Source organism: Mercenaria mercenaria, chromosome 3 (genome assembly GCF_021730395.1).
Source record: "Mercenaria mercenaria strain notata chromosome 3, MADL_Memer_1, whole genome shotgun sequence".
In the NCBI taxonomy this organism is placed as follows: Eukaryota; Metazoa; Mollusca; class Bivalvia; order Venerida; family Veneridae; genus Mercenaria; species Mercenaria mercenaria.
In genome coordinates this window covers 89,399,541-89,543,719 of record NC_069363.1, presented here as the reverse complement: position 1 = coordinate 89,543,719, position 144,179 = coordinate 89,399,541, and the positions used below count along the sequence as shown (strand labels likewise).

The window sequence follows — 144,179 nt, the reverse complement described above, 5'->3', positions numbered from 1 at the left end:
TAGTAACAAAACCACATGTTCCTTTATTACCAAACCAATTGATCCTATATTAATTTACCAAAACCACTTGATCCTATATGAACAAAACCATTTGATCCTATATTTAAAACCATTTGATCATTTGTTATAAAAACCACCTGATGCAATTTTATTGAAACAACTTGGTCCTATATAAACAAAATTACTTGATCCTAACTCACTAAAATTATTGTATCATATCATTATTAGAATTTGCCTTTGAAAAGAACAGGATATTCGGACGAACATATACGGAACAATTTATACATACCCATATTAGTTAAATAAAAAAGAATTCGAACTGGAAGAAATAAACAGTTATTCTTATACATGTATGTTATTAATTATAATTAGTCAGTAATAATTATTAATTATAGCTGATATTAAATCCGCCGTTGAATTCTTTTTCTGATGCGTAGGAAAATTGTATTTGACACTAGGGTTATGTCCTTAAGATAAAGCGTGCAAGATCTTAAAACTCAAACAGTGTCAAGTTTATAATTAATAAGATGTCATTCCGAAGTAGAAAATACGACAGCCTGAAAATATAGGTATTTGACAATTTGGTTCTGTATAATGTCGGATTAGGATGTCAAAGCATTAACTTTCACTCGGTAAAATTTGAATTTTAATTTGCAATTTACTTCCAGATTAGATTGTCAGACGTGCATTAACGATATCCTGTTTTCTGATAGATTGAAATTTCCGGGTTCTTTACAAGCACTTTTAAAATGAGCTAGGTGATACTAGTAGATTACCTGTGTTTTTGTACAATACGATAATTTTTTATTACTTGGAAGTTGTAAATACAGATGTATGATCACTGCGTGCTCTTACATAATTTATGTTGCTTTAAACCATATATCAAACTCTATATTTTGGGCACCTGTTGCTGTCACCTGCCCTTGAAACATGGAACTTGAACTTAAAAATATCTATTGGCCGCAAGAAATTATCCTATTAAGCTTTTATTGCTTAAATGTGATGTCTTTTTTATCCAGTTCACAATCAAAGGGGTCTGACACGTGTGGGTCACCTTGATATGGCATAATAAATACTGAGTCCCAAGCCACTGGGGACAAAAACATGGGTCACTGCATATACACAGTTATATATGCAGTGACCCATGTTTTGGCCCCCAGTGGCTCGGGACTATTTATATGCCATATTAAGGTGACCCACACGTGTCAGTTCAGACCCCTCTGTTCAAATAATATCAATCTGTGACCTTTCGACTGCTGACAATAGTGTTTTAGTATGATGGCAGTAGGCACAATATTTGTTCAACCAGTGACTGAAAAACCTTATATAGGCTAAAGATCATCATGACCTGGACCGTACACATATAACCTAAATAAAGTAGCTATGTTCTGATCACAGGCAGTCGTTGTATAACGGGAACTGTTTCCAGTCTCAAGGTCAACATGACAATTACCTTTAACATAAAGCGTAAAAAAATGTTTGTTACAGGTAACATGCTAAAAAACTAGGGTAGGTAGGTCGGTATTCTTTTTCTATTAAGTGGGACTTTTCGGAATTTGTGTCAAAAATGAATACAAATAAGGGATTATGCCTTTAGAGCATAAGTAAGTTGATTTCTAACATCACTGACCACGTTTAAAGCATAAAAAGTGCAATTGCAAACATTTATTTTACGCCTTATGATCTCATGAACAATAGGTATCATCAACAAACCACAGACAAACACTTAATTATTGACAGACAATCTTAGACCCAATACTTCCTATTACTTGACCAGAATCCATTTTAGTCGCAAGTTCATTGTAAATAATAGCACATTTTTTTTTACTGACTATAGACGTTTCGAATGACGTTTGATAACCCTATGCCAAATATGTACTCTTAATTCACTGTTTCAGTGGATGCTGTAATTGGATTATTTTGAAATAAAATCAACACCATTTATGGACACCGTTGTAACTGGGGGTTGGTGGGGCGGGGGGGGGGGGGGTCCTGTGAGTAACCTTGACTTACAGGTAGAAACAAGCGTGCCGCATTCTAGGCTTGTAAAAACAAGTAACCTTGTACTAGTTCCGAAACTGTATCGACTGTATACAAAAGAAATATATCCTGTTATATCAAAGTGTGTCGTGATATGGTCCTGTGAGTAACCTTGACTTACAGGCAGAAACAGGCGTGCCGCATTCTAGGCTTGTAAAAAACAAGTAACCTTGTACATGTAGTAGCTAGTTCAGAAACTGTATCTACTGTATACAAAAAAAAATATATCCTGTTATATCAAAGTGTGTGGTGATATGGTCTAGGTTTTTATCTTTATAGTTGTTTAAATTGCAGCAATATAAACAAAACACTTCAGTACAACATCAAATATAGACAGGTTGAACGCCTGTGTGCAGGGTTTATGTAAGCATCGGTAATGTCGAAATTCAGAACCTCCTTAGCAAGTCAAATCTTGGTTAAAGAAATGTACTGTTTTAGTTTGTTACTTAATACTAATAAATGTCTTTTTTGTTTTTGTTCAGTTTGAAGTTGGTAGCAATATGAGATATAATATGATATGATATGATATGATATGAAAATATTATGTAATAATATGATGTAATATGATAATATGATATAATATGATGTGATATGAACCGATTAAAATAGGGAATTTATTGTGTGTTAATGCATTTTAGTAAGTTCGACTTCGTTGCATCAGTTCAACAATCCAAATAAATTTTGAAATTGGTAAGTAATGTCATAAACCATTAATCAAAGATCTTAAAGTCTGCCGTAAGAATAATTGTGATGTATTTAGGAATTTTACATTTTACTTAAGCATATCAAAACATTTCCCGTTGTACACTAAATTATAACACTTGGAAACTGTTATTTTTATTTTCAAATTTGACAGGATACGAGTTATATGACCCAGGGACGTGCCTACGCCTTTAGTACCTTGAACAATGAAGTGGGTCCAATCGCTAAAGTGGCTATGTCTTAGCTGACAAACGACGTCAAATGTCCTTTGATAATATGTAGAGCTGGCGAGACCTATATATCTCTTTTTTTCTCTGGCTACCTTGCCTAAATGATTCGTGTACCAAAGATTCGTAAATGATTTCAATTACGAGCTGGATAATTTCAGGGATTGGGCAAATCACTCAATGTTTCAAGTTAATAATCTTCAGCTTATGATAATCAGTTCAAACTCCTATAGGCTGGAGACACTATACTTGACTGGTCCTTTTGTTGAAGTTTCCATCAGACAATGTCTTTTAATCAACAACATTTGAGTCCTATCGCATAAATGCTCAGCCTATGTCCTCTTAATTGAAGCTGCAACTCAATATGATTGCCCTGACTCCTGGATGCTCAGCACCTGTATGTTATCACAAATAGGATTCAACTACCATATAGGTATAATCACGATGCCTTGGTTGCACTTCGCCAATAACGCTGAACCTCGTCTATAGGCTGGGACTCTCCTGTTGTCTCACTAGATTACTAAACACTGGGTCTCTGCCTCAGCCTTCCGATTTGCTATCAGCTATAGCGTTCCATTACTGTTAAGGTAAAACTTCTATGCGCTGACCCTGCAACTCTTCTTTAGTCTATAAACTTCAAAGGTAATAATTGTAATTAAGAAATAATAATAAGTTCCCGAGTGTGGTTTATCGTAGAATAACCCGTGTTTCGAGCTCTTATGCGTAAGAATATATCACAAAGGCCGTAGGCCTGAGTGATATATTGTTTCGCATAAGAACGAAAAACTAGGGTTATTCTACGATAAATCACACTTGGGAACTTGTTATTTTGATTCTAACACCACATACTAGTATCAACAGTGTTAGAAAAAAATGGTAACTACTTTTTACGACCGTGCTACGCACCTGGATCGGATGACGTCATTGCACGCGAGTGGTTTATTGCAGAATAACCCGAGATAGAGTTTGCTCTACATGTATGTAGGTTATTCGTTGGTCGTGTTAGAATAATTAATAATTTATCCGCCCTGACAGCAACATTCTCATCAAGGTACAGGGATAAATTATTAGTTGAATCCTCGATGTGTCTACATCAATTTCTGGATACAGAATGATCTCTCTGTCACCCATCTACATATTTATAGTTTAGCAGACGTGAGCTTTAATTAGTGCTATTTATAGAACTTGTTTCTGCTTGGTCCTAATTCGCACATAGTATTTTACAACGAGTACCTGCTCTAACAAATAGTTGGTTCTCTTTAACTGTTGTATATAACATAATATGCGATGCTGGGATCCAGCTGTCACCATAATTAAACCAAGCAATTAGAAATGACCCAAATTCTATTATTTACAACAAATCAATTATAGTTATAGCAATGATAGAATGAAAAGGGAGTCAAGCACTATCTGTGCTTATTTGTAACGTTGGTAATATATCCAATATACAAATTATTCTGACAGTACTTTTTTAATATTATTGCTCTGTATCCGGCAAACATTACATCAGTTTCAATAGCCATGAGAATATATAATATTAAGAAACTGCAGAAAATTGTATGCACAGCCATTTGTAAAATACCTAGATGAGTACATGCTGGTCATTTTTTTATAATATGAAGAAGTAGATGTATGTCCGTAGGTCACTATTGTCCGTAAATCATGTCACTTTATGGTTATATGCTGCTTTTGACAATGCAAAGGTTTCATTGTTCCGTTTCAAGAGAAGAAACACTTAGAACTGGTAAGTCACGTTTGACTGAGCAACTGATCGCGAAAACTGTTGTCATTATAAGCTGGCCAATCAAACTCCGTGACCTTAGAAATAACCTCTGACGTTAAAATTATTCTTTCCAAATTAAGGCGAGTCTATAAGTGAACGCGCTCCGCGGTTTGCATATTACTTAACCCGAGGATGGAAAAGTGGCGTTGTTGAAACATGCCAAACACATTATTTCTCACAAAGGTTAATATATACTTCGTAACCTTCGACTGCATGATTAATATGTGAAAACAAACCCCATTGCGACCCTCTCAATGTGCGAAACTCACGCATCGAAAGCCCGGATATCACACTCGCGAGATTAAGGACAGATACTACTAAATTATAGCCATGAATTACTCGATCAATGACCATTAAATTTGTTGTGTGCAAGGACGTAGGGTGTTAGAGCATCAAATTACTTCTTGCAGGATGTCAAAGAAAAAATAAACTAAAGCGAATATATGTCAATAAGGTGGCAAAGGTTCCGGTAACTGGATATCTAGACAACCATCTCAATAACTGAGTGGTAAAGTACCCGTTTGAGTGCGAAGTTTTAACTTTTCAAACAGATAGTAAAGTGCCGGTCCATTCCACAACTAGGTCACAGGAGCGAAAAATAGAATTTTAAATGAAAACTTCATAAATCCTCTTTTCTGAAACCACAAGGCCTAGGCCTTTGATATTTGGTATGTAGCATTGCCTAGATGTCCTCTACCAAGTTTATCAAATTATGCACATTGGGTGAAAGAGGCCCTGCCCGGGAGTCCCAAGTTTTACATAGACTTAAATAGGAAAATAGAATTTTAAATGAAAACTTCATAAATTCTCTTTTCTGAAACCACAAGGCCTAGGCCTTTGATATTTGGTATGTAACATTGCCTAGATGTCCTCTACCAAGTTTATCAAATTATGCCAATTGGGTGAAAGAGGCCCTGCCCGGGAGTCCCAAGTTTTACATAGACTTAAATAGGAACAAAACTGTTAAAATCTTCAAGTCTGAAAGTACAACCTAGGCATTTGGTATTTGGTATGTAACATTGCATAGTGATCCTCTAACAAGATTGTTCAAATTATGCCCCTAGGGTGAAATGAAGCCCCGCCAGGGGTCACTTGATTTAATTAGAGCAAAAAGCCCTTATAACTCGGCAATGTTTGGGCCTTTGACTCTTTAACTAATAGTGAGGTTGGAACTGAAGAGTGGACGACCTTGAAGTCAAAGGTCAAATTCACTGTAACATTTAGAAAACCAAAATGCTTCTAACTCTGCAATGCTTACTACTAGGAACCTCCAACTTAGTAGGGATGTTGGTCCTGAACTTTAGATGACTCGGCAAGGACTCTCTAACTTATAGGGAGGTTGGACTTGATGAGTAGATGACTTTGAAGTCAAAGGTCAAAGTCACTGTAACCTTTAGTACCAAAAGCTTATAATTTTGCAATGCTTATGACTAGGACTCTCGAACTGAGTAAGGATGTCCTGACCAGTAGATGACCCTGAGAGCAAATGTCACGTTCATGGTCCCCCATGACCTTTAGTACAAAAAATTCTTGATAACTCGGCAATGCTTTGGGCTAGGGCCTACAAACGGTCCTGACCTGTAAATGACCCTGCGGGCAAAAAGGTCAATGTTACCGTGACTTTTAGTACAAAATACCTTGTAACTCTGTATAGATTGGTTCCAGGACGCTCAAACTAAGTAGGAAGGTTGTTCAAGTCAGTCTGGCGTTCACTGACTTTTATCATGTCCTACTGATCTACCCTCTGTACTTGAAGCTACAGCAATGGAATTTTGGACCATTTGTACTCTTTTTGCATAAGAAACAAATTCCAAAAATCTTCTTGGCTTGACTTTGATTTGAATCTGGGACCTTGCGTTAGTTCTCTCAGCGGACACTCTTTCACGTCGGCATTAAAGCTAGCAGATAGGCAAGGGAGTAGAAGTGACGTTAATACCACTACTTCACATGACCCTCGTTATCTACAGTACTTTGAAATCAGAGCAAAACTTATTTTGCCTTACCAACATATCTATTGCAGTCATCAAAATGTCTCCATACTTTGTGCCCTGCATATCCTGGACTTTATTTTTTGTGCTCCAACCACTCGGTATTAATTTTGGTCTTGCCTGGGGTCCCATTTATTACCAATATTTAAAACAGACATTGCAACCGAAATTTTACAAGATGATCATAATATATTTATATAAATGTGTCCTAGAAAGAACATTTGCTATGCTTTAACTTGTGTTACATTGGGTTGAGATGTGAGTTATGAGGTAGCGGTGTGAGTCATGAGCTAAGGGTTGGCGTGAGTCATGAGGGTGGGATGTGAGTCATGAGGTAGGGGTATGAGTCATGAGGGTGGGGCGTGAGTTATGAGGTAGGTGTGTGAGTCATGAGGGTGGGGTGTGAGTCATGAGGTAAGGGTGTGAGTCATGAGGGTGGGGTGTGAGTCATAAGGTAGAGGTGTGAGTCATGAGGGTGGGATGTGAGTCATGAGGTAGGGGTGTGAGTCATGAGGTAGGGTGTGAGACATGAGGTAGGGGTGTGAGTCATTAGGGTGGGGTGTAAGTCATAAGGTAAGGTTGTGAGTCATGAGGGTGGGGTGTGAGTCATGAGGTAGGGGTGTGAGTCATGAGGGTGGGGTGCGAGTCATGAGGTAGGGTGTGAGTCATTAGGTAGGGGTGTGAGTCATGAGGGTTAGGTGTGAGTCATGAGGTAAAGGTGTGAGTCATGAGAGTGGGGTGTGAGTCATGAGATAGGGATGTGAGTCATGAGGGTTAGGTGTGAGTCATGAGGTAAAGGTGTGAGTCATGAGAGTAGGGTGTGAGTCATGAGGTAAAGGTGTGAGTCATGAGAGATCGCTCTGTGTCTGTACTAGCAGAGGATGAATTATGCGCCCTGAGAGGCTGCATTTGAACTATGTAAAGCGCCTTTGAACGTGAAATTGATCATGAAAAGGGCGCTATATAAATGTGGTATAATAATAATAATAATATGTTATTTCATCGTTTAATGGATTCCTACCATTATTAAAAAACACATAAAACTCTTGTTGTACATATCTACACGCTGAATAAGTAATTATTACTACTGACTTGTATAATCAAAAGCAATGTTTTATTTTTTAAACTGTGAGATCAATTTTGTATTTCATATTAAATAATCCAAAATATAAAAATACAAAAACAGCGTTTTTACTGTCTGTTATGATAACATAATATCTAGGAAACTTCTTTGAGTATTTCATTTTGATACTTTTTTCTTCACGAATATAATTAAGATCTCATAATTCGACAGATATTGAGTATGGCGAGACTTTACACGGCTGTTACATTGAAAATATCTCATTGTATTAATAACATGGTTTATTGGTAATCGGATGTTCGAGCATGTGTATCTCTTGCAAACAATGTTACTTCATTTTGTAATGACCCTACTCAGTCCGGCTTCTTACATCTTCTTACTTGTGTGAGGTTGCTTTTTATGGAACCAGCTATACCATAGTCAAAGTAATGTATTTATGTATCATACCCTATTGATAAAATTGTAATCAATTTGAACTAAAATAGTTGATTGTATTGTCATGTTGCATATGTTATTTTTTCTTGTACTGATAGCTCTTGTTGAAGATTTGTCTATGCCCCCGTGTTGTTGAGAAGTGGGGACGCGGTGGTGTCCGGTTGGTGGGTACATTGTGGTTGGATCTTGCATCCGTGTGTTGGCTGCGGTCATGGTTGCGTGTCTCTGAGGGAATGTGTCCGTCCGGCGCCGATGTGAAGTTCTGTTGCTCTGTGCATGCCAGTCTGTGACTGTGGCATATCGGGGGCTGTAGCTCCGGTACTGCGTGTGATTGTGTGGGTGCCTTTGGTGGTTTGTTAAAGTATCTAATTTGTTGCTAAATATGTAAGGTTTTAAGTACCGATAGAGTATTTCAATCACTTGTGATAATTAATCTCATGGAACTCATTTTAAGAGTGGCTATGCGCAGCATTATAATGTTATGTAAATTTTATATTATAAATGGTTGTAATATGGATGAGAATAAAGGTAGCCATTTCTTTAAAACAAAAATCCAAATCGGACATGTTCAAACCCGGTATTCACTATACAATATGTAAATGATCAAAAGGTGGCGTCTCTTGACCAAAAAAAATTCGGAAATTAAAGATATCCACTTTGTAATGTTCCTCGATGGTGAAAAGAAACAATGGTGAGGTATAGGATAATGTCAAATGGCTTGAGAGTGAAAGCACATTTCGTATGCACTATAATGAGCAATTAGAGTTTCGTATTACACTTTTAGAAGTAAAATATTAATAACATTTTCAATACAGCAACATACACACTGCTAACATAAATGAACAAATATTATATAATTCATCAACGATTGAAAACAGTAAGGATGCGATCAATAAATATCGTGGACATAGAGAAATATGAATTAGGCTATCAGAGATACAAAACTAACCTGATTTTAAACAGAACGAAACAAACTGTTTGTTGTTGTTGTTGTTGTTGTTTAGTGAAGTATTTTGAAATGAAGAAAATATTTGCAGTTTTATTCGTTTTTCTGTATAGAACAAAACCTTAAGAAACCATAAACACAAGTAGGTATCTATTTAGAGTCAGATGCAAAAAAAAAATATTTAAAAAATAAAAAGAAGTATCCGGGGGGTCTCTCTCATTTCAATATAAGTATTATTTTCTCTTTTGAAAATTGCAGATTTTATAGTTAAAATCACCTTTGCAGTTTATAAAAAGTAAATCTCTACTGATAAAATATTTAAACAGGAAATTTCGTTTTGTATCTTAAGTGGAATATTCATGCATATTCATTATGACAGTCAATGACGCTTTTTGGTCAAGTGATCTTTGCATAAAAATGTTGGTTTACATCATACATAACAAAATTATAACAGATATTGAATAATGATTAAATTTTTATCATTACTCTCTATGAAAAGTCATAGAAAGAGTTAATGTATACTAAACATTGAATAAAGATCAATTTAGCTTTGTTAGTTAGGTTCACTCAGTAACCAAATTGAAAAAATTTAACTCTTCCTACCAATAGTTTATATTATTGGTATTTTCAAAGTACACTCAGTTCCAAAAGAACGTGTGCACTTAGTTTACTGTTATTTTTTCTCGGTCATTTTCATGAAAACTTATAATGTTTGGTACCACAATTTAAATCAGTTCGTAAACAAATTGGTGTGCATTTTAGATTTTGAGTTATACGTGAGAGTAAGTGTATGAAAAAATGAAACAAAAACGTCGGGGAATTTTTTGAAATGTTTAAACTTAAAAAGTGCACACTTTCTTTTGGAACTGAGTATATCTTTAAAAAAGTCCGAATACACTCTTTGTTTTGTTGTATCAACTGAAGAACTCTTTGTTTCGTTGATTCAAATGAAGAACTCTTTGTTTCGTTGTACCAACTGAACAAATAATATTCATCATCAGGCAGTTAGGGATGTTTAGACAAAAAATTTTCAAAATATGTAGGATTTGATTACACTAAGATCTTTTAAAACATGAAGATATACAAAGAAAATTCGGCCAATAAAAGTGGTATGGTCATATGCTTGAAGTCATGGACTTCTGTCAAGTTTTCACAATGACAGTCTCAATTTTGACGGCATTCTGCGTAAAGGAAAAAAACTCTGAAATGTATATTTTAATAATCCGTGTGTCCGAACCAAGCATTATTCTATTTTTTACGGATAAATGACGTTACATCTTCACTTCCGGTTTTTCAAACGTTCAAAATTGGCTTAACATTCTTCTTGTTATGCATGGAAAATATGGAAAACAGAAATCAACCGGAATTATTCTTGTAGAAAATATAATTCATACTCTTATATATAAAAATTGTCAAGAATATGATTTATCCCGAAAAACTTATAATATACATTCTAACATACCAGAGATTTACTATAGTTACCTAGTTGAGTTCGTCTCGAGATTTTGTCGAACCTTTCATGGAAGAGAATGGAATATATTGCACTAAATGTACGATATAAATGTACTCCAATGTAAATCACAATTATTTTGTACTACATTTTATATTTCAAACTTAGCCCATGTATCAGCATTGAGTATCAATGTAGCAATTTACACTTACAAACAATAGAACACGAAGAACAAACTGATTCCAATTAACAAACATATTATAGATAATTACTTCAACTTCAACTTTAAACTGCCGTAAACTCGATACTGATTTGGCAGGCGCTTTTTAGGAGCTGTTATAAGTTTAAAAGATATGTCATGTGCATTGGGATTAAAAGTATATATAGTATATACATATATTGAGAAGATAAAAGATCTACATATCTAATGTTAAAAGCAGTATGCACCGGTCTACAGAGAGCATGAGTCAAGTCTACCGACAAAAACTGGTAGACTTGGACTTGACTGGACATATATTGGAAGACTGTTCCATAGCCTGGTGGTCCTTGGGAAGGAGGATGTTGTTCGAGTGTTTTCCAGTTGAGAGTGTTGATCATGTCTGTGACACTACTGGTGTAACTGTAGTCATTTATTACATAACGGGCAGCTGACCATTTCTTCTTTATTTATTAAGTATATCTGCCAAGGACACCAGACTGTAGAACAGTACTCTACCTGGGGACGGACGTAAGTTTTATATGCAGTTTATTTGACCTGTGCATTATTGGTTTTAAACATTCCTTTTAAAGAAGCGGAGGGTATTATTGGCCTTGGAGGTGATATTGATAATGTGTGTGTGTGTGGGTGGGGGAGGAGGGGGGGGGGGGGGGGGCAGTTGAGATCATTACTTATATTTGGACTGATCTGCTGATTTAAGTAGGATACTTTGTAACCTGTAGAGGTAAAGGACAGGTTTTCTCTTCCTATGTATCCTTAGGATCTCACACTTATCAGGACTGAACTCTATGGCCCAATCCTGTTCCTGTAACTCTAATAAATGCAAGTCATGCTGTAATCTTTCTGCTGAAGACTGAGCTGAGTTGGTAGGATAAACAATAGTGTCATCAGCGAATAGGCGGACCCTACTTCTATTATCACTAGTATGACTAGAGATAGTTACTTAGTATCATTCTGGGTAAGGCAAATAGATTAACATTTTTTTTACAATTAAAGACTATGTTAAAAAAAATTAATGACTGATAGGAATCAGAAAGTGCACTGATTTTGTCCAGTTAAATCCGCGTAATGCGAGATATATAACACAGAATTATATCGCAGTTTGTCCGTCTAACATATAATACATGTACTAGTCCTTTGAATCCGAGCACACTGGGCAATGTAATAAATCTGGCATATTAAACACTTGAGCCCTGTAGCATAGCCACACGCAGCACGGATACAATTAATCGTCAGAATGTGCGAAAACTATCATTCACAAGCAATAAAGTAAGTAATAACTTAATAAACAAGAAGGAAACAATATAACTTCAATTAAATTCAATTAAAACGTCCATTGAAGGAAATAAATCTGGCAAACCATAGGGCGGTTGTAGGGAGGCGGAAGTCATTTAAACAACAGCGGCGGCTGATCCTATTACGCTATAGGATGTAATCACATACTGGTCATATGGCGACTTTCCAGCTTTAATGGTGGAGGAAGATCCCAGGTGCCCCTCCGTGCATTATTTCATCACAAGCGTGCACCTGGGTAGAACCACCGACCTTCCGTAATCCAGCTGGATGGTTTCCTCACATGAAGAATTCAACGCCCCGAGTGAGGCTTGAACCCACATCGATGAGGGGCAAACATACTGATCTACTCTAGAGTATTGTTCATAAAACATCAAACCAAGGGTCGTCTACAAACTTTTATACAACGGCTCATACCTTCGTGGCGATGGATTCCATCAGGAATGAGGTGTCAAGAGTGATTAATATAGGTTGTAGAACTTCCTTCACAATCGACCTAAAATAAATTATATATAAACTAACGGCTCAACTTTAACTGCGATGGGAGTATCATCTAAATTGAACACATTTTCTCGGATGCCGTCAGGATTTCCAGTGTTTTAGCTGGTGCTGGAAAACACTCGTCTTACGGTCCGGGTTGTAAGATGACTCACGTGCTGTAATTTATGAATGAATGAATGAATCTATACGCTACTATAATAAAATAGAGCTTAAAAGAAACGCATCTGTTTTACTTTATTTCTTTTATTCATGAAAGAATATGGCTTGCAATAAAAATAACATATCACTATATGAAGGTGTGGATGAAATTATCTCACTCGGAAAACTGTTTGTGGTAACTCGGTAGAGTCGTTTCACCGCCTAAACAGTTATCCTATTGAGATATTTCCATCCACATCTTCAACTAAAGTGACATTCTTAAAGTACGAGGGTCCTGCAAAAAGTTCTGTCATTGAGTTCGGATTTCTTAGGTGCTACGTTTTATCAAAATTATTCCTTCAAAGTATTCCCCCTTTACCAAAACACATATTTGTAACCTTTTTACCCAATCGCGAAAAGCAGATAAATAGTCTTCTTTGGGTATCTGTTTGAAACACTGATAAATGGCGCTGCCACAGAGAACTTCTGGACTTATATTTCGGGCGGGAATGGTACGGGAAGAGGGTTATGGGGGAATAGCATTACTGAAAAGGGGGCAAAAATGGGGAAGCATAAAAGCGGGGAGTGAAGGAAAAAATACCACGAACATACAAGACGATATACATGACATATAAAATAAAACAAAACGGATAAAAAGAAAGCTGAAAATAGGGACACCGCATTGGAACAGTCTGTGAATCACCTTGTTAACGCACGATTTTTCTCCAGTACATGTATGCCAGGATCCAGTGAAAAAAGTAGTTTTATGCAAGAATACAGCATTTAACTATATCGTATTTTAGAAAGAATTTTATAAAGTAATGTTCTTTTTTAACACTGTCTGCATTCATGAAATGATTTCACAAAAGAAGCAAATGTTTGCAATATGAATATAATAAGAAACATTATGCGAAAACAGACATTAAACAAAACTGATCATAAAGATTCAATTAATCAGAATGTGATCCAATTAATTATGCATGAAACACCAACTTGAAGGCAAAATCAAACAGAAATTTAATTAAAAATTCTATTATTTTCTGTGTAGTTAACTGTTTTGGCTGATATCACTTTCCCTTGGAGAATATAACTAGGACGAGTTATGAGAATACGGAATAAGTATTTAATATGTGAATTAAACCTTATAAAAAAGATGCATTTCAAAATCAGTTTATATTTTAAACCTTCAAAAAAGAAGTTGTATATCAAATTCAGCTCATAAACCACATAACTTATTTTAGTACGTTTTTCGTTTTTCGACGATAGTTTGAACTACACAAATGCGTTACCTTTATCATTAAGAATACTGATGAGATTCGTTTTATTAATATACCATATCGCACCAATAAACATATGAGCCGTGCCATGAGAAAACCAACATAGTGGGTATGCGACCAGCAAGGATCCAGACCAGCCTGCGCATCCGCGCAGTCTGGTCAGGATCCATGCTGTTCGCTAACGGTTTCTCTAATTGTAATAGGCTTTGAAAGCGAACAGCATGGATCCTGACCAGACTGCGCGGATGCGCAGGCTGGTCTGGATTCTTGCTGGTCGCATACCCACTATGTTGGTTTTCTCATGACACGGCTCATATCATTTTAACACTTACTACTAATTGATCACTTAATCAATAGGACAATACTTGGAATAAATTATGTAAATATCAGACGCGAGCATCATGTTACCAATATCAACATAATGCTGCCAGAAAAGAACATACTACTGTGACGGAGCTACACGGAAACTTTATACATAGAAGAACAGTACCGGAAGAAATTAAAGTTTGATTTAATAACCTCATTTTAGATAAGATTGTAGGGATTTGAATATGAATATATCAAATTTGGCCGATGTAGCAATAACTGAAAAAAAAAAGATTTCCTCGACACCTTCGTTGCGGACAAGTTTCACTTTCTGTACTGTTCTGCGTTTCAAATAGTTTAAATCATAATTCAAAAATGAATACAAATAAATATATACAAAAAGTATTACAGATGCTTGAACAAACACACAAGGACAAAACGAACCAATAAAGGAACACAGTGGCACCGCCTTGGAATAGTCAGTGACTAAAACACCACAGACGAAGCTCAAACCGGTCTATGGTGCGGACACACTAACCATGTACTTTTGTCAATGAACTTTTTAAAAGTATTGTCTAGATTTTTACTCTTCTGGTCAATCCACAGAACTTGTTTCAATTATGTGTTAACACGTAGCGACCATCCAAATATAAATATCAAATAGTTAGTTTAAGGATACTCTAAAGAGTGAATTGGCATTTTCGGGACATTTTTTGTTTTTATTTTATATACATTTATCATACTTTCTTCTATCAGATGCCAAAAACGGATTAGAAAATTCAAATACAAAACCTTTATTTGATGAATTTGCTGGACAAGCAACAAACATTTGACATTATTTACAATAACAACTTTTACGATAAGTACAGACAGGCTATACATTTAATTACGGTATTTCTAAACTATCAGCGTAGTATGGTGGCTGATTTCTGCCATCTCGTTCTGGCGTGTTGGCGCGTTTGCAGAGCGCCAAGACGCCAACACGCCAGGACGACAATTATACGCGCCAAGACGACAAAATCCATATTTGTCGTTTTGGCGCGTTCATTTGTCGTCTTGGCGTGTTGGCGCGTTGGCGTTTGCAGGGCGCCAAGACGCCACCACGCCAGGACGACAATTATACGCGCCAAGACGACAAAATCCATATTTGTCGTTTTGGCGCGTTCATTTGTCGTCTTGGCGTGTTGGCGTCTTGGCGCCCCCGCCCCCGCCAACGCGCCAACACGCCAAGACGACAAATGAACGCGCCAAAACGACAAATATGGATTTTGTCGTCTTGGCGCGTTCATACGTCGTCTTGGCGTGTTGGCGTCTTGGCGCCCCCGCCAACGCGCCAACACGCCAAGACGACAAATGAACGCGCCAAAACGACAAATATGGATTTTGTCGTCTTGGCGCATATTATTGTCGTCCTGGCGTATTGGCGTCTTGGCGCCCTGCAAACGCCAATGCGCCAACACGCCAAGACGACAAATGAACGCGCCAAAACGACAAATATGGATTTTGTCGTCTTGGCGCGTATAATTGTCGTCCTGGCGTGTTGGCGTCTTGGCGCCCTGCAAACGCGCTAAGACGCCAGAACGCCAGGACGACAACTTCCCAATTTAGCGTGTTGGCGCCCCCGCCAGAACGACAAATGCCTTGTTTGTCGTCTTGGCGCGTATAATTGTCGTCCTGGCGTCCTGGCGTTCTGGCGCCCTGCAAACGCGCCAACACGCCAGAACGAGATGGCAGAAATCAGCCACCATAGCGTAGCATTTGATTTCTTGAATCTGATTATTTGTAATGTGGTATAGGGAGCGTTAATGAGAGTTATATTGCTTTGGTTTAACTGGCATTATTTTGGTGATTTTTTACAAGGTAAATATAATGGGTTTTGACTGACTTTCTTGGTGAAAATGCCTAATTATTTGTAAATATGTGTTAATAAGGAAATAAGGATATTGTTCATATAATACATTACGTCTTTTTCTCTAAAGACATAAAAGTGATTGAAATCCTTTTTTTTATAAAGGAAATTGCATAAAAATTGACAGTAAAGAGTGATCTAAAAAGTGTGTCACAGTCTTGGTATAAATTAACCCATTCTTGAATTATATTACTTTTAATTCAGTGAGGTAGGAATCGGAAACCCAAGAATGATTGATTTCTATGTAACTCTTCTTTAAAATAAAGAAAATTTGTGATACACTTTGGTAGTAAAGGGACCCCACAAGCACACAAAATTTGGCTCATTTGAAATACTTTACATTCAAAGAGACTGGTTGTATATAGGAAATAATTATGTTAGGCGTTTAAGGGGATATATCGTTCCCAAAAGGTTTTCATGACATATCTGGGAATGGAGGTCCCGGGGCTGACTAGTGCAACTAAAGAAATTGCAACAATGTCAGTTTCTTACTTCCCTCTTTGATTATGGAAATAGATATTATAATACTTAGAATTTCTTCGCTCTCACCCCACATTTGACACAATGCTGTCATTAAATATCATTTAAACTGATTAAAATAGTCTAAAACGTACTTTATATTGGCACTGTGATAAAGTGTCAAAATATAGCTATCTTTTGTTGGTGATAAAAAGATTATAAATTTACAACCTATTAAGAAACAGGCGCTTTTAAAATTCCTGGTACGCTATCAGACAAAAAATATCTGAAATGTTACTTAAATAGCTTGTTTAAATATCTGTGGTATGACCTGCCTATATTTTATCTTTTTGTTTAAATGCTCAACTTTTATCAAGAGTTTATTTGTAAACCGTATTCGCTGAAAGTATATATGTCATTATTACCTCCTTCAATAAATGAAAAAAAAATCACCTTTAAATATTCATTATAAATACAGATTTTTATCATTTACAGTATGACTTTATCACCATTATATATTTATGTACCATTCAAATACATATTTTTACTCTCTTTATATATATATATATATATATATTTTTTTTGATATTGTTGGGTTCAAAGCTACACTGACATGGTTTAGTTCATTTTGCGACAGCTTTAAAGCTTTTGATAGTTGTAAAAGTCGAAATGCGTCCCGGGGGCTTTATTTAAAATACGAGCGGGGTCTTGGATAGAATCATCGGCATTCTGACGCGAGTCATCTTAATCGCTACCTGACCCATAAAACTGAGGTGCCAGATGTTCCAAGTCATCGACCGCGTGCACCGATATAACAGTTATAAAGAAAAACGTGAACGGGCTGGTTTTATTAATTTCCCTTTTTGACAATTTCTTCCTTTAAGGTAATTTATTCTTTTAGGTTATTGTCGACAGACCTTCAATGTCACACACGACCCTGAACTTAGAGTTGTTGATATTTTTGATACCTACTGGAGACCCGGATCTGACACGCCTGTTATTTGATTTGATAACAAAACGCCTACTTAAAATCGTATTTCAAAATTTGCACTATTAGATAACAATTTTTGTAGGGCTTTTAAGTACACTAACACCCTTCTTGTCCTATCCAGCATTATATCGCACTGGGTGCCAGTGGTCGAATTCTTTCGCGAGGTCACACATTATGTTCATTTACTTTTTGTTTTGACATTATTTTGTCATTGTTTTACTATGTCTCTGCATTTCTGTGTAAGTTTTAATCATTTTCTCGTCTATACATACAGTGCAGTGGGGTTTCGTTTGGTGACGCTGCGTTTTTGAACGTTGATATTCCTATTGAATCTATGTTTGTTTTTGTTTGTTTGTTTGTTTGTTTGTTTGGGGTTTAACTACGTTTTTTTCTAGCAGTATTTAAGTTATATAACGGCGGGCAGTTAACCTAACCAGTGTTCCTAGATTCTGTACCAGTACAAACCTGTTCTCTGGAAGTAACTGCCAACTTCCCCACATGAATCAGAGGTGGAGTACTAATGATTTCAGAGACACTGTATTTTATCAAATCGTCACGGAGTCCTCCCACCCCGCGGAACTCACAGCTCGCGAACCGTAGATATGCTCTCTCCTTTCTGAGCTAAGAGGGCGGGCTTTTGGCCTTGCTAGTCACAGGTATCATTTCACCAGCTGGCACATTGATAGAGATGCAACAGTAAAGTGCAAGTTAAACTGATGATGTTTTTCCACTGCCCTGCAAAGATGAATATATAATCAGGTAGTTGATTGGTTCTGTGCGCTCTGGGAGTATTCTCGGTTGCTGCTGTTGATGTGCATGCTGCCTTCGTCTTTCGGGACCTCGCGTTTCTTTCAGTCTCCATCGAGTGTGTGTCTTCAGCTTGTCTGAAGCCTTTGTAGTTTGTAGCTGTATGCCAGGAAGAAAGGCCTCTGTCGCGAGTCATTACGTATTTTTGACATCTTTCTGTTGTCGTTTACCTCCAGTGGAGTTTTTTCCAGACGACAGTTTACAAAATTCAAGTTGTTTTTAAAGTCGTACATGTAGCATTTGAACGAGATTGCCTCCTCTATGAACTTGTGGTGGCTTCAGCAAGGTGTAGACGGATGGAGCGTTTGCCGAGGACAGCAATTTGGTATCTGGTATCGTGTCTTGCCACTTAGTGTTCAACAGTATACGGAAGCATGTCATAATTATGGAACTGTTGTGTTGTTCTTGATATAATGGTTACGAACTGACCGAGAAATCAAATTCGGCTATGATTTTTTTCACAGACCTCCGTAGCTAACGTATTGAACGTTTCGTTTTATCGACAAATGCAGTGAGCAAGTCCTGGCCCGCATTTCACGAAAAAACTTAAGTAAATACTTAGTTAAGTCAGTTACTTTGAAATCGTGCTATTTCTTAAGATATTGTTATTTAACGTTAATTTTTCTATAACAATGTATTTATAGCTAAATTATACTATGATTAATAGTATTTGTCTGTAGTATTTATTTAAGTCACACAAATATGATATTTCTATTTAAGCGCGATACAACGAACTTCAGTATTTGCTCAAGTATACTTCTTATTTCTATACTTCGTTTTCTGTAAAATTCAGAATTGGTTTGTTTTGATCTATGAAATAGTCCTTTAACGGTTCTGATATAGATGAAGGAGTAAACCATTAAAGATGCTAAAGGGAAAAACAATTATTTGAAATAACAGACTTATTTAAGCATATATTTAAGTATTTCCGTGAAATTGCGGCCTGGTACTTTTCTTAAAATTTCTCTTGGAGTTGACAGGTTATAAACTCCATGTCAGATGTATCTCTGTCGGCACGGTTTCTGGTAGGAGGTCATTTTCAAGGGCGATATCACTCGACATTGGAACTTTTTAGAGGGATCTTTCTGATGACTTGTTTGAATACATCTGCGGATGTCTCTAAATTGCTTTTTGTACTTTTTAGCATGTGTAAATGTTGAGTTCTGCTCAACCCGGGGCTAGAGGGCGTGGACGGTAGTATGCATTTCCACTACCGTCCATGAACCGAGCCTGCAACATTTTCGTTTTTGTCGTGTTGAGCGACCTGTGAAGTTTCTACTTTTCTCTATTTTGTTACACTTATGGACGATGGGCATGTTGTTAAAAGTTGCATTTGTCCTTGCTTGAGGCAAGCGATCTATGACTGCACCATTGATAGATGAAGGGCGGTTGGGAACTAAGCTGAAATATTCGAACCGCCTGTCCAGAATGCTCAGTGATCAACGTGGATCTATCATCACTCCTGAGCTGGGATGTTTCCGATTACGGAGATATGTAATCGCTAGGAATCAGCATGTTAACGAATTTATGAATATTCTAAAAAGTTGCTGTATGCTAGACATCGTGTATGTTGCGAAATTTATCCGGAACAGTAGTACTATGCTTACTGTTTGTGAACGTTTTTAACTTTCTTTTTGGCCGGATTTTCGAAGAAAAATCCGGCTTGTAGATTAGGTCTGTCCGGACAGATGGGCGGATTGGCGGGCGGATGAATAGAAATAATGAGTCTCATGTTAACCTTTTTGTTCACTCAATATCTTGACAATTATTTCACCTAGAACCTTGGAACTTCATAGGTATGTTGGTCTTGATGTGTACATGATCCGTATTGATTTCGGGGTCACTGGATCAAAGGTCAAGCAAGGTCACAGGGACCTGAACATTGAAATTTGTTTCTGCTCAATATCTGGAAAAGTATTTCACTTAGGACCTGGAAACTTCATAGGTAGGTTGGTCTTGATGTGTACATGACCCTACTGATTTCAGGGTCACTGGGTCAAAGGTCAATGTCACAGGGACCTGAACATTGAAGATTTTTTCCACTCAATATCTGGACAAGTATTTCAACTAGGACCTTGAAACCCCACGTATGTTGATCTTGATAGTTACATGACCCCTATTGATTTCGGGGTCAAAAGTCAAGGTCACAGGGATATAAACATTGAAAATGGTGTTTTTTTACACCAATTTATTTCTTTAATTTCATTTTCTACCTGTCCATTTCTTTTTTCCCTTTTTCCTTCAATAGTGCTTATTAATTTGGGGGTTATTGTATGCCTTTGTTAGAACTTTAACTCATTATCACCTAATTCAAAAAACCCGGCCTAGCTGCTTGTCTGAGAAATAGTTTGGGATCTGTTGATGAACGAGGGAAAGTGAAGCATTTGTTTTGTCTATATCGTCCTTTTTCTCATTTGTGTGTCGGAAATGCATAACAGCGTTATTGTTTAGGTTATTTGTAAGGAGGGTCCTGTTCTCGTCTTCCTTCAGTTTGGAGACGTAAAAATGTTTCAACTTGTTTGTTTATCCTCGTGCCAACAATTAGCTTGGTTCAGTTGAAAGATAACATTATATACCTAAATAAGCATATGATTCTTGGGATTAAATTCAAACAAAACCTTTCCTTTATGAGATATGTTATTCTTGTGTTTACAGGATCTTTGTGTACAACTTGGCTATGTTTCTTAATAGCTTTAGCTGGCGACGTTCAACCGAATCCTGGCCCACTGTCAGTGAGTTCCAATAGTTCTTCCTCATCCGCCTTTTCTTCAATGTCAAACACCTTATCAGAAATAATAACTAGTACTAGATGCCTTTCAGTCTTACAATATAATGTACAAAGCCTTTTAAATAAGATTGACATTCTAGGCGCAGAGTTTGGTATCTTTGATGTCCTTGCATTTACAGAAACATGGTTAAATCCAAACATATCTTCTAACGGTATTAAACTTCCTTGCTTTCACACTCCAGAAAGAAAAGACAGAACTGAGAATGGCTACGGCGGAGTAATAGTTTACTTAAAGGAGACCCTACACTACAAAAGAAGGTTAGATCTCGAACCCAGAGGTCTGAAGTGTATCTGGATTGAACTGATCCCTTCTCATTCCAAGCATATCCTGTTTGCTGTTTTTTATCGTCCCCCCAATGCCGACGCCTACCATACAAATCTGATTGAAGATTCTCTCGGTTTAGCACTAGATACAGGTATATCAGACATAATTGTCACTGGCGACTTTAACTTTAATCAGTCGAACCCATACATGACTCGCAAACTTAATTCTATTTGCCAGCAGTTTAATCTAGAGCAACTTATTAATGAACCGACCCACTTCACAGAGTCTTCTTCTGCTCTTCTAGACCTCTTTCTTGTATCTTGTAGTCATAAAGTTATAACCTCTGGCGTTGGGGATCCAATTCTAGACCAGAATCAACGGTTCCTTTGTCCTGTTTATGCTCTATTTACATTTTCTACGCCCCGTGTCAAGCCCTTTAAACGTTTGATATGGCAATACGACCGCGGCGACTATACATCACTAAGACGTAAAATCAAGGATACCAACTGGGATCTTTTCAAAACTGAAGACATTAATAACTATACTACATCTGTTACTAATAAACTCCTCGAACTGTCTAAGGAATGTATTCCTTCAAGAAATATCACTGTGAAACCTAATGATAAACCTTGGATCACAGCACAAATTAAGAAAAAAATTCAGAAACGTAAAAAATATTATCACAGAGCCAAACTTTCTCAGAACCCAGGGCACTGGAATAAATTCAGAAAGGTTCGTAATGAAATTGTATCATTAATTCGCACAGCTAATCAAAATCACTTCTCAAAACTTGCTGACACACTTAAATCTGACTCTACTACGGCTAAAGATTGGTGGAAAGTTATAAAAGGCTTCATCTCTACAACTGATAAACAAACTATACCACCACTCACAAACCCTGCCACTCGGGAACTTGTCTTTGATTCTAAATCAAAATCTGATCTATTGAATGAATTCTTTTGCAGCCAGGCTTCGCTAATCGACTCTAATAAGGACCTTCCTGACAATGATTATCAAGCGACTAAAAACAAACTTGACTTTATTTCCATTACCCCACAAGACGTCGAAGACGCCCTGAGGTCTTTAAATATCAACAAAGCATCAGGACCAGATGGAATTAGTAATCGGATACTGCGTGAAACTGCACCTGTGATTAAATTTCCTCTTTGTTCTCTTTTTAACTACTCACTTCAATGCAGTAAGGTACCTCAAATTTGGAAAGATGCTAATGTCTGTGCTGTCTTCAAAAAAGGTGACCCGTCTTTACCTAACAACTACCGACCGATTTCGCTGCTATGCTGGACTGAAAACGTATTCGAGCGCATTTTATTTAAGCATCTTTTTAACTTTCTTCGTGATAATAACTTCCTATCTTCTCTACAATCTGGATTTACTCCAGGGGACTCGACCGTGAATCAGCTCACTTATTTGTACAATACCTTCTGTAAAGCTCTTGATGATAAACTTGAAGTAAGAACTGTCTTCTTTGATATTAGCAAGGCCTTTGATAAAGTTTGGCATAAAGGTCTTCTCTTCAAGTTGAAAAATGCCGGACTGGACGGACGGTTGTTGAATTGGTTTTCTGACTATCTCTCTAACAGACGTCAATGCGTTGTCTTACCTGGCACCCAATCCAACTGGTCATCAGTTGATGCAGGAGTCCCTCGGGGTTCTATTCTAGGCCCTCTTTTATTCTTAGTGTTTATTAATGATATTGTTGATGACTTAGGCTCTCATGTACATCTCTTTGCTGATGACACTAGTTTGCATATTATTGTTGACCATCCTTTTTCTACTGCGGTAACTCTTCAATCTGACATCGACAAGATATGCATTTGGGCTGATAAATGGTTAGTTACATTTAATCCTTCCAAGACAGAAACGATGACCATCTCACGTAAATCATCTAAACCTTTTCACCCGCATCTTCTAATGCATGACCAACTCATTTCCTCGGTATCCTCTCACAAACATCTTGGTGTCTACTTTTCTGACGATGGTTCTTGGCATTCTTACATTAACTCTATCAAAGAACGGGCATGGAAAAGAATAAATATCATGAGAAAACTCAAGTTTCAACTTGACAGAAGATCGTTAGAAGTAATATACGTATCTTTCATCAGACCTCTTATTGAATATGCTGATGTAGTTTATATCAACTGCACGCAATACGAGACACTCGAACTCAACAAAATTCAGGATGAAGCTTCCCGCATTGTTTCTGGGGCTACCAAACTTGTATCTCTTCATGAACTTCATAGAGAAGTTCCATGGGAATCTCTTGAAAGTCGACGACTTCACCATAAGCTTATTCTACTCTACAAAATGAAAAACGGCCTTACTCCTGACTATCTTTCTTCTCTTGTCCCACCATCTGTAGGGGAAACGTCTAGGTATAATTTACGTAACGCCACTTACATTCCGCCTATACGTACCAGAACTTCTCTTAACTACAATGCCTTTCTTCCATCGGCACTTAGAGATTGGAACACACTTTCAAGAGAATTGCAAAATTCAACTTCATTAGCTTCCTTCAAATCGCAGTTAAAAACTAGCGTCCCGAAATGCCCTGATTATTTTTACGTAGGCGACAGAAAATGGCAAGTATACCATGCTCGGCTCCGTACTGAATGCAGCTCCCTAAATCAGCATTTGTTCAGAAAAAAACATTTCTCCAACACCTCTTTGTCAATGTGGTCTTCCAGAGAGTAACCATCATTTCTTCTTTGAGTGTCACCACTATGATAATATCAGAGTTCGTCTTCTTGAAACTACTTCCGACTATTGCACTATAACACTTCACACACTACTGAATGGAAACCGAAATCTCAGCGATGAAATAAATGTTAAAATATTCCAAGCAGTCCAAAACTACATCCGGGAAAGCAGACGATTTTCATGAGCATCTGTTCGCTGAATGCTATATGCTATACTGCTCCATTGGCGATCCGAATGAATATATTTTTCTATTCACTTTTTTTCGTTCATTTCCTCTTCTATGTTAACCTCATTTAATTTATCTATTAATTTAATATATATATATATGTGTGTGTGTGTGTGTGTGTGTGTATATATATATATATGATCATCACTCTTAAGTACTTTAAAAACTTATGTTCGAATATTTCGTTCATAAGTTAATGCTCTACTACTCCTGTGTTTTTTGTTTTCCATATTAAAATGTGTTATTTCAGACAAGATAATAAGCACTGCCATAGCGTATTTATTATAGTACTTAGTTATAGGAGAAGACCTCTATAAGCTTTAGCTTTCGGATCTAATCCTTTTTCATACATTTATCTTTTGTACTGCGTAATGTAAATTTGTATATGTTGTACCATTGTTTGAAATAAAATTATGTTTAAACTTAAACTAATTAGCTTGGTTGTGAAGGTCCAGCTTAGAGATAACAAGCACGGTGTTGGAAATTTGATATTCTTGTTGTCCGCTTTTCTGGTGTCGTAATTATCAACGAGATGTCAGTGCTTAAAAATCAGGGTGCATCAAAGTTGTTTTTGTTGCAGTACCGTGTTGGTGATCAGCAGTTCGTGTATTTGCGGTTATGAAAAGTGTTATTAATTGATAATCACTTGCCAGTAACGTTTTTACAAAACGCCCCTTCCTCTATTTAGTGGTCTGTTCCAACTCTGACACTGGAATTGAAAAAGAAAATGAATTTGTCACCGTTTGTAACGCCTCATAGATCCTACCCTTTGCATCCCCTGGGGCATAAGTCTTTATCAGAGTAGCTATTTGGTTCTTCTCTTAATTCAGTTTGCATTCTGAAGCGATCATTGACTCTAATTGAGTGCGATTACATTCAGTATCGTCTTAGTGGCAAATCCGTCTCTTTATCCTTAGCGCTAATAGAAACTACATCAGCTCTAGAAAAAAGTGTAGCCGCTTTGGTCCTCTGTAAATTGTCCTGTCCTACGCTAGTTTCTGATATGGCTGCATTTTCAACATTTAACATTGTAGCGACTTTACCTTTCTTGCCACTATTGTCGGCCGCTTTTTGGGTGTGCTTACATTGAAACTGTGAAGGAGCGCCCGGATGTTCCATATTAAAAAGACGAGCATTTTTCTTATTTTATTCGAAAAGAAGTCCCATAGTATTCCTACAAGTGACGGTAAAGTAAACTAGCCGAAGCAAGTATTGTTTATATATCTCTCCTCCGACTATGGAGGCGAGGCTTGCATTCATAAATCGAACTGCTCTTAGACTCTTACCCAAGGTGCTGCCGGGTTTTCTTTTACCTCTTCTGTCAGTTGATGATTCAAAGCCTGAGCCGCCTAAGCGCAAGGATATTCACACTTTCGTCACTTCTTATCGCCACTGCAGTTTCAACAACTGCTTTTAGAAAGACCAAGGACGAATCCCCAACAAGAAAAAAACACATTCAAAGAACGCAGCCTCCCATACATGTATGACATGAGCGTGAAGTAGTTTAAAATGGAAGACAAACGTTGTTCTAGTGTTCAGCTAGGTTTTTAACCATTTGGGTAGTGACTTTAAAATCGGCTCGGAAGTCAGTTTTTTATTAAGTATGCAGCCTTTTGATTCACGGCAACTGAAAACAATATCTTAGACATAATTTGTCTTTAGAAACATTTGCATAGTCATGCTTGCTCAAGATACCAACTCTATTTAGGGACCACATAAGACCACATTTCTGGTTCCTTCTATTGCTTTTAAAAGAACAAATTATGCTGCATTAAGACCGTTTTACGGGAAGTAATAACAACAGTAAACGAGGTGGGATTACAAAACGAACTACATCTACTTACACAAACGGTATGAACAAGTCTGAATGGACTTGAAGTGTTTCGTCTATAGATTTTTATTTCTAAGGATAATAATAGAAAGAGCGCGGGTTGAAAGATTAGATGTACGTAAAATGGTGAGGTCTGGGAGCGAAAAAGACGTACATCAGCGCTCTCATTTCGTTGGATTTTCGCAGCGCTAGCGCGGGGTGAACATCGATAACGGTCGAGTCGAGTCGAGTCGCGGGACAAAAACGAAACGATGAGATAAAATAATAGCCCTAATCAGCATACCCCGTTGCTAAGCGAGTTTTCACCACGCAAACCATTTCCCCCACCACCAACAACCATATAAACTTCGTGTTTTCGCTTGGTAGGATCGCGGGCTGATACAAATCAACCACCATACTACAAAGTATTTGTCTGCCAAGAAGATATCGCACTCGGCTTCCTTTTTATATTGGTCAGCCAGTGGTGGAAGCGAGTGTACGCTACGAGAAATACGCAAATGTGCACATAGGCACATATCCCTAAAAGCCTTAAGCGGTCTGGAAACTTAAGGTTTATATCGCGTTCAATGATGCTATACTTGCAGATAAAAGATTTTAGCACGTGATTCCTGTGCATCAATGGAGCAAATGGAGCTTAATAGTCAGTTTGATTATGTCACTGTTATTTGTTCATCAAATCTGCAAGTCATCTTTTCATGTCAGATGTATAATAGTATGACCTCAGTCATGCGTTGTCACTGCGGTTATCTTTAAGCATCATGTCATCGTAGATATATAATTGAAGTTCAAGTGTCTGTCAGGTAACTTCATATTATCTATTTGTCTGTTTTGGGTTTAACGCCGTTTTTTAACAGTATTTCAGTCATGAAACGGCGGGCAGTTAACCTAACCAGTGTTCCTGTATTCTGTACCAGTACAAACCTGTTCTCCGCAAGTAACTGCCAACTTCCCCACATGAATTATCAGAGGTGGAAGACGAATGATTTCAGACACAATGTCTTTTATCAAATCGTCACGGAGAACATTCGCCCTGCCCCGCCCGAGGATCGAACTCGCGACCCCGCGATCTGTAGACCAACGCTCTCCCTACTGAGCTAAGCGGGCGGGCTAACTTCGTATTAGGCTAAAGATAGTTAACAATTGTGTTATGTAGATATACACAAAACGCTTATCAAATTTTTGATAGAATAATATTAATTTACTATTTTAAAAATCAGCGAGGGAGTGGAAGGTATTTCACATTTCATTACCTCTCATGATTTATGTTGCTTGGTTGCTTTCTGTGCTGCAATGTTCTTTCATAGATTTTATCATTAATTCATGCATTCATGAAATGAGTGAAAAAAAGAAAAAGATTTTTGACTTGACTTTGCTCGACTTTGTCGAAACAATTGCCACTTTACTAATACAGATATCTAAACTGTAAATAACACAATTTTGCAATTTTTAGCACAAGTTAAAATAACAATACGCTGTTGGGGAAGATGAAACTTTCCATAAAATCAAGCTATGCCTTCATATACGTTTATTTTTTCTAAACATAAACTCCATTACATATCTATAAGCGACACAGGTAGATCGAAACGCTTGTTTTCTCCTTCAAACGCTCTAAATGAATTCCAAAATCTAGACTCAAATTGAAAGGAAAAGACAATGGTTGTTTATTATATCTTATTTATTTGGTTTCTTTTATTTCTACAAATTTCAAATTTGAATAGCACAATTCCACAAGATACAATAAAATTATTTTTATTTACAATACATGTAAAATAAATTATATATCTACATAAATGTACTGTCTAAAATAAATATCACAGATATTGATAATGGACGGATGTGGAATGTCTATGTCAAAACACAAGTCCTTCACACATTCTTCTGTAAATTAAAGTTTGTTACTGTACCAGTTTCATGACAACATTACAAGCTCTCAAACAATAAATTTGAATCTTAAGAGTATATACTGTATAATTTATCCTTAAAAGGCCTTCCGCAGTCATTAATATGTTAACTTGACCCGAGTCAACTGATTAAATTAAAGATACAATTCTTTAATCTATTTTAAATTTTATTTTAGATAAATGTTACTATATTTCCGTTTCTTTCAAATCAAAATTTTCAGTATCGTGCTTTTAAAAAAATGTCTTGAAATTCCTTTGACTGCTACATAAATATGGTAAGTTTAGAAACAATTTCTAGCAAACTGGCACATAGTGACACCATTGGTGATCGGACAAATGTTTTGACGGTTTGTTAATTTCAGACAACCTAGTATTTCTACACTGAACTATATCCAGTCACTATCTCAACCTCATTAGCGAAGCTACATACACCCACACTGAGAGGACAGAGTTTGGATAGGGATGGACGTACACTGCCAGTGCAAACTCAACATCACTTGACTCCTGGGCATGAACCCCAGTTGCGTAGACCGTCTCAACAATTGGATCTATCTCTGTGAATGGCATGTTTATTGGGAACCCAGAAACCTGAAATGAAAAACAAAACAACTATTTACTATGAACTTTAATTAACGGCTTTCAGCTAAATGGAACAATATCATAATTTACAAAACAAATCTGATTTAAACATGTAACAATATGAGTAATGTGAAACATGCAAATGACTCTTGTTCTTTTTATGAAGTCCTTGACTTTAAAAAAAAATCAGCTATAACTTTTTTATGAAATAAAGTAGTATTACTTTTGGCATCAAATACTTAAAAGCTGGGTACATGTTAAAATCATTCTTCCTCCAAATAAAGGATAGGAAGTGTCCACTGCCACTTAAAGCTTAAAAGCTGTCTGCGTAGGGGGTTGCAGTGAAGTTCTTCAACATGTCCATTTCAAACAAGTTTGGCATAGAATGTATATATGACTATGAAAAATGATAAAGATATCGGTAAAAAAAAATAGAATAACTCCAGAGCCTCTCATACAATCTTGCTATAATTATCAAACTTGGCCTGAGATATTATTTATAACACTGTCTACTTTTGACATTACAGTCACATACCTTGTAAGAACTAAAGGACTGTTCAAGCTCATGAATGTGTTGTTCTCCCACTGCTTTACCACAGTTCTCTTCCAACCTGCACAAAATAATACAACAAAAGATGATTTATTTTTCTGAAGTACACATATATTAAACTTAGTTACTTCCTTTCAACGTTATTTTTCCTATTTAGTAGTACCAGAACAGATCTAACAGATATAATCTCTTAATAAGACCATCAACCAAAATCCTATTACATCTCATGACACAAAGCAAAATCTAGTTCAACAGTGAAGAAGCTATCACCACTGTCCAGATCACCATAATTCACCACAAGAAAGAGAAAATTGCCAACACTTTGCATGATCATACAAGACAAGAAAACTGCCATATGCAATTCAAGAACAACTAAACTTAAATGTTGCTAGAACAACATAAATCTGATATAGCTGAACATGTCTTAGTGGACACTGGTATTCAGCATCCACTTGCCTTAAGCAGCTAGACCGTTAACTTCCTAAATGGACTTCTTGTTCTACAAGTAATTTCAACTTGTCTTAAGCAGTCACCTGTCTTAAGTAGCCAGAATGTATCACTCCCTTGGCTATCTACTTAATGCAGACTTGACTGTGCTATTTAGTCATGATATGCAAAAATATATCCAAACAAACAACCAACAGTTTTAGATTAAGTTTCTTACTCACAGAAGAAAAAATCTATCATATTTTTTTATATCTATTATAGGTATATTTACACTGGCAGCATTTTCCTCATGATCTGTGTACAATGCCTGTTCCATCGTGTGATGTAACGACTCCTCCAGTCCATTATCTTGTTCTTCAGTGTAGACTGTATCTTCTCCTGTAGCTCCACTACATAATCCTTGTCTGTAGGGAAATAATACAAGGAATCCGGCTGAAAAAAAAAACGACACAAGTCAAATCCCTGAACAAAATTGAAAAGAAAGACTGCAGATATACTGTAAGCAATCTTTTGCTGTGGCAACAATATACCCGTGCAACCTAGACAGCTGGTATGCATGTTTATGTTTAGGGTCTTTTTTCAATAATTTTTCAGTCAAATAAACAAATGCGCCTAATGTAGGCGTGAGCAAAATGCCAAACTTTATAGTGCTGCCTCACTGGAATATCATACTGTAGACACCTGACATGATACCCATCCAGTCACATTATACTGGCGCCTAGGTGACTGTCCAAGAACTATTCTAGTTAATACTGAACCAAAAGTCTAGGGCTCCTAGTACCATTTTTCACATCTTTTGTATGACACAGTCAGTGAGTGAACCCACGACCTCCAGCAACTGAAGAAGGCACTCTGCCACTTGACCACCTAGGTGGCATAGACAATAGGCAAGACATGTAATAACCACATACCTGTATGCTACCGAGACCTGGGGATGGGTATCTCTTGGTGAACAGTGGTTCCCACATTGCAGCATTGGCAAGATTATACATGATCTGCGATGGTTTATCATACTGCTGAATGTTTGCCCAGATCTACAATGCAATAATAGTATCAATAACACATTGGTCAGAAAAGTGTTTGATATCAATCCTACAGTTTTGTATTACCCTCACAGAGTGAATAATACCTGTTTGTTTTAAGTGAATTTATCTCAGCCAAGAAGTGAGATTTTTATGGTATTTTCACAAGTGTGCAGCGGCAAGTGAATATGTCTCACAGTTTTACATGAAAAACTAGAAATTAACCCTTACCATGCTGGACACGACTGATTCTGCTTTTGCGAGCAATGTAGATATTGATCAGCCTGCACATCTGTGCGACCTCAACCTGCACATCCATGCAGTCTGATCAAGAACTGCACTGTTCGCCATTCAGTCAGTATCTTTTTGGTAATCACCCATTTTTACAGTTAATGGTACTGTCCAAATGGAAAGATTGACAAGTTCATTATAGAAATTGAGCAGGGTAAGGGTTTATAAACTCTGTACAAGTAGATCAGCCAAGCTATATCACTCACAGCGGGACTGTTACAGATAATATCTCACCCTACAGTATAAAATAATAATTTCAATTTTGTAAATTTGCTTCTGAGAATGAGTAAAAGGTATATGGAGCTATGTATGTTTAAAGAAATGTGTAAAAATATTAAAAACTAAGAATGTTACTGCTATTGTCCCGAAACTTTCCGAACACCCTTCGTAAAAGTGAGTATTACAATTAACCCTTACCCTGCTAAATTACTATAATGAAATTGTCCATCTTTCAATTTGGATAGTACCACTAACTGTTAAAAAGGATGCATATCAAAAAGATACTGACTGAAAGGCAAACAGTGCAGACTGATCCTGATCTGCACTGGTAGCAATGGCAGAATCAATCGTGTCCAGCATGGTCAGGGTTAAATGTCACATCCTGACAAGTTAATTTTTGTTTTGAAAATAGTAAGAAGATGCAAATTTAGTTACATTTTCATGGTTGACCAGGCATCCTATAGTTTGAAGCGGGCTGTTAGTATCTTGCGTTCGGAAGTGTTCCCCGCTGCTTGGATTCCAAACCCAAAACCCATTGGCTTCCTCCGTCAGCACATATGCTGTGGGACCCTCAGGGATGGCTGACCCACAGATAAGCCACGCCTTCTTTCCTAGGGACAGGAAATAATTGACCAACAAGATGGCATGCTCCTCTTCATCTCCAGACAACATCTGAAGAAATTGCTGCAACAAAAATCAACCAGAAATGAGATTAAAAAGCTTGCATGTACTTAAGCAGATTTAAGCCATGCTTACAACATTTAAGTACTATGGCAGGTATCTAGTTTAAATGGTGTAGGAAAATCCTAGTAACCTCCTTTTCAACAGACAGCTGGTTACTTTCCTAGAATGAAACAATTCAAAATTCAAATTTCAAACAACACACGAGGTAGTCAATTGCTTTGAAGTCAGTGCCAGGCTCCTTTTTTCCTTTGATTCACAAATTTATCCCTCCATTACTTAATCAATCATTATATACCATAGACAAACTGAACCCATCAGTCAGTACCCATCATCTTAAATGAAATGCCATCTCTACCACTCAAAATCTACCATAAGTCAACTTTCTATTGGATCAGATGGTAGACCTCCATTTAAACAATGTTGTCCTTATAAAGGTTAGAGCTCTGATACAGAACAGACCCAATAATGTGCCTTAAAAGGTAAAACTTGGAAAGTGCCATAGGCAGTGACCTTGACCACTTAAAAAGACCCTGGTCACTCGACCACTAAGTGGCCTTGACCAATGGAACTTTGGACTTCACCACTCCATGACCTTAACTATCTGACAATAATCTTGACCACTTAGTGACATGACCTCCCACACCATAGCCTTGGCTACTCAGACAGAGGCCTTGACCACTCAACCATAAACATGGCCTCCTCTGCCATTTGCCAATGTAACCAAATGCTACAAATTCAAAGAAGTGGCTATAGATTTTTGAAAGTGGCTACAAGAATTTTATTAAAATGTTGCCAAATTTCAGCAATGCAGCTTCAATTTGGCAGTTTCTCTCAAAAAGTGGCTACAACTTTCTGAGGCACAGTGGAGGCCCTGCATAAAAACTGAACAATTAGAGAAAAAGACATATACTTACATCACAAGTGTTCCAGATATCACAGAGTCCTGGAAATATCATAGAATCTGATACAAATGGAATCAAAGACACATATCTTGCAACAAGCTCTGATGTGGCTTCAGCAGATAATCCTTTACTCGTTAACTCTTCCGGAGGTTTGATACCTTTAAAGTATCTTGTAATAAACACTGATTTAAAGTTAGTGTCTGTTACAAATGTTTTCACTTCACGTTTAGGTGTGAATAACGAGGACACGCGTTCCTGCCATTCATCAGCAAATACCATTAGCTTCTCATCCTCATTGGTGCTAAACTGAAAATACATGTACAAATATCTTAAAATAATGCTTAAATGTCATTTTCGAAACAACTTTAGGTTATTACCAGTTAATATTGTCTATGTTCCTAGATTTCAAAATAACACTCAACCTCTTCACACCAACAAAAGATCCAGATATACTGCCTTCGGTAAAATACAGACATTATGTCATCTGCCAAAAAGTTTATCTGGTGATCAAACTCAATACCTTTTTTATGGTAACCTTGTTTTCTATTTACCATACTATCTGGGCAGACTCTTGGGAAAAACAACAATTTCCCTTTCTTCAATATATAATAAAACAGATTACTACATTTTGGAGTAAAGTTTAATTTATTAATGTACATCTACACTTAACAATGTCATCATTATGGAAACAGCTGATAAACAGCTGATAGCAGCGGAGACTAAGGGCCGTAAAAGTTGCAATATCTGACTATAGGAGGACAAGGTTATACACATTACACAGGCTTCAATATGCATTTTTTCCTTTTTCATTTACTATTCTTCTTTTTTATATTGCGACAAAGTTTTTCAAATTAAGCAGGTGAGACCCAAAAATAATAGGCATGTAAATATTTTGTTAATTATATAACTTACTCAATACATATTGTTTTTCATCAAATATATTTTACAAGCAAGAACTTACTCTTTCTTTCGTTGGTTCAGGTTGCGTGAGTGGAGGTTCTATTGTTATAAACATGCTCAGTAACGTTTTAATATCTTTATCTAAACCAACATCCATCTCTCCTGCTTGTAGCGTCTCATGTACATAACCTAGCAACACCGGTGGAGCATTTACTCGGAATGAACCATCAATCTGAAAGGAGAAAATAGTTACTGTGAAAGTTAACAAATTATCAGTAAGTTTAATTTATATGCAACAGTTGATATACACAACTGTCAATAAAAAGTTCTTGGACAATTCTATTTACTTATGTATTTTTGATCACCTCAGAAAACGAAGGCATATCTGAACCACTCCAGAGTCTGCTTCCTTCAAAAACCAGTCATATAACTTAAGACTGGAGACCAGTCTCAAAGTCTCGCATCTGATTGGTTGAATATGAGCTCAGTTTTCAAACTGACCAATGGCACAGTTGCATTGTGAGACTGGTCTCCAAACTTAGTTTTAAAACCTTGAGGCAAGTACTCCTACCATATGCAGAGGTACAGGTGTGACACCAGTCTGGCACAAACCAGCAACCTTTGGGATGAGCAGTCTGTAAGTCATCAACAAGACCCCTGTTAGAGGTGTACACAGTATTTATATTTTACTTTGATGCAACAAAAAATCACAACAAACCTTTCCATTAAAATAGACGGTAGTAAAAGGAATTTTTAGACTTCCCAGCCATTTCTTTTCTATTCTCTGATGTACTGAGCTACCCCTTTCTCTGTCATCCTGTAATGTTAAATACACTTCATTCTTTATACAGAAGAATATCTATTCAACATTCTAAAACAAAAAGTTAAGTTGGTTATAAAATCACACCAAAACCATCTGGGTGATACAGAAAATATTTCCAGCTTTTGCAAGTGGAAGAAGACCCCAGGTGCCCATTAAGCTATTGTCTTAGGCATGAGCGGGCACATGAGTAGAACCACCAAACTTCCATAAGCTAACTGGATGGCTTCCTCTTAAGAAGAATTCTACAATTCTATTGACAACAAATAAAGCAAGACAATATATCAAATGTAAACTTGTGAAATTTAATTCTTGAACATGCCTTTTCTTTCAAAACATTGAAAAAATGTGAAAAAAGTAACTCTTTCTTAAAAGTAACTTGGCATTACATATATTTCAGAGTGCAATATTATACACTTATTGAATGCCTTACTGTTCAATAGTTAAAAATTTGCCAATGACTGAATAGCCATTCAATAAGTTTGTTACTAAAATAGATCAAAATGAATTTTCAGATTTTTTTTCACAAAGTTTAAAACATTTGTCCAGCAAATATGTGTTGACCATTGGCCAGTCATATAGCAAAAATAACAGGCCTGAGATTTAAACACGGACTCATACATGTGTTCCATGAAGGACTATTCTACACTATTTTATGAGGGGTGGCAGCATTCATAAATACAGATACCATACCTGCTGTATATCAACAACAACTTCATCAAAGAGATTCAAAAATATGCTATCACCCAATGTCTGTAGGTTACTGGGACTAAAGTCATCATTTGGAGCTCTGCAATACACAACACAATGCCTATTTACATGTATACTAAGTAGAAATGGAATGTGAGAAACAAATAGTGTCAATACATAGAATCCATAAAAACTTTATACACTCACACGTTTTAACCCTTACCCTGCTAAATTTCTATAATGAACTTGTCCATCTTTCAATTTGGACAGTACCATTATCTGTTAAAAGGGGTGCCTACCAAAAAGATACTGAATGGCAAACAGTGCAGATCATGATCAGACTGCATGAATGTGCAGGCTGATCATGATCTTCACTGGTTGCAAAGGCAGAATCAATCGTGTCCAGCATGGTAATGGTTAAATCTGGGATATTTCTTTTTCTTTGAAAACAAGTCATATCAGTAAATACTAATTTTTACATGGGCACTGAATAAACTCATCCCTTTTACAACATGAAGCATTCCTGGGGGCATTTAATAGGGGGCATACAGTAATTTCTAAGTAAAACAATTACATGACACTTGTGACAGTTACTGAAAAAGCACATATTTTCGCTGGGTCAATATTCGCAAATTAAAAATTTTGAGTATGTTCGCGAGGTTAAATATTCACGAACTTGTTAAAATGGTATCCTAGTTTACTTTGAATTATACACATTGTAAATAACTATGCGAGGATTAATTTTCGCGAGATGAAGGGCCTCGTGATTATAGCGAAAATTAAACCCTCGCAAATATTTCTGCTTTTACAGTATACACCTAAAATGATAGCCCTCATAGCTTTTCAAAGTACTGCATATACTAGACTGGAATGTCTAAAATTTGTTGCCCAAAGCTAGAGTTTTTCTACAGCAACAGAACTGCGGAGTACTTACTTAAATGGAATCTCTAGTTCTTCATTAAAGCTAGGATTTGACCCATCCCCCACTGAGGTCCTGATAGAGTTGTGCTGGAACATCACTTCAACAAACGGCCGCACCGTTGTCTACAAAAACAAACAGATCTAACTCAAAACCTGCATCTTCATTCATAACAAAAGCTACTATTACAGTATACAAGAGGGCGGAGTTGGTCTTAAGTCGCCCACCTCAGCAAGTGATACAATGTGATACAATCATAAAACTGAAATTTATAGAACAGGTGAACTGAAAACGGGAACGTCAAAAAGAGTGATAAAAGAGATAATTGCAAGTAGTTTTTATATGTATATGAAATGACTCAAATGGTATATCAATACTATTAATTCAATAAATGGTTCAACATTTTATTAGCATAACTTTTTCTTTGGCATAAGGGATTCCACTGCCGTTTAATGAACATTAGGTTGTAAAAATTTTAAAACTGAATAAAGAGGTCTCTAATATTATACATGTACATAATGACATTAGACTTTTTATGTATATACATTCTAAAACAAAGAAATAAAAAATTAGGTCAGTAAGACAGCCAATGCTTAACTATTCGAATGTCCCAGAAGCAGAAATATTATCCTAAATGTTAAAATATCTAAAGAGTTTCAATCCAGTATCTGCAATAGTTTTGAAGAGGACTTTCTAAGTCCAAAAGGGGGCATAATCTTGCCAAAATACATGTCAGAGTTATGAGACTTGATGCCATCACCTAGTTTTATAACCCCGAAGACACAACCAGTATCTGCATTAGTTTTAGAGATAGTAACTTGCATGCAAAACTTTAACCAGGATTTTCTTAGTCCAAAAGGGGGCATAATTTGCCCAAAATACAAATCAGAGTTATGGAACTTGAACCTGTGAGGTTGGTTATTGACCTAGAAAGAGAAAAAATAAGTTTCAAAGCTATATGCCTTCAAATGATAGCTATGATATATGTACTTGCATGCAAAACTTGAACCAAGGTGTGACGCTGACACTGACCCTAGGGTGAGTACAATAGCTCGGACTATTCTTTGAATAGTTGAGCTAACAAAATGTTAGGTCCTGTATATGGCTTTCAAAATTAGGAATAAAAACAGGTTTTGCATTTATAAAGTGTAAGTTCCTGTAGGTATAAAAGTTTTTAATTTGAGTAAAAACAGGAGCAAACAGAATGTAATAAGGGATGTAAACAGTACATGGTATATTAATTAGATAGAACTGGTATGATGTAAATGGTTTATGTATTCAATGATTTACATTCTGTCAAAGAATTTATTTTTCAAAATAATGATAACAGTGCTGTGTTAATTGCAGTGAAACACTGATGGCTCCAGCACCTGGGCACACCTGAGTAACTTGTCTGGTCTCTGGCCATTTTTTTCTCTTTTTTTATATTCTAGTATGTTTGAAAAGCTTAAAATCTTGGATAGCTCAAGCTATCTGCCCATCCCCCTGTGACCTTGACCAATCAGTGTTTTACTATATAACTTGAGTATCTAGTGCAACTGATTTCAGCAACCAATCAACCAATCGAAAAACATTCTATTTACCATGCTTCATAATGTATAGGTAAAACACATTCAGTTGCTATGACAAATCTTTAATGTGCTATCCATGTATGGCTATAATGAAGTATTGTACTGTTAGTATTGACCTAAATAGGTGCATTTTGACTTATCCATTATGCTACTTACTGTAGAACTGAACAATGGCATGTAAGTTTCAAATTCCAATGTGATTTCCAGTTTCAAAATAAAGTCAAATTTCAGGACAATGATTTGAATTGATTATTCTTATAAAATTCAATGCAAAGCCTTTCAACTGTGACAGACTGTTTTGATGATACGACATCAGTTTACAATCTATTAACTACGGTAAAAGAAATTCATACAATATATTGCAGAAGTCTTGTTTTGCCAACTCTGATCTCAGATAAAAGAAAAGAAATATTGAACTATAAACTGGTATTAAACTTATAGACTGTTAGGTGATTTTGTGGAAACAACACTTTGACACAAGACATGTTTTGACTGACAAATTTCAGATGTATATAAAGATACTAATATATTTCTTTGATGTTTTGCCTTCTAATTCAGAAAAAAAAAACATAACTGAGACAGTACAGCCAAAATTTTTGAAATTTTCCAACAGTATAATGAAAAAAAAAATGCAACATTTTACTTTGCTAAAAAAAAATAACTGTTTATCCTAGACTGTTTATGGTATGATTCAAAATAATTTTCAGAGCAATTCTGTATTAAAGTTACAACAGTCTTGTTTTTTACCTAGACTGTTTATAGTATGATTCAAAATATTTTTCAGAGCAATTCTGTATTAAAGCTACACCAGTCTTGTATCAAAGGTGAAATCAGACATGCTAAGGACCCGAAACAGTTGAATTTTAAAATCACTGTGTACAACTTAACATAAAAACCTGTCTTCCAAAATACTTACTCCCTCAATAATGTCCTGAAATTGGGTAAATATTTATGGCTATGAAATATGGGGTCTTAGCATATTGTATCATTTTACAGATATATGCAAGCTACTTCTGGTATATTTTTGAAACAAATTATAAAATATGAAATGTATACTTTGGCCAATACATTTGAAATTGACTATACATAATGAAATGGTAACAGATTCTTTAAATTATCTTGAAAAAAACAAACTGATGTCCTTTAACAAAAGATATTTTGAAATTTACCAAAATCAATAATTAATACATTTGCTTATGTTAGACATGCTGCTGTATCTACAATCAAGTAGGAATCAAATGGGTTAATAACATTTTTTATAACTCAGAAACTTCAATTCTACAATTAAGACAAAACCACTTGTAAAATGTTAAACAAATAGTCACTACATAATTCTGAAAGGTAAATAAATGAAAATATTGATAAGCCCTTTTCATGATTTTTTCTACATATGAAAGACCATGTACACAAAATCAGTAAATAAAATATCTCCTTTTTCCTTAAGATCAATTTCCTGAAAATGGACTCAAAAGTACATTTACCAAGCATCTAATACTTCACAATAGATTGGTTAAGTTACAAGCAACAATATCAGGTATAAAAGTTAAAAATAATTTTTAAATCTTTTACAAATAAGATTTGGACTACCTCTTGTTTCCTCCCAGTTGGTTCACGTGTTGTCATGGTTCCCGACCTGAAATAAGATAATAACAAGTTCATTACAAATTAATTTGACAAACAAATGCTCACTTAATCTAAGTTTGCGGGGTTATATTGGTTCTTAGATTGGAGGCAAGTTGGAAAAGTCAAACAACTGCAGCATTTGATTGGTTTTTCTCAGAAAAATTTGGAACTGACCAATGGCAAGATTGCATTTTCAGACTGGTCACCAAACTCAATTTTACAACTTTAAATCCTTGTATGTCTGAGCATACACAACAGTGTTTCACTATACTTATCAATAAAACTGGTAATCAGATACTGCAAAAGAATAATGTTGTTTTATGAAGTTTGTTAATGCTTAAAAATAAATCCAAATGATGTTAAAAGTAGGAAAGTGTTTTTAAAGGGACCCACTATTTGCTAAGGTAAACAATAATTAGATTTTTATTTCTTAGAAGCATGTAAAACGAACTTTCGAAACCCAAACATAAAAACCCAAAGAGCTGAAACCTGCTGTACTTTTGTTTTTGTGAAGTGTTGTGTTGCTTTAATAATTTTTTCTTTTTTTTTTTATGATTTTTTGGGCACTTTGAAATTCGAGGAGAAGGGGTTTTTCTTTTTATCAAGCCATATAAAAATTTAATGGCCCTAAGAGTGTATTCACAAATACAAATTGTTCCAGGAATCTTTGGTAATTTCATTCCCCATCCCCTTTCCCCATCCCCACATGCCCCGTTTTATATTTGAAAAAGATTCATTTGACAAATTCTGACCATTTTTATGTAAATAAAGTGAAAATGAATCCCCTGAGTGTTAAACCAATTTTTTTCTATGATTTGACCAAGGCCTATTTTTGCTTATTTTTTAAGTTTCTAAGAAAACTTTGCCCGGTTTCATGAAAATAAACAAAAAACCGGCCTTTGGTTTTTTTAAAACGGTTTTTTTTAAGATTTAACCTTGTGACCAAGTTTTACACAAAGTGTCCTTTTTCAAATCTATCTTTTAAATGATTGATTAGTGCCCAAATTTCTGACCACAATGCCCTTTTCTTTGCTGCCTTGATTTATTAAGTCAAAATTTTGACCAGGGTTCTAAAGATCTAAGCAGAAAATGTAGCTTTTAAGGTTTTCTTAAAATGCTTTTTTAATAATAAAAAATAAAATTTTAATTTTTAATAACGTTTGAATCGGGAAGAAGATATCGCGATCATCGATATATCGATTATTAAGTTAGTGAAAAAACCTATTTGTTCTGTACATGCTATATCCCTTCTTTTTAAATGTTATTTTTAGTTTAATTGCTGTTTTATGTGTCAATTTGAATTTTATTTCCCCATACGGTAGTGCCGACTATTTGGAAAAAAGACTGTTTGGGACAAGTTTGACATGCCCTTTATGCAATTCCGTTACTTAGGGTGCATTTTGGCGGGAAAAAAGTTGTTTTAGAGGGCTGAGTGTTTTTGGATAGTTTTTTTTCCTGTGTTAAATATGTTTTTTAAAAATGGGAATCGATAATCGATCGCCAAAACTACCGTTGGTACATCGTTCGTTTTTCGATGACCCCCTATTATGGCATCTAGTGTTTTAAAACCCTTTGTGTGACGTTTTTAAACACAGAAAACCCTAGTTTTTTCTAATCAAAGGTTTTTTGTTGCTACATAAAAAGCATTATGTGACAGCGTTTTCCCCCGATACATTTTTTTCCCCCCTTTTTTCTTAAAAACATAAAGCTTCCAATGAGGCTTTGTCACTAGTTAACTTCTGTAACCTTTTCATTTAAAAAAGCATTTAAACAATTTTTATTGTTAAAAGCACTTTTTTTTTTGTTGTAAAAAGTGCGCATTGGTAGACAATTAATTAACGTCAGCAAAACATGTTAAAATTTTTCCCAAGAGACAAAGGAAAAATACAGACAAAAATATTATTTTGGTATGTAAAAGTAAACTACCCCAAACAAACTAATTCTGTGATAAAGGGTTTGCTATAACGGAACAGTAATCCGATATGAATTATGTAATCTAAGGGGAAAAGGAGGAAAGTTTTCTATGTGGCAAAATCTTCTGGTATTTTGTTAATGAATGAACAATAAACAAGACATGTAGAAAAAAAATGAAATAGTTGTGACCCTGTTGCTGTTATACAATACAATATCAAATAGCAAACCTTTGGGGAAATTTAAACTTTGCTTGTTTGGTTTTACTAATTTTTTTTTAACCCTTTAAAGTGCTAGATAAATTGTCGTTGGGAAATGTGTTGCTAAAATTTAAAGTTCATAAAATTTGTAAAATTTGGAAAAAATTTTGTAGAGTAGAAAACAGTTTGGAACTGTCAGACCCCGATTTAATGGGGTCGATTGGCCCAAAGCTGTTTGCAATGGCTGTTAAATTCGCTTGAGCAGGCTAAAAGGTTAAGTCTTTTTTGAGGGTTTAGCTTATTTAAACCCTTCTCAGCCCTTCCTAAAAAACCCGCTGGGTCATTTGGGGAATGTGTTTTTTCCCCCTTTGGGGTTTGCCCCATGACTCCGGTTGAGCGGCCAACTTTAAACAACTAGCCTTGCTCCCCTTGAACTTTGCTTAAAAAATGAGGAAAATTTTTAAAAATAAATGAACTCAGAATTAAAATCTTCCTTTTTGAGGGGTTTTACTCGAAGAGGTGTGTAAAAACAGGTATTCGCCTTGAACTGTTTTAAACCTAAGTTTACTGTATTTATTTTTTAAAATGCGAAAATTCTACGTAGTGCCTAACGCTTTGTTATTAATTTGATGTTTTCAAATTTTTGAAAAGTTTAATATACAAATTGCGAAAGTATGCACTAAAGGGAAAAAACTTTTTAAAAATTCAAAAATAAAGAAAAAAAATGTAAAAAGACAAAAAACAAATAGTTCTAGTTATCTTTGAACTTAAATTTAAATTCGCATGCTGTTTTTTATCGCTAAATTCTTTATCCCTAAAAAGCTTGATGAAAAATTTGGGATTTTTTTTTTTTGCTGCTTAATTTTGTTTTGTTTGTTACATTTCTTTTTTTATGAAAAGGGAAACAGGGGTTTTTTAAAAATTAAAAGTGTGAGTTCACAGATGACAAATAAAAATGTTTTTTTACTTTTAAGATGCTGGTAATAAAAAATTTAAAAAAATTTTGATTTGTTTAAAAACATATATGTTATACAAATTTTTTAAATCAAAAAATTATTATAAGAAGAAGAAAAAAACAAAACCTTTTGTGCTATGTGCCCGTGCAAAAAAAAATGATTTTTTTTTTAAAAATTCAACATTATATTTATTATGTGCCGATTACAAAAAATACTTTAAAAGAAATCCTGTTGCCCAAGGTTAAATATTTGCCCTGCCCTGGGCAAAAACCTTTAATTTTGAATCTTTGCTTGTTTTCCAATTTGAAACAATTAAATCCGGGCGAAATTTTTCCAACAGCTTTAAAAGCTTATTATGGTGCAATTTAACACCTTATGTGAGGCCCCAAAAGCTTATTAAAAAGAACAAAAAAAATTTTTCTTAGTTTTGGTAGATCTAAATTTTCAGAATTATGTTCCTTTTTGTCAATGACGTAAGAAAACCTAAACCCCTAAGCGACGTCACAATTGGGGTCAAATTTTTATGATCTTGTGTAAGGGCCCTGTTTGTCTTTTAAAAACACAAAAAAATATAATGTGTGCACAAATTAAAATACCCCACATTTTTGAGTTGATTCTTCCAAGCTGCCCAAAAAAAAAAACTTTTAAAAAGGACAGTGTAGTTATTTTAAATTTGCTGTATTTTTTATCCTCGATTGAAAAAAAGGTAAGAAGAATCAAAACAAAAAGAAAAATTGTAAAATAAATAGTAATTTAAAAACCAAAAAGCAAAGAACAAAAACTTTAAGGTAGTGGGTAGGTAGGATCATTGGTATTTTAATGGGATCACCAAAAACCCCAGTATTTTAATTTGCCATAAAAAAAAACACCGGTATTTTAATGAATCATCAAAAAAAAACATCTGGTTTTTAAGGGATCACTAATTTTAAATCTTTCTGTTTTTTTTTTTTTTTTTTTGTTCACATTTCCCAAATTTTTTTGTCTTTTAATAAAATTGCTTCAAAATTTTTTTAAAACTTTCAAAAACCCGTTTGGAAAAAATGGAATCAAAATTATTCTACTTATTCTTTTTCCTTTCCCCTTTAAAACCCAACATTTGTAAAAAACTTCTTAACTCTGTGTTTACCAAAGTCTAAGGTGGGTCATGTTTTTTAAAATTTCTTTTTGCTGGTGGTGGGGGGCCCTGTCCCAATTGGGTTCGATTCTTGGGGTGACATCTTTTCAGCAGGATAGGTTTTGACCGCTCTAACAGCAAATTTGACCAGAATGAGGGATTGGGTTTGGGCCTTGGTTGCCGTTTAAAAATGGTTACTTAGCCCTTGTTGTCGCAGGTATTTAGAACACAAGTTTTACATATAGTTTTTTTTTTACTATCCTACTTTTCACATATATTCTCAAAACAAAGAGGCTTTTATTATACAATAAAGCAAACAAGTAAAAATAGGTAGCTCTTACAACAAAGACTTTTTAGATCCAAAAAAATTTAAAAGTTAACTTTTTGGAAATTTTGTAAGAAAAAAGAGTATGATATTTTGTTGTACTAAAAAAATTGAACAAGTGTAAAATAAGTCTATTTTTGGTTAGTAATTTGAAAAAAACACCCCAAAAAAAACCTGTTGTGTAAAGCAAAATAACAGCATTCATTTTTAAAGTTTTTAAAGGTTTTTGTTTTGTTTTTATCATTGAAATGTGGTTCTATACACGGGACACAATTTTTAAATTTTATGGATTAATTAGTATTGTTTGCTTTGTTCAGTTGAACACATTATCAAAAATTAATATAAAAAAACCTTTCCCATTATTGTGTCTTGCCGTTTTCTGGATTCCATACCAGTACTGGTGTATTTCTGCCTAAAAATTTTCTCTAAAGTTTCGAAGGGGAAAGACAAAATTCTCGCCCCGAAATTAAATGTCGAAAGTAAAAAAAACGTTTTTTTGAGAAATGTAAAAAAAACTATATTTTTTTTTTACAGTTTTTCCACAGAATTTTTTAGACCAAATTTTACCTCATGTGAAAAGCTTTTAAAATGCTGAAAGTACCATTTGACATTTGTTATGAGCTGATGATTTAAGAATTTTTTTACCCTTTTTACAGTGTCAATAAAAAAAGGTCGTTTGTTACTTAGAAATATTTACTATATAAGTTTTTTTCCAGAGTTACAGGGACATGTAATTTAAAAAGTTGCAAGGGCAATATCCTTTTATTTCGTACATACTCTTAAACCTCCCAAAAATGGGTGTAAGAAATATATATACGACCTTTTATTTTTAAAAAAAAGTTTTTTGGGTCAATAAAAAGCTAAACCTTTTGGGTTTTATTTTAAGTTAGGGCCCCTTTAAGCAGTTTCTGAAAGTAGGGTCTAAAAGGTTGAAAGAAAAGTTCGCCCTTTATTTCTGAGGTCAAAATGATATTAAGGTACACCTTTTGACATCAGTCTTCGTCACACTGATTTTAAGAGATATTTCCCAAGAAAGAGGTTAAAATGTTGGGTCTTGGGTCTTTTTTTGGTAGTCTTTTTCTCTATTGGACACAGTGCCATTATATTGCAATATGTAGTAATGTTGACCTCCCTGCAGCGAGCAGCCTTTGATGGGTACTTTCGTGCAGTGATGTTGCAGTATTTTTACCTCTCTCCTTGTATTCTGAGCTGTTACCTTCTTGCGTTTTTAGTTGGGGTTTCATGGAGCTTTACGCTCAAAAATTTCGTGTTTGGGGTACCCAAATTTTCTGAAAACAGACTTAAAATAAACAAAAAAATTTGTAAATGGATAAAGAAATCAAGTAATTTGAAAATATCTTTAGTTGGGGCCCCCTGCTTTGGATGTTGGTACAAAAGTGTGCACCCGTAATGGATTTTTCTGAAAAAGAAACCCATTTGCATACTGAAAAATATTTACAGAGAGACAAGAAAAATAAAAATTTTTTTTGTGCCCTTTGGCCTGAAACAACCAATCTTGTTATGGTGGTTTTTGGTGTCAGTATGCACAACAAAGAAATGGGCCCCAAAACTATTTTTGCAGGATAGGAGACATTCACTAGGCAGGGGTAACATATATGCCCCCCCCATACATTTCAAATTGGGGGCTTAAATTAATATTTTTCAAAATAAAAAATCCTTTTTACTTTTAATGTGACATCTTAAAATTTTTTTTTCCTTTGTTTTGCAGCCAAAACGGTTAGCAAAAACTTCAGATGTTACCCAAAAAAATTTGCTTTTTTTGGGTTTTCTGTCCTCACACATTTGATAAGCATATTATTTGTGCGTTACAGCAAAAGTCACCTCGCAAGGTTTACCAGTTTTGCACAATTGTCCGAAAAAGATAAAAAAAAGAAAAGTTTTGAAACAAAAAACCATCTAATTTAGCCCCCATTTAAAACTGTGAGTAGATTTGCATTATGCTCTGAACTATGCAAGCGCAAAGGGTGCAAAAAATTTATGCTTTTTTCTTTTTCAAAAAATGCTTTTACAACATGTGCATATTTTTAAGATTGCAAAGTTTCCAATTTAACCCAAAACCCTCTTTTGCTAAAAAAATTTTTATCTGCATTTAATTGTGATAAAAAAGAAAATCGAAAAAATGTTTTATTTTTGTTGGAAATTTAAAAATTGGCAATCTGTTTTGGAATGGTTGTCGTGTAAACAAAAAGAACTTCTTATATAAGTAAATTCTAGTTTTTTTTTTTAGTACAAAAAAAAATTCGACCCGATTTAAATTTTTGGGTGGATTACATGCAAAAAATAAAAGTTTCATCTGCTGCTTACGAAATATTTGGCATGCTTCTTCTTTTCCATATTTTCCCATCTTTTATGGGACGAAACGAAATTTCCCTCTCACCTGTCTGAATCAAAAATTATAAAAAAAAGCTTGTTTTAAGTTTCATAAAGTCTTTTAAAAAATTTTTACTAAAAATAAAACGGGCTTTTTTTTAAATCAATTGTCCCCTAACACCCAATATGACCTGTCCATGTCAACCCCGAAATTTCTAAAACTCTGACCTACTGACCCCAAATTATAGGGCATCTACTGAAAAATGCAATCGTCTATAAACGTGGACTATAGATAAGGTTTTTTATTTTTTATTGAGCTGAAATTGTTTTCGCTAAACTCACGTATTTGACTTTGACCTACGACCCCGAAACAAATAGGGGTCATTTTCTGACCAAAGGTTCATCCTTGGAAGTTTGAAAATGTAGGCCAAAGCGGTCTTTATTTTTGAAAAAAACCTTTTTAAAGTCTCAATCCTGTTACCTTGCCCTTTGACCTATGCCCCTGAAACGGGCTTGTAATGCCCAAGGGAAATACCCTTTTGAAGTCTGACTATTTTGGCCCCCAAGCTCTAGTGTTTATTTATTTTTTTTTTTTCCATTGCTTTTTGATCCCAAGTCAGAACGCGGTCTTCCCTATAGACCTAAGTATTAAAATTAAGTAATGGAAACCCATCAGAAAATTAAATATTTTGGTATTTTATGGTAATTTGTCAAAATTTAAGTGGGGGGTAAACTGATTGTTTTCTACGAATTGCTTTTTGCCCAAGTATCTAGAAAGATTTAATGTTGTTAATGCACCCTTCAAATTGTAGATATCATTTAAGCTCAAAAAGCTATATAAAAAACCAAATTATTTAAAACAGAACATTATTTAAAAAGGTATACAGTCGAACTTTGTTTGCTAAAACTTAGATGAATCAAACACCCCCTTTTGTATCCTAAATGTCAGGCCCTAAAAATTCCCATATAATATATATTATACTGTTAGATGGTAAAACTCCCAAAACTCTTGAAAATTTTGCTGGTCCTGTAAGTTCAAGCAAAAAAAATTTTGCTGTAGGTATATCTCATTTAAATAAAGTAAAAATTTTTTTTCCCTGAAAAAAACCCCCTCTGTCTGAACCTTTTTATGCAGCTCTGTGAGATTTTCAAGTCGCCCATCTGTGTAATTCTGCTTTTCCCCTTTCTTTTTTTATAATCCTGATTAAAGTTAAAAACTTATCAGTCAGTTTTTTTTTTATTCCTTTTATTTCAATAAAAATAAACCACAAAAATTTTTTGCAAATGTTTAAACAGCCGTGATTTTGTGCAAAGTTGGGAATTATTGTGCTTTTTACAGTATGCCAGTGTCAATAATAAAAACTTTTTTTGGCAAAAAAATTCTTGTTTAAATGTACCCAATTAAATGTAGGTCAAAAAGGGGAAGCATTCAAATATTTAAATTTAAAAATTCTCCTTTTTAAAGGGGAAAAACAATTAAAGAAAGGAATAATTATTTTTTGTTTTTAGGTTTTTGGGTGTGTTCATACATTTTGGTGTTTTTATCTTTATTCAATGAAAATTTTAAAAATATGAATGTCGCCCAGTGTGCATTAAAACATGAACAGAAAACTCTAATTTTAAAAAATTAAAAAATGAAAAGCATAACAGAAGTGAACATCTATTACATTAAAGGGGATTCTTGGTTTTTCCGTCATATGCTGGCCCCATTTTGTGTTTTGAATTTTTACTTCTTTCCCTTAGTTGAAGAAATGAAATCTACGATTAGCTGATTTTCGTCCTAAACAAAATCAAATCCTGTCAGTTGTTAGAGGAAAAATATTCTTTTGGGAAAGTAAAGTAAAATCGCTGATTCCCTGTATATGTATAAAATTAGATCATGTTTTGTGTGGTTTTTGATTTTTAAGTGGGTGTAAATATTTGGTATTTGTAATATTAAATCTTTAAAACGGTTTTTGTTTAATCAAATAATGTGCTGATGTTTTTTTTCTCTAATTTTTAATGGTTGTAAAAGGGCCCCTTGTGCCCTTGCACAAGGGGAAAAGGGGGTTAGAAACTGATTTTCCCAAAAAACCAGGGAGGGCTTCTCCCTTATGTTGAGATGAACAAACCCAAAAAAAGTGAGGGCCCAAGTGATTCAAAGACGTCCCTTTAACTATCTGGCCGAAAGGGTTCAAAATTTGGTTTTTTGATTGTGCTTCAGTTTTTTTGATTGGTATGGGCATAAACCCCCTTTATAAATTTTTCAGTTACCCCAACAACTTTTGGATTTATAGCGGGACTGACCTTTTTCTACAAGGGTTACCTCTTTAAAACGTTTCAAGGATTTTTTAAATACTCCTTGCGAATTCATTAAATATTTTTCGTGTTCAATTGGTTTCTTTTCCGGCGCCCCTTTTCCGTTTGTGTATGAGTAATAATTGTGAATCAGACATGGTTTTTTTGTATAATAATCACTGTTTTCAGCCTTTTTTGTTTAAATTAGGAAAATGAAACGGATGTGTTAGAAAATTAAAATTTCTTCTGTCATGTAGAATTTTCCCCGCCCTGGCTACTTGTTTTTTTATACTGGCAAAAAGGGTAGGCTGTATTTGATTTTGTTAAGAACTCTTGACTTAATTTCTAAAATTTAAGGCGAAAATCATTAGAAAAAAGAAATATTTATAAAAAAATGATTAAACCCTAATATGATACTATTTCGCTGTGGGATCATTTGGTCCAGTTTGGGCTGAACCATCGCAAGTTTCTTTATCCTACCCCGTGGCCCCTTAGCTGCTAGAGGTCATTTCTTCTGTTCTGAAAATTAAAAAAACCCCCATGTATTTATTTGTGTTTTTTGGTGCTAAATTTTTTCTTGTTTTTTCCCCAATTTAAAAAAAAATTGCACTTAGTCTGTAATTACCAAAGGGTTTTTTTAATTTCAAAAGTCAACTCTTGAACAATGCTTTTTATGTTTGCTTTTTGCGAGCGAATTTAAAAAGTACTATCTCCCCCCCAAAAAGGACACGGAATTTGGGGAGGGTATCCAGCCGGGGCCCAAGTTTGAAATGCTGGGTTTTGCAGTAATATTATTTTTTAAAAAAAATTAAAATTTAAAACTTTTTAAAAAGGTTTTTTTCAAAGGGAATTTGGATTTTTAAATATTTCATTTTTAAATTTTTAAAACGAAATTTTTAACTTACTTAAAAATGCTGGTAATGTTTGGGCGGGGACGGGGGACTAAGCCTGGCCTTGTTCATTTACTGCCCCTGCTCACTGAATGTTGTATCCCCTGGTTTCAAGTCATCAATTTTTTGACCACCCTTTTTCCCAAAAGTGAAAGGTAAACGAAAAAGTAATTAAAAACTTTTTATATGAATCGTCTGTAAAATACTTGTTTGTACTTTTTGCAAAAACTTTAACATGTGTGACACTGCGCATCCCGTGTGAGTATAAACTCAGAATTCTTCGAATGTCGAGATTAAAAAAGGGTACAAGAGAAAAAATTTTAGGAAAAACCGGTTTTTTATTGGTGGGTAAATGATGGGGGACTAAGGATGAGAAGCTGGTGTATCTAAAAATACCACTGCCCCTCCCTCTGCTATGGTTTATCGTGTCAGCTGAACTTAGATTTTAGCGTCAGCAACACGTCCACTGGTGTCAGGTAAGGGGGGCCCTAACTCTGCCATCATGTACTACTTAAAACCCCTTTGACATAGAAAAGGAAAAAGGTTTAAGTCGTGGTTTTTTATATACTAAAATACAAAAAGCAAAAAGATCTTTTATATTAGAACGGTAAGGGTGAACTTAAAAAATTCAATGTATTTTATGATTTTTCAGAAAAATTTATAACAGGAAAAATTAAAAGGGGAAAAATGACTTAAAAAAAGAAGTCATGCTTTAATTTCTGAAAAAATCGGGGAAAGGCAAGAAAGCATTGTAAAATTTTGTAAATTTTTAGGTGGTTTTAAAGTTTTGCAAAAAAGTTTTGCAATTTTTAGGTGGTCTTAAAATTTCGCAAACATTGTATTTGAATTTGTAGATGGTTTTAAGTTTCACAATACAAGCTATTTGCAATTTGTAGTGGTTTAAAGTTTTGGGGAATACATAGCTATTTGCCCTTTTTTAGGTGGTTTTAAAATTTTACAATACATGATTTGCAATTTGTAGATGGTTTTAAAAATTTCACAATAATAGCTATCTGCATTTTTTGGTGGTTTTAAGTTTACAAACATAGCTATTGAATTTGTAGGGGTTTTTAAAATTTTGCAATACATACTATTGAATTTGTAGGGGTTTTAAAGTTGTGCAATACTTGCTATTTGCAATTTTTGGTGGTTTTAATTTTTGGGAACATTTGTTTTGCAATTTGTTTTGGTTTTAAAGTTTTTGCATACATGCTATTTCATTTGTAGATGGTTTTAAGTTTTCAAAACATAGTATTGCAAATTTTTAGTGGTTTTTAAGTTTTGAATACTAGCTATTTGAAATTTTTAGGTGGGTTTTTAAAAGTTGGCAAAACTAGCTTTTTGAATTAGTAGGGGTTTCATGTTTGCAATCATAGCTATTTGAATTGTAGTGGTTTTAATTTTGCAATAATGTTTTTTCAATTTGAGGTGGTTTTTTAAAATTTTTCAATACATATGGAGCTATTTTCAATTTTAGGTGGGTTTTTAAAATTGGCAATAATAGCTTTTCAATTTTTCATGGTTTTAAAATTTTTAAAACTAGCTATTTTCAATTTGTAGATGGTTTTAAAATTTTGCAATTTCAAGCTATTTTCAAATTTTTGGTGGTTTAAAAGTTTCGCATACATAGCTTTTGCCATTTGTAGGTGGTTTTTTGTTTTACAAAACATGTATTTGCAATTTTTTAGGTGGTTTTAAGTTTGCAATACATAGCTTTTGCAATTTGTAGGTGGTTTTAAAGTTTTACAATACATAGCTATTTGCAATTTGTAGGTGGTTTTAAAGTTTTGCAATAATAGCTATTTGCAATTTGTAGTGGTTTTGAAGTTTTACATAATGCTTTTGAAAATTTTTAGGTGGTTTCAAAGTTTTTCATAATAGCTATTTTCAAATTTTTTTGAGGTTTTAAAGTTTTCAATCATAGCTTTTGCCAATTGTGGTGGTTTCAATGTTTTGCAAACTTTGTTTTGCCCAAATTTTTAAGGGGGTTTTTAATTTTATCATAGTATTTGCAATTTGTGGGGGTTTTTAAAATTTTCAAAAATTTTGGTGCTATTTGCAATTTGTAAGATGGGTTTTTAAAGTTGTGCAATCATGCTATTTGCAATTTGTGTGGTTTTAAAGTTTTAAAAATAGTATTTGCAATTTTTTGGGGTTTCAATGTTTTGCAAACTTGTTTTTGCAATTTGGGGATGGTTTTTTTTGTTTTGAAAACTAGCTATTTGCAATTTGTAGGTGGTTTTAAAGTTTTACAATACATACTGGTAGCTATTTGCAATTTGTAGATGGTTTTAATGTTGTGCAATACATAGCTATTTGCAATTTGTAGATGGTTTTAAAGTTTTACAATACATAGCTATTTGCAATTTGTAGGTGGTTTCAATGTTTTTAATACAAGCTATTTCAAATTGTAGATGGTTTCAAAGTTTTACAAACATATTATTTTCAATTTTTAGATGGTTTTTTAAAATTTCGCAATTTCCCCCTGCCCCCATTGCCCCAAATTTGTAGATGGTTTTTAAAGTTTTCAATACTGTTTTGAATTTGTAGAGGTTTTAAAGTTTTGCAATACATAGTGTTGCCTTTTGTTTGTTTTAAAATTTTGCAATCTGCTTTTGCAAAATTTTTAGTGGTTTACAAGTTTGCAAGCCAGGGGGGTTTTTAAAAAATTTGGAAAACATAGTATTTTTTTTAAAATTTGTTTCCATAGCCATTATGTTGCTTGCATAAGCGGTTAATTTTTTGACTTAGCAAACCCCATGTCACCAGTATAGCTAAATCTAAATTTTGCTATAATTGGAGCAAATTCCCGATAGTTTCAGTTTTTTTTGGAATTTTACCCGAAAGGGGATGCTTTTTGGCCATGCGAATCTTCAGTTGTAATTGGCCATAATACCCTTTAAGTCTTGAGACAGGGGTCTGAATGTAAAAAATTATATAAGTTACAGTAAATTTCAACAGTAATTTCTTGTAGTGCTTAAATATTTTTAAAAAACACCCTTTTTTTATGCAGGCCCTAGACCACGTTAAGACGTTGGAAGGACTTATGCCATCTATAAGATATCATGAAATTCCCCGAATTTTATAAAAATTTTTTGATGTTGGTCAAAAAATTTTCCCTTTTTAGCTTTTAAAGTTTTTGTTGAAAAGGGGTTAACTTTTTAACACGAAAAAAATTTTGTTTTTTTGCCCCTTTGGGAAAAAAGCCCAAAATTGTTTCAAACACTTTTGTCCATTCCTGCAAAAATAGCTGTGTTTTATTAGGGGGTGAGATCATGCTTGACCCCTTAAACCCCCCTGGGTCTAAACTTATAAAACCCCCCCCTAGAGTTGTTTCACTTATCCCAAAAATGGTTGTTAAAATTTTTTGTTTTAATATTTAAGAAAAACTTAAAATGGAAAAAAAAGAATTTTTTTTGTACATTACAAAAATAGTTAAAAAATGTGGTTCCAGGACACTGGTGCCACCCCCACCTCCCCCCCCCCCCTTACTGTCCCTCTTATGTTTTCTCACTGAAAAAGCAAGGTAAGTAAACTTTTTTATTACCTGTACAAAAAAAATCAGTTACCCCACAGTGGTCGAGACTTTAAATGAAAAAATGAATTTGTTTAACTTTGCCTGCTGGCGCATGTATTTTGCCTTTTTGGGCCTGTGTAGACCAAATCAACTGCAAATCAGGCTTTATGGTTACCTGTTCGCTATTCAGTCAGTAAATTTTTTAGGGGGAAAACCTTTTTATTTTAAATGGTACTGTCCAAATGAATGATGGAAGGTTATTTTAGAAAATTTAAAAGGTTTTAAAAGGGAAGTTGTAAACAAACTATTTAACAACAGTGGCATGCTTTAAGTGGTAACTGGCACTCCCAAAACGTGTATTGGAAAATAGGTGAATACAGCTTTAGTTACACCAGAACCAACCTAGAGCAAAACTAAAAAAGTGTTAATTTCAATGTTTTCTTGTTTTTTGTTTTATTTTAAATTTTAATAAAATGGAAAATTTATTTGGATTTGTTTTTTTGGCATTCTTTGTTTTTAACAAAATTTTGACAAACCCTTTAATTTTGAAAAAAAATTTTCCTCCCTTTTTTCCCCCTGAGCAAAAATAAGCATTTCTGTAAAATTAGATAAAAGAAATAAAAAATTTTGTGGTATGTACATCTGGAATTTTGCAATTCTAAATTTTCAAAAAATTTTGATCAAATACAAACATGTATAAAAGATCACACCTGAATTATTTCAGCCCCCCGCAGGTACCTTGGTAGAACCACCAATTCAGCAAGCCGATGGATATCTCTCCAACTTTAAAAATTCTATTCCCAAAATGGGTTTTAAACCGCATCCAAGGGGGGAAGTGTTTTTTTTGTAGCCAACCCCCTTTTCCAAAAAAGAAACTGGTTCAAAAAGTTGATGCCCCAGTGGCCCCCGTCGATAGATTTTGCACTAAGTCCAAAACGAGGTCCGGTCAAACTGAGGGCGGTGTGTTTTAAGTGAGGAAAGGTCAAGTTTACTTTTTTTAGATCAAATTATTTTTTTAAGGGGTATTTATGCTAGACGAAACGGGCCCATTTGGTTTAACCCAAAAGTGGCCATTAAAAGGCAACGAAGTCCAAAAGAGGTTAAAATTAAGGGCAAAAATGAGGTCGGTGTGTCTGAAGATGAGGAAGGTCAAGGTTACATCTGCTTTAGTATCAATCATTTAGTAAAAGGGTTTTTGATGCTAGAGAAACAGTCCTATTTGGTTTTAAACCCAAAAGATGGCCCTTAAAACAACTAAATCCAAAAAGAGGTCAAAGGGCAAGGCAAACTGAGGTCGGTGATGTTGAAGTAAGGAATGGTCACAGGTTTCATTTTTGCATTGATAAGTCATTCTGTAAGGGGTATTGATGCTAGACGAAAACGGTCCCCCTTTTGGGTTAACTCTCCCGGGCAGGACAAAAAGAACGGAGGCAGAAGGACAATCTTTTGCCCCCGATCAGTAGATGCGGGGGCATAAAAACATTCGTTTAAAAATTTTTTTTAAATGGCATTAGCTGTTGGTTTTAGGATTTTCGGATTGGCACTCCAGATTTGTTTGGGCTTCCTGGTCTCGTCGCTTCCATTGTTTGGCCTTGCCTGTTCCCTGACGGTGTTTTTATCAAATTTTTTTTGGGGGTTCAGGGTGGGGGGGGATCGCTTCATCCCAAAACTCTTTGGGCCTTTTTTTTGGGTTCCCGAAATCCCCAAAAAATTAAATATATAAAATAGTATTAAGTAAATTTTCTTCCACACCTTTTAATAAAAAAATTTTTTTTTTTTTTTTTTTTTTGTTTGTTTTAATGTCCCTTAAAAAAACTATAGGTCATTTTAGCAAACTTTCAACTTTGATGATGGGGGGGGGGGAAAAAACCCCAGGTGCCCCTGTATGCATTGTTTTTTCATAGCTTTTAAAAAAAAAGTCTTTGGTATAAAACTTTGGTGATAACTTTGGTTTCTCAAAAATCTATTCAAATTTAAATTTCTCCAACAACCCTTAAAAAAGGGATAGAAAAATTCCACAGAAAACAAAATGTCTTGGGAAAAGGTGGTTTCTCCCTTCATTATAAAACCCCAGCCTGACCCCCAGAAGAGCACTGGCTCGATTGCTTCGATCCTTTCCTTCCTTTCTTTTTTCCCTTAAACCCCTTTTTCTTCTTTCTGTTTTAAAACAGAATTAAGATTAATTTTAAAACTTAAAAATTTCCTGTTGAAAGAACCTATTTTTTAGATAAATTTTGCAATGTGTGTGTATATATAAAAAATGCAAACTTTGTGATTAATTAAACAATGTGGTTAACATTTCAAAGGAAAAAATTTTAAAATTTCAACTTTTATTTCTTGTCAAGCTTCAAGGAGAAACTGATTACGCTTCAATGTGGCCCCCTTTTCCCCTGAGAGATAGAAAAAAATATGAAATTTAAAATGATTCTTTTAAATTGTGAAGTATTACCATTCTAATTTCATGTAAATTATTTTTAAAAACTGCAAATATGATTATTGATATCTTGCATCTTTAATTCCAGTCAAACCCAAACCCATTCAAGTGGGTGGACCTTTTACCTTGGTTGCAGGTTTCTTTTGATTTTTTCCATTCTTCCCGTTTTTTAAACATTTTATGTTTATTCTCGTCATTTTGTCTTCAGTTCTTAATTTTTTTCTTTGATTTCAAATTTTTGTAGGTCCTGAGCTTTTTCAACTTCCTCCAAATTTTATAAAATTCAATAAAAAGCCTGTCTAAATTTTTACAAAAATTATAATTTTAAATACGGTGTAGCTGTGAAAAACCTTAAAAATGACCCCCCCCCGGGGGTCACGGAAAAAAATTTAGTTTTTGGGGAAAAAGCCTTAGGGCCAAAAAAAAAAATTCAAAAAGGAAAAACATTCCCCTTTTACAGAAATAACACCCGGAAGAAGTAAAAAAACAGTTTTTGGGAAATTTTGACTTGGTTTTTTTCCAGTAGGGGAACTTTTAGATTAAAGAGTCTTGGGCGGGGTTTGGTTTTTAAAGGGGTTTTCCTGTATTAAAAAATGTAAATGAGCATGTGAATTTTTTTTTTTGGCGTATATCAACTGATACCACCCAGTTTTCAAAAGAATATTTAACCTTTTGTCTGTAAATTTCGGGGGGTTTTTGAACTTGTAGATTCTTTTTGCTTGATCTCTTTCACGGATGTATAAGTTCTTTAAACAAAGTTTATCGTTTTCCCCTCTATCCCGCTGTAAATTTTCTTGTCTAATGTAAGAAAAACAACACTTTTTCAAGTACAATGAGATCGAAAAAGTTTTATTGAAAAAAATTCGGTATTTAAACTAACTTTTAATTAAGTACTAAAATGTCATACTTGTGTTGAAATGTGTTTATTTTGGGGGGACCCCTTACTGGTTTCCCAATTAAAGTCTTAAATTCAAAATTTTTTGTCCCGTTCCAATGGAAAGAGCTGAAAATGTTTGAATATTTTTATAGGGGCTAAATTTTTTTCACCCTACTGCTAGTATTTATTTTCTTCATCAATTTCGATTCTTTTTTTTATCTCGCAAATCAAGGGGGATAAAGCAAAATTTTTTTACCCGTTTATATTGATTTTTAAAAGAAATGCCATTTAGGACAAAGGATTGGGAGCTTTTTTAAAAATCAGGTCTACGGGTTTTTGAAAAAAATGCTTTTATCCCATCTTGGGAAAAATTTTTATTTTAGAATACCCGTTTCAGTTTGTCTCCTTTTAGTTCCCTTTGTAATTAGACCCGTTGTAGGTTGTTCACTCTGAAATTTTCAAATAAATTGGATCAAGATTTCATACTTTTACATGTAAGGGTACTTGCGTGCACGTGTGTACACCCCTTTTTGGTTAGTATGTTTTACGTAATTCTTTAAGGGTGACTCCTCAGAGATTTAGTAATTTTTTAAGGGATTGGGGTATAGAGTAAAAAACGAAGACGATTTCCCAAATTCCCGAAACGTCATTGTTTTTTTTGCTGCAGGTGTAATACAGCTGAATGATTTTTTTTTTTGTTAAGAAATAAGGGTCAAAAATCATGACCCTTGTTTTTTGCAGTTTTAATAGTTGTTTTATTGCTAAGGGGCAATGTAAGACACATTAATTTTTTTTTAATTACCTCAACACGCAAATGAGTCCATATTTGAAAATCAGGGTTAAGCTATTAAAATGAACACAGTTAATATTTCTTGTTCTGAAACATGCTTGTATATAAAATAAAGCATTTTAGAGATTTCAACAAACAAACCACAAGGTATGGTACAGTGTATGTACATGTATACAAATATTGTACATCAAAACCATTTGCTCAAAAGAAACATATGACATTAATTTTCATTTTTTAAGCATAAGATAAACTTACAGACAAGTTGCAAACAATCTGCTTGATACAAATATAATGAAAAAACATGAGTGACATTATTCAAATTTCTGTAATGAAGCAGCATACATGTATTTAGGCTTTTGCTGCCTACTGGAGAAAGAGGTGAAATATTTACCCTGTGAGCTGCTATATGATCCTGGAGATGTAGCGCTGATCCTTTCAATGCTTTCAGCTGTAATACATGAAAAATACTTCTTAAGCCTAAAATATACCCCCTTACAATTATCTTCTATTTCTTTAACAAATAAATTCTAAGCTGTTTGACTGTTTAAGCTATATAAACTCATTTCTGACATGAAAACTGATCAGTTTTGCATGTTCTTTTCATATGCTATATTTTGTTCTTGTGGACTTCTTCCTGAGATTTTATTAAACTATACAACCATTCTATAAGCCTTCTCTACGGCTAAATGAAGACAATAAACTATGAAATATGATTTTAACAAAAAATGTTTATTATACTATACAATAGGAACAACTCGTCTAACACTCAGGTCAAATCAATGATACAATATAATGGTTAAAAAGTACTAAACTATTTTTACCTACACAACATTACTTAAACAATTTTTTTTGCATTTTAACAGTCTTTTTCCCAATGTACTGGTATATGGATCATTAACAGTGGCTTGTAAAGAGAGTTTTAACAGCAGTACTGACTTACTGTCCACAATTTCTTGATAACGTTTCCCATGTGAATCTAAGTGGAAGATAAATGACTAAAGACGTGTTTTTCATAAAATCTTCTCTGAGAATACTCCAACTTTTGGATTAATTATCAAAAGTTTCTCTACTGATAAAGCTAACACAACTGCCAAATTACACCAGGAAAAACGATGTAAATATAGTAAATATAACCCACCTTCTGCCCCAAGTATTCCGTCATATTTTTCTTTTGGCGTAAAACATACTGATAATACATCTGTGTAAGCTTGTCAGCAAGGACGTGTTCCCGACTGAACAAGTGATGATGGGAGAAACAGATCTGGTTAATATCAACATCCAGCTGATATTGTCCACCGCCCTCGGTGGTGCCATCTATGTACCGGTTATCAAATTCACGCATTATTGCCTGTAAATAATAAAACAGATGATAGGAAAATATTGACTGCTACAAGTTTAAGAAAAATAAAAATAAACACATTAATATTGGAAGCAAACATTTCTACTGTGCCATTAACACATCAACATTGTGCTGTAGGAGGTGGGGGGCAACTATGTAAACAAAGGATAACACCAATGAGAACTAGTTTTGCACTGACCTTGGGTATAATGGACCCAGCCCCTGCACATACTTTGTTTGCTGGACAATGTTTATGTGAAATTACAGTAAGATATAAGCAATAGTAACAAAGATATGACAGAAAAACAAAGGTTGCCGAAAAACTTTAACTAAGAAAGCTCACGCCGACGCTGGGGTGAGTAGAATAGTGGAGCTAAAAATATGCAATCACAAATCGATAGCTATTCTACCTTTTTAATTTTGTTTACCTTTTTATAGACTGTCTGCAAGTAGGGCTCCACTTCTTCAGTAATTGGCGGCCTTGAGGGCATCACTTTGAGGGGGTCAGGTAAAGCCAACAATTTGCCATCTTCTCCAAACCATTTTTTGCTACTTGTTTTCCCCTGAAAAATTTATTTGACATTATTATTAGCAGACTACAAATTTACAGAGATGTCACTTAACACTACTTTTCAAACTAAATATGAACCGCACCATGAGAAAACCAACATACTGCATTTGCGACCAGCATGGATAAAGACCAGCCTGCACATCCGCGCAGTCTGGTCAGGATCCATGCTGTTCGCTAATGGTTTCTCTAATTGCAATAGACTTTGAAAGTGAACAGCATGGATCCTGACCAGACTGCGTGGATGCGCAGGGTAGTCTGGATCCATGCTGGTCGCAAATGCACCATGTTGGTTTTCCCATGGTGCAGCTCATATAACATTACCTATAGATTTAACTATAGCTGACTCTGCCTTAGCAACCACCTGCCATAGCAACCACCTGCCTTAGCAACCACCTGCCTTAATGCCTTAAGCAGCAAGATTCATGGGCCCTTAGCTGGCTGCTTAATACAGGTTAGACTGTTTTTCAGCATGCGCTGGTCCAACAATAGTGAAGTAAAACTTCAAACAATACAGACGAACCTGCCTTAGCATACAATGAACAGGACAGGCAAAACATTCAATTCAATTAAAAAATATCATATGGTATAATCTTTGAATGTGATCTTTTATGTTTCTACTTACAACTTCACTTTCTTTGAGCAATCTGTGTTCCATTCGATTCTGGTTCCAGCCCGAGGTTGAAGGCTTGGTACCCACATAGAAACCCTCCTCTTCAAGACGCCTCACTTCCATCTCCTCAGCAACTTTGTCAGTGGCTGGAACTAGTGACAGAAAAACATTTCCAAATCAAATTCAGCAAGAATTACACTGACAACTGTTACTGCCATTTTTAAAGTGAAAATAACAACTTATTATATGTCATTGAGCAACTATTTATCTCCACTTGTGCAGAATATCCAACCATCTTTTCAAAACATTACATTTAGGTTCAGAAAGGCACTTCTAAATTATCATTTCCACTACAACCATGACTGCCCCACATAAAAGAATAAGACTCAGTGATTCAACATCAGTGACCTAAATTAATGCTTACTTTCTGAATTAGATGGGTAGAAGTACAATTTTTCTTCATTCCGTATAGCCTCATCTGGATCAGGAAAGTCTGCTTTTGACATAACTATAAGTGCATAGCCCATTTCTTCCTCATCTTGGGGTAGCAAAGGTTGCTCATCTTCTGCTTTGCCAGGTTTCGGTTCACCTTCACCCTGAAAATATAGAGGTTGAAATCTAGAGTTTGAGTTCTTCAAAAGGTAAGTTGCAGCCAGCTGTGTGTTATAATTTCTTGCTTCTCTTGATACAGAGATATAAATAAAGACAAGTTGTTATTAATTTGGTTTTCAACCTGAAGCCCTATTTCACATTTGATTTTTGACTTGCTATTTAAGTCAACTGCATTTTTTACAAGAGCTGTCACAGGAGACAGCGCGCTCGACTATTTCAATGCTGGATAGTGAAACTGGGCACATCTGAGGAAACTAGAGCTGTCACTGGAGTGTTTAATGACTCCAATTGAGGATGAAGATACTGCACAATAGCCTGAGTCTATGTCAAAAATATCAACTTAAAGTAATAAGAGAGGTAAAGATAAAATGTATCAAAACACTATATAAGTATATCCTAAGCAAAAAGGGGCATAATTCATTAAATATTAGTGCCAGAGTAATGCAGCTTGTGTCATACAGTGTGGGTGATGATGCTGAGGTGATGATGCTGAACAACTATTTTAAGTTTGAATCAAATCCATTCAGTAATAACAGAGACAGAGTGAAAGTGCATCAAAACTTTAACCTAAAATTCTAAGTAAAAAGGGGGAATAATTAATGAAAAATTGGTGCCAGAGTTATGCACCTTGCGTCATATGGTGTGGGTGACGATGTTGAACAACTATTTTAAGTTTCAATCAAATCCATTCAGTAATAACAGAGACAGAGTGAAAGTGCATCAAAACTTTAACCTAAAATTCTAAGTAAAAAGGGGAAATAATTCATGAAAAATTGGTCCCAGAGTTATGCACCTTGTGTCATATGATAAGGGTAATGATGTTGAACAATTGTTTAAGTTTGAATCAGATCCATTCAGTAATAACAGAGATAGAGTGAAAGTGCATAAAACTTTAACCTGAAATTCTAAGTAAAAAGGGGAATAATTCATGAAAAATTGTGCCAGAGTTATGCATCTTGTGTCATATGATGTGGGTGATGATGCTGAACAACTATTTTAAGTTTGAATCATATCCATTCAGTAATAACAGAGGTAGAGTGAAAGTGCAACAAAACTTTAACCTGAAATTCTAAGTAAAAAGGGGAAATAATTCATGAAAAAAATGGTACCAGAGTTATGCAGCTTGTGTCATATAATGTGGGTGATGATGTTGAACAACTATTTTAAGTTTGAATCAAATCCATTCAGTAATAACAGAGATAGAGTGAAAGTGCATCAAAACTTTAACCTGAAAATCTAAGTGAAAAGGGGGGATAATTCATGAAATATTGGGGCCAGAGTTATGGCCCTTATGTCAGATGATGTGGATGATGATGAGGAATAAGTATTTCAAGTTTGAATCAAATCCATCAAGTAATTACAGAGATAAGTTGAAAAAAGAGAAAGTGCACCAAAACTTTAACCAAGGTGGGGACGCGGAAAGACGCCGACGCCGACGCCGGGGCGAGTAGGATAGCTCTCCTTATACTTCGTATAGTCGAGCTAAAAATTAATTTCCATCATATTTTTCTTTGCTTCTATTAATGTGACCATAGCATTACACTGCAGATACTACAAAATAAAGGGCTTAATCTCAGCCTTATCTCACTAATCCTTCCTTTTTCATCTGCCATGAGTATCTTTTTTCCAGTACAAAAATATATGAGTGCCGCCGTGTGAAAACCACCGTTATATTAGGGTTTTGTGACCAGTATGGACCCAGATCAGCATGCACATCTGTGCAGTCTGATCTTGATCCATATTGATTGTTATCAGATGCATGCAAGTTCTGAAATTGCAAAAAAAAATGAACAATATGGAAGTGGGGATAAATGAACAGTATAGGTGTACACTGATCTTGATCCTTGCTGATCATAGATTTTCATATACAACTCATCATATAAACTATAACTTTCCCTATTGTTACATTACAGTCTATTCTCTATCTTTTTCTTCTCTCTCAGTTTTCTATCTCTGCTCTCTGGACTAGTATACCAGAAAAATCTGCACTCCTCCCATACTCTATTCTGTTTTCACTCTTCCCAAACCATTTTCCTCATTCCCTCTCTTTCTATTCATTCTTTCCCTCCTCTAATACTGGAGTTAAAACTTCTTTTCTCCCTAATTCTTCATGCCCTTTAATGTGTCAATCTCTATCACTGCTCTTTTCACTTCCCAACTCTTGTATCTATTCTGTCCATGCCTTTTTTACTATTGTAATAAAACTCTTACCTTCCCTTCCTCTTTTGGTTCTTCTCCCTCTTTTGGTTCTTCCCCTTCTTTTGGCTCTTCCTCTCCCTCTTTTTTCTCTTTCTTCTCCGTCTCTGCTTTCTCCACAGCTTCCTCTTCCTCCTCAGGTTCTGGTTCCCAAACTCGTGTAAAGAAATCAAATGCCTCCTCTGCAGATGGCATATATACACCCTTAAAGAGAAAAGTAGAAAATTGGTTCCCAAACAAATTCAATTTTATTCAGTCTTAATTTTGCTCTGATTGTTCCTAAAATTTACAAATTTTTAAGTTCTCCCATTTCTTACTCAGACTAGTACAGTCCAAATAATGGAAGGTAAAGATTCAACCTCTCTCAGAATAATAAAATATAGCGTAAAAATCAGGATTCAGATGCAGCAAAGCTTTATTATTTGCTTTGGGTTACCTTTATTCATTATAACCAAGGCAACTTTTTTCAAATAAATTCTTAAACAAAATCATAAAGGTAAATAACAAAATTACGTGACAATGGCTTTTTAAAGTCTGAATTTAGTTCTCTTATAGCAATAAAACTGAAATTAAAACAAGCAAAACCTCTTTTCTTGTAGCTGCAAGTTTCTTCTTTCTTTCTTCTCTCTGTTTTCTTTTTTCTTCAGTCATTCTTTCCAATTCCTCAGCTTCCATCTGAACAAAATTTTAAATGTTACATCATTTGATACTTTCACTTCTTGCCACAATTAATAATACATGTAATTATAACATTATGTGTTTAAGACCTCTTTAATATATCCTTTTACTTCTTTAAAATTAAAATATGAAATGCAGACAAAACAATGTTCCAACTGGCAAAATGAAAAAAAAAAGATAAACATACTTTTGATTTTGAAGTTTAAAGCTTAACTTTAAAAATGTGTGCAAAAACAAAGGATAAATTCTGAAAGTAGAAAATGAGGCAAAATAAACGGTAAAGTAAAATTCCACATTACACTGCAAAATGATAAAGAAATAGCATGGTAATCCATCTTGACTTTAGGAGATCTATCCGAGAACATTTCTATGTGAAACTAAAAATTTTTGTTCAGATCAAGTCTTTGTTAGTCATTCTTTCAGGCAAGATTAAAATTTAAAGACTTCTTATAAAATTCTATACCGTCACACACAATACTGTTGATTTGTGAACCACATCACTTATATCAAAGACACCTCAAAAGAAATAGATATGAGGTGTCATTTAGTAAATGAGTTACTTCATCAAATTTTAAACATCTAATATGAAGGAACAGTCCTAAGTAAGCTGTAATGTATTACAAGTCTATTCTATCAAGTTTTATTGATTATTATCTTAACTGAATCAGCTGATGATATACAAATCTGACTGTGAAATTTTGCCTGATGATACCAGTATTAAGAAAAGAATATATTGTACAGGAGGGGCATTCAAAAAGTTTTTTTACAAATCAGAGGTACATGCAAAATGGAATCATCTTTAGATTTTCATCAGATTTAAGTTAAAGTTATTTTTAGTGCCTAGGTATCACAGATCCAACTGCATATGCAGTGAAACCCATGCTAAATATCACAAGTGAACATGGATCACTTGGCTCCTGAAAGACAGTAGATTTCATTTCGAAGTTTAACACTTTCAATTTGTCTTAACTTGTAAACAAAAAGTACATGTACATTAAAACAACTTTATAAAAAAGTTTCCAATTAGCTATACTAATAACAGCTAAGCCCTGCTATACCTATGTGCACTGACAGAATCCAAGGTTAAATCTAAGAAAGTGATTCTAAAGAAATGATTAATTTTCATTTTAAATTATGGTAGCAGTGGACTTTCTGCAAAGAGCAGACAAATGTTTGATAATGGGGTTGATGACATTTTCAAATTATTCTTATGTAACAGTGCATTTAGGGAAGTTGAAAACTAATATCTCTTAAAACCTTTTAGTCGCAACAGTTAACATGCTATAATTCAGTTTAATGTGCTTAACTAAAGAAGAAATCAAATCAAATAAAAATGTAACAGGCATAATAATCAACAATACTTGATCCAAAAAAAAGTGTCGAATAAAACGGGGAAATGCATCATCATACATCCTATGAAGTCAGGACATGTTCAATATGAGATTTACTGCAGACAAGTAGCTTTAGATTAATTAATTCAGTTATAGCTGTTGCCATTAGAAAACCAACATAGTGGTGCGACCACAATGATCCAGACAGCCTGCGCATCCGCAGTCGGTCAGGATCATCATGTTCTAACAGTTCTCTAATTGCAATAGACTTGAAAGCGAACAGCATGGGTCTGACCAGACTCCGAAAGCGCAGGCTCGTCGGATCCTATGGTCGCAAGCATATGTTGTTTCCATGGCAAGGCTTATATGTAATTGAAATTCAGTATATGTCAATTGAAACAAATTATAATTTTTTATTGAAAGAAAAGAAAATCCCCCTTCTAATATAATCTAATGTTAGTGTAAAATCTGCTATACATTCTGTATCAATAATCAGTAACATTTTTACTTTAAATAAAAATTATCAATGATTTAGCTTTTTGAGAACTCCTTCCTAAAACTAGCCATTAAAGGCCCACCGCTGAAACGGAAAACTATCTTATCCTACAAACAATTTACTAAATACAGACCTGCATAATGGCCTAATAGATATACGTTAATGTGGATATGTGGAGACACTACAAAAATATGTGAGATTATTTTGCTAACAAATGTGATTTAACTGTAATAGATGGGGGTAACTGTGTGTTTACAAACCTCGTCATACTTGGATCTTGGTTGCTATAGAAACAAGTCAAAAAGAGAAAAGAAATTACAAATAGAATGCTGGTTATTAAAGGCCATTCAAGATAGTTTTAGACCTAGAGTTTCTCTATATAATAAGTATATATATTTTTTGCTAGACAAGGTAAATTAATACCAACCACCAATACAACTGCTTTCCCAACAAAGTGGCAGAACTGCAAGTTTATTATGTCTAATTTTCTCTATATAACGGAGGTTGCGATTTCATACTTGGGTATTTGTAAATGTAAGATTTCATTCACGCTTTTAATAAACATCTGATATGTCTGAATTCAAACAAGCAAATCTTTACAAGATTTAGTCATAGCTTATGGAATTGTAAACTCCATTAATTTGACTGGACAACTTTTAGCAGATGCTTGTTATTAAATATAGTTATTTATCAAAGTATCTAAGCGCAACCTCTTATATTATCGTAGAGATTAAAATCTCAAAAATTGTTACACTTCCAATGGCCTTATATACATGAAATAATAAAGAATAAAGCAGTTAAAATGGTTAATCATAGTGTTTATGCTTAAAATATACAAACGTTTCCATCATCAACGCATTAGTACAAAGAAGTAAGAGTAAAGTTAGATCTTTCTTTGCTATGGTTGCTCTAAACATTTTCACTGCCTTATCTTAAACAATATGGAAAATGAGCAATTCTCCCTACTGATGACACAGAAAAACAACTGAATTTTGAAAACATGAAGTGGAAATTCATTCCACATAGTCAGCCATTTCAATTTCATAAAAATTCACAATGATCTGTAGGCATGACTCTTTAATACTGATTTTCACTTTTTTTTGGTTATTTCTTTGTCATTTTATATCTGTCTTAACAAACTTTGTGTAAGTTAAGATATTGTAAAATTCTATGCAGTTTCTGAATAAATAGCTTCATAGCTTTTAAAGATTCTACTTTCCTCCAAGACATGAAAATTTCACTCTTAAAGGATAACTTGAAAGATACATTTAAAGCAAAGAAAGATTGCACAACATTTCAGTATTTAGGAAACATGTAGGTATTATGCAATTTCAAACCTAAATATAAACAAATCAAGATTACAAGACACAAATCTGTTTAAAAGAATTTACAACCCTGGTAGACGGAACCTGTATCAAACTTTTCAGGAAAGAATGATTCTTTTTGGTCATAAAATGTTGACAAAGATTTTACTTTCCAGGTGCCATTAAACCATGAATTAAATCAATTTATCTGAATATTTATTTTTCTGACTGTCTGGTATGGTAGAAATAAATCTAGAACATCAACCATAAAATACTTGCCCCTTAAAATCAGTCAGTATATGAACATAGTGATATTAAGTTTGTTGCAGTTTCAAGACTATTCTTTCTGTTTATATAACTGAGTGACTTGATTAGAATACTTTGTACTGCATTCTGGGTATCATATGAGCTAGCAGTCTTCTTGCAAAATATATTTTTCTATATCACAACGCACTGTCATCATTTTGGTAACAGCCAAGTAGGCAGGTGCCTAAAGTATCTATTAAAATCTACACTAACATATCAAATGCTAGATGATTTTTTTTCCTAACTGGAGACCCATAGTTTCGAATAAGCAAACAGACATTTCCAGATTTTGAAGTGTTTTATATTTCTGCTCAAAACTCTGATACAAAATTTTTAGTCCATATGATGGAAAATAATTGTTGGCAAAATCTAAAATTTCAATCTTGACATTATTCACACTATGAAAAATAGATGCAAGTGTGTGTGGAACCAGTTTACCAGGGTTGTATTATATCTACAGTTACTAAAAAAGAATGTATATCATAAGATACTTACATCTGTATCGAAGCGAGTTTTCTGTGTTTTATCTCTCTGTAACCTCCGCTCTCTTCTGCTCTCCTTAGCTTCTTCTTTAACTTCAGTCATTGCCTCTTCCTACATAATGTCAATTCCAAAAACATTTCAACTTCCATCTTCTAAGATTTCAAAAACTTAGAATATATTTCAATTTCATATGTTACACAGTCAAACAACATGTGCTCCATTACAAAAACAAGGATATCAAGTATATATAGCAGACTACTGTAAAACTGTTTAATTTTGTTGAGGTAAAATTTTGTGGTTTAGCCTAAAAAGGCTATTTCATAAGAATTTCAATTCATGGACTTCCACCTATGAAGATGAAAATAGGAAACTTTACTTGTCCACTAGGATTTTATTTTGTGGATTTAAGCAACCACAAAGTCCACGAAAAGCAATCACTTATAAATATTAATGATTTCACAGTATTTCCGAGGTGGTCTTGTTTTGTTTCTGAGCTATATCATAAACAGCCCTGGCTGCTTTTTTACCCTGTTGCATTTTCAGGGCAAACACATTGGGCAAAAAGCAATTTCTACAGTTAGTTTCAAGGTAGATATGATATGATCTTTTTATCATTTGAAATGGTTTCAAAATAAAACTTTCTACATTGCGGCAAAACAGTGCCGACCTTTACAGAGCATTATAGTTACTCAAACCTAATGTCTGATTTATAAAATTTAATTAATGCTATAACTAACCTTAGCTTTCGCCAATCTTTCTTTCATTTTTGCCCTCATTGAGGCCATTCTGGGGGTTTTCCTTTCTGTCTCTGGTTCAGCTTCCACTGGAGATGGAGGCCTTGGAGGAGGTTCTTCCTTCTTCTCCTCTTCCTTCACCTCTTCAGCAGGAGGGGCCTCTTCCCCCTCCGGTGGGGGCTCAATGGGTGCTGATAGAAATAGATTTTAAACCATATTTAAAACATGAACAATAATAAAACAATAATTAGATTTTAGATAATAGGAAGCCTTTAAATAATCAATTTATTCAATATAAACATTTCACATCTTAAAGTTTACAAAATATTCGTAAGTTATAGTATATGTGGTAAAACAGCAAATAAAGCTATGTAATATCAGTATTAAAGGCTGTACGATATGTTTGCTTCAAGTGCAAAACATGAGACTATAAACTCTATCTCTAGATACCTTCTCTCATGTCATATCCCTGATAATGTTATACCTGAAGTTTGCTTAAAATTTCTATACTCATTATTACAATCTGTTCAACAGATAATTCAGTTTTACTAATTCTTTTATTTCTGATTGCCCAATTTAAGTGCTCTAGCAGTGTAAAGTAACTCCAAATATTGACAAGAGCTGTCCTTAAGACAGCGTGCTCGACTCTTCCCAGTGCTTGACTCTGAATTAGAGCTTTGCCAGTAAAAACTTTATAAAAAGTTTAACCAAAAAATTCTAAGTTAAAAAGGGGCACAACTCTGTAAAAATTCAAATCAGAGTTATGGAGATTGTTTCTCCTGGTGTATACTTTGATAGTAAATAACTATTTTAAGTTTCAAGTCAATAGCTTTGATAGTAACAGAGATATTTGACTTAATCAAAAACTTTAACCAAAAATTCTAAGTTAAAAAGGGGCATAACTCTGTCAAAATTCAAACAGAGTTATGTGATTGTTTCTCCTGGTGTAGACTTTGATAGTAAATAACTATTTTAAGTTTCAAATCAAAAGCTTTGATAGTAACAGAGATATTTGACTTCATCAAAAACTTTAGCCAAGGGGCATAACTCTGTCAAAATTAAAATCAGAGTTATAGGGATTGTTTCTCCTGGTGTAGACTTTGATAGTAAATACCTATTTGAAGTTTCAAGTCAATAGCTTTGATAATGACCAAGACATTTGATTTTATCAAAAACTTTAACCAGTGGTGATGCCGACGGCGTCACCAACGCTTGGGTGAGTGCAATAGCTCTACTTTTTCTTCGAAAAGTCGGGCTAATAAAAGGTTTCCTCCCAACCAAATTTTTATAATCAACACCAACGTTCCTAAAAAGATGAAAAACACACTACATAATTATGGGCCTTAACATACTTTCTTCGACTGGTTCCTTTTTCCTCCTCAATTTTTTAATTCTGCTCTCTTCTTCCCCCTCTTCTTTTGGTGATACTGGTTCCCCTGGTGCTCCTTCTCCCTCCTCTTCCCCCTCAGGCATGGGCAGGGTACCATCATCAGCCACTTCAGACACCGTTGTTTCTTCAAGTTCTTGACGTACAGACTCATCAACTTTAGCTTTACTTTTCTTCTTAGCTTCTTTCAATTCACGAGCAAGATCATCTTTAGGGGAGATAACTTCTTGTGCCAACTAAAATATAAATTTTAACAGTATTAATTCCCTTTAAACTTGTAGGCATTAAATCTGGGCACTAAGGGGAATGTCTTTCTGTTAATCTATATTCACAAGAAATCAACTTCGCAAGTTTGTGAACCAATAAAATGAAATTGAATTTTAAATGAATGAGGCATTTGACAGAACTCCCTGCAAGAATTACATCCTCTGAGTGGTACATTAATCACTCCTCTTACAAACAGGTCACAATAATAACCACATGGTCATTTAAATAGAAAGTACGAAAATCAAAGGGTTTCTTTTTCAAATTTCAAATTTACAGTAAAACACTGATCACTCCAGGTCACAAGGGGATGAACATTGCTGTCAAGTCATCTAGGGCTTTGTGAGATCCAAACATAGAAAATACAAGAAAACAGCCAAGAGGACCATAAGAAATGATCGAATCAGCCCAAGGTCAAGTGCACTGCACATAGTCTCATTGCCATCTACCTATATACCAAGTTTAATGTCAATACCTTTAATGGTTATAAAGTTATGCTCCGGACAAGAATTATGACTGACAGACAGACGGACGCACCATCACATAATAATCCGTTTCCTTCATAACGGGCGTGTAAAAAGGTAGGTATGAAAGTATCATAGAAGCATATGATACCAAAATAAGCGAAAAACAAAGTTCTAACCTTGAATAATACCAAGAAGTCTATCTTAACTTAAACCTTTAAAAGAGCATGTTGAAGGGGCAAAATCTGTATCATTTTGCATGTTTTAAAATGGCCAAAAATACAAAAATTCAATTTCAATTTATCATAACAACGAAGTGTTAATGGTCCTTAAATTACAAATAATACTTAGAATAAACAGATTTAGTACACAGAATATATTTAGTAAAATGGGGGAGGTAAGATTAAGATGTTTACATGAGATTCTGATTCTATTTATATTGTTTTGTTTTTGTTTTTGGAAGTTAATAATTTTACTTATAAGTTTAATTATTTTCAGATATTCATCATAGAGGGAGCATATCATTTTTACCTCTCTTTTCTTTTTTGTTCTTTTTGTCTTCAGGGTTTTCACCAGAGCATCTGCCTCTGCTGCTTCCATCTGTTCAAAATATAAAACACAGGTCAAATGTTCATAATTTAAACATTTAAGACAGACAAGTAAACAATTTAAGAGATAAAGTTAGAGAAAATAATTTCAAAGGTCTTATATGCTGAACATTAAAAAATGTAAAATGAACAACCCTAAAATAAGTAAAAGAAACAGATTATTTCATACCAAATTATTCATTTTTGTCTATATATTCTCTTAATTAAATTTGCAACAAACAAACTGACATTCTCTGAAAAATCTATAAAAATGGGTATAAAATCTTAAATATACTCCACTGTGGGATCAAGATCTTTACAATGCAAATAAAGCAGTAACATATAGAAACTGCCAAAGTGTTGTATTTAACAGTCTCAACAAATGTCAGTGTGTCCATTTTGATATGACCAAAAAAAGAGTCATGATTCTTGAAGATTTTAATATGTAAAATACAATAAATTACCTCTGGTGAGGAGTCTGTCCCACTTGGCTGTGTATACTCTGTAATCTCTTCATCCTGTAATAGTCAAGTATTTTTTAAAAAAAAACTCAGTAGACATCAACAAAGCAAAGAAAGAAAATAATTTAAACAAGAGATGTCCGTAAGACAGCGTGCTCGACTTTTCTCAGTGCTTGACTCTGAATTAGAGCTTTGCCATTAAAAAAAATTCCAAGTTAAAAAGGGACCTAACTCTGTCAAAATTCAAATCAGAGTTATGGGAATTGTGTCTGCTGGTGTAGACTTTTATAGTAAATAACTATTTTGAGTTTTAAGTCAAAAGCTTTAACAGTAACAGAGATATTTGACTTTATCAAAATTTTTAACAAAAAATTCTAAGTTAAAAAGGGGCATAATTCTGTCAAAAATCAAACCAGAGTTATGGGGATTATTTCACTTGGTGTAGACTTTGATGGTAAATAACTATTTAAGTTTCAAGTCTATAGCTTTGATAGTAACACAGATATTTGACTTTATCAAAAATTTTAACCAAAAATTCTAAGTTAAAAAGGGGCATAATTCTGTCAAAATTCAAATCAGAGTTATGGGGATTGTTTCTCCTGATGTAGACATTGATAGTAAATAACTATTTTAAGTTTCAAGTCAACAGCTTTGACAGTAACAGAGATATTTAACTTTATCAAAAACTTTAACCAATGGCGATGCCAACACCAGGTTGAGTGCAGTAGCTCTACTTTTTCTTCAAAAAGTCGAGCTAAAAATAAATGAATTATTGTACATTTGTTTGTTTTCAGTTTAGGGCCATTTTCCAATAGTTTTCCATTTATGTAACAGTTAGCAGTCAATCTTACCAGTGTTCCTGGATTCTGTACCAGTACTAGTTTACCTGTTCTCTGCAAGTAAACGCCAACTTGTCCACATGAATCAGAGGTGGAGGACGACTGATTTCAGACACTGTGTGTTATAAAGAATTGACAATGACAATAAACACCTGACACCAGGATCAGACTCACAATCCCGCAATCAGCTGAGCCGTGCTCTCCCTACTGAACTAAGCTGATAGGCTCTAGAACATTAATTTTGTAGCTTCTAATAAAACTGCTTATTCATTTTGCTTGGTTACAAGCACATATTAAATAAAATAATATGGCAACTTTCTTTTTCTTTGATGGCAGAGGAAGGTGTACCTCTTGATATTATTTCAAGCATAAACTTGATATGAGCCGTGCCATGGGAAAACCAACATAGTGGGTGTGCGACCAGCATGGATCCAGACCAGCCTGCGCATCCGCGCAGTCTGGTCAGGCTCCATGCTGTTCGCTTTTAAAGCCTATTAGAATTGGAGAAACTGTTAGCGAACAGCATGGATCCTGACCAGACTGCGCGGATGCGCAGGCTGGTCTGGATCCATGCTGGTTGCACACCCACTATGTTGGTTTTCCCATGACACGGCTCATATTACCTTTAGCAAATCATCTGTATAACATCCTAACATCAAAGTGATAAGACAACACCTACGTTAATTACTAAGTTGAAGTGACAACTTTGAACTTATACAATGTAAGTGAAACTTTACCATGGAAGGATTAGATATTCCCTCTTCTTCATCTCCCTCTGCCAGTAATTTATCCTTCTTTTTCTTTCGAATTCTGTCCCGAATTCCACTGAAATAAAAACAAAGATGACATTAGCAGCATAACTATATCCAGCTGATAATTTTCTTTATCTGTATGACAGTTGGGTCAATTATTTTTGTCACTGGCATGATGGTCGTTCCTGGGAAGTCGTGTCGATTATACTTGCCATCCTTGTTACTAAACATTCTGTATACATATGCAGTTAAATCTTTCTTAAGCTTTTCCTGCCAATCAGATCTTCATAGCACCAATTATCTTACAATTCATATGATGCCACATTTTGTTAAGTTAAGAACTAGTGACAGTGTTCGATTACAATGCCTATAATTATCATGTTGAATGATATGTGTGCACTTTATTGAATTAACCCAAGTAAAAAGGTTACCATGCTAAATTTCTATAATGGACTTGTCCATCTTCCAATTTGGGCAGTACCATTAATCATTTGAAGGGGTGTTTACTAAAAATTTACTGACTGAATAGCGAACAGTGCAGACCATGATCAGACTGCACGGATGTGCAGGCTGATCTTGGTCTGCACTGGTCGCAAAGGCAGAATCACTTGCCGCCAGCAAGCTAAGGGTTAAAGACATAGTATGGAAAGGTAGAACACAGAATTAAGGTATAATAATCAAGTGATGAAAATATGCAGGTGTAAATTTTATGTGCATTTTTCATTTTATTTGTTTGGATACTATTTGATGGATTATATTCTTAATTATATATTAGTTTGACTGAAAAAAGAACCAAAATTCTGTACAGTATTACATTTTTAACTTGTTTTTTAATATCTATCAAGTGTCTATCATTTTAATATCTTAAGGCATTCATATGATGCAAATATAACAGTCTCATAACTGTGATATGCCTTATGATATTGACACCCCTGTTGTGCAGATAAAGATCCTTATCAGCAAGACCATCGTGTGAAAAAGAAAAATAACAGCCACAACTGTTGTGCCAACTTTAAACTGTAAACAAGAGCTGTCAGAGGAGACAGCACACTTGACTATTTTGATGCTGGATCTATAGTGAGACTGGACAAATCTGAGGAAGCTAGAGCTGTCTCTAGAGTGTTTTATGACTCCAATGTGGCTGAAGATATTGGACATAGTATAAGTCTGTGTCAAAAGTATTAAATAACAAGAGCTGCTTTTGAGAAAGGCGCATGTCTCCCACAACTGCCTAACCATCTAAATAGCAAGTCTATATATACTGTTTACTCACTACAAATATACCTTTGACGAGTAAAAAGGCTGATTTTGGGTAATTCAAGGGCCATGATTCTAAAGTGCCTCGGGCGATTTGGCTAGTTAATAAACTTGGTCAAAAACATTTCTCATGTCAAACACTCGAGAGATCGAAATAGTGGAGGAAATTTCCAATTATATAGTATAGATTTAAATGCTGATTATGTCATGAATTGGTCATAAATTCAAATAAAACTTACATGTATCAAAAGGGGATTCAATTCCTCATTGATTTATGTAAAAATTTTCAAATAATTTCCAAAACTATGAATTTTCTGTGATTTAAACCGATGTATGTACTGTACATGATTAACGTTTACCGCATCTACACATCCTATTCATAACTTTATCATGACATCACCATACATTAGGGGTTCTAACTGACCAATCAGACAGCTTCATTTCCAAGTACCTGCTAGTTTCCATTTGGGTATAACGAAGTATATTTACAATGAACATAAAGTGACTTTAGAAATAAATATCATACTATTTAAGAAATCAAATTAAGATTGTTCACTGCACATGCCCCAGATGAATCTGATGATGCTACAAACAACAAAACTTTGAAGTTTCATTGAAATGTTATATGGATGTAATACCTTTATTTTAGTTTAAAGTTTGAGATTTTACAAAGGGAGTCTATGTTAAAGTCTGAGTAAAATGTAATCATTACCGAAGTGAAATTAGTATCATTCCGCAATGTTCTGGACATGTTAAAATTATGAATGCGCAAGCGATAAAACCAATAACTTAACATGACTGTGTACGTGATTTATCCTCCATTATTAAATTTGGTCCTTTGGAGTTTTGACGTTAGATTGCCACTTCACAAATATAAAACGTCGAATTATTTTGACAACTTATGTGCCGTATGATGCGAGTGATGATGAGGAAAGAATATTCTCAGTTTGAAATAGATCCATTAATTACAGAGATAAAGACAAAATGCATCAAAACTTTAACCATGGTGTGGACGCGGAACGACGCCTGGTAGAGTTGCATATATGGCACAAAATGTGCACCTCTGCACAAGTGTGTCCATTTGTAACCTACTATATACATTTGGTTACTGGGGTTACTTACTACATTGCTTTGGTTACTGTACTCTTTTAGTGTCAGTGCACAGTGTCCATTTACAGACCATTATATTCCTTTGGTTACCAAGGTTACTTACTCTATGACTTTGGTTACTGCAGTATTTGGTTACTGCAGTATTGAAGAATGATTTTGTCCTTTTTTCATTTAGGAGGAATGAGTTTATACAACTATTTTATGCTTGATCACATGGCATTCTTATTTTATGCTTTACTCGCGCGGCATTCTTATTCAAGATGTTGTTGCATAAACATGCGGATGAAGTTTTCGAGGAAGTTGAGGTGTTGTCACTGAAAATTTAATTTAGTTGTTAAAGGTATTAATTAATTAATAATTATTATTGCAAAAGACTCCACTGAATGTTTTGACTTTTACCCCCCCCCCCCCCCCACACACACCGTCGTTGTATTTTTGCCGCATTTACACTGCTTGGACGTTTTCTTTGGTGCATATTTCACTAGTTTAAAAGAGTCTTAGTAAGGTGAGTGGCTTTCTGTTATTTCTGTTATACTTTTCTTGCTTCCCTAATATCATGACTGAAAATTAAGAATCAATTGAAATCGCCTGAGTGAATTTATATATAGGAATTCTTCAAAGACTTGTAATTTTCTCCAAATAGAAATTTCTTTTGAACCTGTGCTTTTATATACTAACTAATTAGTAGATCCTAATTAATTACATAAGTAATTACATAATCTTATGTCATATTGCCCTTATCAGTCAGAACATTGTGATTTATGGATCTTTGATCTGCAGCTGCACTGCCTAAGGGCGGACTTTGGTGCTTTATGACTGATTGGTCCTAGCTAACAGCCAATCAAAATAGACTACAGCATCAAAATTTATGTGAGATAATTGCATCTTATCATTAAATGATAATTTACTGTTTCAGTCAGAACTGTTTTTCTTTCGCTTGTTTTAAACTTATATTTTAAGAACTGGGTAACAAGTGTGAGTTTTACTGGCATGAGTTAGAAATATACAGTCAACATCTTTCAAGGTATGTACATGTTACCATTAATTAATTTGTGATAACCATTCGGTCATCATCTGATTATTCAAATAGGAATATTAAAAGTATAACAGGATTGGGTAGATAATGATGAATTTGTATTAATTAAAGTAGAGTATATAGTAGGTTACAAATGGACACACTTGTGCAGAGGTGCACATTTTGTGACATATCTATAGAGTTGGACAGCTCTCCATACTTTGTACAGATGAGCTAAAAATAAGTTACAGAAGAGCAAGGATACACTACTATATTGTATTTATGTTTTAAAGTGGGTACATTGTGAAATATTGGATAAATTTCAAGTTCACCATGTGGGAAATTTTTTTTGCCTACGTTTTGTCCTGCACCTTAGCGTTGGACGTGTAGACTCTTTCCGAGGAGAATTCTCTAATCTCTTGAGCAGTTAGCATAATTCATGGTAGAAGCTGCTGTAGAAATTAGCATATCTTATCTGATGCACTGTCATCAAGTAATTAAAAAATATGAGAAACTTACGACATATTTTAGCAATCTTCAAATTATCTGTTAAAAATCGAGATGGCGTTCTTGGCAACTGCTGGACAGAGACACACAGACTTATTTTCTGTTTTTTTTATTTCGCTAATTGTCCATCACTATGACAACAGCTGAAATGCATTCAAATATAGCAAATGTTTACAACAAATAATCAGAACATTTGAGGATTTCACCAATGTTTACAAAAAAAGTCATGAAGAAACTTGACAATTTGATGGCGCTGATCAATATAACATAAACGCTTTATATCCAATGGAAATTCATGTGTATTAAAAATGTGTCGTCTGAGCGATTCAGATTATTTTCATACGGAATTTGTTTCCCGCAATGGAGAGCTTATAAGAGGAGTAGCTTCCCTTGGAATTTGTTGCCTCAGAAAAATCACAATGTCAACATTAATAAAACTGTTTTCTCCTGTTAGAATAAGGCATCTGCCTTCTGCGTTTGCATGTGTGACCAGACATACAGTAAGTTCTTTTCCAAATAGCTTTTTAGGAAAGACAATTCGGGATAGTTGTAGAACTCATAGATGTTTTGGAAGTCGGTTACCTATCACTGGCTTTTAGCCAATGAAATGGCTGGAAAATGTTGCACCTCCAAATGTTTTTTAGCTACATAATGATACTCTTTTATCTGGGTCAAGTGATCATTGGTTGTCAAATTGGCATATATGTGAAAACAAACTGTCCAGAACTATCATTCGCTAACCAAAAGGAATCTGGAATGATGACCGCAAATATTTGATAGTCCAACTGCCATTGTAATTTACTAAAATTTTATAACTTTCATTTCATTGCAGTCTGATATTATGTCCAACTCAGTCATATCCAAAAAAATGGCGTATTTATTAGTGATTCCCGAACGAACATAAATCATTGTAAGCTGAAACAATCCCAAACTACAGACATCGATCATTATAGGCAATCATGATAGTGATTTTTCTTTCATAATTTGTGCATATGGCCAGTTTTTGGTTGCTGTTGGTCTTGCATAATATTACATTAGATTTAGATTCAGCTTGCCAGCAGTGCTATGAAACCACTCGTAGTCTGAATATATATATAGTGATGCGGTCTTGGAGCTGATCCACAGGAAAGAATAAGCACTAGTGATATATTTGTCACAATCACATCTGCAGAATGGAACCTTCTTGAGAGGAGATTGCAGTCAGATGCAGATAATCAATTTGCAGCTGATATATCCAAAAAAACAACAAGGTTAGGACAAGGTGATAACTGCTTTATGTTTATGTTGGTGTGGTTTTCATGTTGCTTTTGAGTCTCATGATAAGCTTTTATCCAGCCTGTGAGGTCTTCCTGTAAGATGTTTATATCTACAACATTCCAGCTGTCATTGATGAACAGACCTGTGGTTGAAAAGCTTTTTTCTTAGGGATTTGGTTCATGTAGAAATTAGAATAACAGTGGACTGAATACTGAATGACCATGTCCTTCTGGAGACCCAGTGTCAACAGGAATGGTTGGAAAGAATTATTTAGTCAAACGTAAGGGCAGCCACCAATACATTAGTGGCTGAGGTTCATAGAGAGTCTTAAATAGCATGAAATATTTTACTTAAATCCAGGAGAATGAGGTTAGTCTGTTCTTTTTCCAGTTGAGAGATTTTATAGCGGAGTAACAGGCTGTGTGTTGCACTAGCCCTTCTTGCCAAACCTTAGTCTATAATGTTGCTTGTCGTGAGGAAACCAAAGGTCTCAAGGTGCCAGTTATCTGGTTCAAATATCTTCAATCAAACATTTGGAAGAAATGTTGCCAGTAGTTGTCAGGAGCATTTTAGATGTCTTTCGTGAACAGAGTGACAGTACCCATTTCCGATTTATCTGCCATTCTTTGATAGCTGTCTCCTACTGAAGAGAAGCTTAGAAAGTTTAAATGTAGGAGCATTCTCCCACAAATACCTACAAGAAGGGGGAATGTAAATTATCTGATTCTTTGGCCTTAACAAATTTTCGTCTTTCTTTGTCTTACAAACTACATCAGTAAATCAAAATGTGCATTTTGTGAAATGGAGACCTGATCATAGGTACAAAATGTAGCATGACAGTGAGATCTTCAGTGATGAACTTGCTGTTGAGATGGCAGCATTTATCTATATATCTCAGTGTGATGGGCTGTCCTTTTTCAGACTAGGAGATTCAGGCGAAGAAGTCACTTAAACCCTATTGATTTTGCCATAAATGTTTCAAAGCTGTTGTAGCCACCCTAGATTTCAGCTGTGTCACTTGTAATAAACTGTCTTTAATTACACAACACATCCAGTAACATAACAATATTTGTATCAGATGGAACATTTCTTTTGCTCTTGATGAATGTAGTCAACTTTTTTTGGTTTCTGTGAGTGAATACCATGTCACTCAAGTAGCTGTTGTATTGTGGCCTTTCCTGACTACAAGTGCTCAAACTGACTAGCACTTAAAAGCCAATGTTTTCTCACTCGCTATAAAAAAAAACTGACATAGTCACTTGTTTCTGTGCACACTTGTTTCTCTTTTTGGACCCATAACAAAGGGTTTGAAGTATACACTTTTAGAGCTAATTCTTCAGGTTGCAATTCTCTGCCGCCCTAGAATTAGATGTAAGAGTCTTGAGAAAATTGAAAGAAGGTTGCAAGTACATCAATTGATTGTGAAATCTTGCATGTGGTTCTTTAGAATATTGTGAGAAATAACTGAAAAAATCTGAACAGCATACAAAATTTGCAGGGACATTATGGGAAAGTGCAAGTTCTTTTTAATTTATCAGAAACTGCCTAAGTTATGGCTTCTTTCTCATCTGTAAACAACATTTACAACATGTGATTGTATTTTTATTTATATATATTTATTTCACATGGTCATACGATAGTGTTAGCCTAACCATGTTGATAAAGCAGTCTTTGGATATTTTGTGTTTATATTTCAGCCATGCTGTTACTTCAGTACAACAAATAGAAAGGACTCAGCAAAATTCTATAAGAACGCCCAGGAAGCTGTAGCTGACATTCCCAGTGACAGTAAACTACTGGTCGGAGGTATGTATCTTTGTTCTATGCCTTGTATGATTCCCAGTGACAGTAAACTACTGGTCAGATGTATGTATCTTTATTCTATGCCTTGTATGATTCCCAGTGACAGTAAACTACTGGTCGGAGGTATCTTATTTTATTCTATGCCATGTATGATCCCAGTGATCGTAATGTTTTTGTCAGAGCTCTGCTGCTTTATATATGCATTGTTTTCACACATGATATCTTAGTTCTGAAAAATGATATTACAGTCAGACCTGTACCAATGATCACCTCTTGACAGAGACCACCTGGCTCTACAGACCATTTGGTTCATTTCAAATTTAAATATTTGCAATTTGTATTTTAACCTGTGAATACAGACCAACTGCAAGTGAAGGCATTTTGCTCTCTCTTGCTAAGTATTTCTGTACAGGTTCTACTGTTCTTTTGTTCCTTTGCTTAAGAACAGATAATTTTGTGTTAAGTAGGTATTTTCAGCTGTGTTTACAAGTACCTATTAGATGTGAAATGCCCTGCCCTGCTTGGGTTACTACGTAATATTTTAATGAGTTAGTAACTCAGATGTACATCAGAATGATTCAGGCGCTGTTCCACAACACAATTTTTTCAAGGGACTATTCCTCTGCATCTCTTGTACTTCCATAAGGGACTGGTTACACCCTTATAGATAGAATATTTTATTGAAATTGAACAAAATATTTGGCAAACAGTATATTAATATTAGGCCCATGACTTTGTGGTAACAAAAGTAATATGATCACATGGTCAAAAGTTTTTAGGTCAAATGTGAGACCTAGGGAAAGTGACTTTTTTGCCACAATGATACTGAAAATTCCTTAAAAAACCAGTTGTTCTTCATGGATCCACCTCTCAGGTATGTGGGGAAGTTGTTTTAAAGGTGCTGGGAATAAGTTTACCTACTGGATAACTGTCAACCATACAAAAATAAAAGACTGTAGAAATAAGACCTTAAATCCATAAAAATACAAATCAAACATACTAGTAATAAAGGCCAGATTTATAAAGCAACCTTTTCACGGGAAACATACATACAAAGCCAGCCATTCAGGGTGCCAAATTCGTCCTCTACCTGTACAGACACAGAGTGACAAGTTTGAGTTGTGAAGCTCAGGTGAGCTATCTAGGGCAATCATGACTTTTCTGTTATTATGTAACCATCAAATTACAATAAGATGTCATAGTGAAACTGGTAGGCCTCCATGGCCGAGTGGTTAAGGTCGCTGACTTCAAATCACTCGCCCCTCACCGATGTGGGTTTGAGCCTCACTCAGGGTGCTGAAATCTTCTTGTGAATTACGGAAGGTCGGTGGTTCTACCCAGGAGCCCTCCCATGATGAAATAAGGCACCTGGGGTCTTTCTCCACCATCAAAGCTGGAAAGTCACCGTATGACCTGAATTGTGTCGGTGCGACGTTAAACCCAACAAAAAAACAAACAAAAAACATAAAGATACTGAATACTTTAACAGGCCTTTTACTGGACATGCTTCAAGTATTTAAGTATATTTAAAGCAAGTAAAAATTTTATATATGATTTTTCAGGTTTTGGACTGTGTGGTATTCCAGAAAATCTTATTGGTGCATTGCTTGAGTCAAACCAGACTGGTTTAACAGTGGTCAGTAATAATGCAGGAGTGGACAACTTTGGACTGGGACTCCTTCTGAAACAGAGACAGGTGTGCTGTGACTGGTTTCATTTATATATTAGATATTTGTTTCTTTCCTGTAAAATCAAGGTATCTTTCACAAAGTGAACATCATATGCAGTATTTTCACTCATGAAAATGTCAGATTTTGTGTTCACAGGTGAAAGATATTTTGATGTTACATGAAAACAAGTCGGTTTTCCTGATATTTCATGTTTTTCCCATTGGTTTTAATACCAGCTAGGCAAATTTGTACCATTATTTTGACTAGAATGTATTTTGACATGAATTTGTTATTGACAAGACATAGAAAAGGGCCTCCATGGCCATGTGGTTTAGGCTGTTGGCATTGAATCACGTACCTCTGACCTCTGTGAGTTTGAAACCTTGCTTTGATGTAGAATTCTTTTCTGTGAGGAAGCCGTCTAGCTTACTTGCCTTTGAAGTAATGCTGTGAGGGACTTCTTCATCCATTTAACCTTCAACCAGAGAATATATAGCTTCCATAGCCCAAATGACTAAATGTCACTGCTGATTTGCAATACACAATAACAGATTTGAGCTTATATGCAAATGTTAAACCAGTACCAGTGTTTAGTACAATGCGGCAGTGTGTATGTAGCAGCATTGAAACTAACATTACAGGGTTAGTGGATTGGTTGTGGAAAATGCACTCTCAGTTGTGCTGCTAGGGGCATTATCCTAATATGTCTGATGTATTGTTGTGGTGATTGGTTTGTAACCAGAGAAGAACTTTGTATTGCCTGGCAGACATTTATTTGTTAATCTACAATGGCTTACCTAGGTGTAAGTACTGGTCAGAAATCTAGTAGGTGGTCATCAAGTGGTTAACATAACATTTTTTGTTGCGATAACCTTCTCCACAATTAGTATGAAAGAAATGTATTCTAGTAACTAAAAACTGATATGAAGGCAGTTAATCCTTCCCATGTAGTATTGGTCAGAATTCATTGAATGTTACCTAAATTTGGAAAATCTAAAAAAAAAAGCACTTCTTCAAATTTTGATACAGCTTTATATGTGAAGGTCTATTAAAGTAACTGAATTGATCTGTCAAGGAAAAAGATCGGATCTCATTGGCTAGTTTTCCCTAAATGACTGTATAATGTGTAGACAACTAGTTTCTCTTCCCAACAATACCATATTGCAACAACAAAAAACTTGGATGAGCAATAGAGGGCCATTATGGTCATCATCATGTCCTGCTAATTTGTTCCTTACACACACTTGCAAATTTCATTACTAAGGAACGAGAAATTCATTTAAGCTTAAGCCTGCTGGCAGCAAGTGATTCTGCCTTTGCAACCAGTGCAGACCAAGATCAGCCTGCCCATCTGTGCAGGCTGATCATGGTCATCACTGTTCGCTTTTCAGTCAGTAAATTTTCAGTAAATACCCCTTGGAATAATAAATGGTATTGCCCAAATTGAGTGATGGACAAGTCAGTTTTAGAAATTTAGCAGGGTAAAAGTTAAAAAGAAATGTAAGTTCTTCATGTCAGATTAACAAAGATTTTTGCGGGACTTAAGCAGAATGGATGTAGTTCACAGAGTATAATAAGCAAGGGTGATTTTGTTCTGTATGTTAAAGAAACAGGATGTGGAGTTAAACCTCAAGCATAAAGAAACCAAACTGGAGTATCTTGGCAAAGAAAACTACTGTAGTTTCTTAATTTAATAGGCCCTGCCTGACTAACTGGCTTTCTTTCTTTTTCTCTGCAGCTCTTAAGTAGGTAGATAAACCTCTTCAATAATACTCTTCAATAGTGGAGCTCATAATATACATGTTGTACTCTAGAGGAATAAATATTTGAAAATGTCTGGCCAATGATTAATGTAAGATGTAGGATAAACTATTGTCTCTTGACAGTTTTCAGTCACCTTCCTCTTATGTAAACATTGTCATAATCTTTCTTATAACAAACTTTTATTGCCATTTGTAGATCAAACGTATGATTTCATCCTATGTCGGAGAGAATGCTGAGTTTGAACGACAGTATCTCAGCGGGGAACTGGAAGTTGAACTTACACCACAGGTAAAAAGAAATATTACAACATCATAATGATATTAAAATAACTGAAACAAAAGAATAACTGTCAGTCTGTTACTGTTATGTTAGTTTGCATGCAGAGAAGGAACTTGGCATTTCCTGATGTAGGTAAGTAAATGATTAAGTTACTGTGTGCTATATGGCAAATGTTTCACCTTGTATCATAATGTTTTAACAAATTCCCCCATCCCATTGATTAGAATTAGTAACTTTTGTTTGTAAGAAATCATTTGCTTAAATGTTCCTACTGAAGGATTTGCAAGAAACTTAAGGGCATAATTTATTTCAGGGCACCTTGGCAGAGAGGATCAGGGCAGGTGGGGCTGGTATCCCAGCTTTCTTCACACCAACAGGATATGGAACCTTAATTCATGAGGGAGGGGCTCCAATCAAATACAACCCTGAAGGTGGCATTGACATTGTCAGTGAACCAAGAGAGGTTTGTTCTTAATTGTTTGCTACCATATATAGGCGTACATATTGATGTACTGTTTATTAGCTCCCTGGATCATCTTACAAATTGAGAGTGAAGTTAGAAAAACAGTGTTATTCATCAGCCCACATGTGCTTTCTAATAAGTAAAATTTGTCGATGAAAGTTTTTGCTCCTTGAGCTCTACACTTTCAATCATTGCATCTGTCATTATGTCAAGTTTCGTTAAATTCCCAACAGCTTTTCCACAGTTGTGTTCAGACAAAATGTGAAAAACGTAAACTTGTATAGAGGAGTGATAAATCAACAACAGTTTCAAATATGATTATTTTTCTGCACTGCTTTTTCTCCCATTGCCATCTGTAGAAAGTTTAACTTAACATTGAATTTACTTAATGTTTGCAAGTTATTGTCTTGACAAAAATGTGAAAAACTAGAAGGCTGTTTAAAAATAAAACATGTTTTTCTCAAAGTGTAACAATGCTTTATAATCAAAGAGAGCTAACTCTGTGAAAGTAACCTGATGAAAATAGACTAGTTGGACAAGATATGCAGCTACCTTTCTTAGCGATCACTGCTTTGAAGTTTAATCAAAATTGAGCAGAACAAGCAATAATGACAACTTGATTCACAAGGTTTCTATATATAACAAGAGCTCCACAAAGCAGGGCAATATATGCCAGATGAGTTCTAGGTCACATGAGGAAGTAAAATTAAAAAAATGTTGAAAATGTTATTTTTTTGTTTGGGTTGGGTTTTTTTTGCGTGGCATTGTGATGGAATACTAAGGCATAAGAACCCACCTATATTTCAAATTTAAAGAATACACGGTGAATTATAGTTTGAAGTTCTGCTCCAGACACAAAATATAAAGGACAGCTTTGACTTTTGAACTCTATTTGGGACTGTGACCTTTGACCTACCAACCAAGTTCATGCGCTCAAGCTCAAATTCTAGTGCACAGGAATTTAAAAATGATTTTCTTTTTGAGGGGTGGGAAGGGATTAGTATTGTGGATTATTGCAGTCCTCATATCATCTCATCACCACCCACATATATTCCAAGTTTCAAGTCAAGACCTTGAACAGTTTTAAACTTGTACTCCAGATACAAAATACAAAGTGCAGATTTGAACTCATTTTGTGACTTTTGACCTTTTACCTACCAACCAAGTTCATGCGCTCTGCACATTATCTCATCGCCACCCACCAATTTGCCAAGACCTTGAATGGTTATTTAGTTATGCTTTGGACACAAAATATGACAGATATTTGACCTTGACCTTTGATCTACAGACCTAGCCATGCACTCTGCACATTGCCTCATTGTCACCTACCTATATGCCAGGTTTAAAGTCAATACCTTAAATAGTTATTTAGTGCTCCGGACACAAAATATGCGGGATAAATTTGAGCTCCACTTTTGAATTAGACCTTTGACCTACCTACCTGATTCATGTGCTCTGCACATTGTCTCATTGCCATCTACCTTTATGCAAAGTTTATTAAAGTCAGTACCTAGAATGGTTATTGAGTTATGTTCTGGCAACGAAATATGATAGATAAATGCACACACCATGACAATATATGTCAGTTTTTCCAAAACGTTCATATAAGAATATTAAAGGGTTCTAACTGAAAATCATTGGACCAGATAATTACTTTGGTAAGCAGACCTTTAAATTTACCATTTCTTTGGAGTTTTATTATAAGAAAAAAAACAAGAGCTGTCTGTAAGAAGGCCAATGCTCAACTATTCGAAATATTGTCCCAGAAGCAGGAAAATATTACCCAAAATTTTAAAATATCAAAAAAGTTTTAAGTTCAAAAGTGGACATAATTTGGCCAAGATGCAGATCAGAGTTATGGGACTTGATGCTATCAACTAGTTTTATAACCCCAGGGATCATCCTAGGTCAAAATTTTAGGGAGAAGTGACTTCTCCTTCCACAGAATTTGGGGAGAAGTTGAGGAATTTAAGGAGAAGAATCGGCATAGCATTCAGTTTCCTGCCTATATATATCCACTTTCTATGGATCTAGCTGTAACTTATAAACAGTAATTATTTAAGGAAATTGATTCTTGTATTATCATTTTCATGAATTTCTAAATAAAGTATACACTTAGCTATGAAAAAGTCGCCTTTAAATTTTTATCCGAAATTTACATGTCCGAAACTCATAAATTTAACAGGTGCACGATCAAAACACCGTGAAAATTTTCATTCATGTTTCGATTCTCGTGCTTTTATAATGCCTGATTTTTGCATCAACTTGTTCAGATTTATACATTTAATTAATTTATTTATTGATATTTTCGAAAATAATACCAAACTCGTAGATAATGGCGATCTTTTCACAATATTTTGTAAGGTAGTTCTGACGTCTGTGAAATCATATTTTTATCCACAGTACCCGAGCAATTCATTTACAGAAATTGACCGTAATCATGGTAATTGAAATAACTTTTGAAGTAATCTTTAATAAAATGAAAGAATAATAAACAATTGTTGCATAAGATCATGCTCTCGTTAAGTTTATCGGCTTTTTACAAGCCGGTTGAAAATTTTCAAAATGGCGGCGGCTTACAATATTATTGATTGACACTGTGGGATATTAACACTACGATTGGCTGAAGTTTGACAGGCGAGTAGGCAGGGCTGACTGGATTTATTGATAATTTAATCTACAATATGCATCAAGTTTTACAACTTTAAGTAAACAAATAATAACTCGCTGAAAAACTCAGCGATTCGGCTTTCGCGAGTCAGTAATGCCAAAAGTGTAAACGAACACGTGCATGTTGGTGCACATGCCCTGCATGTGCAAAATATTTAATGTTAGTCAAAACGCCTAATGCGGTTACTTTGGCTGTGAGTCGCCAAAAATAAATTAATAATTAGCTGTAGTAACTATTCAAATGTTGGTATGTGAAATTTTGTGTGAATACATGCATTATTAACAAAATAGTAATATAATATAAACTGACCAGTTGGGAATTTTGTTGAGTGTATAGTTGCTGTGTGGTAATGTAAAAACTGGACTGACTTTTCATAAAAAGTGATGACAGTGTTTTGTGATTAAAGGGTAAACATGAAAACTCTTTAACTATGACATGCGGAATACTGTGGCAGCTACACTTCATATCTACCATTGCTGTGAAGTTTCATCAAAATTTGACCAGAATTTGAGATGGGAAATTAAATCTTGAATGGACAGGAACTCTGGGAGCAGACAGGAACTCTGGGAACAGACAGGAACTCTGGGAACAGACAGGAACTCTGGGAACAGACAGGAACTCTGGGAGCAGACAGGAACTCTGGGAACAGACAGGAACTCTGGGAACAGACAGAAACGTTGGGAACAGATAGGAACTGTTGGGAAAATACGAGAAAATATATCATATCACACTGGAACAGGTTGATGATATGCGCAACTACTTTTCTTAGCTTGGTATGATTGCTATGAACTTTAATCAAAATCTGACTGAGGATGACAAGATTTCATTCTCATAATTATCCACTAATATGAAATTAGGCGCTGCCTATCTGACGGGAAAACCTAGTGATAGTGATACGGATTCTTTCTTTTTTTCTGCATTAAATTGTTTTTTCTGATATTTTTTGTTTGGCTTTCAGTTTTGACAGTAAGCCTGATGGTTTTGCTATTGTTATAAAAATAAGAAGGGGAAATGTTTTAAAAAGTTTTGTTTAAATGAACATGGATCTAATCATTTCTTCAAATGTATCAAGACTAGACAGACGATGGAAAATAGTGTTCATGAGTTAAAGATAATAGTGATATTTGGGTGCACAGAATCTACTCCCAAAAACGCACCATTAGTTGTACTGATGATAAAATAGAGAAAAGTGGAAACTTCACATGTCGCTCAACACGACAAAAACGAAACTGTTGCATAAACCCGGACAGATAACGGGGGGTTTTTGACCTGTCACTTTTTTATTTCTGCAATTTGTTATCATTTATTGGTATCAAAATAATGCTTTTGCTGAAAACTTTACATAATTCAAATTTATATCTAGTAAGCAAATTTTAACTCACACGAAGTGAGTGCCGGAAAGGGGTATGTAAAATGGGGGCTGTACGAACATTGATAAATTTGAACACTTTGTCATTTACAAAATTTTTCTCATAGTATTATATATGGTGCAACAGTCATTCAAAAGTGACCCAATATCAGGCCTTTATGTGTTGTCAGTGAGCATGCATAAAACACACTCTTCCTCAGTAGTTTTGGATAAATATTTTATTATATACAGATAAATGCAAGTCATTTATTTATACATAATATTACCAATTTTGTTTCTGTTTACAACGAACATGCCTTTGCTATCAATTTGTTTCTCTAATACAAATTTCTGAATCCGGAAATGCACATATTCTTTTCAGTTCATTTGTTACAAACATATAGTTTCTAAAAACGACAAAACAATCCAAAAAATAAAACACAACAATTTACACATGCCTGCGTAACATCACATTCAATATCATCTTGTTCTGATATTCTTTTGTAGTATAGATACCGGAACTTACATAATCCTGCTATCCTAAACACGCACTATTTTAATTCTTTTAAATGCCATTATTGTCAAATGACACTCTTTTAGGACAAATTGTGTTCCACTAATACAGCTATGGTAAAACTCGTGTATGTGAGAATGACAAACAACCATTTACTTGTGAAATTCTTATTTCAAATTCATTGTAAAAAGTTCTTGACCAGAATTTTATATATAACACAAACACTCTTGGTCTAAATTCAATTTAATTTACCTAACTGCTAACAGTCTGGGACCTTTTTTTGAATATGATTAAGGTTAATTTCTTAGCTTGATAGTGATCGTAATGAGCCTCTCAAGTTTATAGCCAACATTTTTTTCCAAGTGTAATTTTACTAAAACTCTAGTCAATGAATTGACTTTTAGAAAGTAGTTGCAATGTATGTGAAAGATTGTGGAAGGGAGGTGAGATAAGCAATATCGATATATGCTTTTCCATGCCTTCGAATATTTTGTTCAAAATTTACAGACAGAACATTGGTTAACTATACTTATTATTGATTTGTGTTCCAGTAATTGAAAAAAGTGTGATAAATATAAAAAAAAAAAAATTGAATTGGGCCTAAGCTAAAAAAAAAAAAAAAAAAAAAAAAAAAAATCAAGCACCTTACAAGATTCGAACTCGGACCTCGCGCATGGAAAATATGAGCACTAACCACTGGACCACAGTGACTTCTTACATATATGTGTGATAAAATTATGTATATAAATAAATTTTGTTAGGACAGCGTGTCTATATTCATTTTACATTGATATTTTTGAAATTATTGGCTTTTCTACATTCATAGAAATAAATAAACAATGGTTTTGTTATTCAAACAGTGCAGTAATGTAGCTTACATCATAATTCATTATTGGAAACAAAAAGTGGGCCGCTTGAATCATCCATAAACTCGTTTCATGAAGAAACCCGAATAACACCGATTTCTATTGATACTGCGAATTTTCGACTGGATAGAATAATTTGTTTCAATAATGCGGCGCCCGATCGTTCATAAGAAATTTTATCTTATCAAATGTCGTCCTGAAAATTATTTATTGCGCAAGCACGGCAGCAGGTCCGGTAGAATTATGGGAGAACAACAACAACAAAACCGGTGAAGGTATAGAACATATTCCCAAGTTGAACGGTATATAGGTTTACTTTGACATATATACACGTACACATTATCTATAGACGGAAAAACCTTCGGTTTTCCCGTATTAATATCAGCTCATTTATACTATTCATCTAGGATAATTATGTCTCCCCCAGGAGACATATTGTTTTTGCCCTGTCCGTCCGTCCGTCCTTCCGTCCGTCCGTCCGTACGTCACACTTCATTTCCGAGCAATAACTGGAGAACCATTTGACCTAGAACCTTCAAACTTCATAGGGTTGTAGGGCTGCTGGAGTAGACGACCCCTATTGTTTTTGGGGTCACTCCGTCAAAGGTCAAGGTCGCAGGGGCCTGAACATTGAAAACCATTTCCGATCAATAACTAGAGAACCACTTGACCCAGAATGTTGAAACTTCATAGGATGATTGGTCATGAAGAGTAGATGACCCCTATTGATTTTGGGGTCACTCCGTCAAAGGTCAAGGTCACAGGGGCCTGAATATTGAAAACCATTTCCGATCAATAACTAGAGAACCACTTGACCCAGAATGTTGAAACTTCATAGGATGATTGGTCATAAAGAGTAATTGACCCCTATTGATTTTGGGGTCACTCCATCAAAGGTCAAGGTCACAGGGGCCTGAACATGGAAAACCATTTCCGATCAATAACTAGAGAACCACTTGACCCAGAATGTTGAAACTTCATAGGATGATTGTACATGCAAAGTAGATGACCCCTATCGATTTTGAGATCACTCCATTAAAGGTCAAGGTCACAGCGGCCTGAACATGGAAAACCATTTCCGATCAATAACTAGAGAACCACTTGACCCAGAATGTTGAAACTTCATAGGATGATTGTACATGCAAAGTAGATGACCCCTATTGATTTTGGGGTCACTCCATTAAAGGTCAAGGTCACAGGGGCCTGAACATTGAAAACCATTTCCGGTCAATAACTTCAGAACCACTTGACCCAGAATGTTGAAACGTAATAGGATGATTGGTCATGCAGAGTAGATGACCCCTAACGATTTTGGGGTCACTCTGTGAAAGGTCAAGGTCACAGGAGCCCGAACATTGAAAACCATTTCCGGTCAGTAACTTCAGAACCACTTGACCCAGAATGATGAAACTTCATAGGATGATTGGTCATGCAGAGTAGATGACCCCTAACGATTTTAGGGTCACTCTGTTAAAGGTCAAGGTCACAGGGGCCTGAACATGGAAAACCATTTCCGATCAATAACTAGAGAACCACTTGACCCAGAATGTTGAAACTTCATAGGATGATTGTACATGCAAAGTAGATGACCCCTATCGATTTTGAGATCACTCCATTAAAGGTCAAGGTCACAGCGGCCTGAACATGGAAAACCATTTCCGATCAATAACTAGAGAACCACTTGACCCAGAATGTTGAAACTTCATAGGATGATTGTACATGCAAAGTAGATGACCCCTATTGATTTTGGGGTCACTCCATTAAAGGTCAAGGTCACAGGGGCCTGAACATTGAAAACCATTTCCGGTCAATAACTTCAGAACCACTTGACCCAGAATGTTGAAACGTAATAGGATGATTGGTCATGCAGAGTAGATGACCCCTAACGATTTTGGGGTCACTCTGTGAAAGGTCAAGGTCACAGGAGCCCGAACATTGAAAACCATTTCCGGTCAGTAACTTCAGAACCACTTGACCCAGAATGATGAAACTTCATAGGATGATTTGTCATGCAGAGTAGATGACCCCTAACGATTTTAGGGTCACTCTGTTAAAGGTCAAGGCCACAGGGGCCTGAACATGGAAAACCATTTCCAATCAATAACTTGAGAACCTCTCGACCCAGAATGTTGAAACTTCATAGGATGATTCTTCATGCAGAGTAAATGACCCCTATTGTTTTTGGGGCCACTCCATTAAAGGTCAAGGTCACAGGGCCCTGAACATTGATAACCAGTTCTGATCAATAACTTGAGAACCACTTGACCCAGAATGTTGAAACATAATAGGATGATTGGTCATGCAGAGTAGATGACCCCTAACGATTTTGGGGTCACTCTGTGAAAGGTCAAGGTCACAGGGGCCCGAACATTGAAAACCATTTCCGGTCAGTAACTTCAGAACCACTTGACCCAGAATGATGAAACTTCATAGGATGATTCTTCATGCAGAGTAAATGACCCCTATTGTTTTTGGGGCCACTCCATTAAAGGTCAAGGTCACAGGACCCTGAACATTGATAACCAGTTCTGATCAATAACTTGAGAACCACTTGACCCAGAATGTTGAAACTTCATAGGATGATTGAACATGCAGAGTAGATGACCCCTATTGATTTTGGGGTCAGTCTGTTAAAGGTCAAGGTCACAGTGGCCTGTTCATGTAAAATCATTTTTTGGAAATAACTTGAGAACCACTTCACCTACAATGTTGAAACTTAATAGGATGATTGGACATGCAGAGTAGATGACCCCTATTTATTTTGAGGTCACTTGATCAAAGGTCAAGGTCACAGGAGCCTGAACAGTGACTTGAGAACCACTAGGCCAAGAGTGTTGAAATTAAGCGGGATGACTGGACATGCCAAGTAGATGATCCCTATTGCAGCCAACCATCAGTGTCTCTTTGATTTTTGCTCCTGACCCCTATTGACTTCTTGCTTATAGGACTTTGCATTGGGGGAGACATGCGCTTTTTTACAAAAGCATTTTCTAGTTTGTTTGTTTGTTTGGGTCATATGGCAGCTTTCCAGCTTTTGATGGAGAAATCCAGCTTTTGATGGTGAAGGAAAACCCCAGGTGTCCTTCCCTCCCTGCAATATTTCATCTAGGGCACCAGGGCAGAACTGTAAGCCAGCTGGGTGGCTTCCTCACATGAAGAATTCAACTCCACTAGCAAGGATCAAACTGCATTGTTGAGGGACAAGTGATTTGAAGCCAGCTTGTATTATAATATCTACATTTGATTTAAAACTTGTAAATAATATTTAGATTATAAGATTATTAATTTATTTATTTGGGTTTTATGGCGCACCAACACAGTATAGGTTATATGGCGCCAAACAGGACTACAAATTTTGGTTTCACATCTCATTTACATCGAAATAAAAACATGAGATATGGAATCAAAATTTGCATACCTGCTGGAATCACAGAGTTACAGCAAAACCAAGTGTTAAGACCCTATTAGTTGCCTCTTACAATCATGCAAGGGTAAGGCAGTGGTTCCAATTCTTTTCATACACAGATCGTCCCAGAACCACATGGGGCAGGTTATAAGATAGTATCGTGATAGCTTATTGGGTCACTTCTAACAGAAAGATGGGTTTATACTGATCTGCTCAACTGACAGGTTATCCTAAATGGACAGTACACCTAAATCTTATGAAATCTATTATTAACTGTAAGGTAAAATACCTTTCCCCTTAATTTTGTATCAGTGAAAACAGAAAAATATGTTGGTAAATAATACGAAATTTATTACAAAATTCAATATACATGTAACTGTGAAGAAAGTATGAACAAATTAACAACAATTGTATGCAGATTTCTTGCCTGATTTTCATGGAATGTTTAAAGTGATATATACCGGTAAGTGCACTTAAGCTAAGCAAGCAAGAAATAATAAAATAAAAGAATAATATTTAGACATAATTATCTTTTTTTTCATAATACCATTAATTTTACTTAATATGCTGGAATGTAATAGAATTACTGAGTACATTCAATAAAAAGTTTATAATATTATATTGCATAAGATTAGCACTGCCACAGCATTTTAAATTCAGAAGTTATCAATGATGAAATGTGGTCTAAGGGAGGTAATCATACCTTTTAACATCCTCGCCTATTTTATTTAATTTTCAAACAGTTTGACATATTACAAAGAATTTTTGTTTGATTCAGTTAAGATTGAAATATCTTACACTTAGTGAACATCTGATGCAATATTTTGACACGTGCAGCAGCAAGTGAAACTATAAATCTACCAGTAAATGTTCATAGGTGAGAGACATTCTGATCTGACATTTAAAATAAAACTTTTATTATCAAACTTTTTTTTATTTCACGTCTTTTCAATCATTTTAACCAACCTCTGCAACAAAACATCGATTACTCTGACATCACACCAAATGTCATGACGTCCCAGTCATTATGTTGGGAAGAAAACGGCTTTATGAAATTCAGAGATAAATTTCTGTTACATTTTAATACACCAATGCACATGTCTTAAATGTTTTTTAAAGTAGATTAGGTATAAATATAGTGTCAAGTCAATAAACAGGTTTTTCTAGCTGGAGTTAAAATCTGAGTCTTTATCTAAGCCACTTGGCCAGATTAAAGAAAAACAATGTTTTTTCTATGGCAGCCACCTGATCAGTATGAAGACTGGTCAGATAGTTTGACTTGATGAGATGTAAGTAAAGTTTGAAATTCTGTTTGGTCAAAAATCAGACCAAAAGGTCCATCACAGAAAATTTTGTTCATGATTTACAGACAAACATTTTGACCTGGTTTGATATAGATTGCTTAGAAAATATTTCTTCCAGGATTAAACAGGATTGACCTAGAAACCTAATTTTTAACAACAGACACCACAGTACAGTACATGTGCAAGGTTTTATAGAAGCGAACATTCTGACCAAGTTTTAGCCTCTACAGTTGTAACAGTTACTGCAGATGAAGGACCTATAAATTACTAAAGCTCACCAGAATATTTGGTTCAGATGACGAAAGACAGCTCTTGCACATTCCACAATAGCTGTACTGTAAGCCTTCAGATCAGCTTAAAAATAAAAACAACACAGACTCAAATAATATAAAGATTCAATAGTTACGTGTACTTAATAGTTCCAAGAATTAAATAAAAGTTACATGCAAAAATTTATGTAATGTTTGAATTTTTCGTGAAATATCTGAATAATATTAATGATGAAAAAAATTTCTTTCTCTTTTTCATTTCAAAAGGAAACTGGTAAATTTTCTATAAATGACAAATGTTGTTCAGCTTTTGATATATTCTATGGCAGTTTATTATAAGAGACAGTATTTGATTATTTTATGGGAATTTTGTGACAAAATTGAAATTAATACACAACTCTTACTATTAACTGGCGGTCCATAGTTTGTGTTATGTGACTGGTATGATATTCAACGCCATTTATTTTTTGCTAGAGCCGAGACTTGAAAAACTAAGTAACTGAAATTTATTTGTGACATCATGTAATGTAGTAAAACACTTATTGAATGACTCACTGATCAGTAGTCAAAACTATTAACCCTCGGTCATTTGGACCATGGGCAATAGATTTTGCTATCAATCAGCAAGCCATTATATATGTGTTTACTATTACGGTTACCCTTATGCAATGTTGTTCTTAAAAACCCAAGAAAGAGCTCTGTTGTTACTCAGTTATTTCTGAAAATGCCTATTAAGTTCTGAAAGAAATTAACATGTGTAACAACAGTTGAACAATCTGAAAAATAACCAAAGAAAATCAGATCTGTGTTGCACAACAATTCATTATCAAGGGCAACAGTTAAAATTGTTTTCACCCGATGTGCAGGCCTGACAAAGTTTGGAAAAAAAAAATGATGACTTATCATTCATATAAACCATGAGGTAATAACAGTGAAAGCTGTTATGTATACTTTTTACACCATAATCGTCCTTTTTGAGTGATACATCTTCTCTACAACAATTTTACAGTACAAGTATATTGAAGAGTGAGTCCTATTAGGACTGTTGAGCTCGGGTTTGTTGCACAACAGTCTAAATAACCAGTGATGTATACTGGTATATATTTAAACCTCAGTCTGTGAAAATGCTCCTACAAAATGGAAACAAGTTAGTTTTCTCACCAGATATATAAATATCTGAGTATTAAATAACAAACTTTTTCCAAAAATTCAAAAGGAAAAAAAACTGAAGGAATTAAAACTTGTGCCATCCTTTGGTTATTTGGTGATTTTTAGGCATCAATTTATAATACAGTTTAAATACTTCTATTATATAATGAAATTAATTATAAAACGCCTTTTAAGAAAAATAAAATTTCATTGCTATCCAATAGTTTAAAGTGCATAAAAAATTAAGTATGACACTCAGATTGCAAATAGCACTTTTCTTTAAAAAATAACACTTTACTTCGAATAGTCGAACTTGTTCCTAAAAAATCACAATTTTCACTTAAAAATCACTTTCTCTGCAAAATCTTATGCTTTTACTTGCTATCACTCTGTGATACAGTCACGATAGTTATAATAACTCCTGCAATGAGAAGAATCGCTACCAGAACTCCAATACAACAGATCTTCTTCCTTCTTGCCTTTGACTGACTTTGTCTAGCTTGTGTCAATTGAACATTTCCTGATTCTACATAATTTACAGCTTCTTCAACATGTTTCTCAATGTTATCTATCTTTTCACCCTGCTCCATTACAAGAGCATTTATCTCTTTAAACAACAGATTGACTTGTATAACACTGTTTTCAATTTTCTTAATTTCCATATCTCTGGATTCAATCTCACGCAGCTCCATCTTCGCTTTTTGAGCTTCTGCAAAGTAATCACCAGCAAATACAGCTTGTATATTACTAGGATCGACAGTAGCACTTCCTCCGGCTTCATTTCCTGTGACAATTTCATACTTCCTGTGATGTAATTTCTGCGTCTTCTCAATATATTCCAACTGTGCTGCCCTAAAATCATTCATGGCCTTTGTGACATCACTCCCTAACCTGTCTAAATGAGTCCTTATCATTCTCTCATGGGTGTTGTCCATATGCATTCCCGCAAACTCAGCTCTGTACTCTGTAATCTCTTTCTGGAGTTTTGACGAGGTGTTAAACACTTTATCTGAAGTCTGTTCCAGCTTTTTCACTTCTTTTTTATCAATTAATGGATTGGAAATGATATTTTTCTGTAGCTTTTTCATTTGTTCAATTTCATCTTTCATAGTTTTTATCTTGTTATCAATCTCTGTGACCCTTTTGAGGCATTCTTCAAGTTGTTCCTCCGAATTTAACAGTGGTGTTCCATTGCTTTCTTTCTTCTTTTGCTTGCTTTCCCCCACCTCGGCGCTCTTGGCCTGCATCTCGGCAAGTCTGTCCCGAACCATGCCTTCTCTGAAAAACAGATTGTGAAAGGCACAATGTATATTATGTGAATAAACAAATATTGACAGATTGATTAGTTTTAAATAAAAACTAAAATTGCCTGTTCACTGTTATAATCTACTTTATTCAGTACTTTTGAATTTATTGCATTACACAATAAGCTTTGCATCACAATTAACACGGTTAAAAAAGGAACAGAATGTTCTGTTTTAATCTATTAATAAGGTATTTAAAAGGTTGAATAAAAACATCTTCCTACTTGAAAAATATTAAAAAGAGTTAGAAGAATTGTGACCTATCACCTTTCTGTAAGAATCTAATAACAGTATGGAACTGCTTCATGCATCCATGATTGTGTGCATTATACAAGGTTGTGCTTGTTTAGAATAACGTATACATGAATAATAGAGCTAGCACAATTTTGTTATGCTGAACAGTATAACAACATAATAACAGTAGTGTTAATTGTATTATAATCACACATTCTATAATATAGTTAACATGACTACATCTTTGATATTCAAATCTCGAGCTCTGTATAAATGTAGAAAATATTTTAGTCCTTTAATAAATGATCTAATTAAGCAAGAACAGAAACAGGACACCAATGGCAAACTATGTTTTTAGAGTAAATCAGAATTGGTTTAAATTATGCTTGGGAGTGAGAGAAGATAACATGTTCTAACATTTATTTGCCCGAGAATTGAGACCAGAATGTAGCCTTGCCATTGGACAGTTTCAGACATCCAATGAGATGCTGGTATCCAGACACAGTTTAATCCAGACTCAGTTTTAAATGTTAGAATAGTTTAACACCTGCAATTTTTAGTTTAGCTTAATATATCCATAGTTTGTTAGATTTTAAGTTACACAGGCATAACTCAGGTTGTATGGAGACTTTCCAGCTTGAAAAGTAGAGGAAGATCTCAAGTGTTCCTCCAAGATCTCCTTACATAATTGCAGGCACAAATGGGCAATAGAACCACTGACCTTCCATAAGCCAGCTGGATGGCTTCGGGCCAAGGCAGGGTTTGAACCCACAAAGATGAAGGCATAATTCGAAGTCAACATAACGCAGTAAGAAATCAAACAGTTAATTAACACAGTAATACATGCTTAACTAGGCATACCAGTGATTATTCCTATGAAGTTTCAATCAAATCACACCAATATAATAAAAGTTGTTCAGAAAAATTTATTCAAAATGGCCTTTATTTATTCATTTGGGTTTTACGGCACACCAACACAGTATAGGTTATATGGCGCCAAACAGGACAACAAATTTTGGTTTCACATCTCATTTACATCGAAATAAAAACATGAGGTATGGAATCAAAATTTGTATACCTGCTGGAATCACAGAGTTACAGCAAAACCAAGTGTTAAGACCCTATAAGTCGCCTCTTATGATCATGCAAGGGTAAGGCATTGGCTCCAATTCTTTTCATACACAGATGGACCCAGAACCACATTGGGACAAAATGGCCTTTAACTTTGCAAAGAAATAATCATTATGTTAATGATGTTCACATCTAACCTAAGTGTAGAAGTTCCACTGAAAAGTGACAGACAGTTTTGGAGAAGAAATGCTGACAAGAACCTCTACACAGGCTTTATTAATTTGAAGGGTCATATTCCAATAGATACAGTATATTATAATCTGGATGAAAATCATTTAACCAGAAAACCTCAAAATATGCTTAACTAGGTTTGGCACTGGTTTTCAGCAAATCCCACTAATAAGATAAAACCAATAACTTTACATGACGGTGTACTGTGATTTATCCTCCATTATTTTGGTCCTTCGAAGTTTTGACAGTTAGATTGTATGTCACAAATATAAAACAATTTGACCATCGAATTATTTTGACTTGCCCAGGGGATACATGTATTTGACTGGAACAAAGAACTGTACTGGTACTGATGATAAACTCGGACAGAAAATGAGTTTTTCACCTGTAACTTTTTTATTTCTGCAAATTGTTATCAATGGTTGGTATCAAAATAAAGCTTAACATTTGATGAAAAACTGACATAATTTAATTTTATATTTAAAAAGCAAACTCACACTAAGTAAGGCCCTGAAAGGGGTCTGTAAAATGGGGAATGTACGAACGATGGCTGATGATAAATTCGACCACTTTGTCATTTACAAAATTTTCTCCATAATATTATATTGAAACTTTCCCAAAAATGCTGCAACAATCATTCCAGATCAAGTAATGAAAGTGACCCAATGTCAGGCCTTCATGTACTGACAGTGATCATGTACAGAAAAACATCCTCTTCCCCAGTAATTTTGGATAAGTATTTTTTAAACAGATAAAATGTCATTTATTTGTACAGAATATTTACCAATTTTGTTTTCGTTTACACCAGAGAAGAGTTAAGTATCCGTGAAGCCGGAAAATTGCTTGCAAAAAATAGAGACCATCTTACAGCCAACAAACTAAAGGAAATCAAGGACAACTTCACCCATGAAAAGTATACATCCCCTCTTGGTAGAATGGTAGTCCAGATAGATGACATGGGGTCTCTTACAGAAATAAACCTCAAATCAATTGAACCAGAATTCTCATACTTGGAGTACCTTCAACCAACAAGATCTAGACCAGAGTACTGGAACAACATGGGCTCCTCCAAGTCAAGAAGCAAACAACAGGAAGACGAGGCAAAGGCACTGATAACCGCCGTGATAGAAGATACTGACGACAAGTCAATGGTAGCATTTACAGATGGCTCATGTAGAGGCAACCCTGGACCCTGTGGCTCTGGAGCCCTTGTTTTCCTGCCATATGGGGATACCACAGAGCTGAAACAGCCAGTTTCCAAACACTCTTCAATTCTGGTTGGTGAACTGGTTGCAATTAAGATTACGCTGGTCCTTGTCACAGAGGAAATAAAAAAACGGCAGATCAAAAAAGTAAAGATCCTGAGTGATAGTCAGTCGGCAGTGGGAATCCTATCACTAGGCTGGGAGAACAATGCATATCCCCACCTTTGCTCCGAAATACGTCAACTATGGAGACAAGTGGAAGAAACTGGCTGCAAAATAGACCTCCAGTGGACACCAGGGCATGCTAACATACATGGAAATGACAAAGCTGACACCCTTGCTAAAGAAGTGGCCAAGGAGGCTGAAGACATGGAGGCAGATGAGTTTGATCAGCCAACCAGTCAGACAGAAATACGTGCTGCAGCATCGCTGGCTACCTGTGACAAGTGGCAACTCAGATGGGAAATTTCAGAAAGTGGGCGAACTTTTCCAGTATCAACAGAAAGTCAAACGTAACAATGTAAACTTTGATGGCCTACAGCATCAAAGAAGCATATTGGCACTACAGAGTGGTTACTGCTTGAAAGACTACAATTACAAAGTTGGTTTGACTGACTGTCCATACTGCGAATGTGGAAGTCGTGAGACAGTAGAGCACTTTTTATGTGAATGTCCAATATACAAATAATACAAAAGTGCAAGAGAAAAGGCAAAGAAAGAGATGTTTCTCTTGACAGGTATATCAGTCTTCAGTGAGAAGCCTTTCCTAACCATTGATGAAAATGACCCCAACAAAGAATGGCGACGGGCACTCAACAACGAACTGAATGATTTCATTGAAGCCACCAAGCGTTTTGGTTCACGTGGTCCCAGAAATTTTCTTGCATAACCACTTTAAAACATAGACATTATCACATATACATAATTCATAAACATACCCGAGTGTTTTTACCTGAGAGCTCCTACCGGAAGTAGACGATACCGACGAAGCGATCAAACGGCCAAGTTTCTGGCTGTGACTCAGCTCAACTGTTGTAAGTGATTGCTATTAGACGGGATATTCAGTTACGGTATATAAATAACAGATTGCAATTGAATAATTTGAAGGTGGTCAACTTTTATCATCAGTACCAGTAGCATAGTTCTAACATGTTTACCATTCCTGGACTACCCAACCCTATTTCCTGCCCAGTATTTGCCATAAAAATTATTTGGACTATTTGGACATTAGTTTTTGTCTAAAGTTTTATCTTTACCTGTGTATTACCATAAAATTAATACTCCTGAAAATTATTTTTTAGAAGACATAATTCACCAGATAATCATTGTAGTTATGTCATCCACAATATATAACCTCACCTTGAAACTCCGGTCTCATTCATGCTAATTTGATATGTCTGTGAAGAAAAGCGAGGATTTTCACCTGGAATTTTATTGATTTTAACCAAAGAACAGATAATTTAGTTACCTCTGTCGTTTGCTTCCCTTGTATATAAACAATTTTACAGAAGTGTCATCTCTATTTTAATGAATTTTCTGGTCTAAAAAATCTAAAAATATGTATGCACACTTGTTTTGCTTTGCAGTATGTAAGGTGTAGTAGTAAAATATCAGTACCGTGTGAATTACATTTGTGACTCATCCATGTGTGTCCGCACTGAATCATGAATCGTAAATTCTATTTTTAGTATGGGCTATTTTTATCACGGGTGATTTCCTCAATCCTGTAAACAAGAAGAGTATCTTTAAATTATCTTTACAATGAGTTTTTCTGTGTGTCATTTAAATTGTATTACTGATAAAGTTATGAAGATATTTCATCTGTACCATGAATCACATCCTAAATTAACCCGGCTGTAATTTCTTAAATACAGATAACTCGCCAATAGCGGGTCACTACCAACACTTTTAGCATGTGGTGAAGAATGTTTAGACTTTCGTGATATCTAAACTTACTAACACTTAAAACTATTGCTCACATTCATTTAAATGTTTGATTTATTTGAATCTATCTTTTATGTCTGAAGTTATGATGAAATATTTAAACCTGTCCGATTCACCAATAGGGGGTCACTTTTGCCAATAGGGGGTCACCTAGTTTACCATATTTTCTATCCATTTAAAATGGTCTTTTTTCTGACAAAACATGGCTGTGGTATTGGAAATATACATTTCAAGGCAGAATATAATGAGAATCAGTATGTTTACATTTCAAACGGGAGATACTAGGTAAAAGGAATATAGCACTAGTTTTCACAGTTGTATTTCTAAGCATAATAAGCACCAACTATATCTAAAACTAAAATCAAAATATTGATGCACAGAACCTTATTCATTTATCTAAATTTGCCAGTTCAAACCATTATTACATCAAATCAGCCATTGATTTGTATTTTTAAGCAGAATAAACAATCTTTTGATTATCCCTGATATAGGTGATTCTTTATTGGCTAAATGGCCGCCTCTGGTTGATGGCACTTTTTTTCGTCAAAGTCAATCTAAAATTCATAATCATATTATTCCAATGAAAGTGTGTGTTTCACTCTTCAAAATGGTACCAAATTTGTATGGTTTTGTCTAAGAAACTGTGAGGTATGCACAAAAATATTCTACTTCGAAGAATTCAAGAGTGTTATAATCCAAGTCAGGAAACATGGTTGCAAGAGTTATCTACTAATGGAACTCAAACTCATTAGATTAGATCCATCTTCTTTTGTGTAATAATTGCTAAGTGATAAGTTTACATTACTGGATACTTAAACATTGTATACTCTAATATGTATAAGAGAGATTCACATTTTATTTTCAATTGACCCGCTATTGGCAGTGATTCTCTGTTGGCGAGTTGACTGTACTGCAAAAAAAAAAAAAAAATTTTAAACCATCTGTGTTCCAGTCTGGGACAATAAAAGTGCCAAACTGCTGGAGTTACTTACAAAACTTATTATAAATATGGGAAATATGATAGAACAAACATATAGGGACAGGAGTCAGTCTGCCTTGATATAAAAGATGCTGTCATGATTTTAAAAAATTAACAAAGTATGTTGTGACCTCATAATTTGATAATTTGGCTAAATTATTTTGTTGTATTTAAAGTTTTACATCTAACAATATTTAAGGAATGATTAAAAGTTAGTTTTGATACAAATTGTGTATCATATCTTGAAAATCTGAATATATTGTAAATCTGTTTATTGGACATACATAATATATCGGCATGACAAAATGATTACAACCTATATCAATTTCAAGAGGAAACCAGTTTCAAGTACTCTGAAACAAGAAAATCTATAAGAATATCCTTTTAAGGCATATAACACAAGCAGTATCATCTGTTACAAAGAATTCATTGATTAATTTGGTTACAGATAATAATTTTTCTTTTAAAAGTCCACAAAGCATCAGATTATGGCCAAATTTAACTTTCTGGTCTTTTGCAAACACCATGTTGATCATGGGCATGACAAAATGATTACAACCTATATCAATTTCAAGAGGAAACCAGTTTCAAGTACTCTGAAACAAGAAAATCTATAAGAATATCCTTTTAAGGCATATAACACAAGCAGTATCATCTGTTACAAAGAATTCATTGATTAATTTGGTTACAGATAATAATTTTTCTTTTAAAAGTCCACAAAGCATCAGATTATGGCCAAATTTAACTTTCTGGTCTTTTGCAAACACCATGTTGATCATGTCTGTACACTATAAATTGCTTTCCAGATAGAATTTTAAGAATTATCCTGCAGGAAACTGCTGTCTGTCTTCCTATGGTTCTGCATTGTTATTTCTGTAGTTGCTAATTTAACCCATACCACCTGGATATGATTGATTCTGCCTTTGCGACCAATGCAGATCATGATCAGCCTGCACATCCGTGCAGTCTGATCATGACCTGCACTGTTCGTCATTCAGTCAGTATCTTTTTGGAATGCAACCCGTTTAGCAGTAAAAGTTACTGTCCAAATTGACAGATGGACAAGTTCATTCTAGAAATTTAGCAGGGTAAGGGTTAAAAGTGTCTGAAAATAGTAAGATTGTAAACAGATGTTTAACCCTTACCCTGCTAAATTTCCATAATGAACTTGTCCATCTTTCAGTTTGGACTGTACCATTAACTGTTAAAAGGGGTGCATATAAAAATTATACTGACTGAACGGCAACAGTGCAGGTCATGATCAGACTGCACTAATGTGCAGGCTGATCATGATCTGCACTGGTTGCAAAGGCATAATCAGTCATGTTTAGCATGATACAGTTCAGAGATCAACTAGTATGTAAGTTTCCAAAACAACTTATAACCTTTTCATTGATGGAAATATTATATCCATTCAATGTCATGGTTTTGAATATTGTAAATACAAATTATATAGGGCTTTTATAACTTATGTACATATATTTTCAGGCTCGTGTTTTCAATGGCAGAAACTATATTATGGAGGAGGCAATTACAGGAGACTATGCCCTCGTCAAAGCTTGGAAAGCAGACAAGACTGGAAACCTTATCTTCAGGTATCTACATATATGTACATATAGCTCATTGGCTTTTTAACATACATGTACATGTAAAAGTTTTGCGAGAGATAAAATTATTTTGGTAAAAGCTGACAGTGTTCAAAGTAATGTGTACATTGGCATATTTAGGGAATATTAATACATATAATAATCTTATTATACCCCCACAAAACGAAGAGTGAGCTTGTCGGTAGGTCGGCCGGTTCGTTGGTTTTCATGGTTTCTGGACAGTAGCTCATAAAAGGCTTGTCAGATTTAAATAAGTTTTGTTACACAGGTGTAACATCGTAAAATACAGGTCAAGTTCGACTTTGAGGTCAGTAGGTCAAAGGTCAAGGTTACAATGGCCCAGAACAGTTAAATGGTTTCCTGATGATAACTTGAGAATGTTTAGGCCTAGGATCATAAATTTTGGTACACAGGTGTAACATCATGAAGTACAGGTCAGGTTCGACTTTATGGTCAGTAGGTCATGGGTCAAGGTCACACTGATCCGGAACAGTTAAATGGTTTCCGGATGATAACTTGAGAACCCATGGACTAGGATCACGAAAGTTTATAGTGTGGTTGGTCATGACCAGCAGATGACCCCTATTGATTTTGAGGTCAGTAGGTCAAAGGTCAAGGTCACAGTGACCCAGAACAGTTAAACCGTTTCCGGACGATAACTTGAGAATGCTTGGCCCTAGGATCATGAACATTGATAGGAAGGTTGATCATTACCAGCAGATGACACCTATTGAATTTGAAATCAGTAGATCAAAGGTCAAGGTTACAGTGATCCGGAACATTTAAACCGTTTTTGGAAGATAACTTGAGAATGCTTGGGTCTGGTATCACGAAACTTAATAGGGAAGTTGATCATGACCAACAGATGACCCCTATTTATTTTGAGGTTCAACTTCAACTTTTGCTTACTTCTGTGACAAGGATGTATTGTGGGGGTATAATTCAGCACTTCTGTGACAGCTCTAGTTTTTATGTCTCCCCCCCCTCCCCTCCCACTTGGGGAGACATATTGTTTTTGCCCTGTCCGTCCATCACACTTCATTTCAAATCAATAACTGGAGAACCATTTGACCTAGAACCTTCAAACTTCATAGGGAGGCAGGGCTTATGGAGTAGGTGGCGGCTGGTGGCCCCCTATTGTTTTTGGGGTCACTCCTTTAAAGGTCAAGGTCACAGGGCCTGAACATGGAAAACCATTTCCGATCAATAACTTGAGAACCACTTGACCTAGAACGTTGAAACTTCATAGGATGATTGGTCATGCAGAGTAGATGAACTTTATTGTGTTTGGGGTCACTCTGTTCAAGGTCAATGTCACAGGGGCCTGAACATGGAAAACCATTTCCGGTCAATAACTTGAGAACCATTTGACCTAAAACCTTCAAAATTCATAGGATGACAGGACTTACAGAGTAGATGACCCCTATAGTTTTTGGGGTCACTCCATCGAAGGTCAAGGTCACAGAGGGCTGAACGTAGAAAACTCTTTCCAATCAATAACTGGAGACCCACTTGACCCAGAATGTTGAAACTTATTAGGATGATTGGACATGCAGAGTAGATGACCAGTACTGATTTTGGGGTCATTCAATCAAAGGTCAAGGTCACAGGGGCCTGAACATGGAAATCCGTTTCCAATTCATAACTTGAGAACCACTATGCCCAAAATGTTGAAACTTAGTGGGATGATTGGACATGCCAAGTAGATGATCCCTATTGCAGCCAACCATCAGTGTCTCTTTGACTTTCACTCCTGTCCCCTATTGACTTCTTGCCTATAAGACTATGCACTGGGGGAGACATGCACTTTTCTACAAAAACATCTTCTAGTTTTTGTTACATACTGTTGATAGATTTTTATATAAAAAAAAAAACATCTGTCAGTCTCGGGTAAATGATACAGGATAAATAATGGATATTATGTAAAGTAATATGATGTATATTTAAATTCTTTCTTTCAGAAAAACAGCAAGAAATTTCAATGTTCCAATGTGTAAAGCTGCGAAAGTTACAATAGCAGAGGTAGAGGAGATTGTGGAGAACGGAGAGATAGATCCTAATGATGTACAAGTGCCTCATATATATGTTAAGAGAGTTATTAAAGGCCCAAAATACGAAAAAAGAATAGAGGTTTGTTTTTAAATAGATTTTGTTTGTTTCTTACCATCTATACAAGAGAGGTTGTGAGAAAAGAAAATGAAATGTTTTCTTTCACACTGAACAGCTTCAGAGCAGACTTAAATGCAAAAGGCATAGTTCTGTATGGTAGCCTGATCAAGGCAGTGTCGGACTTGTGATGTGGCTCTGTTGTTTCATCTTAGATAGCTGTTATGATTTCTAGATATCCTGAAGGGTAATTGTCAACTTAAAAGACTGTATGGCTTGAAGAAGGAGTTTGGAGTCTAGCATCTGATTGGATGTTTTTAAGCGCATTTTTTTTGCTCGTCTTTTCAAAGAAAAAGTAGAGCTGTTGCACTCGCCCCGGCGTTGCCGTCGCCGTTGGTTAAAGTTTTTGATAAAGTCACATATCTCTGTTACTATCAAAGCTATTGACTTGAAACTTAAGTTACTTGTTTACTATCAAAGTCTACACCAGGAGAAACAATCCACATAACTCTGGTTTGAATTTTGACAGAGTTATGCCCCTTTTTAACTTAGAATTTTTGATTAAAGTGTTATAGTTTTTACTGGCAAAGCTCTATTTAAGAGTCAAGCACTGAGAAAAGTCAAGCGTGCTGTCTTATGGACAGCTCTTGTTAAATTGACCAATGGCAAGGTTGCATTTTGTGACTAGTTTGCAAACTCAGTTTTACAATTCTGCAGCTAGTGTAAATTCTTTAGGTAATGCTTAGTTGGGAACCAGTCATGATGATTCACTCATAGGCTTTCTGGTAAGTCTAAGAAGTTGCTGTGTTAGAACAATATTAAAAAAGCCTCAAAGTCTTTAAGCAAGTGTGATGCAAAGGAACTGATCATTTCTTCTATATTTTATGACTGTACATTATATATAATTTCAGAGATTAAAGTTGACAAAAGCTGAGAAGGAGGAACCACATGAGTTGACCCCTGGAGAAAGGACAAGATTACAAATTATTAGGAGAGCAGCTTTAGAGTTTGAAGATGGCATGTATGGTATCTTTTTGACATTCAGAGTGAGCAGCGCCATGAGAAAACCAACATAGTGCATTTGCAACCAGCATGGATCCAGACCAGCCTGCACAGTCTGGTCAGGATCCATGCTGTTCCCTAATGGTTTCTCTAATTGCAATAGGCTTTGAAAGCGAACAGCATGGATCCTGACCAGACTGCGTGGATGCGCAGGCTGGTCTGGATCCATGCTCGTGGCAAATGCACTATGTTGGTTTTCTCATGGTGCAGCTCAGAGTGAATAGAAATGGTTCTAGGTTTGCAGTGTATAACTTGTAATAGCCAGATTACACAGTGATTCAAATTCTGATTTTCCTTAAAATTCTCTGATCTTTCCTTGATTTCATTGGAGGAACTCCTTACTGTACATTTAAAAGTGAAAGTTTCACAATTTGACTAGAGGATGTAAATATTTGACACAGTTATGTGAAACTTCCTTCTTAAGAAATTTTTGAAGAGGATTTTCAGGAAAATGCTACTTTTCAAGCAAAAATGAAAATTACAGTTGACTATAACGTGACAAAGATGGGGGGAAATGTTAAGACACCAGTTGGAGTCAAAATTTTTGTTTATATATGCATTTTATACTTCTAACTTCCAGTATTTGAACAACAAAACATGAAAGATGCATTGAACTTTTTAGCTCACCTGAGCAATGCTGAGTTATTGTGATCGCTCAGTGTCCGGCATCTGTCTGTCTGTCGTCTGTCAACATTTAGCTTGTAGATGCGATAGAGGCTGTATTTTTCAGTTGATCTTCATGAATTTTGGTCAACGATCACCTTGATAAAATCTAGGCCAAGTTCGAAAATGGGTCATCTGGGATCAAAAACTAGGTCACTAGGTCAAATCAAAGAAAAACTTTGTGTATGCAAGAGAGGCTGTATTTTTCAATGATATTCATGAATTTTAGTCAGAATGATAAACTTGATGAAATCTAGGCCAAGTTCGAAAATGGGTCATCTGGGGTCAAAAACTAGGTCACTAGGTCAAATCAAAGAAAAACCTTGCATATGCAATAGAGGCTGTATTTTTCAATTGATCTTTATGAAATTTGGTCAGAATGATTTCCTTGATGAAATCTAGGTCAGCTTAGAAAATGGGTGATCTTGGGTCAAAAACTAGGTCATATCAAAGAAAAACCTTGCCTATGTGATAGAGGCTGTATTTTTCAATTGATCTTCATAAATTTGGTCAGAATAATTGCCTTGATGAAATCTAGGTCATGTTTGAATATGGGTCATCTGGTCATCTGGGATCAAAAACTAGGTCACTAAGTCAAATCAAAGAAAAACATTGTGTATGCGATAGAAGCTGTATTTTTCAATTGATCTTCATAAAATTTGGTCAGAATGATTGCCTTGATGAAATCTAGGTTAAATTCGAATATGGGTCATCTTGGATTAAAAAAGTAGGTCACTAGGTCAAATGAAAGGAAAAAACTTGTGTATGCGATAGAAGCTGTAATTTTCAATTAATCTTCGTGAAATTTGGTCAGAATGATTGCCTTGATGAATTCTAGGTCAAGTTTGAATATGATTCATATGGGGTCAAAAACTAGGTCAACAGGTCATATCAAAGAAAATACTTGTTTAAACTCAAGAGACCACATTTTTGGTCCAATCCTAATGAAAATTGGCCAGAATATTTGTGAAAATTGGCCAGAATATTTGTTTCCATGAAATTACTAGGTCAAACATGTTTACGCTGTTATGGTGTGTTTCTCAGGTGAGCGACCTAGGGCCATCTTGGCCCTCTTGTTTTGTTTTGTAAAGGGAAGCAGTTCAGCATTTCATACTGAAAATTGCAGTTGCATCCCTTTATAGCTGTATATTAACTATTTGTGGACCAGTATTTCCTTAATAAGTATTTTAGCTAACCTGGGTATAGGAATGCCGATGTTGGCCAGTAACCACCTCCCACCTGGGATGATTGTCCATCTGCAGAGTGAAAATGGTATCTTAGGTCTGGTATGTATGCTTGCTTACCATCTTAGGTCTGGTTTGTATACTACTTGCTTACTGTCTCAGGTCTGGTATGTATACTTGCTTACTGTCTTAGGTCTGGTATGTATACTTGCTTACCATCTTAGGTCTGGTTTGTATACTACTTGCTTACTGTCTCAGGTCTGGTATGTATACTTGCTTACTGTCTTAGGTCTGGTATGTATACTTGCTTACCATCTTAGGTCTGGTTTGTATACTACTTGCTTACTGTCTCAGGTCTGGTATGTATACTTGCTTACTGTCTCAGGTCTGGTATGTATACTTGCTTACTGTCTCAGGTCTGGTATGTATACTTGCTTACTGTCTCAGGTCTGGTATGTATACTTGCTTACTGTCTCAGGTCTGGTATGTATACTTGCTTACTGTCTCAGGTCTGGTATGTATACTACTTGCTTACCCTCTTAGGTCTGGTGTATATACTTGCTTACCATCTTAGGTCTGGTGTGTATACCTGCTTACCATCTTAGGTCTGGTGTGTATACTTACTTACCATCTTAGGTCTGGTGTGTATACTTGCTTACCATCTTAGTTCTGGTATGTATACTTGCTTACCATCTTAGGTCTGGTGTGTATACTTGCTTACCATCTTAGGTCTGGTGTGTATACTTACTTACCATCTTAGGTCTGGTGTGTATACTTGCTTACCATCTTAGTTCTGGTATGTATACTTGCTTACCATCTTAGGTCTGGTATGTACACTTGTTTACCATCTTAGTTCTGGTATGTATACTTGCTTACCATCTTAGGTGTGGTATGTATACTTGCTTACCATTTTACCGGTAGGTCTGGTATGTATACTTGCTTACCATTTTAGGTCTGGTATGTATACTTGCTTATCATCTTAGGTGTGGTATGTATACTTGCTTACCATCTTAGGTCTGGTGTGTATACTTGCTTACCATCTTACGTCTGGTGTGTATACTTGCTTACCATCTTAGGTCTGGTATGTACACTTGCTTACCATCTTAGGTCTTGTATGTATACTTGCTTACCATAGATTCTAGTGTGTAACACACAGTTTTTTGACAGCAGGGACAACCCCTGTATAGTGTGTGTATATTATACACAGGTTTAGAGGATTTTCCAACTTAAGAAACAAATTTCTCGGTTCAAGCATCGCTCTGGGTTTGGCAGCTGAGCTGGGCATGGGGTCTGGCAATCATTGTGATGGTGCAAGTTATCAAGCTGTCTTGCTATACAGCCTGAACTGTATTAACCCTTAACCTGCTAAATTTCTAAAATGGACTGGTCCATCATTCAATTTTGGCAGTACTACTTATTATTCAAAGGGGTGTTCACTGAAAATTTATTGACTGAATAGCGGACAGTGCAGACACAGATGTGCAGTCTGATCTTGGTCTGCACTGGTCGCAAAGGCAGAATCATTTGCCGCCAGCAGGCCAAGGGTTAATCTCAACAAAAGCTCAAATGCAAAGACTTATTACCAGTTATTTATAATACATTTATATGTTTATAAACTGTTTTCCTTAAGTGTACATAATGGAAGAATATTTTCTTCATACTTCCAGGGTCCATTTCCAACAGAAGATCAGGTTGACCCTGATTTGATCAATGCTGGAAAGGAAACAGTTACAAACTTGTCTGGCAGCTCATTCTTCTCAAGTGACGAATCTTTTGCCATGATCAGAGGGTAGGAAATGCAGAAATTACATGATTTTTAGCTTTACTATACAAAGTATTATTATTATGGTCCCCAGTGTGTGTGTCAGCACCTTCGTTAAAGCTTTGATGCACTTTTACTTTATTTCTGTTATTACTCGATGGATTTGCTTTAAACTTGAAATAGTTTTTCATCATTAATTCAACTCAGCTTACATAGTATGAATATCAAGATGGTCGAGTAAGACACAAAGCGGAATTAAAGAATGATAAAATTGTTTAGTATGTAAATATGTCGAGATTTATAAAACCAAATATTCTTTCATTTGCAAGACATGCATAATTTTTGTAGTAGAAAGGATTTCAACATCTACCAGCCGAATACACATATCAAAATAGACAGCAGCACTTCAAAGTGAACAGTTGGGTGTGATGTTGTTTAGTCATTTGTTGATTCGAATGATGAAGTTGATTGATACTGTGAAATCATTAATGTTCGTGGGGGACTAATTTTCGTGGATTTCGTGGTTGAGTCAATCCACGAAATTTAATCCCATCGAACACGTAAAATTCCCACTCATTTTATGTTCAGAAGTTGAAATCCACGAATTTTCGTCCCTACGAAATTGCCGTTTTGACCAAAACCACGAAATTTCATGCCCACGAAATTAAATGATTTCACAGTATATGTACTCGGTCTTATTCATGTTGTAATGAGAATTCAGTGATGTTGTTGATTAGTGTTTATTATGTAGTGGCATCATGGCATCAATGTTGGTTTTCACACAGAGGGGAGCAAATAGTAATTATAATGAATTTATATGCCTGCCTGTGTAGGACAGGGTTTCCTCAACCCGTGGGAAATGAGAATATGGGTGCTTGTAAGGTTTCTTACCTAAGGGTGTGAAAACACTTGTCTGACAAAGGTGGATATGTAGGAGCACTTGTTTTTGCCAACCAGTGTAAAATGTTCAAAGTACTGTCAATAATATAAAGAAGTTTATGATGTCATAACTATGACATCACAGTGCGCACAATGTGTCATGTAGCTTGTCCCTAGGGAAGATTTTAGGTTATCTACTTGGGATATCCTTGTCTTTCCCACTACCGGTAGGTAGGCAAGGTATTCATGTACATGTATGTCATAATATATCACCTATATAGTAAGTCAGTGATAAATATGTTTGGCTAAAACTGCACTTTCATGTCAACATAAATTCATTGATTTTAGTTTTTAAAGATGTGATAAATATGTATTTTTGAAGTTCTTTTGTAAATTGATTAAACCACAGAGACTGTGAAAATTATGATTTTACAGTAATTTATTCTTTTTGCTAGAATTCTATAGACAGGTTAGTACCACATATATATATATTGTATTCTAATTGTTTCTTACATTTGTTTAGGTGTCATGTTGATATTACAATTCTTGGTGCTATGCAAGTGTCACAGTACGGAGATCTTGCAAACTATATGATACCAGTAAGTTTTTGTTCAATTAACTTTTTGATATCTTAAAACAACTTGATCACTATTTCTTTGTAAAATTTGAGTCCTGTCAAAATTAGTTAAAAATTGTTTTGTGTGAAAGCAACCTTTGATAACAATTTATAATACCTTTGAAAAGTAATTCTTTGAACACTGATTTGAAAGATTCAAATGGAGTTAAGACGCCATTATTCTGCATTATATTTTAACCCTTACCCTGCTAAATTTCTATAATGGACAGGTCCATAATTCAATTTGGGCAGAACCATTTATTTTTCAAAGGTGTGTTCACTGAAAATTTACTGACTGAATAGCGAACAGTGCAGACCATGATCAGACTGCACGGATGTGCAGGCTGATCTTGGTCAGCACTGGTTGCAAAGGCAGAATCACTTGCCGCCAGCAGGCTAAAGGTTAACTATTTGCTACTGAATTTCATCTTTTGATTATTTTTCAATGTGATATATACATTTTATATCAAGTTGTGTGTGAATGTAGATATTCATCATTTATGCCTTAACTGTGACAAACTAGCTGTCCTGTACATATCTAGGTAATTTCACAATTTTAGTCTGTTCTTTTTTTATAAACTTCAGTCTGGAAAGGTAAAAGACCTTAATTCTTATAACCTTTAGATTTATTATGTTCCTTTATTAGGAACAAAGTGATTCTGTAAATATAGCATGTAAAGCATGCAAAAAGCAACTACGTTAGTAATCAAGTCAAAATTTATTAGACAGTTCAGAAATGCAAATAAGCTGCATACATACATTATTTAAGAAATAATATATCCCAAATAGTGATTTGTTGTTGAAGATGCAAAGGAATTATATATCACAAGGGTGCAGCCTGAATGATTTGATATTCTTGCATGCTGGACAGGATTTTCTCGTGATTTTGCTGGTGCTGGTGCTGGAAAAACTCGTCTTACGTCTTACTCCCCCGGGGTGTAAGATGACTCATATGTGGTAATTTATGAATGAATGCGTAAACACATACGCTACTGTAATAAAAGAGTGCTAAAAAGAAAGACATTCATTTTACTTTATTTCTTTCTATTAATTTAGAAATACGGCATGCGAGAAAAAGAATCGATCACTAGTGGAACGTGCTAGTGGAAATATCTGGCTCTCATGTAAGTGTTTTGTGGTAACTCGTCAGAGCCTTGTCACCGCCTAAACAGTTACCCTCGAGCCAGGTATTTCCATCCTTGCCTTCAATCAGTGAAAGATTCTTATAATACGCATCTGAACAACAAACGATGATTTATTCAATAACAAATCACTGAGATACATTATTTTAATTCTGACATGTTATCGAGGAACCTTACCCTGCTGAATTTCTATAATGAACTTGTCCATCTTTCAAATTCGACAGTACCATTAACTGTTTAAAATGGGTGCTTACCAAAAAGATACTGACTTAATGGGGAACAGTGCAGATCGTGATCAGACTGCAAGGATGTGCAGGCTGATCGTGATCTATAATGGTTGCAAAGGCAGAATCATTCGTGTCCAGCATGGTAAGGGTTAAAGATATCCACCAAATACGTTTGATGCTATAGCAGTATGTAATACTGTGAAATCATTTAATTTCGTGGGCATGAAATTTCGTGGTTTTGGTCATAATGGCAATTTCGTGGGGATTTAAATTCGTGGGTTTCAACTTATGAACATAAAATGAATGGGAATTTTACTTTTTCATTGGGATTAAATTACGTGGATTGACTCAACCACAAAATCCACGAAAATAAGTCCCCAACGAATATTAATGATTTGACAGTAACTGTGATGTACAAACAGTGTTGCATAATAACACACTGTTTCAATCTTCTTTGTTTGAAAGTTAAATAAGTCGGATCATGTTAGAATGAAATGTTATCCGTAACAACCTTAAACTGTGTGAATTTCCTAACATGTATTGGTAATTTACTTTTTTTTCTTACCTAGAAAAAGATGGTGAAGGGTATGGGAGGAGCTATGGATCTGGTGTCCAGTGGAAACAAGGTTATAGTGACAATGGAACATACAGCGAAAAATGATGAACACAAGATCTTGAGTAACTGTTCACTACCTTTGACAGGACAGAAATGTGTCAGCATGATCATCACAGAAAAGGTGGGTACTTTTTCTAGATTAGGGTTTTGATAATTTGGCAATCTCAGTCAATCTTAGCTGAAATTCAACTGATCTTCCATCTCACTCTGATAATTCAAGCCTGCCTAAGCAGGCTTAGATAAAAACTGTGAATTGTCATCCTTTAAAAAACATAACCTATAATCAAAAGGCAGTCTGTTCTATTTGTGACAATTCTGTTAATGTTGAGGGATTTATATGGTGTGTCTTTAGAAGATTCAGTAAATTTTTACTGTCCTCTGGTGAACATGCATCAGATTGAAAATCTGTCCATAGTTGCTTTCAGTTCAGATCTGTGTAGACACTAAAAACTAATGGGTGCAAGTGTTTGCAAACCGTTCTGTCTAAATCTAATACTAGGTTTTTAAAAAGATTGCTTGCTATCTGTATATGTAATTTCTGTTAAAACCTGATTTATCATGTGAAATCACCCATATTACATGTTATTGTACCGTAGTTGAGATGACAGGGAAATTTTGTATTGTACTTCAAGCAAAGTGCACCAGATTTACGAGGTAGAATATCCATTTCTTTCAGTGTGTAGGGAGCCTCCATGGCAAAGTGGTCAAGGTTCATTTGCCCCTCACTGCCGTGGGTAGAGAGCCTCCGTGGCCAAAGTTCATTTGCCCCTCACTGCCGCGGGTAGAGAGCTTCCGTGGCCAAAGTTCATTTGCCCCTCACTGCCGCGGGTAGAGAGCCTCCGTGGCCAAAGTTCATTTGCCCGTGGCCAAAGTTCATTTGCCCCTCACTGCCGCGGGTAGAGAGCCTCCGTGGCCAAAGTTCATTTGCCCGTGGCCAAAGTTCATTTGCCCCTCACTGCCGCGGGTAGAGAGCTTCCGTGGCCAAAGTTCATTTGCCCCTCACTGCCGCGGGTAGAGAGCTTCCGTGGCCAAAGTTCATTTGCCCCTCACTGCTGCAGGTAGAGAGCCTCCACGGCCAAAGTTCATTTGCCCCTCACTGCCGCGGGTAGAGAGCTTCCGTGGCCAAAGTTCATTTGCCCCTCACTGCCGCGGGTAGAGAGCTTCCGTGGCCAAAGTTCATTTGCCCCTCACTGCCGCGGGTAGAGAGCCTCCATGGAGAGCTTCCGTGGCCAAAGTTCATTTGCCCCTCACTGCCGCGGGTAGAGAGCTTCCGTGGCCAAAGTTCATTTGCCCCTCACTGCCGTGGGTAGAGAGCCTCCACGGCCAAAGTTCATTTGCCCCTCACTGCCGTGGGTAGAGAGCCTCCGTGGCCAAAGTTCATTTGCCCCTCACTGCTGCGGGTAGAGAGCCTCCACGGCCAAAGTTCATTTGCCCCGCACTGCTGCGGGTAGAGAGCCTCCACGGCCAAAGTTCATTTGCCCCTCACTGCTGCGGGTAGAGAGCCTCCACGGCCAAAGTTCATTTGCCCCTCACTGCCGCGGGTAGAGAGCCTCCAGCTTCCGTGGCCAAAGTTCATTTGCCCCTCACTGCTGTGGGTAGAGAGCCTCCACGGCCAAAGTTCATTTGCCCCGCACTGCTGCGGGTAGAGAGCCTCCACGGCCAAAGTTCATTTGCCCCTCACTGCCGCGGGTAGAGAGCTTCCGTGGCCAAAGTTCATTTGCCCCTCACTGCCGCGGGTAGAGAGCTTCCGTGGCCAAAGTTCATTTGCCCCTCACTGCCGCGGGTAGAGAGCCTCCATGGAGAGCTTCCGTGGCCAAAGTTCATTTGCCCCTCACTGCCGCGGGTAGAGAGCCTCCATGGAGAGCTTCCGTGGCCAAAGTTCATTTGCCCCTCACTGCTGTTGGTTCCAGACCTCACATGGGATGTAGAATTCTTTCGTATGAGAAAGCCAGCCAGCTGGCAGGTGCACGGTTGTTGGTTCTACTCATGTGCCCGCCTATATCTGAAGTAGTGCTCAGAGAAGCACCTGGTGTCTTTCTTCACCATGAAAAGCTGGAAAATCACCATTTGACCTATAGCTGTGTCGTTGTAACATCAAGCCCTATACAAATCATCTCATTGTGAATATTTCTCAATTTTCACTTTTAGGAGAATTTATGACAATCTGATATTTTGTTTTCAGTGCGTATTTGATGTAGACCATGAAAATGGATTGATCCTGAAAGAGATTGCGGAAGGCGTCACTGTAGAAGATATTATACACAACACTGGATGTGATTTCCAGGTAATAATGTCATTTTTTGATATTTTACAATATGTGTGGTCTGTATAAACATTTGTGTTATATGGTGTTTATGTTAGAATTCAGGTCAGAGGTCAAAGGTTCAGATCTCAGTGTTAGAATTCAGGTAAAAGGTTCAGATCTCAGTGTTAGAATTCAGGTCAAAGGTTCAGATTTCAGTGTTAGAATTCAGGTCAAAGGTCAGAGGTTCAGATCTTACAAAGGACACAACTCTCCAGATATTTTCTGTTGTTTTCCACTGAAGCCTACCTATGATTATTTCAAATAAGTTTCAAGTTTTCGTCTGTCAAGTTCATTAAAATAATGTATGTTTTCTGCTTTTTATGAACCATTGTATCAAAGAATGTAGGTAAAACTTTTACATATTAAAGAAAGCTTAATTTTCATTGTAAGGGTGAAACACCGTTAAAAATCTAAAGATTTTAGACCATCTTTAGGTACATAGTAGTAATTTGTCAGATATACATCTGCGGTCCACTGGAATGTAGACCACATCAATATATAGCACCATTTTCCCACCAAGTAAAGACCATTTTCCCACCAAGTAAGACCATTTTCATGTCAGATAAAAGCTTTATTGATGCTTGATTATAAAGAGGAATGTCTGCAGGTGATGTTGAGCTACGTTATATGCCGCAGTTGCTGGATAAAATTAAAGTGAAAGTAGGTATTTCCTAATGTCTACATATGCAATATTACCATTTTAATCATGTGTCTCAGTCACCTGACAATGGTTTCATTGCATTATGGTTAACCCCATTTTTTTGTACTATTTTGAATGCATGAAGACAGACCTTGAAGACAACGGTAGTCTAACAAGAAGTGCAAGGCTGGAATGCTGATAAAAACATATTATAAATTGTTATTTTTACATAGAAAATGGTAGCAGAGGCATTTTATACCTTCTAACTTAAGAAATATGTAATACATACACTAAATAAAACCCATCCTGCTTGAGTTTAATGCTTAAGAAAATATTTTTCAGGTTGCTGATGAAATAAAGCCAATGGGCCAGATAGAATACTGAGTTGGTACAGAGTTGGGCCAGTTAGCATACTGAATGTTGGACCTGTATGAAGATGTACAATCAGAAAAATTAGTGTGATATTATTTGTGTGTGTGAACATGACACAGGTCCAAGGAAAATGGACTTATGGATTCCTTGTTGGTTGTTCAACAGGGTTCAAACCTAAATCCTAAATAATGTTACACAGTATCTGTAAACTTTGAACTATATCATGTGGAATGAACAAACAAGCTTGAAAAGTGCTGTGTGTACAGGGCATAGGTATATGTACATAATATATCTTCACAAGTTGAAGAAACTTGTATTTAAAGGAGGAATTTATATATCTTTGAAGTTACTTTCATGTTGATACATGTATATAAACATGCTATGGTGCATAGGGGCATTATTCCTGATCAGATCTGTATTTTTTGTTGAAATGCAATCTGTTAATCTTGCAAGTCCCAAAAGTTCAGTTTGGGTTATTTTAACATCAGCCTGTATTTACTGATATGCAAGTGAAATTTTCAGAGAAATGCAAATTTTTAAAAACATTTTGTATTATAATTGAATATTCAGCACTAGCAGTTTGAGAGATGACTGGTGCTGTATTTGAACAGGTAAAATTTAGAAGTAAAAAGTTCAGTAATCTAGAACAGAAATTACATATTTATTTTTGTTTAACTGTGTAATGATCTATTTACATGAAATTTAGGGTATGCTCAAGTTTAGAAATAGTAAAATTTTTGAGCAGTTGTGATATTTTGAAGTTATATGTTGAAAACTAGATGCAAAACTCATTTGTTTATGACAATACTATCTTACAATTTTGCAAAATTGTGCATTTCTAGTCTGTAATAAATCAAAGATTTGCCAGTTAAGGCAGAATATTGTTTATTTTATGCTTTTCAGTGAAATACTGAAATTATCAGTGAAATAAAATTGATATTTTCACTGCTTATTTTTCACTGATATGGAACTACACTTTAATGCAAATGAATATGAATCACATGTATACATAATCGTAAATTCCTTGTAAAATATACTTCAGTAAAGATATAGATGTATATAAATACTTACAGGATGATAAAGATATACGTTCCATCGTAATAAAATCTAAAACAAATCGGGAAATGTCATAGAACTATTTGACAGTTTTTCTACATAGATATCATGATGTCATGAAATTATGACATGATGTGATGCACGTGACGCTGTGCGGGTAAAGTGGTTATAATTTGTTTAAACCCATTGAAATACATAGAATTAAAAGACTGCTTCAGTATAAGATTGAAATATGTTTCTCTCCTGAACACCATAATAAACAATTCACTCGTGAAAATATTTAATTATAGTGTTCACTCTGTGAAATACATTTCAATCTTACACCGGAACAAACAAATATCCTCTATAAAGCTGAATTAAAATTGTACTGCTGTATTCTAGTATAATTATGACAATAAGTTATAGCCAAGTTAGGTATTTTGAAGACAATCCAGATATGTAAAAGATGCATGTCAAGGCTATAGATTATTCAAGACATTTTGTTAGCTTGACTACTCAAAGAATAGGTAGAGCTATTGGATTCACCCATGCGCGGCGTCCGTGTCTGCATCCCGATTTAATTAAGTTTTTATATGTAAGCTGGTATCTCAGTAACCACTTGTGGGAATGAATTGAAACTTCACACCCTAATTCACGTTGATTAACTGACTTACATTGCACAGGTTCCATAACTTGTATTTGCTTTTTTACAAAATTATGCCCCTTTTCAATTTAGAAAATTTTGGTTAAGGTTTTATATGTAAGCTTTCACACACTTGTTCACTGTGATGATCTGATACGCAGTGCACAAGTTCCATACCTCTGCTTTGCATTTTTACAAAATTATGCGCCTTTTTCGACTTTAATATTAATTCAATTGACAAGACTGTTGAATAGTCGAGTCTTGCTGTCCTCCGACAGCTCTTGTTTTAGATCAGCTGTACTCTTTTTTTTTTTTTTTTGGTCCACCATAAAAGCTTCAATTATAATAACATGTAGTATATCCGTACACTCCAGTTATGCCAGTGGACTCTTAATGATAATCTGTCTTTTCAGTGCAAATCACATGGTTTTCTTGCGAGCGTAGAAGGGCCAAAGCTGCCAGTAACAAAGATTATTATTATTATTAACTGTGCGAGTGCACCACAACTTTACATCTTCATAATTCTTCATAAAAGGGTGACTTTTGTTGTGTAATAACTAAATTGTGATACTTACATAAATAAATTGTGAAAATATTCATTATTCACTTTTCTTCATTGTTCAGTATTGTTAAGGTTAGGTCAATTATTACCTCAGGATTGGGTGGTACAGCAATTGGAGTATATTAACAGAACCTGAGCAGAAAGTGAGTTGTTATCACACACCACCCGTCTGTCCAATTCTCAAGATGACATCTCCTCTGAAACTACACATCAGAATTGCGCTAGACTTGATCAGCAGTGGCCTGGCAAAGTTTGCTTTGCCCCTTTTAGGGGCTGCCAGAACTAAGAAAAGTTTAAATGACTTCTCATGAACTGCTTAGACTTGATCCTACTCTCAAATTTGTACACTTTGTCAGAATGGTTTCAGAGAAAACGCTGTTGGAAGAAAAGTGTGGATGGACGTACAATGGACTGTGAGTGATCACTGGAGAATGCCTCCCCACCCATGATGGCTTACCAGAGAAGAGCTGGGAATGTCTTTCGAACCAGTCCGAAGTAAGAAGTTGTTTCACATTGATCAGGTCAGATATCTGGGCACTTCAGCGTATCGTGTTGCGTAGCAACAAGCAGAGGTGACAGCAAACGCTAAATTGTAATTGAAAAGCATTTAATGTTTCACTAAAAGCGACTCAAAGATTTAAAAGGGACCCAAAGATTTTTAATGATACCAAAGATTTAAAAGGGACCTAATATTTTTTAATGAAAGCAAAGATTTAAAAGAACCCAAATATTTGTAATGAAACCAAAGATTTTAAATGAAACTAAAGACTTAAAAGGGACCAAAATATTTTTAAAGAACCCAATGAAAAATGAAACTAAAGATTTTTAAGGACTCAAAGATGTTTAATGAAACCAAAGAGTAAAAGGGGCCTAAAGATTTTTAAGGAACCAAAATATTTTTAAAAAAACTAAAGATTTAAAAGCAACTCAAAGATTGAAAAGGGACTCAAAGATTTTTAATGAAACCTAAGAGTTAAAAGGGACCTTAAGATTTTTAATGATACCAAAGACTTTTAAGGAACCAAAATATTTTTAAGAAAACTAAAGATTTATAAGTGACTCAAAGATTTTTAAGGGACCTTAAGATTTTTAATGATACCAAAGATTTTTAAGGAACCAAAATACTTTTAAGAAAACTAAAGATTTAAAAGTGACTCAAAGATTTTTGAGGGACCTAAAGATTTTTATGAGACCAAAGATTTTTAAGGAACCAAAATATTTTTAGGAAAAACTCAAAGATTTAAAAGGGACCCAAAGATTTTTAATGAAACCTTATAGTTAAAAGGGAACTAAAGATTTTTAATGATACCAAAGATTTAAAAGGGACCCAAAGATATTTAAGGAACCCAAAGATTTTTAATGAAACTTAAGATTTAAAGGGACCAAAATATTTTTAAGGAACCCAAAAATATTTAATGAAACCAAAGATTTTTAAGGACCCAAAGAGTTTAATGAAACCAAAGATGTAAAAGGGGCCTAAAGATTTTTAATGATACCAAAGATGTTTAAGGAACCAAAATATTTTTAAGAAAACTAAAGATTTAAAAGTGACTCAAAGATTTTTAAGGGACCCAAAGATTTTTAATGAAACCTAGTGTTAAAAGGGAACTAAAGATTTTTAATGATACCAAAGATTTAAAAGGGACCCAAAGATATTTAAGGGACCCAAAGATTTTTAATGAAACCTAAGATTTTAAGGGACCAAAATATTTTTAAGGAACCCAAAGATGTTTAATGAAACCAAAGATGTAAAAGGGAACTAAAGATTTTTAATGATACCAAAGATTTTTAAGGAACCAAAATATTTTTAAGAAAACTAAAGATTTAAAAGTGACTCAAAGATTTTTAAGGGACTCTAAGATAATGAAACCTAAGATTTAAAAGGGGCCTAATTGTTTTTAATAAAAGCAAATATTTAAAAGAACCCAAATATTTGTAATGAAACCAAAGATTTTAAATGAAACCAGAGATTCTTAAGGAACCCAACGATTTTAAAGGGACCAAAAGGTTTTTAATGAAACCAATTTTTTTTCAAGGAACCCAAAATTTTAATAAAACCAAAGATATTTTATGGACCAAAAGACTTTTAATCAGCCCAAACATTTAATGAAACCAAAGACTTTTAAGGGACACAAAGTTGTTAAAAGTACCTAAAGATTTAAAAGGGACTAAAATAATTTACTTTATTTATTGTGTAATTTGTTCTCATATATTATCATGTAATATATTCTCAAACTGTGAGGAGCTGAGGTTCGGTTGTCTGAGAACTTACACATCTTTAAATTCAAGTTCATCGGAAAAGGATATTCAGTTGTAGTAGATCATATCTCCAAAGGTCCTAACAGGTAATCTTCCTATCTTGCAAGTTCAGCTTCATCCGATTCTACTGTACTCAAAGATGTCTGTCCCATGGATCATCTTTCCATGTTACCAGATTCCCTCCATCCTTGTTGATACTTTGTATCCTCTTTACCGCCATTTGTTGTTCCTTCTGTGTCCTGGTGTTGTGGTTTACACGCATTTTTTCCATTGCTTGATTCGCTGACCTTTTCCTCCTATTACTAACTTTCACACCTGCTCTACTGATTTCATCAACTATGTAACATAATGTAAGCAGCAGGCGCACCTTAGAAACTTTGAACTAGAAGCTCGATCAGGGAGTTGAATGGCATCTGCAGTTTTGTTGACCGGCTGTATAAGTCTATATTAGTGAATGATGGCAGCATGCTAAGCCAAGTCCTTAAATACTTGTTAACCGACTACTCACACTGTTGTGTTGATGGGGATTTCCTTGATCATCCAATAGCAAAATAAATCATGCCAGACCATGCTGAACAAGAGCTGTCACAGGAGACAGCGTGCTTGACTATTTCGATGCTGGATAGTGAAACTGTGCATTCTGAGGAAACTGGAGCTCTCACTGGAGTGTTTAATGACTCCAATGGTGGATGAAGATATTGCACAATAGCTCAAGTCTTTGTCAAAAATATTAAGTAATAAGAGAGGTAAAGATATAATGTATCAAAACACTATATAAGTCTAATTTTAAACAAAAAGTAGGCATAATTTATAAATTATTGGTGCAAGAGTTATGCACCTTGTGTCATATGATGTGAGTGATGATGTGGAACAATTACTTCACATCTGAATCAAATACATTTCGTAATAACTGAGATATAGTGAAAATGCATCAAAATTTATCTTTGAATTCTAAAAGGGCGCAGAATTCATAAAAAATTGGTGCCAGAGATATGGGCCTTGTGTCATATGATTTGGAAGATAAGGTGGAACAACTATTTCAAGTTTGAATCAAATCCATTACGTAAGAAACTGAGATAGAGTGAAAGTGTACCAAAACTTTAACCTGAAACTCTAAGTAAAAGGGGGGTGGATAATTCATGAAATATTGGTGCAAGAGTTATGGCCCTTCTGTCATATGATGTGAGTGATGATGTTGAACAACTATTTTAAGTTTGAATCAAATCCATTTGGTAATAACTGAGATATAGTGAAAATGCATAAAAAAATTAACCTGAATTTCTAAGTAATGGGGGATAATTCATTAAATATTGGTACCAGAGTTATGGGTCTTGTGTCACATGATGCGAGTGATGATGTTGAACAACTATTTTAAGTTTGAATCAAATCCATTTAGTAATAACTGAGATTAGTGAAAGTGCATCAAAACTTTAACCTGAAATTCTAAGTAAAAGGGGGGATTATTAATTAAATATTGGTACCAGAGTTATTGGCCTTGTGCCATATGATGTAGGAGATGATGTGGAAAAACTACTTTCAGTTTGAATCAAATCCATTTAGGAATAACTGAGATAGTGTGAAAGTGCATCAAAACTTTAACCTGAAATTCTAAGTAAAAAGGGGGAATAAATCATGAAATGTTGGTGCCAGAGTTATGCAGCTTGTGTCATGTGATATGGGTGATGATGTTGAACAATTATTTTAAGTTTAAATCAAATCCATTTGGTAATAACAGAGACAGAGTGAAAGTGCACCAAAACATTAACCTGAAAATCTAGGTGAAAAGGGAGGATAAATCATGAAATATTGTAAAGAGTAATGGCCCTTAAGTCAAATGTGGGTGATGATGAGAAATAACTATTTTAAATTTGAATCAAATCCATCAAGTAATTACAGAGATAAGAAGAAAAAAGAGTGTAAAAAAAAACTTTAACCAAGGTGGGGCCGCCAACGCCGATGACGGGTAGAGTAAGATAGCTCTCCTAATACTTCATATAGTCGAGCTAAAAATCCATGCTTTCATCTTCCCGAGGAGTTCCTAGTTGTCCAGCCTCATGCCCTTTTCAGTTTGCTGTTTTAACCTGTCCTGGGGCTTGAGTGTCCTGGACTATGGGAGTTAAAGCTTTCTTGAAACAACCTAAATTGGATGGACAATATGAACCTAAAGAATCAGAGATAACAATGTACTAGTAGAGACCTAGTACAGACAGACTTTGTATAGCTGATACACGCTGACATATTAAAAACAAGAGGCTAAAATGGGCTCACCTGAGCCCGACTTTGACCTAGTTAGATCTTGCTTGTGACAAAGTATCAATTTAAAAAAAGACTTTTAAAAGTATTTCTATTTTTAGCTCTAGCAGTGTGCCCCCATTTGAACAGACTTGGAAGAGGACCATATAATTATGCTACATACCAAGCTTGATGAAGATCCAAGCAGTTCATGATAAGAAGTTGTCTAAAAGGTATTTCTATCTTTCTATTGTGCCCCCATTTGAATGAACTTGGAAGAGGACCAAATAATGATGCCACGTACCAAGTTTAATCAAGATCCATCAAGCGGTGCATGGTAAGAAGTTGTTTCAAGGTATTTCTATTTTTAGCCCTAGCAGCTCCTAAAAGGGTCCCCATTTGAACAAATTTGAGAAAGGACTATATAATGATGCTACAGACCAAGTTTGATGACAACCCATCAAATGGTTCATGAGAAGAAGTCGTTTAAAGGTATTTCTATTTTTAGCTCCATTTGAACAAACGTTGGAGAGGACCATATAATGATGCTACAGACCAAGTTTGATCAATCAAGCGGTTCATGTTAAGAAGTCGTTTAAACGTATTTCTATTTTTAGCTTTAGCAGCCCCTAAAAGGGGCCAGGTGCCCCCATTGATCAAATTGGCAAGAGGACCTTATAATAATGCTACAGACCAAGTTTGATGAAGATCCATTAAACGGTGCATGAGAAGAAGTAATTTCAAGGTTTTTCTATTTCTAGCTCTAGTGGCCTCTTAAAGAGGCCAAGTGTCCCCATTTGAATAAATTTGGGAGAGGACCATATAATGATGCTACAGACCAAGTTTGATGAAGATCAATCCAGCGGTTCATGTTAAGAAGTCACTTAAACGTATTTCTATTTTTAGCTCTAGCAGACCCTAAAAGGGGCCATGTGCCCCCATTTGAACAAAATTGGGAGAGGACTTTAATATAATAATGCTACAGACCAAGTTTGATGACGATCCAATAAGCGGTTCATGAGAAGAAGTCGTTTCAAGGTTTTTCTATTTTTAGCTTTAGTGGGGCCAAGTGCCCCCATTTAAACAAACGTGGAAGAGGACCTTATAATCATGCTACAAACCAAGTTTGATGAAGATCCATCAAGCAGTTCATGAGAAGAAGTCGTTTAAATGTTTTTCTATTTTTAGCTTTAGCAGCCCCTAAAAGGAGCCAACTGCGCCCATTTGAACAAACTTGATAGAGGACCTCACCAGGATGCTACAGAACAAATTTGATGTTATTCTAAACAGTAGTTTCAGGAGAAGATGTTTAAGTAAAAATGTGGACAATGCCAAACCATCCACCCCATACTAATAGCTCACCCTGAACCTTCGTTTCAGGTGAGCTAAAAATATCAAAGAAACAGAATTTTAATGAAACTTTATTTTCAATATGAAATATACAGATATTTGAGCTTTAACAGAAAATATCCTGTTAAATAATGTAAACCAGTACAGAGATGGACTGTTGAAAATACATGTATAAAATGGAAATAGTTAAGGGATATTTCATGAAAGCAGTTGAGTAACACAAGTGGTAAATAATTTTATCAAAAATAAAAAAAAAACAAGATATTGCACCATCTAAATAAACAAACAAATGCTACCTTGAATAACCAGTTAATAATTTTTACACACAAATTTTTCCCCCCCTTTTTTGTTCAATGAAATAACTTGAAGCACATCAGTACAGGCTTAAGTATCTATTATTTCCTTTCGTAATGAACTTTTATACAACTGTACAGTATCTCCTTAGATCCACATTTTCGGTAGCAAAGATTATCCTTTATTTACCTTTAAATACGACTGGTAATAGGAACTTTTCAAACGCTCAAAAGATTTTCCACTGTAAACTTCAGTAATTTCAAGCACCAAAAAACTTTCAAATTTATATTTCAACTTTCTTTGTCCGTAAGTTTTTTTAAACTTTAAGGATATGTAGGCTAGCATGAAAGCAGCATTTACCTAATTTTGTAGAAAAAAAAGTCAATTTTTTTCAGATGCCAAAATTTTGCAGGAAAAAATATAATTTTTGGCAATAAAATTAACGTTATTAAAGACATCTTTAGAATTTTAAAAAAATCTTTGTATTATCTCTGCAGAACTTTAGAATCTAAGATGCGATACTAATACTGGATCTTCAAGGAAAAAACTGTAACATGTTTGGTGGATCGGACAGTTACTGTAGCTATTCGGTATAAATTACCAATACATGTTACAATGATTAATATAAACAAAAGCTGTCGGAGGACAGCAACGCTCCATTATTCAACAGCCTTGTCGCTTGAATGAATACGAAGTCGAAAAAGAGGCATAATTTAGTAAACAAGAGGACCATGATGGTCCTGAATCGCTCACCTCTTCACACATGACCCAGTTTTGAGTATGACGTCGTTTTTTCTATTATTTGACATAGTGACCTAGTTTTTGAGCTCATGTGACCCAGTTTTGAACTTGATCTAGATATTATCAAGATAAAAATTCTGACCAATTTCCATGAAGATCCATTGAAAAATATGATCTCTAGAGAGGTCACAAGGGTTTTCTATTATTTGACCTATGGACCTAGTTTTCGAAGATACGTGACCCTGTTTTGAACTTTACCTAGGTATCATCAAGATGAACATTCTCACTAATTTTCATGAAGATCTCATGAAAAATATGGCCTCTAGAGAGGTCACAAGGTTTTTCTATTTTTATACCTACTGACCTAGTTTTTGACCGCACGTGACCCAGTTTCGAAACTGACCTAGATATCATCAAGGTGAACATTCAGATCAATTTTCATGAAGATCCATTGAAAAATATGGCCTCTAGAGAGGTCAAAAGATTTTAACTATTTTAGACCTACTGACCTAGTTTTTGACCGCAGTTGACCCAGTTTCAAACTTGACCTAGATATCATCCAGATGAACATTCAGACCAACTTTCATACAGATCCCATGAAAAGTATGGCCTCTAGAGAGGTCACAAGGTTTTTTTATTATTTGACCTACTGACCTGGTTTTTTATGGCATGTGATCCAGTTTCAAACCTGACCTAGATATCATCAAGGTGAAGATTCTGACCAATTTTCATGAAGATCCATTCAAGGGTATGGCCTCTAGAGAGGTCACAAGGTTTTTCTATTTTAAGACCTACTGACCTAGTTTTTGATCGCAGTTGACCCAGTTTCGAACTTGACCTATATATCATCAAGATAAACATTCAGACCAACTTTCATACAGATCCCATGAAAAATATGGCCTCTAGAGAGGTCACAACGTTTTTTCATTATTTGACCTACTGACCTACTTTTTGAAGGCACGTGACCCACTTTCAAACCTGACCTAGATATCATCAAGATGAACATTCAGACCAACTTTCATACAGATCCCATGAAAAATATGGCCTTTAGAGAGGTCACAAGGTTTTTCTATTATTTGACCTACTGACCTAGTTTTTGATGGCACGTGATCCACTTTCGAACTTGACCTAGATATTATAAAGGTGAATATTCTGACCAATTTTCATGAAGATCTCATGAAATATATGGCCTCTAGAGAGGTCACAAGGTTTTTCTATTTTTAGACCTACTGACCTAGATTTTGATCGCACGTGACCCAGTTTCGAACTTGACCTAGATATCATCAAGATGAACATTCAGACCAACTTTCATACAGATCCCATGAAAAATATGGCCTTTAGAGAGGTCACAAGGTTTTTCTATTATTTGACCTACTGACCTAGTTTTTGAAGGCACATGACCCAGTTTCGAACTTGACCTAGATATCATCAAGGTGAACGTTCTGACCAACTCTCATGAAGATCTTATGAAACATATGGCCTCTAGAGAGGTCACAAGGTTTTTCTATTTTTAGACCTACTGACATAGTTTTTGACCCCACGTGACCCAGTTTCGAACTTGACCTAGATATCATCAATGTGAACATTCCGACCAATTTTCATGAAGATCTTGTGAAATATATGGCCTCTAGAGAGGTCACAAGGTTTTTCTATTTTTAGACCTACTGACCTAGTTTTTGATGGCACGTGACCCAGTTTCGAACTTGACCTAGATATCATCAAGATGAACATTCTGACCAACTTTCATAAAGATCCCATGAAAAATGTGACCTCTAGAGTGGTCACAAGCAAAAGTTTACGGACGGACGGACGGACGCACGCACGGACGACGGACACCGGACACCGCGCGATCACAAAAGCTCACCTTGTCACTTTGTGACAGGTGAGCTAAAAAGTAAAACAGGGTTATAGAACCTGCATAGTGCTTATCAGCTCATGACAGTGGACAAGTGTATGAATTTTCAATCCATTCCTATTAGTGGGTACTGAGATACCAGCTTACATATAAGAATTTAACCCAAAACTCCTAATTTTAAAAAGGGGCATAATTTTGTAAAATGCGAAATTGAGTTATTGACCCTTTGCACTGCATGTCATATCATGACAGTGAACAAGTGTGTGAAGTTTCAATCCTTTCCCATTAGTGGATACTGAGATAACAGCTTACATACAAAAACTTAACCAAACATTTCTATGTTGAAAAAGGGGCATAATTTTGCAAAAAAGCAAAAAAAGTTATGGGACCTGCTTTGTGCATGTCAGATCATGACAGTGAACAGGTGTGTGAAGTTTCAATCCATTTCCATTAGTGAGTACTGAGATACCAGCTTACATACAAAACCTTAACCAAAAAATTCTAAGTCGAAAAAGGGGCATAATTTTGTTAAACAGCAAAACAGAGTTATGGAACCTGTGCAATGTAAGTCAGTAACTGACAGTTTATCACAGTAAATAAGTGTGTGAAGTTTCAATTCATTCCCACAAGTGGTTACTGAGATACCAGCTTACATACAAAACCTTAACCAAAAATTTCTAAGTCAAAAAAGGGGCATTATTTTGTAAAAAAGCAAAACAGAGTTATGGAACCTGTGCAATGTAAGTCAGTTTATCACAGTGAATAAGTGTGTGAAGTTTCAATCCATTCCCACAAGTGGTTGCTGAGATACCAGCTTACATACAAAACTTAACCAAACCAGGACGTGGACGCATGGGCGAGTTCTTACAGCTCTACTATTCTATGAATAGTCGAGCTAAAAAGGGAAAAAAAGGAAATAAATTAAAAGGGATAATCTTATTAAATTTCAATTAATTTCAATTTTTGCCTAAACTGATAAAAATGGTTAAATTTTAGCTTTATTATGTAATTTTGATCATTTTTCCATGTTGAGATGAAGTAAAATCAATTCATCAAACAACAAGAGCTGTCAGAGGATTCTTGACTATTCCAAAGCATGTGTTGCTTAAATTTGAACTGGAAAAGGGGAATAACTTTGTGAGAAAGTTAAATGGAATTAAAAGGTTAAAGTGATTACTATATCCTCCAGCTGGGGATAAAAAGGAGACAAGCTAGTAAAAGATTTATGCAACACAAAGTTAGACATGTTCATGTTAGACAGTAAAAAAACTACGTACACTCTGCAAGACGATCCTGCTGACATCAGCATTTTTATTTTAAATCATTAAACCGTAAAACAAACCTGTAGGTCCTGTAGGTCCTAAATCATACTTCCCTTTTTAAACAAGAGCTGTCGGATGACAGCGTGCTCGACTATTCGAAGAATTGATTGAAGAACGGGGTCAAAATATTTCCATAGATTTTCAGACAAAAGAAAAAAATTGATTAAACAAAAAATGTTCCTGTATTTGTGGATTTCGATTACTCTTGCACTAAATGGCAATGTGTGACCATGATGGCAAATATGTTAAATTATATATAAAAAGGGTCATAATTCAGTCAAAATAGTTGACAGAGTTATGTACACTTGCCTACAGATGGAAATCATGCTGATATACTAGTGTTAAAAGTTTCAAAGCCACATTTCAAATAGTTTTGACAAAAATTTAGAACTCCAAAACGGGCCATAATTCAGCCAAAATAGTTGTCAGAGTTATGTACTCTTCCCTACAGATGGAAATCAAAATGATAAACAAGTGTTTAAAGTTTAAAAGCCATATGTCAAATAGTCTTGACAAAACATGGACATATATGAAAACAGAACCTATTTCCAAGTTCAAAAAGGGCCATAATTCAGCCAAAAAAGATGACACACAGTTATGTACTCTTGCCTATTGATAGAGACTATAATACTGAACAAGATATAAAAGTTTCAAAGCCATATGTCAAACACTTTACACAAAATATAAACTGGTACGAAAAACTTAACCAAGATTTCTAAGTCAGAAGGGGCCATAATTCAGCCAAAATGCTTGATGGAGTTATGTACTCTTGCCTACAACTGCACATGGTGATGGTAAACAAGTGTTGAAAGTTTCAAAGCTTTATCTCAAAAGACTTTGTCAAAATATAGACTGGTACGAAAAACTTAACCAAGATTTCTAAGTCAAAAAGGGGCAATAATTCAACCAAAATGCTTGATGGAGTTATGTACTCTTGCCTACAACTGGACATGGTGATGGTAAACAAGTGTTGAAAGTTTCAAAGCTTTATCAGAAAAGACTTTGTCATATTATAAACTGGTATGAAAAACTTAACCAAGATTTCTAAGTCAAAAGGGGCCATAATTCAGTCAAAATGCTTGACAAAGTTATGTACTCTTGCCTACAACTGGACATGGTGATGGTAAACAAGTGTTGAAAGTTTCAAAGCTTTATCTCAAAAGAGTTTGTCAAAATATGAACTGGTACGAAAAACTTAACCAAGATTTCTAAGTCAAAAGGGGCCATAATTCAGTCAAAATGCTTGACAGAGTTATGTACTCTTGCCTATAGCTGGACATGGTGATGGTAAACAAGTGTTGAAAGTTTCAAAGCTTTATCTCAAAAGACTTTGTCAAAAAGTGGACTGGTATGAAAAACTTAACCAGGGTGTGACGCCGACGCTGACGCCGTGGTGAGTAGGATAGCTCTACTTATTCTTCGAATAGTCAAGCTAACAAGAGCTGTCTGATGACAGCGCGCTCGAATATTCGAAGAATTGATTGAAGAATGGGGTCAAAATATTTCCACGGATATTCAGACTAAAGAAATAAATAGATCAGACAAACAATGTTCCTGTATTACTTTGATTTCGATAAGTCTTGCACTAAATGGCAATATATGAGGCAATTTCAAAGTCCAAAAAGGGCCATAATTAAGTCAAAATAGTTATGTACTCTTGCCTACAGATGGAAATCATAATGATAAACAAGTGTTCAAAGTTTAAAAGCCATATGTCAAATAGTTTTGACAAAACATGGACCTGTATGAAAACAGAACCAATTTCAAAGTCCAACAAGAGCACTGCCTTGCGGGTGCTGACGCTCATCTGATTTTTTTTTTATAATAGAAATATTGTCCTACCCATGATTTTCTAAGTCTAAAAAGGCCCATCACTCTTGCAAAAAGCAGGATAGAGTTATGTTTCTTGATGTATAGTGTCCACTTATGATGGTGAAAAACTGTTGCAAGTTTTAAAGCAATAGCTTTGATAGTTTTTGAGAAAAGTTGACTTAAACATAATATTCAACCAAGAAAATGATTTTTCTAAGTCCAAAAGGGGCAATAATTATTGCAAAAAGCAGGATGGAGTTATATTGCTTGCTGTACAGGGTCAGCTTATGATGGTGAACAAGAGTTGCAAGTTTTAAAGCAATAGCTTTGATAGTTTAAGAGAAAAAGTTGACCTAAACATAAAACTTAACCAAGAAATCTGATATTTTCTAAGTCCAAAAGGGGCCATAAATCTTGCAAAAAGCAGGATGGAGTTATGTTGCTTGCTGTACAGGGTCAGCTTATGATGGTAAACAAGTGTTGCAAGTTTTAAAGGAATAGCTTTGATAGTTTAGGATAAAAGCTGACCTAAACATAAAACTTAACCAAGAAAACTGATTTTCTAAGTCCAAAAGGGGCAATAATTCTTGCAAAAAGCAAGATGGAGTTATGTTTCTTGATGTACAGGGTCTGCTTATGATGGTGAACAAGTATTCCAAGTTTCAAAGCAAAAGCTTTGATAGTTTAGGAGAAAAGTTGACCTAAACATAAAACTTAACCAAGAAATCTGATATTTTCTAATGTACAAAAGGGGCCATAAATCTTGCAAAAAGCAAGATGGAGTTATGTTTCTTGCTATACAGGGTCAGCTTATGATGGTGAACAAGTATTCCAAGTTTCAAAGCAATAGCTTTGATAGTTTAGGAGAAAAGCTGACCTAAACATAAAACTTAACCAGGCAACGCCGACGCAGACGCCGACGCCGACGCCGACACCGACGCCGACGCCGACAACCGCTCAAGTGATGACAATAACTCATCATTTTTTTTCAAAAAATCAGATGAGCTAAAAAGGGCCATAATTCAGCCAAAATAGACGACAGAGTTATTTCCTACAGATAGAGACTATTATACTAAACAAGGGATAAAAGTTTCAAAGCCATATGTCAAACACTTTACAAAAAATATGAACTGGCACGAAAAACTTAACCAAGATTTCTAAGTCAGAAGGGGCAATAATTCAGCCAAAATCCTTGATGGAATTATGTACTCTTGCCTATTACTGGACATGGTGATGGTAAACAGGTGCTGAAAGTTTCAAAGCTTTATCTGAAAAGATTTTGTCAAAATATGAACTGGTACGAAATATTAACCAAGATTTCTAAGTCAAAAGGGGCCATAATTCAGTCAAAATCCCTGATGGAGTTATGTACTCTTGCCTATAACTGGCCATGGTGATGGTAAACAAGTGTTGAAAGTTTCAAAGCTTTATCTTAAAAGACTTTGTCAAAATATGAACTGGTACGAAAAACTTAACCATGAATTCTAAGTCAAAAGGGGCCATAATTCAGCCAAAATCCTTGACGGAGTTATGTGCTCTTGCCTATAACTGGCCATGATGTTGGTAAACAAGTGATGAAAGTTTCAAAGCTTTATCTCAAAAGACTTTGTCAAAATGTGAACTGGTACGAAAAACTTAACCAAGGTGTGACGCCGACGCCGTGGTGAGTAGGATAGCTCTACTTATTCTTCGAATAGTCAAGCTAAAAATAATTTGAGCCGCGCCATGGGAAAACCAACATAGTGGCATCCGCGCGGATGCACAGGCTGGTCTGGATCCATGCTGGTCGCAAACCCACTATGTTGGTTTTCTAATGGCACGGCTCATTTCTAAATCTCCATTGTAAGATTTTTTGATTGCCATAAATTTGCCATCATTAGTTGCTAAGTGAAATTAATATCTCAAAGAAATACCCTCAAACACTGGCCAATATTCTACAATAATAAATATCTTTTCTGGAGGTTTTTAAATAGAAATTATATTACTGACAAATCATTAATATAATCGTGGAGGATTAATTTTCGTGGTTGAATCAATCCACGAAATTAAAATAATCCCAACAAACAAGTAAAATTCCCATTCTTTTTATCTTCAAAAGCTGAAATCCACGAATTCATATCATCACGAAATTGCAGTTTTGACCAAAACCACGAAATTTCATGTCCACGAAATTAAATGATTTTACAGCAAATTAATCAATACAAAAATCTCAGATTGCATTAAACACGCATATGTAAGTTGAATATATTTATCTAAAACTACATTATATGTTTATGACATTTAAAAATAAATCATAGAAAGACTATAATAATAAATAAATGCACATTTATTAAATTGAGGCCTACAAAAAAACAAGAAGAGGTCTTTAGGGCCTGTAATGCTTACCTGGTATTTTGTAATTTGTATGAAATGTTTATTAAGCATAAGTGAGACAGGAAAAAGAATAACATTATCAGTCATGTATAAAGTATGAAACTTTAAAAAGGATGCAAAAATAACTGCTGTAAACCAACCTAATCTATATAAAAAAACAGTAATTATCTGATTTCTGACATGGGCTTTTATCTTCTTACCAACACTGTAAACGTTCATTTTTTCCAAACAGAACTAAAATTTTTGTTCCACATCACATTTACACTGAAATAAATATACATTTGTATGCAGTAGAAGTGGAATCAAAAATACAAACTTATATACATTACAGACAATGGCAAAACCAAGTGTTCACGCCCTATTAGTAAACTCTTACGATCATACAAATATAAGACAGCAGTTCCATTTTTTATCATGCACAAGATGTCCCAGAACCACTTGGGACTATTTTAATATCAGTTTTAGTATAATTATATGGCTAAACCCATCCTTCCATTTCATACACGTTTGAATTCCTACCAGCTGACCACAGTTCCCGCCGAAACTGGTTAAATTCTATCAAATAATTTTCAGAAGCTGTTAGAACGATCTTACTGCTCATCTTTTCACAGGCTTGTGCCACAGAAAGAGACCAGGGTAATCATTTGTAGAATTTTGAATCCAACACTATTAGAGAATGCTGTACATCAAATTTGGTTGAATTTTATAAGAATGTTGAAAGACACCAAAAAATCCTTTGAAGCCCAGTGAGCTAAAAAAAAAACCTTCAGTTCAATACAAAGTGTTTTTTCCCACGAATAAATACTAGTCTGAATGAGGACATACATTTAAATTCCGCTACCTATTATGAATGTGCATGAACTAGTGTCTGAAATAAATGTGTAATAAATGTCAATGCATAATGTTCATGCAATTAATTCAATTAAATTTGGAACATGTACATTTAGATAATATTAAACAATGAAAAAGCTTGAGAAACTAGATATAAGGTGCGTCATGAGAAAACCAACATAGTGGCTTTGCGACCAGCATGGATCCAGACCAGCCTGTGCATCCGCGCAGTCTGGTCAGGATCCATGCTGTTCGCTAACAGTTTCTATAATTGCAATAGGCTTTGAAAGCGAACAGCATGGATCCTGACCAGACTGCGTGGATGCGCAGGCTGGTCTGGATCCATGCTGGTCGCAAACCCACTATGTTGGTTTTCTCATGGCACGGCTCATATGTGTTCATCAGACACTGGTGCCCCCAATTACTGTCACTGTAGTGTCTCATGTTTCTTTCTGAAAATATTGAATTAAGTAAATGTCCATATCGACCTTGGGGTTGGGGTGGCAGTAGGGATACCTTTTAAAACACCTTCAAGAAATAACAGATATATATACAAGATACAAGGAAAAATTCAAATGGGTGAAAATATTTTTAGGAGTGAGAGGGTAGGGCAGAGGGGTGCTGGTAGGGGAGAGGGGTGGGTTAAAATCCCAAATAAAACCTCTAATACAAAACTCCATATATGAAATAACATTCCTATTAAGTTTCATGACTCCAGGTGAAATACTTTTTGACATAATATTATGTGGAACTCGAACTTTTTTAATTCTGAGTGAAATCCCAAATAAAACCCAAGATGCATAAATTCCTATGTATTAAATAAATAATCAGGCCTAATTTCTGAAAATATAAAACAGTAACATAAATTCAGTGAGTTTCTGAAACTTTTCAATACCGGTAACTTTAGTCTTAGTCTTTTATTTCATTTACAAACATACTGTGAAAAAAAGAGCAGTAGTGGGCAGGCGCTTAAAACTTTGATTTTCCATGCTGCAACAGATAGAAGTTAAAACAAAATGTGAAGTACAAAATCAAAACAATTTCCATTTATCTAAATTAAGATATACTGTGAAATCATTAATATTCGTGGGGGACTAATTTTCGTGGATTTCGTGGTTGAGTCAATCCACGAAATTTAATCCCAATGAACAAGATAATTCCCATTCATTTTAAGTTCAAAAGTTGAAATCCACAAATTCATATCCCCACGAAATTGCCGTTTTGACCAAAACCACGAAATTTTATGCCCACGAAATTAAATGATTTTACAGTAAACAAGTTTCTATTTTAATTATAAAAACTTATGATTAAGAAATGTTAAGAAATAGGCTACACCCGAGCGCTCTTATTATCACAAGAGCTTACAGCAGAGTTGAGCTTAAAGTATGAATATAAACTGACCTCATAGAGGCCATAAAATATGTGATTTCAGTTATAAATTACAGTTGTAAACATGCTTAAGATCCTGATAAAGAATTTTGAAAAGAATAACATGAAATGGTCCAAGAAATTTACCTGAGTAAAATATAACAAACTGCAAAGTCTTGTATAGCAACAGACGGCATTCCTTTTGAAGGTTCATATGAGCTTTCAAAGCCTACTGCAATCAGAGAAACCGTTAGCGCACAGCATGGATCCTGTCCAGACTGCGCGGATGCGCAGGTTGGTCTGGATCCATGCTGGTCGCAAATGCACTATGTTGGTTTTCTCATGGCGCAGCTCAGAATTCAGAAACTTATCTAGTGACAATGGTAATGCAGTTGAACCTGCCTTAGCAGCCACCTTTATTAACCTTTACCCTGCTATATTTCTAAAATGGAATTGGCCCATCATTCAATTTGGGCAGTACCACTTTTTATTCAAAGGGGTGTTCGCTGTAAATTTACTGACTGAACAGCGAACAGCGCTGACCAAGATCAGCCTGCACGGATTGGTCTGCACTGGTCGCAAAGGCAGAATCACTAGCCGCCAGCAGGCTAAAGGATAAATGGCTACTTGTCTTAAGGCCCGGTCACACCGACAGAACTTTGTTGGAGCGTTCCTGGAGCGGTGAAAAAATTTCATCACCGCTCGTTACCGTTCACCACCGTTTCACAGAAGTTGGCCCCCGTTAAGGCAACGCCGTATACGCTCGGCCACCGCTGATGGTCCCTCCTACCGCTTCGAAAGTTTTCAGCTGCACAAAATATTGCGAGCGGTGAGGAGCGGGCAATTTTCCGCTCCGGCAAAGTTCACCACCGCTCTAACAACGCCCAGTCAAGTTTGGCACCGCTAGACGCAAGTTCGTCGACGCTTGGGTCCGCTAGGCCAACGCAGAAATCTTGAACGCTGGACCACCGCTGCTTCGCCAGCTTTGCCCGGGCGGTGATTAAACGTTGCACAAACTTTGGTGGAGCGGTAGTAAGCATTTTACGAGCGGACACAGGATTGCTGGAACGGTGTCGGGCGTTGAAGCAGCGATCCATTGCGGTGATGAACTTTGGTTTGGCGTTGGTATGGAGGTGTCGGAGCGGGACCAGAATCGCTACTGCTCGCTACTGTTAAACCAACGCTAAAGCAACGCCGGCTTCAGCGGTGCACCTCTAAGGCAACACCCATGTTTTCGATTTTTTTCCCATTTTGTGCGCGGTGACGAGCGTTGTCTAAATTCCGCCCCCTCTCCCTACCGTTGAAGGAACGCTCCAACAAAGTTCGGGCGGTGTGACCGGGCCTTTAAGCAGTCAGTCAGTCAGCTTCCTTCCAAAAATGATATTTTGTTCTAGATTCAGTTGCTCTCTTGATTGGCTGCTTTATACTAAACACTGACAAAGTGTTTGACAAAGGTTAGCTATGGATGAACAAAAAAGCTCTATCAATTGTAACATTTCAACTAAGTTTGAAAAATAAGTAACATATACAAAAGCTTCAAACAAACACTCTTTCCTGTATACTGTTCCACACAAACACTCACAAGTACAGTAGTTTCACACAAACATTAACATAATTATAATAATAGTCATTTAAAACTATCACTTATATATACAGTAGTTTCAAACACTTTATAATATACTGTTATTTAAATCTAACACTGACATTATACAATACCTTCAAACACCTTCAAATATATATTATGGTCATTTGAAAGGATCACTTACATATACAATTATTTTATAGACATTTTCATATAATTATATGGTCATTTTTAACTATCACTTACAGAAATTCCAAACACTGATTCTAATTCATGGTTCTTATATATAGATCTACTTAAGTTTAGTGAGTTTCAAATAAGTTTCAAACACCCTTCCAAATATATGGTCATCTTAAAATATCACTTACATTTTAAGAAGTTTCAAACACACTTTCATATATATATATATTATATATTAGGTCATTTTAAACTATCATCCATAAGCACAGTAGTTTTAAACACTCATTTTAAATCATCCCTAACATAAACAGAAGTTAAAAGCACCTTCCAGTATATGGTCTTGCATATACATAAGTTTCAAAACATTTTTTCATTGTATATGGTCATTTAAAACTATCACTTACATAAACAGTAGTTTCAAACACCCTGTGGAACATCTTTTCTCTACCACTCAGTCAGATTTAATAATTGAGCCGTGCCATGGGAAAACCAACATAGTGGCTTTGCGACCAGCATGGATCCAGACCAGCCTGCGCATCCGCGCAGTCTGGTCAGGCTCCATGCTGTTCGCTTTTAAAGCCTATTGGAATTGGAGAAACTGTTAGCGAACAGCATGGATCCTGGCCAGACTGCGCGGATGCGCAGGCTGGTCTGGATCCATGCTGGTCGCAAACCCACTATGTTGGTTTTCTCATGGCACGGCTCAATTGCTTTCAACCATCAGAACCATAGCTACCCTTGTCAGACAGAAATCTTCATTTCTGCTTAAACTTGATGAAATGCTCTCGTTCACTGAACCACCAAGCTACCCGTATAATGCACATAAAATCCTTTTCTTCGTAAGTCAGGCTAATAATGTATAAAAATTCAATGAAGAATAAACTATTCTTATACATGCATGAAATATACAAGACAAAACTTTATTCAAAAAGTCAAAATAAAATAAAAAAATCAACAGCTGAACTCACAGAGTTCATAAGTAAAACTGTAAAACCAGTTTATAAAAGATAAGTATACATCATACAAAACTTTACATAAGTAATGGTAAAGAAAAAAAGTGTTTGTCTTTCACCCTGCTATGTATGATTAGTAATAATGTAATATATGAATGAGCCTGTAAATTTATAAGCTACTACAATAAAAAAAGTGCTTAAAAAGAAAAAAAAATCATATTATCTTATGTCTTCTATTATTTGAAAAAATACTTTATGTAAGACAAAGAATATTATAATGCCAAAAATAAAAAGTAGTTTCAGACTCGAGCTATCACTAAAGGCGATTAATCCCCCCAGATGCCACCTTCATACAGGAAAAGTAAACTGTTGTGATCATGTCCTTTGACCTTCAATTGAGACCTTGACCTTGAACCTAATGACCTGGGCTGTACACTGCATGTTGTCTTGATGAGTTTAAAACTGATGCTTTTATGAAAATCCTTCCAATGGTTAAGAAGACATGGAGCAGACACAAATTTAAGCTATTTGATCTTTAACCTCTAAGTGAGACTTTGACCTTGGATCAAGTGACCGGAGTTGTATTATCTGCATGTTGTCTTGATGCTGACATAAAGTTCAGCTATTTGACCTTTTAACTTCAAATGTAACTGAGTGACCTGGGTTGTGCACTCTGCATGTCCTCTTGATAAAGTTTGTAAACAGAGGCAAGTTTTTCAACCAGTTGAGAAGATATGGAGCAGACAGAAATTGGGACAAATTGACCCCGAGTGACTCCAATGTTGCCCAAATTACCTTGTTTTGGGGGGGGGGGGGTATTATATACTTTGATGACAATGCATTTGTTGGATACTGCCTATGGCATACATCGTGATGCAAAGCTAGAACATTTCTTTTTCCAAAAGCAACAGTAGGCGGACAATTTCATTGCTTAGCACATCTAAAACTCTGAGATGTATAACAGTGGATATTTTTTAGTTAAAGCAATGTGAAGAAAAAGAAAATGGAACAGTTACCATTGACAGAAATGTATAACAAGTTACAGGCCTGGATTCAGAGCCGGGCCCAAGGGGTCCATGCCCTCCCCCGACCAGTTAGCTGAGAAGTGATCTATACTCATCAAAGTTGCACCCAACTATATTCACAAAGGAATAATATACTCTCAAAATTTGGATAAAAAACAAGAGATCACAGAGTGATCTTGGCGCCCACCAATGTGCCATTTTTGAGTGTTCCAAATTTCAAGACTTACTGACTAGCTCAAGGTCAAATTTCATTTCCGTACACAACACTGTGCATGTGGTCCTAATTCGAAAGCTGTAGCTTGAGAAATGTGAAAGTAGGTCAGTAGATCAATCTTAAGGTCAAAGTTTAATTTGGTACACAAAACTATGGAAGTGGTCCGAATTTGAAGGCTTAGCTTGAGAAATGTGTAAGTAGGTCACTAGGTCAAAATCAAGGGTCAAATTTCACTTCAGAACACAAATCTATGCATGTGGTCCAAATCTGAAGCCTGTACCTTCAAAAATGTGAAAGTAGGTCCCTAGGTCAATGTCAAGGTCAAAGGTTGTTTCGGTACACAATCCTATGCATGTGGTCTAAATTTGAAGCCTGTAGCTACAGAAATGTGAAAGTAGGTCACTAGGTCAATCTTAAGGTCAAAGTTCATTTCGGTACACAAAACTATGCATGTGGTCCAAATCTGAAGGCTGTAGCTTGAGAAATGTGAAAGTAGGTCACTAGGTCAAAATCAAGGCCAAATTTTATTTCAGAATACAGAACTATGCATGTGGTCCAAATTTGAAGCTTGTACCTTCAAAAATGTGAAAGTAGGTCACTAGGTCAATGTAAAGGTCAAAGTTTGTTTCGTTACATAAAACCATGCATGTGGTCCAAATTTGAAGGCTGTAGCTTGAGAAATGAGAAGGTAGGTCACTGGGTCAAAATCAAGGTCAAATTTAATTTCGGAACACAAAACTATGCATGTGGTCCAAATTTGAAGACTGTACCTTCAAAAATGTGAAAGTAGGTCACTAGGTCAAAATCAATGTCAAATTTTATTTTGAAACACGGAACTATGCAAATGGTCCAAATTTGATACCTGTACCTTCAAAAATGTGAAAGTAGGTCACTAGGTCAAAATCAAGGTCAAAATTTTTTCAAGTGCACAAAACTATGCATGTGGTCCAAATTTGAAGGCTGTAGCTACAGAAATGTGAAAGTAGGTCACTAGGTCAAAATCAAGGTCAACTCATGTCAAGGTTCATCTTGCCACTCAAAAATATACATGTGGTCCAAATTTGAATGATGCAGTTATTGACAAGAAGATTTTAAAAGCTTTTCCCTATATAAGTCTAAATGAACCATGTGACCCCCGGGGCGGGGCCATATTTGACCCTAGGGGGATAATTTGAACAAATTTGGTAGAGAACCACTAGATGATGCTACATTACAAGTATCAAAGCCCTAGGCTTTGTGGTTTGGACAAGAAGATTTTCAAAGTTTTTCCCTATATAAGTCTATGTAAACCATATGACCCCCAGGGTGGGGCCATATTTGACCCTAGGGGTATAATTTGAACAATCTTAGTTGAAGACCACTAGATGATGTCACATACAAAAATAAAAGCCCTAGGCCCTGTGCTTTTGGACAAGAGGTTTTTTCAAAGTTTTTCCCTATATAAGTCTATATAAACCATGTGACCCCCAGGGCGGGGCCATATTTGACCCCAGAGAAATAATTTGAATCATCTTGGTAGAGGACCACTAGATAATGCTTCCATATCTAATATCAATGCCCAATGCTCTGTGGTTTTGGACATGAAGGTTTTCAAAGTTTTTTCCCCTATAAAAATCTATGTAAATTCTAGAAATAAACAAAGGCCATAACTCACATGTCATAAATGTGAACCATTCTGATTTTCGGGGGACACTAACTAGGGTACCAACACATCAAATCAGACAAAGATTGTCCGAAATCCCCCAAGTAGTTTCTTAGGAGATGCGATCAACGAGAAATTTGTTATAACGTACGGACGACGGCATGACCGACGGACGGACCACACGACGCCGAGATGTTTAATAGCCCACCATCTAATGATGGTGTGCTAAAAATGCACCAGAGGCCACCATTTCATACCTATATTTCAAGACTTTCAAGGAGGAGACCCGCCTAACCCCTCTAAAATGAGCAGAGGGCCCCCTCAGGTACAAAAGCCCTCCCTCGCCCTATGCTCTTCGCCATTGTGACACCATACTCAACTCGGTTCCTTTCCCCCCTGCCCCTTACCCAATCAAATATTTCGGATCCGAGCCTTTTTTTACATAGAAATTCCTATTCATGTTATGAAATAAACACAAGTAGAATTAAGGCCTTTCACCTCCACACATCAAACACACCCCGTGTAATTTATATATTAATTGCAACAATTATACTGCAATTTATTTATTCAATATTCACCTTCCATAATTAGTACTGACCAGGAAAAGTTAGATACAAGAGGGCCATGATAGTCCTATATCGCTCACCTGAGTTTAGTTGCTTGCTTATACAAATTTCTTTGCTTAAAGCTTCACTAACAAAACCTAGGTTATAAGTACATGGTAATGCTATACAAGAAAACTACTGAAAACTTGTTTAAAATTAAACTGATGGTCCACATTTGTTTGCTGTAGTTTTACAAAAAACAAGAAATCAGGTTCAGTAGGAATACAGGTTTAAGAATATTACGGATGATAATTGAAATCTGTAATTAGACGATATAAACGTTGTCCATATTCAATGCAGTACCTTCAAAACAAGAAGTAGGTCATAGGTCATGAATTAAGACAATTCAAGAAGAATAAAGAAATCTGAATCAACCATAATGCTTGTGATCCAAAATTCTTTGCCACTGCGTCAAAAACAAATAAGTCTATGTAAAACAAAGGGACTGCCCGGCGTGGCCTCTACAGGACCCAAGGGTAGAGAACCACTAGAGCATAATACATTCTAAATAACAAAGCTGCCTGGCATAAGGTATAAGACAAGAATTTTTAAAGGTTTTCCCCTGTACAAGTCTATATAAACCATATCTCCCCCACTAACTACCCACCCACCCCCGGCAGGTCCATATTATCCAGGGGATAATTTGAACAATCCTTGTTTAGAGAACCACTATATGAATTCCTACATAACCAAATTACAAAGCCCAAGGCCCTTGTTGTTTTTTGGATAAGAATAAATTCATCAAAGTTTTTCCTAAATAAGTCTTATAAACAATTGTGATTCACATACCCCCCCCCCACCACCCACTCCCATAATAGACCCAGGCACAATTTGAACAATCGGTAGAGGAACCACTAGATACGCTAACATACCAAATATCAAAGCCCTAAGCCTAGTGGTTTTTATGTACCAGCAATTATCAAAGTACTTATCCTATATAAGTCTATATGTGAAACCATGGTGACCTACCCATGGCGGAGGCCCTCCCTGTGAATGATATTCATCAAAATTGGCCTGATGGGATTAGAGAGATGTGTTAAAAAGAAAGTGTGGACTGACCGGGCGCCGATGGTGGAGCGATCAACAATAGCTCCACCCTGATCCATTTGGATCAGTGAGCTAATAACAAAAATAATAACAAATACCTCTTAATATTTGGATTATCTGAATCAATACAAAATTCAATACATAAATGAATGGAAAAATAAATCAATACACATTACAAAATAAAAGTACTGAAAATCTACATTTTTCAATACATTTTGTATTCTTAAATCATTTGTAGCTGGTTCACTAAGCCACAGTGAAAACTTAAGGGAGACATATTTCTACCAACTCATTTAAAGAGCAACATCAGACAACATTTTTATTTACAAACAACTCTGAGAAATGTTAGAACTGGTGATTTTTTTTTTTTTTTAAATCAGACTACAAGCGAAAAAGATATAGCCATTTAAATACAGTTAGTGTGGCATAAATGTTCTTTCCATATACATACTCTAAACCCAACACAAGAAAATTTAATTCAAGATAAACAAGAGCTGTCCATAAGACAGCCAATGCTCGACTAATCAAATTGTTGCCCCCAAACAGAATATTACCTCAATGTTAAAATACTTCAGAAAGATCTGCGTAAGTTTTAGGAATAGTAACTATTTGGCAACCAAAACTTTAACATGAATTTACAGGTGGTCCCGAAAATGGGGCAAACTTTAGGCCATAAATGCCATGTCTATAGTTTGGACTTGTTCTATCCCCAAGTTTTATAAACCCCGAAGACACATGAGAATTTCCAATTTCAATCTCTGCATTAGTATAAGGAGACAGTAAACTTGCTGCAAAACACTATTAACCAGATTTTCTAAGTCAAAAGGTTGCATACTTATCCCAAAAAACAAGCATAGTTATGGTAATTTCCCTATTGGAGTTGTGAATTGAACTAAAAAATAAAAAATAACTCTCAAAATG

At 35.4% G+C, this 144,179-nt stretch overlaps 3 protein-coding genes across 4 annotated transcripts; 1 reads left to right on the top strand and 2 right to left on the bottom strand.

The window, feature by feature from the left end:
* Positions 1 to 28,034: 28,034 nt before the first annotated feature.
* LOC123524113 (coiled-coil and C2 domain-containing protein 2A-like) lies at positions 28,035 to 76,692 on the bottom strand. Its single transcript, XM_053539827.1, has 28 exons — positions 76,434 to 76,692; positions 72,518 to 72,605; positions 70,945 to 70,998; positions 70,425 to 70,493; positions 69,131 to 69,401; positions 67,782 to 67,969; positions 67,057 to 67,155; positions 65,212 to 65,235; positions 63,032 to 63,121; positions 62,462 to 62,650; positions 60,063 to 60,234; positions 59,651 to 59,790; positions 58,886 to 59,020; positions 58,257 to 58,466; positions 57,461 to 57,566; positions 46,401 to 46,404; positions 39,461 to 39,506; positions 38,790 to 38,804; positions 36,318 to 36,427; positions 35,387 to 35,483; positions 34,592 to 34,690; positions 33,935 to 34,105; positions 32,986 to 33,279; positions 31,823 to 32,071; positions 30,767 to 30,889; positions 30,127 to 30,287; positions 29,394 to 29,469; positions 28,035 to 28,867 (listed from the first exon to the last, which is right to left on the bottom strand). Exons 1-28 carry the CDS (start codon positions 76,436 to 76,438, stop codon positions 28,679 to 28,681), a joined length of 3,474 nt encoding a protein of 1,157 aa, XP_053395802.1. The 5' UTR covers positions 76,439 to 76,692; the 3' UTR covers positions 28,035 to 28,678.
* A 78-nt stretch (positions 76,693 to 76,770) lies between these two features.
* Positions 76,771 to 119,610, top strand: LOC123524114 (succinyl-CoA:3-ketoacid coenzyme A transferase 1, mitochondrial-like). The gene is made up of 14 exons (XM_053539224.1): positions 76,771 to 76,921; positions 79,376 to 79,484; positions 81,044 to 81,177; positions 83,111 to 83,203; positions 83,508 to 83,657; positions 103,641 to 103,747; positions 105,721 to 105,889; positions 106,777 to 106,891; positions 108,782 to 108,876; positions 110,442 to 110,563; positions 111,939 to 112,014; positions 113,970 to 114,137; positions 116,199 to 116,300; positions 117,304 to 119,610. Exons 1-14 carry the CDS (start codon positions 76,841 to 76,843, stop codon positions 117,343 to 117,345), a joined length of 1,563 nt encoding a protein of 520 aa, XP_053395199.1. The 5' UTR covers positions 76,771 to 76,840; the 3' UTR covers positions 117,346 to 119,610.
* Positions 92,793 to 100,857, bottom strand: LOC123524115 (syntaxin-1A-like). 2 transcript variants are annotated; one of them, XM_045302055.2, is made up of 2 exons: positions 100,698 to 100,857; positions 92,793 to 96,462 (listed from the first exon to the last, which is right to left on the bottom strand). In XM_045302055.2, the coding sequence occupies exon 2, from the start codon at positions 96,453 to 96,455 to the stop codon at positions 95,559 to 95,561; it is 897 nt and encodes a 298-aa protein (XP_045157990.2). In that variant the 5' UTR covers positions 96,456 to 96,462; positions 100,698 to 100,857; the 3' UTR covers positions 92,793 to 95,558. The 2 variants fall into 2 exon arrangements, with proteins under 2 accessions (XP_045157990.2, XP_045157989.2); XM_045302054.2 differs by having other exon boundaries at positions 100,589 to 100,810.
* Positions 119,611 to 144,179: the final 24,569 nt, after the last annotated feature.

Coding starts and splice junctions, on each gene's coding strand:
- LOC123524115 (XM_045302054.2), bottom strand. CDS start 100,611: ATGAATGAGACCGGAGTTTCAAG. Junction 96,463..100,588: donor AATGAGACCGGAGTTTCAAG/GTGAGGTTATAT, acceptor TCTGTTTTTCAG/AGAAGGCATGGTTCGGGACA.
- LOC123524114 (XM_053539224.1), top strand. CDS start 76,841: ATGTCAACATTAATAAAACTGTTTTCTCCTGTTAGAATAAGGCATCTG. Junction 108,877..110,441: donor AAAATGGTATCTTAGGTCTG/GTATGTATGCTT, acceptor TCATACTTCCAG/GGTCCATTTCCAACAGAAGA. Junction 110,564..111,938: donor TCTTTTGCCATGATCAGAGG/GTAGGAAATGCA, acceptor ACATTTGTTTAG/GTGTCATGTTGATATTACAA.
- LOC123524113 (XM_053539827.1), bottom strand. Junction 70,999..72,517: donor GAATATCTAATCCTTCCATG/GTAAAGTTTCAC, acceptor TGACTATTACAG/GATGAAGAGATTACAGAGTA. Junction 59,021..59,650: donor TGCTCAAAGAAAGTGAAGTT/GTAAGTAGAAAC, acceptor TAAATTTTTCAG/GGGAAAACAAGTAGCAAAAA.